At 29.5% G+C, this 144179-nt stretch overlaps 1 protein-coding gene across 1 annotated transcript; it reads right to left on the bottom strand.

The window, feature by feature from the left end:
- Window positions 1-31322: 31322 nt before the first annotated feature.
- Window positions 31323-115831, bottom strand: LOC119666953. The gene is made up of 12 exons (XM_038076232.1): window positions 115771-115831; window positions 115448-115698; window positions 115102-115258; window positions 114440-114687; window positions 114252-114381; window positions 114056-114164; window positions 113544-113942; window positions 113383-113488; window positions 113057-113165; window positions 112634-113000; window positions 31898-32133; window positions 31323-31591 (listed from the first exon to the last, which is right to left on the bottom strand). Exons 1-12 carry the CDS (start codon window positions 115829-115831, stop codon window positions 31323-31325), a joined length of 2442 nt encoding a protein of 813 aa, XP_037932160.1.
- Window positions 115832-144179: the final 28348 nt, after the last annotated feature.

The raw sequence follows: 144179 nt of genomic DNA, 5'->3' as shown, positions 1-144179 counted from the left end.
CAAAAAAAATGGGGTAAACTCAGTGTTCTCTAAAGAGTAAACCCTGGCATAGGAACAAATCCATGAATAATTTCAAGAAATTAAATTACAGATTTTTTTTTTAATTTTATCAAGGGCATTATCAAGGGCACTAACCTCTGGGCTACTGAGGCCTCCAATTAAAGATATGGAGAAAAAGGAGCAAATTAATAAAATGTAAAGTTCATATGTCAAATTTTTACGAAAATCCTGTTATTTTTGACGAAATCAACCCAGCTATGAAGATAAATCCAGTATTTTCAAAAGAATAAGTTAATTTAACCAGAGATATGAAAAAATTATCAGTTATAAGTTGATGAAAAAACTGATTATGGAGATCGTTTAAAATAAACTTTCCCATAACTGAATCTAGAAAGTCATTCTTATGTCGGCAAAAAAATCACGGTGATCTCGGCCATGGTGGAAGAGGAAGGTCCGCGTCCAATTATATAAAACAACCATATAGTTCTCTAATTCAATAATTCTCTAATAAAAACCCTTCATCATAGATCCATATCAATTTACGGTAGAATTAGTTCTAAAAACTAAAATTTTTTCTGAGAGAAATCACGCTTGTAAACTTAGTGCTTAGTATTTTTCAGGTGATGGTTAAATAAAAAAAAACCCCAAATGACTATTGGGATCAAAAAAGTTCGACATCGTTAGTGGACAGCAATTCAGATGGTTTTTCTGCTTGAAGCATGCGACTCAAATTTCAAATAACTCAGAGAAATTCATGATTGTTTAATATAAGTGGCGATAGACCTATCCTGTTATCCTAATAAAGTCTGTGCACCATTTTATTATAACTTACTATACTTATTTTAAAATAGTTCGAAAAGATTGGTAAGGGAGTTTAGTTTTAGAAAATCTTTGGTATGTTCACCACATACCATGTTTTATGTTTTAGCTACTTCAGAAAGTACCTACAATACTTTAAGGAAGCTTTTCATATCAGCTTCCTTGATGGATCTCTCTCCAAAATTGTTAGGAATATGAACAGAGAGCTTTCGAAAGATAGAAACCTACAACAACAAAAATTTTATATTTTATGTTATTATTTTTTTATTAAGTAAAATAGTGACTACCGTCATAATTAACTTCTTGGTTGGTGAGTAGCCTTTATCTCTTTTCACATGACACGTCTATCCGTGGTAACTTGTATCGTAATATATTAGTTTACGGTATAACTTTCGTCCGAATACTACCTTATCAATGGTATAATTTTAATATTTTTTCTGCATAATGTATATAAGTCCATGTAAGACTGTATATGGACTATATAAACTTTAATGTCCGAATTAACCACTTTTAGTAACGAGTATTTATTTTTGTTTCGGCTAATAAACTTCGCACTGACATTGAATCTCAATTCGTTGCGGTTTGTTGACGGAATTACCTACAACGTTCGTTACGTTGTTCAACACTGCGAAACAGCAGAACTTAGTAAAGAATCAACAACAACAATAAAATGGCTTTGCGTTGTGGATTGTCTATCCTTAATTTGGCATATTACACTCACTGAGATTATTTTTAATTATTTAAAAAAAAAAATTATTTCTTTTCTATGTGATTCAACTATTTTCACAGTTCTTATGCAGCAAACGCAGAAGTTGCCACCAATATTTTTTTTTTCGCATTGCAGTCACTGAGCGTGCGCAAAAGCCGCATTTTTACGAGATTATTGCGCTGTACGTTATGTGATTGTTCTTTTTTTTCTTCATTTTGTATTTTATATGGCAAATAGGAAAAAGCAATATATTCATCAACTTGTTAGAAATAAAATTAAATTAAAATTAAAAAAAAAAAAAGAAATAAGAAGAAAAAATAAATAAAGTTTCAAGGTTATTTTGCTTAACTCTGCCAACCAACATAGCAACCCGCTCGGTTGCTCTGTCGCTCGGTCGAGTGTGTTGAGTTGCTCTTCGCCGTGCTACGGTTGCTGCCATTAGAGCCACATTAGCTACATTAGCTAAGCATTTGGTTAGAATAAGATTCTGAAGTGTCTTTATACGAGTATCTACATTTTTCTTCTTATTTTCTTAAGCTTTTTTTTCATTCGTTCGTAATGCCTTTGTATATACAGATATTTAACTACCTACTTTAATTTTGATTGCTGACGCGTTTCGCATTTTTTGCTCATTTTCTATAAAATTTTAAATTATTTTCATTTTTTTTATTTTTTGTTTTATTTATTTATTTATTTTTTTTTGTTAAGTTGCCCATGCAGTTGCTTTTCGCACATAAAGTACGAGTATCTTCAAGTTTTAGTCATTCATCTCATGCACATTTACTAAAACAGTATAAAATAAAACAACAACAATAACGAAAAAGATATATACATATAACTTAGAATTTAATTAATCTATGTATTATAGAGTTATATTCTTATACGCTTCTAAGTTGATCTTCAACACCTTTATGCCAGGCGTTAAAATCGCCTAACCAACTTAAATGCAATTATTTTAATTAATTTTAAGTACTTTGCTGTGACTAATGATTTATAGCCACAGTGTTGATTGGAATTTTTGTATTTTAAAAACCATACTTAATTGTTTAAAGCTGTGATGTGATGTGCTATGTCTACGATCATTTCACTCAATTTAAATCTATTCGCTCATCATTCGCTAAATTTCCTAGTGGGTTGAGGAAGTCTAGCGTATGACTGATGTCATTTCGTTAGTGATGTTAAAAGTGCGATAGTAAATTTTAATATCGTGTCGTTATATAGTATATGTGTATGTGTTCATATATATATATTGTGTTGTATATTAGGAAGATAATTTAGCTTATAATTATGCTAATAATTACAGATTATTATTAATTAATTATAGTTAAAATTGTTTTTTTTTTGTATTGTGTATTTAAATAAAACAGTTTAAACGTGATGTTCACAAGAATTAATATTTAAATTTATTGTAACATAATTTATTTAGCAATGTTTATTATTAATGAGTTACAATACTCATTAATATATATATTACCTATACACGTCATAACTAAATTTATAATGTATTACATACAATTTCTAATATAAGCACGATATTCACTGCTCAACGATATTCACTTACAAAGGAAATACCAATATCGTATTCCGCTTTCAACGGCTAAACTGATAATTAAACGTAATTACGTGGGAGCTTGGCAATGAAAGCCCAGGAAGATTAATGATTGGTAAATCTGGATTCAATCTAGATTTATTCTCGATTTGCGGAATTTTGTTACCCAATCGAACATTTGTAGAGTAACCACACTTTTTTGTAGTTGTGTTAGTAGGCAATCCAAAAACAAACTGCTCTAAATGTGTGTCTGGGTTGAAAATGTAACCCCAGACTTACCAATCGGAAATGGCATAAAATTTGTATCAGATCATAAGACTAAGATTTGTGCCAGACCACAAGTTCACAAATCTCGCATCAGTCAGTAGATTCAATTAAAGCCGAATCAACTCAGTGCTACCCTATCGATGCTGAAAGGGATTCTAAGTATGAAGAAGGTAGCAATTAGTGTTGGTCTACCGTCTAACGATTTTTGTCGGAGTTGTGGTTTTTCACATGACAGAAAAACTGTACTCTACCTCGTGTTTCAGTGCGAGGACGTAATTCAAAAAAAAATCTTAGCATGAGGAAAGCATGTTATAAGACTTGAACTGGTCTCTAACTACTTTTGTCGTAGTTGAAATTTTGCAAATATGAGAGAAACAAGTATGAGAGTACTGTAGATTGTTTGAAAATGCCTGAAAAAGTTGAAAATGTCTAATGTCTCTTCTCTTACTAAACTCACAACACTCTCTCCTTTGAGACTAAGGTCACAACTAAGATTACAAATATCTCTAGTTAGTTTTCATTAAGTTGAAAGAAAGAATTGCGTTTCTTTAAAAGGACACTATTCATTTTCTAGATATTTCGTACTTTTCGAATTTCGTATTTCTGGATAATAACAATTAATGCGGTTCTCTACCGTTCATGACCCGACCACTTAAATAAAACAATCAAGGAAAAGCGACCAGAAGTGACAAACAGAGAACGAAGTGTGTTTCATCATGACAATATAAAGCCACATACATCTATGATGATTCGGAACAAATTAACGAAATTTAGTATCCACCGCATAGTTCAGATCTAGAAGTATCTGATTATAGCTATATCTATACCGTATAGCTAAAATTAAAGTTATATGATAATAATTATTAATTAATAATAATTTAAGTACTCTACGTATAAGACTCCTCAATAAATAATTATTAGTTTGTTAATAAATTTTTTCATGTCTCTATATGGAAGTGTATAATTAATAAGTACCAATATTTTTTTTTATTAAATTAATATTTTATCTTTTCTTCGTAAGTGCCATTAACCCATTGCGACTAAAATATTTCACATGTCATCATTGACAATTTATTCGTTGTTCTTTAAGCTCATAATTTATGCGCCTAAGTTTCTGAAACTGTGTCAAATGACTAAATTTTTTGATTTCAAAAAAAAAAAAAAATTTAAAATGAGAGATTAAATGTATTAACATTTATAGAAAATTTTAAAACAAAAAAGACGAAAATTGATTATAAAACAAGTCAACCCATAAATGTTGACAATTTATCTTTGTTACCTTTTCGCAAACTAAAATATCGCAAGAAGATACATGACTTGGTCTACACCCACATTTCTGTATGGCTGATCTATGGATTTAAACATAAAATTTTAAAATTGCTAATACAACATATAATTAAATAAATGAATAGAAATATTATTAATTTTAATCACACGAGCTGCTTTTAAAATGTTATAAGAGCATTTAAAATAAAAATAAAAAACAGAGATATTAATATAATTTTGTTAATAAAGATTTATTCTTACTTAAGTAAACATAAATTATGAATTATAATCAGTTAATCGTAATATACAAGGCTAATTATCATTATCGATGCTAAACTATATCTATATTAGACAAGCGAATTTTACGTATGAAAGTTCTTTCCTTTTTCCCAGACCGTCTGTCCACACTATGACCATTTTCTGCCCTTTACTTCATTAAATGCACTTCGAAAACCCTGTCATTCTGGAACCTTTTTGAGCTTGTACATATTCGCTTTATTCTTTCCATCGCGCATAATCAACCCAGTCAAATTTTCTGCTACGTATTTCTATGTTGATATCAAGCCCACTTATTTGAGTCCCAATCTCATCGTTCGACATTGTATATATAGTTTGTTTGTCATCCTCTTATTACTGAATAAGTAGAAATAATTAACTCCCTCGTAAGCGACGGAAGGTTCCGGGCCTACAAACAGGCTTTCTTGGCAAGTTTGTTAGCAACTATGTTGACAGAAATTTCAGCATGACCCGAAGCAAAGAGGGTCCAGTGCTGATTCTTTTGCCAAAGCATATTTAGAACTCAGATTGGACATTACAATATCAGTCTTGATATTACCTTTGGAAAATTTAGTACTTTTGTTGCTATCTAGCTATCGGTTAAGATGGTGTTGCTATGGTTCCGATAGTTGCATTTTAGGTTGACGTGTAGACACATCTGTATATCGCATAAATTTCTGCTTAGAATATGATACCAAATTCTCCAGTCAATTCCAGATTCTTAAGATTTTTACCAACACTAGAAGTTTGTTTTTGAAAAACAATACATAAAATTAAATTTTGTCAGTAGAAAAAAATTTTCAATATAAAATAAATTTTTTATATACCATACATTGTGACCGAAAAGTTTCCGGTCACAATGTACAAACGCAAAATTCTTAATCTTCATCAATATTTATTTTATCTCCTTCAAAATATGCTCCATTAGAAGCGATACACAAATGCCAACGTTTCTTCCAATCATCAAAACATTTTTTATAGGCGCTTTCCGGTATGGCTTTGAGTTCCCTCTGCGAATTCTGTTTTTCGTCTTCTATGGATTCAAAACGCGTTCCTCTGAGTGGTAATTTGAGTTTGGGAAACAGGAAAAAGTCACACGGTGCAAGATCAGGTGAATACGGTGGCTGTTTGATGGTATTTATTGAATGTTTGGCCTTAAAATCGTTGATAATGTTGGCTCGGTGCGAGGGAGCATTATCGTCATGAAAAATCCATGAATTATCCTTCCACAATTGAGGCCGTTTACGGCGGATAGCTCTCACGACCGATGCCTAGCTCTCGTGCTATCTCTCTAACACTCACATGAGGATTTTGGAACACGATTTCCTTTGCCTTTTCAATGTTTTCGTCGGTGGTAGAGGCCGAAGGTCGTCCAGAACGCGGCATGTCTTCGACGGTCGTACGACCGTCCTGAAAGGCTTTGTACCACTCATAAACTTGAGTTTTCGATAAAACTGATTACCCATAAGCCTTTTGTAGCATTCGCAACGATTCTGCACACGAAATTTCGTTCGAAACACAAAATTTGATGCAAACTCTTTGTTCAATATTTTTTTCCATTGTTTTTTCGCAACGCACTACTGAGGGGAACTGGTTTCAACAGCTGCCGTAAACGAACTGTCTGACAGATCGCGCTCATTTTTGGCATAGTAATTAAGGAAAGTGCTGCCAAACTACATAAACTTAAAATATCGAAAAATATACAGCGCGCGAATTTTAAATGAGAACTTCCGAAAACCTTTCGGTCACAATGTACAAAACTCTATGTTTGATTAACCCTCACTCATCTGATATATTCAACCCTTAACTAGACTTTGTAGTTCTAGTTAGACCTTAACCATTAAAAATACTATTTATTTGTAAAGACGCCATTTTGTTAGGCTCATTGCTTAAAATGCAACTATTGGAAACCATTTTTGTTTATTTTGTGTTGTTGTTTTTTGTGCATTTACTATTTTTTTTCCTGCATATATATTAGCTGCTTAAGACAACATTTATAAGTAAAAGCAAAAAAGATGCAAAACAAGAAGTGCAAAATGCACTTCTCTAGTTTGTTAAAGTAACAAAATGCAATAACTAAGCCAACAACAACAGCAGCAACAGCAACAACAACAATGACTAGTGAAATATTAGTAACGGCAACCATAATTGCATTTCGAATTGCAATACAATTTAGGGTTGAAAATGCTAATAATGCATGCGAAATCGGTTGCCAAAACAAATGGCCGACTGACTGACTGCATTGCATAGAACAAGCGTGCACCAGCGTAGGCAAACAAACTTACACGGCAAATAATAAGAATTTTCTTTACACTAAAAAACAACAAAAATAATAAATAGTAGCAGAAAAAAAAAATAAAAAGTAACCAAACTATTAGCAAAAAACAAGCCAAAAAAAATAACACTACTGCAACTACTGCACCAAGCAGCAACAACAATGGCTGCCAAAGTGGTGTGATATGTACGTATAGAAAAAAGTACTTTTTATACAATATTTGTTATTGTTGTTGTTGTTGTTTTTTCTTCTTTCTTATTAATAAAAATTTTAGTAGTCAATGTACATGTGACTTTTGCTCTTTCACTCTAACCACTGTTTTAAGTACACGTGCACTGTGTATTGTGTACAATATGAACGGCATGAATGGCATGAATGCCGTACGTAGCAAGACATCGACTACTCTTACAACCCTTACTCACTAATTTACTGCCTACTTATTGAAGTATGTGCAGGCGTATAGTGTGCGTGTTTGCTTAACTAAACAATAAAAAAAAAAATGAAAATATGAAAAAAACAAAACAATTTTTTTTTTGCCTTTATATGTGTATGTATTTCACCCTACTCTGTGCACACACATGTATGTTACTACATAAAGCCCAACCTACTCGAAAACTATTTACACTATTTTCTAGGCAGTTATTTCAATGTATTGTTTTTTTACTTCCATTTTTTGTGCTGTAGTAACTACTTTTGTTATTTTGCGTTGTTATTGCCATTATTGTTGTTGTTGTTTTTTCCGTTTTATTTCTCAGTGCGTTTTTTTGTTACTATTACCCGTTTGAGTATTGCCTTAAGTATATTTTGAATATTTTTCAAATACCTGCCTAAGTAAACTCACGCATACCATTACACAGTCTAACACACGCAACATATGCATGTGCTTATACTATGCTTAAACCATACTGTGATGAGGTTGAGGGTTGTTACCAACATGCCATACTGTTTTACCCTATTTTTGGTTTTTTTGTGTGTTCCATTATTTTTTGTAGTAGTACTTTTTTTTGTTTTTCTTATTGTTTTTTTTTTTTCATTTACCCTGCTTAGTTTTAAGTTTTGGAACGCTTGATTGCTTCTTGCCAATAAGCGGCCTGTGCGCATTTTATGTGTTGGCGTTGCCTAGCGTTACTTACACTATACTCTGCGTGCACATATTTTGTTAAGCAAACAAAAACAATATAACAAAAATATAAAAAAAAATAAAAATATAATACAAAAACAAAATAAATTAAATAAAAAAACATTTGCCATAAATCAGGCGCGTGTAATTGTAACGGCAACTAATGGCAAGATGTGTTGAAAACTTCACAACAACAATAAAAACATTATGGAAGCGTAAGACTACAGCAGCAATGCCATTCCCAGCAACAATGGCGTAGCGCTTATTGTATGAACAGACCAAAAAAAAAATTAAAACTAACAACAACAATAAAAACGACGGCGACGATAATGAGGAAAATTGCACAAAATTACATTTGTTTTTGTGGTCATTGTTGTTGTTGTTGTTGCTGTAGTTACCATTCTTCTACTTTCATTATTTGCATTTTCATTTACTTTACAATTGACCATTAGTTTTATTGTCTGTTGTTGTTGTTGTTGTTGTTGGTGTGCAGCGTGTGAAAAAAGTTTCGAAAGAAGTGGCTAAATTGACGCACGCAATGCATAAAACTGGGTGTGTACATTATGTGTTATATACTTCCACCACATCTACTTCTTCTTCTCCCTTTTAAAATGTTCACCTTTAAGTGGGGTGCAGACTATCATACTGGTATGTCATACGAGAGAGAAAAACGTCGTATGACACACAGGTATGATAGTCTGCCACCTTTACCAACGTGTTGGCGTGCTCACCAAAATTTTGGTGAACAGCTCTCGCATACGCGTTGTGTATGATAGTCTGTCACCCCTAACGATTCATACGTCATACAAGAGCACTTTTGCCTTGCAAATTTATTGTAAGCAGGTGGAATATGTAGAATTATAATATAAATTTAATATGTTTTTTATTATTTTATTATTAATGTATTTATTATTATTATATTTATTGTTATTAAAATTACACTTATAAATTTGTTAAATATTTAATTGTATCTTAGTTAAAAAAAATATAAATTCTTATAAAAAATTAAAATACAATTAAATATTTTATGTAATATATTAAATATTTTATTTAGTTTATTAAATATTTTATTTTATTTTATTTTAATTTATGAACGATGATTATAAGTAAAATTTTTTTTAAAAAAACATCTAAATATAAACATCGTTAAATTTATGATCTAAGCCCAGTAATAAAAAAACATATTGAAAATTGGTCGTAATACATTAATTAATTAATTAATAACCCAAATTTAAGATATAATACTTTGTATTCTAAATATGCTTTTCTTTGTTAAAACTTGTTATTAAAATTTTTAAATGTTAATAACTGAATGTTAAAAAATGAATTTTAAATGTTAATAACCTTTAACTAACAAATATATGGAAATGATCAAATTTCTTCAAAAACAATGAAGATATATACATTCTTATGTATATATATATATACATTATTTGTATGATCTATTTATGAAAAATTTCTTAAGAAACTTTACAGGTAGTGAATGAAATTAACTACGGTCCTTTACTGATCTTTTCATTTTAACTACTGTGCTTAATGACCAATAAACCTAAAAAAAATAAGAATATGGATGCAGATAAAGCATTTTTAGATGCTTTCATCGAATGTTAATAAAAGTAATCGCTGTTTGTGGGATGTCCAAAGCTGTGAATATAAAGATCGCAAAAAAAACGCGGCATATATAAAATATACAAAATTATAATCAATTATAAGCAAATCACAACCTATACGTTAACTATCAATTTTTTCAATTTTAAAATTTTATTTTAAACACACAAATTTTCACAGCACTACCCGCAAAAGCACTCTTCAAAAATTTTGCCTACTCTTGTGTGTCATACCTGTTCAAATTCGGTCGCTAGAAGAAATTTGAGCAAGAGAGAGCGCAACTCGTATGACACACCAGTATGATAGTCTGCACCCCACTTTAGAATGTCGTCGCTTGACAATTGCGCTACCATTTGGCTTTGGTATTACAACTGCCCACGACTATTGTTTGTTCACACTTATGTTCGTTCCAGTGACATAAAGTGTCAGCCAACGAAGTAACTATTGCCACTTTTCTCTCTCGCTCGCTCCCTCACTCCTTTTCTGGTTTATAACTATATATTTTTTCCTATTGTTTTTAGAGTTTTTAATAAGCTAAAATAATAATAATAAATTTTATTTAAACTTTATTTCTTATTGAAAAGATTTTCGATCTTATTAAAGATTTCGTATTTTTTCTTTTTTCATTTTAGGTGAGTTTTGGAAATTTAATCAGACAATGTTTTGAATTAATGGAACACGTGGAGACCATACTCTATATCAGGTTTATTGTTTGAAATTTAATATCAATAATAATATTTTACTATTAACCAATCTACTAAAAATAAAGGATATATTATTTCATTAAATGAAGAACATAAATGAAGGAGATGAAGAATATATTATTTCATTAAAGTCTTTGAAATATAGGTACTAGGCATGTAGCCAATATGGGCGCAGGGGAGCTACAAACTGTCAACAGAAATGCAGAAACAATATTCTTGTGTCTTCAATTTCTCTTATTTACTAGACTTCTAAAAATAAAGGGCTTTACATTATACTACAACCTGTTTATAAAAATGAAAAAAATACTCTTAGATCTTAATCTTAAATCTTAGACTTAAATCTTGATCTCGATCTTAAATCTTAATCTTTAATCTTAGACTTAAATCTTAATCTTGATCTAAAATCTTAGTCTTTAATCTTTATATTAAATCTTAATATTCAATCTTAATTTTAAATCTTAATATTAAATCTTAAATCTTAATCTTGAATCTTAATAAAATAAATAATTCTCTCATATACTAACCTTATAAACATAAAGAGCTCAGTGAACCTACCAATAGTCAACACAAATTAAAAAAGTCAAATAAAAATTCATAGTAAACAAAGCAAGTTGCAATGGGTTGAAGAGCTGTATCCACATAATCCCACACCCTCCATATAAACCAAAAAATTATATGTTTGTATAAGTCTACACCTTATGAATAGATCACAATAAAAAATTATAGTCTATACCGCATTTCATCGGAGAGCTAAACCCAAACCCTTCTTTATAAAAATATATGACTATAGTTGTGATAGAAGTCGGAAAACAATACCCATATCCTTCTTTAGAAAAATATATGACTAAGGTTGTGATAGAAATTGACACAGCGAATTTTGTTCATATTTTTAATCAGTTCAATAAAATCAACAGATCTAGAGATATCCATATGTCTGGAATATACTCGTCATATAATAAAACTTACCCAGTTCAATTTTCACTTAATTAGACTTTTTCTAAATCTATTCAAATCAGGTTTAGGTTCGGCTAAATTGAGAGAGCTATAGGTAATAATCCAAGTATGAATATTTGAATTCGAACATATTTATTGAATCCCAAATGACGTGGGTCCCATTAGGCTTAGTAATTTTTTTTAGTAATTTTTTCTGTTGGTGGAAAGTTCTTTGTTATTTCCTCATACCTATATCACAAGTTGCATTTGTTTAGATTGTTTTTCTAAGTTCGCAAAAGCCGCACAGATGTTTGGGCCGACAATGTCAATTTAAATTTTGATGGAACACCACCTACAGGTTAATCAAAATCTGACAACCACATGTAAGTGTCTTTAGTTCCAGACGATTTAGGACAAAGATATAAAAAACTTTTATATATGGTAGAAATGTGTTTTCGTGATATTCTAATATGACAAAAAAAATCAATATAACAACTTTGTTAATAATACACAAAGAATAATAATTCAATAAAAATTTGTCAGTAAAAATTATCGGAGCTTCATTTGTCATAGCAATCTGATATATATTTATATGTAATGCTTATATGTATATATTGGCAACAAATTTATGTTTAGTTTAAATAATTCAACTTTGATTTTAGTTGCATATAAATTCGATCTAATTCAGTGAAATCACGAAATCGCAAACGCGCAAAATTTAAAATTGCGACACGACATTTAAAATTTGCCAAGCCAATAACAGAAAAAAAAAATAGAAAATAATATATAAATAAAATATTATTTACGAAAAATAAAAGAAAGAAGTTCATACAAAATTCATGTCGCCGTACCCAATAAAGATGAGGCGTAGATTGAGTTCATCATGTACCGCAAACGGCAAACGGCATACGGCATACGGCATAAGGCATATATGCCGCTCCGATGCTGCTGCAATCGTGGATGCAGAGTGACCCAGAGGCTTTGCAGATGGATAGCGTTTCAACTATTTCCAAAATGTAAAATGTAAAATCACAAATTGCGAAATTATTATTTTTTTGTTTTTGTTTTTTTTTGCAATGAGGCGCGCATACGCAGTGTACACTATGAGATAATGTGATGCAATGGCAACGAAAAACGCCAACAACCACAAAAAAATTAATAACAACCACAGGAAGTCGCATACTGCATACGGTACACGCATAGTTGCATTCATGAGGAGCATAATGTGAGTGTCATGATGATGATAATGATGTTGATGTTGCTTCTGTTGTTGTTGTTGTTGTGCAGTTCTAGAACGACCTGAAAAGAAATAATCGTCAACAAATCGTAGAATATTTTAGTAAATGATTGTGATGAGCTCAGCGTTACACAAATATTTTTTATCTTACCTCGACGTCAACATGTACCTGATGGCAATTGTTATTGGAGAATTGTGCAACACTGGTTGAACGGTCTTTCTATGTGTTATATAGTATAGTATTGCTAATGTTACTCGCACTTGACCGTTGGCGCTTCACAGTTGGCAGTTCACGATTCTGTTGTAGAGTGGACATGAGACTGCTGTGTTACCTAAGTTGTGATGCTTAATTTTAACCACAAAAAAAAAAAAAAAAATTATAGAAAAAATAGCAGTAGAAGAAAAAAAAATAAAAGCTAGAAATGAAAAATATTTTTTTTATATTTTTGATGATATAAATAAATAAACTACGCAATCACGACTTTTTAATATTATTTTTTAGGCTAAGCCCGAATGTTTGAAGACTGTATTTTTCTCTATTATATATGCAGAAACCCTTTTGTATATAGTAATAGTCGAACTATTTTTGAAAAATACTGAAGCCAGCGTACTTTCTGTTAGCTACTAGGACTGATAGTTTTTTTGTTCTTGATATTACAAATATTTCTTATAGCAAAATTTGCAGTTTAATACGCAATTTATTATGCAAAGTTAATCAAAAATTGCATTTATACTTTTTACCAGCAAAGGGAACACTGCACTTGGTTACTACTAGAAAAAGGAGCGCAAATATTTAAACCATAAAAGTTGGAAAATGACACCACTGTCAGCAAAAGTGTTGCATGCTGCTGTTGACTATATGCGGAACCAACAAAAAAAAAAATCGAAACAACTCGCACAGCTTCGCCTAATTTTGCCCAAGGAAAATCATAATAAAAACTTAAAATAATTCAAAAACGCAACATGAACGAACGCCTTCGCATGAAAATTGTTGCAATTTTTCTTTTTTCACTCAATGCGCCTATCACTTTTATAGCATAATTTTTTTATTTATTTTTTATTTATTTTTTTTTTTTTGTCATGTTGGTTACTTCAGTAGACGTGACTTTTCTGCGAGTTATGAAAAATGCAATATACAATTGTCTTGCAACTCTCGTAGTATAATCACAATCACATTGCCATGACTAGAGCAGTCCAAGCGCACAGTAAACCTAAGTCATACAACAATCATATCATACATAGCAGCAATAAGAACAACAACAACAATACCAACACAGCAGCAAGTGCAGCGTGCTTCTAGCATTTTTACTTGAAAAATCAAAAAAGCACAAAAAAAAAATATTTTCCAACCCATAATGCTCCACAAAAAAAAAAAAAAATAACACCAAAAAGATGCGCTATGCTATTGCCAATAACGATAGACACCGACACCGACACCGCCACCGCCACCTTCTCACGTTTTCATGGCATATGCACTCCGCAGGTATTTCACCAGCGACGCACCTACATTATATCGTATGCCCAGAATGCATTACCGCTTAGACTGCAACATCGCAACACTGGTTGGCGCTGCAATTCATGTTGATGCACGCAGAGCACGCATTTTCAGCGTGAAATGTGATTTTTGCGTTAAAGGAATTCCTCCCGATTGTGTATAATTTTGCCAGAAACTAGAAACTAGAAAGTCTCTTGAATTCTCAGTGCAGTCCGGTCCATTGTACTCGTAAAGCATCAACGTTTATCTATGGCGCATGTGCATAAATAAATACGTAACGCACGCTCACGCAAATCACGCATTTCGTCTTCTTTTTTTTCCTCCTCTTTGTTGTTTTTTTGGGCAATTTTATTTGAACTCATTTTTTGTGCAGCTTTTATGAACCATTGCAGCACTTTTTTTCTATGATTATTTTTATTGTTCTCAGTGCTAGCAGTTAGACGTTGTATTTTACCTCAGCAATCATGAACTCTGAAACCGTAGCAAATTATGGCTCTACTTTGATTGTCCATTGCGGCAATTGCAGTTTTTCTATGGAATATCTAATGATGAAGGCCAAGCACGGGTAGATATATGACTTGGTACAGCACTCTAAATTGGGTTTACAAAGCATTCCAATGTTTCTGCTAATAACGGTCATTTGATTTGAATTAAATTTAATTAAATAATAAAAATTTTTGTTATAATAATAGTTGCCTATTTGGTGGTCAAAAGTAGAATGTAGCAATAAATTAAATTAAACATTTAATAGCTGGAATACAAAAATATGAGTATCGGTACAGTTTTAAGCAATTCATAAATTTATTTACAAATTTTACTATACTATAATATTACTGATGATTATTTATTATATATTTGTATGTGGCCTAATTTGCAGGAATATAATTAAGGTTACTTATTATCGATTAGCCACATTTAAGCAAAATCGATATCGATTTTATATCGGTTTGATATCGAATTCATATCGGTTTGACATCGAATTAATCTCAATTAGTTATCGAATTAATATCGATTCGATATCGAATTAATATCGATTCGATATCGAATTAATATCGGTTCGATATCGAATTAATATCGGTTCGATATCGAATTAATATCGGTTCGATATCGAATTAATATCGGTTAAATATCGTTTTATCGATAGTTTTTCCTATCGAAATACAATAAATATCTAAAGAACTAAAACGAGAAATCAATGATGTTTCTTACAACGAAATAATTGAATATGCGATAGTTTTCTAAGTAAAACATCAAACATCGGATAGTTTTCTAAGTAAAATATCGAATATTTGTCAGTTTTCTCACTAAAATCTCGAAAATGCAATAATTTTTCTCACGATGAAACTATCATAATAGCAATCATTATTCTATAGTTTTGGCGAAACTTTCTGTCACGATAATATTACTATACTCGTAAGTTGAGCTAGAATAAAACTTATTATTGAAAGTTTGAAAAAAATTTATTCTTAAATAACAATAATGGATAATGATAAATAAATTGGTAAACACATTTTGTATAGTTGGTATAGAGATATATGTATATAAACTTCAGTAATAGTCAAACTGTATGATTTACAAGACGTGTTCTTCGGTACACGTCTTGTTCTTCAATCCGCTAAACTGAGTTATAATGAATAAGCAATGATTTCAAAGGTTTGGGTAATAAAAATTCGATTATAGTAATCAGGGCCAAAAGTAAAAGTAAAAGTAAAGTTTTAAATTTAGTCATTGTAAGTAGTCAGAAGTACATGACGAGGAAGAAGTTATAGGGATTGGGCTAAACTAGTAGAGAAAATGATGTAATTGTGAGAATCTCCTAATCAGATATGTGAGTCACAGTCAGTTATGACTGTGCATAAGTTTATAATCCAAGATTACATTCTCGAAATCTACAACAAAATAGACGATTAACATGATAAGACGATTAAAATGGTACAAATATAGAATTTGATATGTAAACTTGTTATGTTAGAGCAGCATTGAGTTATACAACAAACACTATAGACTTTTGTTAATGAGTGTTGGGATATAGCCTAACAAATCTATTATGTTTTTTTCAAATCGTTTCTTGTGTCAATGAGTCCTACATTGCATGAACCCGATAGCTCAACATCTATATAAATATTTTGTTGAAATAATAAACACTTTATGATGTGGAAACTTTATTTCCATTAAAAACTGTATTCATAATAGTTTCATGAAAATAAGGTCTTCCCAACAATAAGTGTTTTTTATTTTAACAAAATATATAAATAGATGCTAAGTCATTTGTAGCAAAATATCTATGCACAACAGGTTCTGGATCAGTTAAATAGTATACCCCAGATTTACTCGCATGCTCAGATAACCAAATACTGCACACCCCTCCCAACAATGACAATACCATCAGGTCTTTGTAAGTTCTGATAACAATAAAAACAATTCACAATAGTATTTTAGCATAAGCCTTATCGGTGATCGTAACCTTTACGTATTCCCTGCTTTCTATTAATAAATCAAAAGAGTATTTCAGCATAACAATCTTTTATATGAAATCCGATTTTAAGATTATTTGGTTTTTCTAATTTAATGCTTATTATTTATAATGAATACAAATATCTTATATTAATTAAACATTTTTAAAGTGAAACTAAACCGACAAATGCGTGTTTAACTTCCATCAAGCAACTTTGTATTTCGTTTTTCTTTATCAGCGCGCAGTGCCGGTTGTCTTCCATGTATTCACTCCGGTTCTGTGACTTATATTTCAGTTTATTCCAGATTTTATTTGTTTATTTATTCTCTTTCTTTTACTTTTTACACAGCTGTTTTCTTCTATTTGCTTCGAAGTTCTTGTGCTCATAATTATTATTAATTATTTCAATTACATGTTCCAGTACATGTCCATCAAGATAAGAGAGGTTTTCCATAAAAATAATTCTCATATGATTTGATTATATCTTGAAGACATTTGTTAGTTTTTGTTCTAATTTTGTGGGCAGATCATTAAAAAAAATATACTTAATTCATTTTTTATATAGTTTTAAATATGATGATTTTATTTAATTTGGTCTTGAATTTATATATTTATTGTTTGGTAAAATGCTATAAAAATGATTATAATAAATTCCATAGAACTGAATTATTGGATGAGAGATTGTAGCAAACGTGAAATCATTCTCATTTATATATATTATGTATATATATTAATATATAGTATTTTATATAAAAATTCTATATAGCGGTACTAGAATGGATAAAATTCTATTCATCCATCTACTTCTCTTTATCCTTTTGTACAAATATTGATCACAAACTTTAGTAATGAAACTTTAAAAATACTAGAAAATTCATCAATTATTAGAAAAAAAATGGTCGTATGCAGATTAGGGACTGCCGTCTCTTTGAAGATTCTTCTGGTAAACGTATGAGCAAAGCTAATCCGTAGCATCACAACCGGCCATTATCTGAGCTCAAGTGTGTTTTATTGAACAAAGCCGTCACACTAACCTAGGTTAGGTCAGGTAAAGTGAAGGGAGGCATAAGTCCGTCTCAATTAGCTAAAAACGCTAACTTGATTCCACAATTCCTTGTAATCTGATAGAAGAATGGTCATATTAGAACCAGCCAGCTAACGCTAATGATGGAAATATTGCCGAGTATGTTGACAAGTAGAGTACACAATAGCTTAAGCCTGGTTCTACCGCCGGTAGACGACTTTACGCTAATCTAACTTAATTTTTCCAATATCTCCCTGATCTTAATTAAAGTTTATAATGCCTAATTAACACTTGAAATTATTAAAGGTTCTGTGTAACAAAGTCTATGCTCCTGACGGCGTATGGCTAATAATAATATAACTCTAATTGTGTAATATATTCTGGAAAAATGGAGTGATCATTACATTCCTACTGTCTCAGAATACCGCAATTCGCTAAAGAGTGTAATCGAAATTTACATACTGCGTACTCACATTCCGAGATACTCTTGGAAGTATGATGGACAAAAATTAAACCTTTGAAGTATACTACCAATAGACTATTAAATTGTTATAGTTCTTGCAACAGCTAATACAATTTTATTGGAATAAACATTACTAACCATCTGTAACACTTTCACCACTTATCGATTTTATAATCCACAGATTTTCACCGCAATAACGATGCTCTAACCAAATCTTTCCTTAAGCCTATCATGTGAAGTCATCCATTCAAATGCTTATCTGCACTTTCAATTGCAATTTATTTTTTTTGACTGCAATGCGTCGTCGGCTGTGAATGTGGTTGCTGCAACCACATTGTTGCTAATCAACATAATCAATATGATTGCAACTTTTTTTCTTACTGCCAATCTTTTATTCAAACAATTGCAGCTACAAGATAAAGAATTGATACTATGTTGTTGTTGTTGGTACTTTTGTTGCTGTTGGTTTTGTTGTTGTTGCTGTTGGTATTGTTGTTGCGGTTGTTTCGAATTAACATGTTTAAAAGTTATCATTATTTTTATCGACATTTGTTCTTCTGCTGTTATGGTTTCGTTTGTTTTGGTTTCCGTGCAACATTTATTCCTTAAAAACATCAACTGAAGATGATTCTGTTGCTTGATTTTAAAGCTGTTATCGTTGTTATTGTTGTTGCTGCTGTTATTGTTGTTGCTGTTGAATTGCGGCTTAACTTCATTTCAAATTCATATTTTAGTTTTTTTTTGGGTTTTTAATGTTGAATCTTTCAACTAAACAATGCTTTAAAATTTTCCAACATATGTTGTTGCCGTTGCCGGTATATATGTTGCTGTTACCATTGTTGTTGCTGTTATTGTTGCTGTTGTCGGTAGTTTTTTTTATAGCCTAAAGTGCCAACTGTTTTTTTACTGTCGATCTTCTTTGCTATATAGTTCTGTTCTTCATCCTTTGGTGGTCCTGTTCGTTTATGGATTGTTTTTTTTTTTTGGTCTTCATTGTCCATTGACTGTGTTTGGTAGTTACTCCTTTGGATGCTGACCAATTGCTTATTGTTTTAGTTTTTGTGATGTGTACGTTTGGAATTCATTGCCGTTTTTCCTTATTTTTTTCCTGAAATACCCGATTGGATTTCCTATCCTTCTGCTTTGTGGATTTGGTGCTGGTGTTGTGTGTGGTCAGTTTATTTGATTACTTAATTTTATTGATGTTGATGGTTTGAATGATTGCATTATGAGCTTTCACTTTTTTTGTTAACATATGCTTTTTACGAGCATTTTTTTCTTATATTGCGGTTTTTTTGTTGTGTATTTCCTTTTAGCTACTTGAGTTCCTTAAATTTTATGGCATTCGTTAGCAGTTTGTTTCGTTAGCCGACATCAACAGCTGATACTGAAGCAACAGTTTTGTTTATGATGAATAGGGACTTCTAAACTAATACATAAGAATATCTATATACCTAAATTATCCTTCAAAATCCATTAGAAAGGTATGCAATTAGGGTTCACTAGAATTGATTTTGTACTTTAGTTATTAGACAAAACGAGAATAGCAGCTGTATTTTCGTAGAATATTGCATTGTGAAGATTTTGCATTCTGAAAATATTGCATTCTTAAAAGATTACATTCGAAATTCATTGAACTGCCTACTTAAGAGATCAATGCTTTAGTTGACTAGCAAAGATTTAAGTTTAGAAGTTCCGAAGGTGATTAAAATGAAAACACCTCCTTACTTTCTCACAAAGAAGTGTTTGTTAGAGTAGAACGTATACCCAATAGGCGAAAAATTTGATTTCTGAAGAGTATAAGAAATTAGTATTTTGTATGTTATTTAAAAAATATAAAAATTTATTTCAAAATCTGGAATTGGAGTGAGCGACAAGAAACAGAAACACTGTTTCAGTATAAGAATATTTTTGCTTCGTTCCCACGTTTCAGCTGTAAACCATTTGTAAAGATAAGACATCGGCTTGTAAGTCCGTAGGATAATCAATTCTACTTTATTCAACAATGAAGTCTCCCTCAATAGTTTTATAGTCATTCCATCGGTTCTCATACATTTCATAACCTCTCTTATAGAATCATTTATTTTAGGCTTTTAAATATACTTCACTTTTTACTTTTTTATCGGAGCCAAATCTATTTCCTCGTGAGACTACAACTAAATATTAATCGCTAAGAGCCAAATCTGATGAACTTTGTGGGTACGACAGAAATTCTAAGTATAATTCATACGATTTGGCCATGTTAATCAACGATTTGTGACACGATATTTTGTCTTGATGAAAGAGAACATTTTTAGAGTACTATGTAGCGATCGTTTTTGATGATCTGGCTCTTTTAGGGTATTCGATGAACAAAATTCCATACGCATTACAAAATATGGACGCTATAACCTTGCCAGTTAGTAGACGTTTTTTACTGACTTTCACTAGCTACTATCCACTCAGCTAACTGCTGGTTTGTCTCCGGATTAAAGTGATAGATCCAAATTTCGTCCATTATTACATACGAATTTAAAAAAAAGTCCTTATTATCTCCTTTCAAAATTTCTTAATAGCTCATAGAATCCTCGACACGTTTTATTGGTTTTATTTAACTGTCAGCAAACTTGGCACCCACTTCCAAAATAGTTTTCTCATAAACAAATGTTCATAACGAATGAAGTCGACACATTTCTTTTATGTCTTATAGGGATCAGCTATCTTCTTCTATATTTTATTGATGTTTTTCGGTGTCTTTCACATCTTTTGGGCGACGTAAATCTGTTATGAAATCGTCGTATCCGGAAAATCGGGATGAGGACTCTGTCAATTTCGCAATATGGTACTTATGAAAAGGCAACTTATACAATATGTTTTAAATGGTTTCCGGCTTATTTAAATGTTTTCTAGTAATAGTGTAATTCGATACAAAATTAAATAAATTATACTTCATGTTTTGAATATTTTCTCAAAGACACAACTGATTTAGTGACGTTATTAACTATCACACAAAAGAGAATATCAAGATTTATGTATAAATCTTGCTTTCTAATATTTTATTACAGCTATAATCGCTTATTTATATCATTTTATTTATTAAAAACATTTTCACATTTCCTTGAAAATAATAAATTCCCATTAAAATGCTTTTTCAACATTTTTATTAAATATTTTGTCATAATTCTCACACTTCACACCTCACAAACGGAATTAATGGAAAATCTTTTGCCGCAACGTAGATTTCCCATAAATTCAGTCAGGCAATATACCTGCAGGTTAGCATTTTTTCCCATTGCGACAACAAAAAAAAAAACGCGAAATAGTGAAAAAATAATTTTTTTTCTTTGCAGAAAAAAAAAATATGCCAAATGTTGTCAACTCAATCATTTAAAATATGCGCAGCACGCATAACATTGCTGCATTTAATCGCCAACACACAAAGGCAGTTTCTCTACACTTGAAGGTGCACAAAAAAAACATCGCTGATGATAGTAGCAGCACTTGCCGCAATTGCCGCACTAGCACAACAGCCTCAAAAGCATTCGCCGACAATGGTTGGTGGATTGGCGGCACTGGCACTACCGCAGTGTTGATGCCAGTACTGCCAACTGATAATGATGTGACAAAATAACGCAACTCGATTGCATTACAAATGAAACATTTCGCAATGCCGTTGCGAACTGTTGCTTTACGGCCGCGGCGGCACACCGTTGCTGCCTGCCGCTAGCAGCTATAAATGTCAAAGAAGAAGCAACAACAAAAGTCGCGCAACAATAAAATTGATGTGTTGTGCTATTCACTGCTATTCACTGCTATTCACTGCTATTCTCTGCTATTCACTGCCATTCACTGCTATACTCTGCTATACACTGCTATGCTCTGCTGTGGTGTGCTGTGCTGTGCTACTCTGTGTAGTGTTGTGTTGTGTGAAGTGTTTTTAGCTGCCTTGGGGGCTTCCTTGTTGGCGCATATTTCGCTACTTAAAATGTGCGCGTGCGCTTTTGCATTGTTGCAATTATTCGCATTAAGCGTGATTCTTATACCGCACATAGTCGCAGTTGCAAGTCGCATAGCGAGCAAATGTTGCTGCTGTCCATTATCTCATTTTGCGGGTTCGTTTAAAGCAAAAGTGACATTTTGACAGCAATGCGTGATAAACTGCAAAAATCACATTATTGTTGCTGTTGCTGCTGCTGCCGCTATTGTTGCTGTTGTTGTTGTTGTTGTTGTTGTTGTTGTTGTTGCTGTCAATGCTGTTGTCATTTTAATTTAGTGTTTAGTTGAGTTGCGAACTTCATTAAAGTTGAGGTTAAAAAAAAAAAACTAAATAATTGCAACAAAAATGTTTGTTGTAAGATTGTTTACATGTTGCAAGGCGTTTAGTTTTATAAGGAAGGAAGTTCTTGTTCCTTGTTGTAACGGAAATTACATAATACACAGTTATCAAGTATAACATAGGTTTTAATTTAGAGAGACATTCTCCATGAGTTCAGTTTCCTTTTTTTTGTGGTATAAGGAAGGCATCAAAAGCACATTGTAGGACTTCAAAACACTAAAAACACTTCTCACGTACGAGTTAAGAAAATTCCTGTCAAAGATAGAAAATATGAAAATCCACAGTGTAGGACCTAAGCACACTAAAATCACCTCTTAGAAACGAATTGAGAAGATACCAGTCATGTGTAAAAGACTGTTAAAGAGTAACGGCTGAGAACGCATTTCAGTAAACAGGGAATGAAACTTGAGAACCTCAGTATTTGAAATTTATTCCTTTTTACTCTGCGATTTGAATTATGTTGGTCGTTAATTGGTTGCAGTGGATGATCAGAAAACATCTATGCCACTTATTATAACTAGTGATTATCCATAGTTTTAATTCTAGATTTTTGGTAAGAAATCTTGTGGGATAAAACTACTTGTATGAGTTGAAATAATTTAGCAGATCATATAAATATCTATTTCGTAAATTTCAAGTAATTCAATAGATCATATAGATATTTTGATAGTCAACTTCTGTTTAATATACAGTTTTTTATTTACTTATATTTGTATAGAATTAATATACCTTTTCCCCTTCTGAAAAAAATATTCTGACAAACTGTTATGAAAGTGATTCTTTAAAAACCTGGTTAAGAAGGTACTTCCCTAAAAACCTGTTCCTTCTGATAGCCAACACTGCTTATAAGGAATTCTTTCCTTCCACAATTTGTAAGATAAGTGTTAAACACTTAGTAGTTTCTTTCTCTCTGGTTTTCATATACTAGTATCCTCAGAGAATAGCACCATATCTTGTAGAATCGACATATTCTCCATTAGTTCAAAGCTATATCTTTTACTTCTTACACAATCTTTCATACAATACTTTAAATATCCTAGCAAAGACAATGTCTGTTTACTTTCTCTGCTTGGTTTTCCATATACCTACGGCATAAGAGAATACAAAACGTTTTGTAGTATCGATGCAGTACTCGTAAGTCCAAAACTAAATATGATTTTGGTGATATGTCTTATGTGGAAAAGAAACTTCTTTTAAGTTTGAACAGTAATGGAGCAACAAAAACAAAAATTTTAATTAATTTATTAAAATTGGCTCATCATATCATATATTCTGAAGTACCACAAATTTATTTTACGTTAACACTTATTGCTTTATTTTGACAGATGGATTAAATTGTAAGTAGAAGTAGAGTAGATATAATTGACTTAATAGATATATAAAATGTAACATTGATTTACATAAAAATATCTGTGAGTGACTGTAAGTGCTATCTCATAAATAGTCAATAAATCACAAAAATTATTCATTTAAATATCAATAATTGTGTTTTGTAATTGAAAGTCTGTCTGTTTGTTAACAATAAAAATCACTTTAATTTATTGGTAAACGATTTTCAACTTTAAATAAACCATACCAAACAACGGAGTTGCTTTAGGTGAAAGGAGCGCTTTTATAGCCAGTATTAATTTGATTTTATTTAACGTAATCAGCACATGCGTTTCGCGCTTATAACTCAACTTCAATCTTCCTCGACTCTATATGCCTCTGCAGCTCTTCGTCCACACTTCCTAGTGAAGCCTGCCAATGAGGCTTTGCGCAAACACATAAAAGCTAATCACAATTGATTTTATGCATGTTAGTAAATCCTTTCCCATTTGCTCTGGTGCTCTGGCACCATAAAGTACACTAAGAAAACCCATATTTTACCATCAACAGCAGTGCAGCTTAACTGCAATTGCTCAATAAAGTAAAACTAAATTGCTCAATAATTTTGTCTCCATTCGATTATGTATCTGAAGCAGCTACAAACGACTCGTCTTCAACTGTTTTTGTTTTTTTTTTATTTTGTTGGGGAAGACGAAAACAAAACACGGACTACTAAAGTTGAAGATGAAGTGGGAAATTGGCTAGCAGTTAAGAAAGGAAAACTCACCATAAAGACATCAAAACAACGCATGTAACAATTTGCCTACAAGCCGACGAACGGCAACGCGAATGAACGCAAAAATATTGCAACAACATTCACTGACATCGGTGGTGGCAGCGGATAAGCTCGATCATTTGCTGTAACTATGATTGCGACTATGTCTGTAACTGTGACTGTGACTGTAACTACATATAACGTTGAGACGGTGTATGATGACGCTGTTGATTACCACGACCACGACCACGATTGAGAATGAGAATGAGAATGATACTATGACAATGACGACGCAACGGCACGCAAATTAACAACGCTTTTACTAGCAGACATAATGACGATCCAATCTTAGAATTATGCGCTCTGAACTTCTCAGGCCGCTGTGCTATTAAGCCTTAGCCGTGCCATATGCCAAAGAGGTTTTGTTCAATTGGTTTCGGTATAAATGTGGTGCGCACGTTATTGTGCTTAACGCAATTCATGTAGGCTAGATTAGCTGAAGAAATTTGCATCATGCTTTTCCCATCGGGAAATCTACTGTCGTAAAATACGAAATTTTCACATCGCGAAGACGCTGCGTCACCGGTAAATTGCGGTCTACGGTGCGATATGCGTTTATGTTGATAATTTTTTTTGTTTCTGTGGTTCTTTCAGTTGGTTCTCCTAAATTGGTGCAGTTAGATTTTTATGGCATCCAAATTGGAAATACGTTTTAAAATTTACCGAAGTTGACGTTAAGTGGTTGCTGCGGCGAGGATACGACAAAGATAGGCCAATTTAGTGTAATACACTAAATTTAGTGCAGTGCACTAAATTTAATCAATTAATTTTCCTTAGCAAATTGCAATTTGAAATGAAGCTTTTATTGCCCATAACTTGTAGATTATTAGGAATAATATTTTATTGGGATTGTTACTTTAATGTGCAGGAATATATTTCTGTTTATTATGAAGAAAATATGAAGTGCTTTATCAGAATTACCGACAATTATTGAAAATTTATTAATTTGGTATCTTTATTAAAAATTGTGAATCTCCTGGAAAATTCTTACTGAATTAAATACCCAACTTCACTGATGGGTTTATGCAATAATGATATGTAGCTCATATTAAAACCAGTCTGCGTAAGCGGTAGTATCAAATTTGATGAGTGGATTATGTTAACTGGACTGTGATTATTTCTTGGAAAATCCTAAATTATAAACCCAACACTTTAATTATGACATGATCCCAACTGGATTGAGATTATTTTGAGGTTTAATCGTAAAACAAAAGTTTCTATTTAAATGAAAATATATATTTTATTACAGTGCTGGAGTGTAATGATTCATTATAAATCATTTATGATTTTCTTTATCATGAAACCAATATATATTATTACAATTAAGTTTCCCTAGAATTCATTTGAAAAATTGCAGATGACTAGTCGGTATAGTCGATTTTACAGACCCTAGGAAATATCGACTATAGTTCCGTTTAGCAATATCAACTCATAGTAATATTAGAATAAGCGCTTCTATTTGAATGAGAATATACTCCACTATACTTAAGCTCTGAGTGAAATCCTGCTTGAATCGAATTAAAATTTTGCTGTATAATTGTGCAGCCCAGGAAATACCGATTACTGTTCTGATTTCTAATTTTTATTTGTGGTAGATATAGAATAACATTTCAAGCAACTCAACAGTTGAAAATGTAAACTAACTTAAATTGAAAAAGTATTTCCTATCTTTATTTCTAATCGAGAAGAACTTAGCCACACCTCAAATCTTAATAACTTAACGGCTTTTATCAAAAACAATAGCTTTTCATTATAAAAGTCTATGCTGAAACTTTAATATTTATTATAATCTCTTTACTCTACTTCATAATTAATATGAAATATGCTTTATTTTTTTACTAATGAAGCTATTATGTTACACACAAGACAAACATTTAATATCCTTATCATATTACCTCCTACATTTATTACAGACAAAACATATTCTATTTAAGCTCGCAATCAGCCCACATACTCTATGCTTTTCCACTGTACTGTACTCTACTCTACTGTAATGCACTCTACTCTACTGTACTGTACGCTGCTCTATTCTACTCATACTTATGAATCTAACCTAATTTAACTGATCCACTTAACATTATCTTCATCTATTTCGGTTTCAAATAAAGCCGCTCCAGCAAATCTTTTAATCCGACTTCCCACTTTTGTTCGCATACAGAGTTGTATTCGTTCGCATTGTGCTTGCCACGGTGTTGCGATTTTGCAACTCAAAAATTTATGCAACATTTGACTATTTTATCAGCAATTGTCAATCAACATCATGTTTATGTTGTAGCAACATTAAAAAAAAGAAAGAGTTATAATTTATAATGAAAACGCGTGTATTGCAAAAGAAACATAAACAAAATAAAAATATTAAAAACAAAAAAAAAAATAAAGAATTTTGCAAATATCGCAGAAAGACAAATTTATGCGATTTTTAATCGCACGTTAAGCCTGACAAAAAGGAACTTAGACTCTAGATAATTACACTGAATTTATATCGACATTCAATCAGCACAAAAGCCAACAACAACAACAACAGCAACAAAGACAACTCTTAGCAGCAACAGCAGCAGAATATCGAGCAAAAATAACAAACAACAACGCAAAAAAAAGCATAGTTATTATTGCAATTTTGTTGTTGGTTTTATTGATGTTCATATTCTTGTTGTTGTTGCTGTTTTTGTGTTGAAAAAACGCATTAAATTCGAAGCGCACAAAAAAGTGATGGAGTTAGTGACGTTAACGGCGGGTGGTTGACTCGCTGACTGACTGACGAGCTTATGTTTTCAATAACGTCGAAGGAAGATGCCTGTATGCGGTGCAGCAAAATTTCTTCTAAGAGTGCGTGGGCCGTAAGCCAAAGTCAAAGCAAAAGCAAAAGCTAAAGAGAAAAGACGCTTAGTGCGCGCATTGCTTTATTTTTATTTTATTTTTTATTTTTATTTTTTTTTTTTGTTTTTTGTGTTATTTTGTTATTTTGCTATTTGGTTATTTCGTTATGCGAATGTAGTGAGTATGCGCGTACTTTGTGCGGCTGTACGGATGGATACGTGCCTTCTAGATTTGATGTACGGCAATTTCTGAGAATTATGCGAATCATAAGACTATTTTACGGTATATGACAGGAGTAGGCGAAAAATTTAATACTTTTTTAGATTTTTATTTTTTTTTTTTGTGTTTTTTATTTCCACAAAAATATTTGCTGCGCTTTCATTTGAATTCATTTTATTAATATTTTTTAATCTTAAGTAAAAATAATTCTCTTAAATTTAAATGAAAAATTATGTAGCATAAAGTCAGTTAAGTTGGCAATTGAGCGACAAAATGGAGTTGTCGCCATTGTTATTACCCAACAAGCTGATCACACTTATTAAAATTATAACAAAAATAAAAAAAATTTTTTTTTTCTTCAGTTTGCCTTAAAAATGTATCTTGACTAGAACCAATCGATTTTTGCACTTTTGAGTTTAGCTTTCTTTTTTTTTTGGATTTGTACAGAAATAACTCCAGGCGCTATGCTTAAATTGACTTATTAAATGTCAAGCTGTGCTTAATACGCTTTAAAGCAAAGAAAACAACAGAAAAAAAATTAAACAAAATTACTAGGAAAAAAAAGAGTTGCCATATTTTTTCTCGTTACCGTTAAGCGCAACATGAGTTTGTCACATCGTACAACATCAAACAACAACAGGCAGCACCTATCAGTGGCGTTGTGCTGGGAGCTGAAAACAGTGTGGGTGGTACCAGCACTCAAACTCATAAATTTCCTCATGGGATTATTGCCTCGCCATTGATGTATTCCACAACAGAGCAATGTTGCTTTTAGCATTGATTGTTGTTGTTGTTGCTATTTTGCTACGAATTTGTTGCTATGTTGCTGTGATCGCATTGTGCGCAGTATCCTTTATGCATGGATCATTATAGTTTCGACTTTGGATTGAACATACAATTTTCTTCAATTATATGCGTACATTTTGCGTTGACTTTTCTGTGAGATTTTAATTTGATTATAGTTTTTTGTATACAATGTACTGCGTTCCACACTGCAATTTTGTTGTTGCGGTTTATCAGATTTAAAGTTTCCGTTGTAGAAACTGCGGTAGATCTTTATCGAGGAATTTACGAACAAGCAATTTTGTTATATGCAAAAAAAAAAAAACAAAAACAAACAAATTATGAAATACAAAAAAAATTGTAATACATTTTTTTTTTTTTGACAAAATGAATATATAATTTCATTATTTATCGTAGTATAAAATTTTGTTCATATTGCATTAAAATTATATGATACAATTTATTGAATTAAGTTTTATGTCAAGCTATCATTTGTAAAGAAAAAATTTTTTTTACAATTGCCAACCCTGCACACGCATTAGAATTTTCTGTAGTACGTAGGTCCACCTTGACACACATAATAGAAGTTTTTAGTACTTATGTGAACCCTGTTCACGCACGCAATATGAGTTTTTTAAGTACGTATGCCAACCCTGATCACGCAAAATGAGCTTTTTAGTACGTATATCAACCCTGAAAAACGCAGTTTTAGTTTCTTTAGCATGTATATCCACCCTGACAAACGCCATAGAAGTTTCATTAATAAGATATACTTATAAAAGAAATATACTCTTACAGACACAATAGGAATTTCTTTAATAAGTAAATCAACCCTAACATGTAATTGAATTTTTTTTTAGTAAGTACGGACCTTCTAGAGATGTTTCTCTTAAGTTGACAATAGTTTCAAAATTTATTTCATCATTATTTGACCAAAAATATCTCTAAAATCAACAATACTTTATTAGCGATGTGTACCCCTCTAACAGAGTTTCTACTGTAATTCATAAAAAAAATTTTAAATATACTTTATTCGAGAGAAAATCGAGATGTCAGAAAAAGGATAGAGAAACCCGAAAAATAGTCATGAAAAATGCAAGAGAGCCGTAAAACAGTATCTGGGTTAATATTGATAATCCATGTTAAGAAACATCCTGATTGATTTCATAGAGATATTTCTTTTAACTGCAAGGAAAACGACTTGGTCGTTCGGGACACCTAAAAAATCAGAGTTGGCATCCTGTAAAAATTTATTTATTTCTTACATTGGTAAGCAATTTAATAAATTGATGGGAAGATTCAACGACATGGAAGTCTCTCTATGAAAGTTGGCTGCATTCTATTAAGAAAATATTGACACTCTTATTAAGATGCTCCATACAGATATAAGTCTTGTGATGGGTTTGTAGGCAGGTCACAGATATTTAGAGCACCGTACTAAAAGATGAAATTCCCCCATTTAGTCATTTCTCTGACAATTGTGTAGTGGACGATGGAAGTGCCACATATCTGTGCTATTACATATCTTGTCACGCTATAGCAATTTGGGAAACCATGCTTACAGATTGAATCTCCCGCTTAATCACTCCTGCCGCAGTTGTGGAGAGATCGATTAAAGTGTCTCAGATCTACTTTTTTACTGCCCAGCGCATGTGTGTTGGTGATTGATTCTACTAGAGGCTTCCTTTTCTAAGGATATTGGTCAACTTTAGGACTATAGCTTTGTCAAAGGTTCAAGTTGGTTTTTTAAACTCTGAGTTTTCTAAACGGAAAACAAAAAGATGCCTGCATTACCTAACCTAACACTTTGTTTATTAAATTATATTTCAATAAAGTATATAAAAATCGGTAACATTAAACTATTTTGCATAAAAAGTCGACAACTGTATAAAAAAATATCTTACATTGACGCATTTATAAACCCAACTTAAGCGAACTAAGCTAAGCTTAACTCAAATCAAAGCAAAATGCGAAGCCAAGTGCAAAATACACAAACACAAAAAGCGGCTAAGTCATCAAACAAATGCCCTTTGGCCAAATCTGTCACAACTCATCAATTTCCATTCAAGTCAAATAGCGCAAATACATTTGGTTCTGGACGATTATTCACGCTCTCCCAATAGCAAATGATTGTATACACACATATGCACACACACAGAATTCAGAAAGGCTTGCACACATTTCATTTTCTATTTTCTCTTCATCTTTCCCTTCGTGAATTGTGAATGCTTTTAGCTGAAAACTGAGTAATTGAGTGACAATTAAGTTATTTCCAGCCTTTTTAGTTCCAACAGCATAGAAATGATTAAATGTGCAATAACTAAATAGTGTTTACGTCTCTGTGTGTGTGTGGAAAAGCAAAGGAAAACAATAACAAATATGTTTCTTCACATATGTTCCTTAACGAATGCGTTTGCGCAGAACAAACACCTTTGCGCCACCTCTGTACGTTGGTACAGAGGAGTAAGTAATGAAATATTGCCGAGTTCATGTCTCAATTAAGCTTTTTGCGTTCGTAACGCATTTTAAAACCACTTGCTATGTATGTGGTTATAGCTTAGGACTTTTATACATTTCCTTTTTATTTATAGTTTTTTTTTTAATTTAATTTTTTTTTTTTCTTTTGAAACTTTCTTGTTCTTTTTAACATTCACTTTGGTTTTTGTGTGTGTGTTGTTTTTTTTTGTTTTTTGAGGACCTAAGCAATAACACAGTCAGTCCACTTGCAACCAATTCGTCATTTTAGCTGGACTATTGCCAACTTAAGCTTGCAATCATCATAGCCGATGAGCTGTTTATTATGATGCTATTCTTCGTTCGTTTCGTATATTCGGCTTGATGAGTGTTAAGCTTTTATGTACATACGTGTATGTGTTTGTGTGTGTTTGTGTTGAGTAGCAGCAAACACGCGCCGCCGCAGCTGTATACGTTGTTGTTCATCATTGCTGTCGACAATTTTGATTGAGATTAATCGCGCATTTGACAGTTGCAAGATTGCAGTGTAATGTTCTTGTTGTTGTTGCTGTTGTTGTTTGATGTTATTTTGTTCAACATCATTATGATGTTTAACAGTATTGTTAATAATTGTGTTGTTGTAATGATGCAGCAGCAATGCTTTTGAGTTCACATATGCAATTTGACATTACAGTGGACGTCCAATATAACGAATTTTATGTTGCACCCCTTGTTCGTTATATCGAAAAATTCGTAATATCGAATGTTATACATTTACCTATCAATATGGTTATTTTTAGGAGATTTCATATATTTGAGTTCATAAATTAACTTATAAACACGTACGAGTATATATTTATTTAAAAGTATTTTTTATTCGGTTGTTACAAAAATTATTTATAAGAAAGGACGCATTCAATCATAGTGTAGAGTAGAAAAAATCATTAATTTTTGTTTGTTTTTTACTACACTCAAGACTTTTCTGAACAGCTTTTTCTTGTAGTTCTCTTAGTACAGCTAATTTTGAAGTTTCATTATTGTTAATCGCCCACTTTATGCATTTTTCGAAATGATTTATGGCATCTTTATGTTTAATAATTTCTAAATTATTTTCTTCTATATTTTCGTCATCAGATCCATCATCCTCGTCCGAGACATCGATGGTATTATCAGCATTATTCCATTTATTAACTTCGTATTTACTAATGTCACACTAACAATAAAATTGAAAATATAATATAGGATATTATATATATGTATGTCTGGATAGTATTTCGTATATGATAAACTGAATTTGTGAACAACAGATCAGTGGCGCCTGCATATATGCATTTTGCCATATATAGGCATTTTTCTCAGAAAAAAAAAAACGAACAATTACTACATGCATATTCTAAGCTGAATAATGCTGGTTTTATAGTAAAATTATATTCAAAAGCATAATTTGTATAAAACAAAAACGAATAAGAAAAAAAAAATTTTTTGTTCGTAATATGGAGCAGAATTTTTTTTTTCGTTCGTTATATAGAACAATCAATGTAAATATTTTGGGTGTTCGTTATATCGAAAATTCGTAATATCGAGCGTTCGTTATACTGGACGACCACTGTATTTGTTTGAGTTGCATTTATTTTTTTTTTCTAAATAATTTTTTTATGTTTATTTGTAACTTTTGCCTTGCAGCATCCTTTGTTGTAAATTAGTTATTCTTATTTTACAATAGTTTTTTGTTGTATTTTTTTTTTGTTTTTTGTTGTTACGCTCCATCATTTGTGGGTGTGTCCGTAATGCTTTGTAGTTAATTTGATGCACTTATATTAAATGAATTTTAGTTGAACTTTGACGTCATTTGCGTCAAATTATGTCTTCATTTAATGAGTTTATTTAGTATAGTACATATACAAAACAAAAAAAACCTATAAAAAGGTTAAAAAAAAGCCATGAAAATGCACATAATTTAAAGGGTTTTTGTTTGCGGTGTATGTATAGTATAGGCTGGGGGTGTTAGACGTTAGTTATATATACACAACTCATATATGTTTAATAGGAAATATGAATAAATTATGAGTTTTTAAGTTATAAAATTAAAAAGTATGTGTGTCACTCCATTATTAGCGACTTTGATTGTATATTTGTTACACCATTTTGTTAAACTTGGATTTTTTAATTTTAATGTGTCTTAAATACATAACTTCATTATAATATTAAAAATGAGAAATTTTAATTACCTACACTTTATGATTTCACGGAAAAAGTTCACTAAAATCGGAGTTAAAATGTATATATAACTCGAAATTAAAAACAACTTAATTTAATAATAAAATAAATAATTTAATAAAACTAATTTAATAAAAAAATAATAAATTTTTTTAATAATGAAGAAATTTTAGTTAACTGAAATGATTAGAAGATATTATTTACAATTTAATGATCATTGTCAATGATTTCTACTTTATATAAAAAAACTATAATCTTCTCAAAAGCGAAACTGAACTTATAATAATGATTTAGTTATTTGTTACATATATTTTTGAAATATTATTTAATAATTGCTATTAATTCCACATAAATTTAATTAAAAAAAAAATTTGCAGTTTAGCGAATTTAATTTATTTGACATTCTAATTTGATTTATGATATATTAGGGAAAAATTTACCATTAATAGCACAAAAAATTTATTTTAGGAAAAAATTTACCATAAACCAAACTTAATATTTACTCACATTTATTCTTACAAAAGACAGCCATATTGAAATTATAACAAATTTAATAGAAAAATGAATCCCAGAAAAGAATTGTAGTATAATAGTGAAAAAGGAGTAGATGCAAGTATGAAAACAAACAAAAAGGAAAAGAAGAAGAAAGCAAAAAGAAAAAAATTAAAATAAAATAAAATTTTCCATTAACTATATTAAAATATTAAAATTACATTACAGATTTGCATATTTGAAGTATATATATATCAGTCAATTTTTATATGTGATCAAAATTTCAGTATTATCCTTACTCAGCGCGTCTAATTTTAATTAAAAATTTCAAATCATAAATTGCTTTCTGCAATATTTTATTATTATTTTTCTATGTCATCCATTAAAAATTAGAAAAATTTTCAAAGAGCAAAAACAAATTGTGCGAATAAGAAAAACACAGAAATAGGTCCAAGTCTTCTAACGATAAATCATCCGCAACGGTCGCCTCAAAGTCTATGCATCAAGGCGAATGCAAAGATTTTAACTGTAAACAAAATGAACCATAAAAATCGCGTATTTACGAAACGATTTACCACACTCAAAACAACAACAACAACAACAACACAACAACAAAAAATAACATTAAACCCACACATACACACATCTAATACAACCCGCAGCCAAAATGGCGAATCCGTTTTTATAAATTCATAATTACAGCAGCATTTCAATTGCAATGCATCGCACTGCAAGCATTGATTGTTGTTGTTTTGTTTTCACACAGATTTTTCTAAATTTTTTTCCCAATATTTTTTTTTCTTGTTCTAAATTTTTTTTTGGTACTTAACAGTAAGAAAATACACGCGCACTAATACATTGAAAAGAAAAAGTTTGAAAAATTTACAAGCTTTTGTGTGTGATGAATTTCTCTGATTTTATGTTTATTTGTGTGCGCGTGTGTGTGTATGTTTCGCGCAATATACCGCAACGAGCGCACACTAGCAGCAAGAAGAACAACAAAAACTGTATATGCAATATTTGACAAGTAAATATGATTTACTGTCAAGTAAGGAGCAAGCAAGTAGGCAGCTAGAAAACAAGAATACAATAGCAAAGATAAAATAAAAACAAAAAATTACAAAAACAAAAACAAAAGCAAAAGACACTGCATCAGCAAAAGAAATAACTGCTGGCATATTTTTAACTGCTGCCACTGTACGAGTACTGTCACCGCTTACGTCAACGTCACTACCGTTGCCTTACCTTTTGCCACTATCAAGTGTCATCACAGCTAACATCCTTAGGTGTAAAATGCAATTCGCGTAAAATGCAAATGCTGTCGTAGTGGCATTTACGCCGAAACAGCAAACAAATTGATCATCTTCAGCTGCAGTGGAACAGCATATATGTACGTATGTATGTATGCAGAATAGATTTGATAGCTTAGCTCTGTGTAGAACATAGAGCATAAGTTATTTGTGATGACAGCAGTTGCAGCAACTGCAGTAGCAACAACATAACAGCGCAACACAACAGCGCATCACAAAAACAAAATAATGATAGACAAAAAAAAAAAACAGTACTGCGACAAAACAACGACAAGAAACGAAACGATTGGAAACGAAATCATTATCACCTGGAGCAATTGCGATGATTGTCCGGCAAGGCGACTTCTAATATTTTTCGTTGATTTTGATTTAGTTGTTGTTCTTTTTACGCTGATTTATTGGTTTTCTTTTTGTTTTTGTTTTGGTTTTTGTTTTTGCAGTGTTGCCGTAAGGTTATCAGTTAAAATTTCTTACAGGTAGACTGCCATGCATGCGAGCATGCACTGTAGTAGTGCTGCCGCCTACTTCGCCGCTGATTTGGACTTTTCATCTCTGCGCATAAGATTTGATTAAAAGCTTTTGGGCATATGAGAATAAAAAATATTTCCTTATTTTTTTGTAATTAAAAAGTTTTATAATATAATATAAAAATAAAATAAAAATGTAAAGTTTAATAGAAAAAATTTTTAAATTAAAATCTAATAACTTATTATTATTTATTTATTGTAATGTGGAATAACAACAACAATTATTAAAAAAGGAAAACAGAGAAAAAAATTTCCTTATTTTTTTTTGCAATTAAAAAATTTTATAATATAAATAAATATAATATAAAAATAAAATAAAAATGTAAAGTTTAATAGAAAATATTTTTAACTTAAAATATAATAACTCATTATTATTTAAAATGATTTTTTTATATATTTTTAATCTGACTGTAGGCCCCTTCTTGTTAAATAAACGTTTAATGTTTTTTATTATACTCTATATTTCGACACTCTTTAGGAGTCATCAGCAGGATTGCGTTACGTCCTCCGCTTTGTTCTATCGTCTATAATGTACTACAGTCAGATTAAAAATATTTAAACAGGTCGAAACATAAATTTCAAAAATTTTATTATTATTTATTTATCTTAATATGGAATAACAACAACCACAAAATAACAGTTAATTAATGTTATTACAATTCAGAAAAATGGAGAAAAAAATATATTCGAAATCATTTATGAAATTAAGTCAGCTATTGTAATAGTTTTAAATTATATAAATCAAAATCAACAAAAGCAAAAAAAAATTAAAATTAATTGTATTTATTAAAACTAATACAACAATTTTATTTCAACAGTTTTTAATAGCATTAGTGAGATAATATTTTATTAATTACCCCCCATTAAATCATTTTACATATATTAATAAATAAATTACCATAAAAAGGCTTGTATAACTGAAATTCAAGATAAAAAAGTACTTGATAAATAACAAGAAAATAATAAACATGCATTTATAATAAATGCATATATGCATAAATACATAAATGCAATAATCTACATAATAATTGAAATAAATAAACATTGCCAGATCAGCTGCTCGTTTGACCAAGAACTTGAACAAGCCAAACAAACTGCCAAGCAAACTGCCAAGTAAAGCAAAAACAAATTCTAATAGAAATAGTGAATATCGCACCAAACAAAAACAAAAAAAAGCTTTCACTACAAACACAATAAATGCGATTGTTTTCGCAAAATAAAAACAACAATTAAAACTAAAACAATGCAAGTAAAGCAACATGTATGTATGTGTGCATAAAAGTTCCTATTAAAAATATTAATAAATAATTATAAGATTACATATCCAAATGCAAACACAACATTGCTGCTGAAATAAAAGGCGTTAGTTATGTGCATTGCGTTGTTGTTGCGTCGCCGTTTGCGTCAACCGCAAAAGCCACTATATGGTTTATGCAATGAAATTGTGTACGTATGTATATAATTTCTATTAAAATTTCTTATTAAAACTTTTTATACGAGTATTGCACACGTTATTTCTCACAGCATCGCACACACTACTACCGTGCTGACAACGCATTTATACACACACAGTCACATACATAATGCTATAGGCTGGGCTGCACCTATTACAAAGCGACAACTACAACAACTACAACACATTGAAAACTTTTGCGTTCACTGATCGTTAAATGTACGAGCGAACAGTGAATGCAAAACTAAATACAAGAAAAAAGTAAAAAAAAACAACAATAAAACAATGTGAAAAGCTTTCAAAGCATTGCGTCGCTTCAGAACAACGTTCGACCTTGACAGTGAAAATTTTTTTTTTTATTTTATTGTAATTGTTTTTTTCTTTCTCTTTTATTTAATTTTTTTTTTTTGTTTAATTGTATTATATGTTTAATAACGTGGTTGTTGTTGTTATTGTTGTTGTTTTTGTTTGGCAAAGTGCTTCACGTAATTTCGCAATTGCCGAACAAATTTTTATTTCATTTAATATATTTTGTTGCTTTTTTTATTTTTACTTTTCTGTTGTTGTTGTTTTTTTTAATGATTTAGTTTTAATTTTTAATTTAAATACGGCTGAGGGTGGTTGCAACCGCGTGGGTGACCAGGTTTTTGAAAAAAAATATATATTTGTTATCTTTGAAAAATTATTTGGTTTACTGTGGTAAGATGAAGAAATTTACTGAAAAATGTACTGAGAAAAGGGTGTTGTTTAAATACGTCAAGTGTTATTTAAGTATATAAAATAATAGCCAAAGGTTAATTATAGAGTATAGTCGATATGTTGGTAAAAGAAAAAAAAATTTTTTAATAAAATATATTTGATTTTTAACGTCCGTTTTGACGCAAAAAGCTAAACTTTTAATATTAAATGTTGTTTTTAATAGATTTTTTTTTTAAATTAATATTATTTTTGATTTTAAATAATTTATTTAATAAACTAAATTTTATTAAATTAATTATTTTTATTAAAAGTTTTAATAAAATAAAATTTATAATACATTTTTTTTTTAAATTCTTTTTTTTAATTGATCAGTTAGTTCGTTTCAAAAATAAAAATAATAAATATAATATTTATTTATAAAATTTAATTTCATTATATTAATTATTTTTATTAAAGGTTTTAATAAAATAAAATTTTTAATAAAATATTTTTGAATTTCTTTTTTATAATTGATAAATTAATTCGCTTCAAATACAAAAATAATAAATAAAACAATATGCAAATAACATAAATGAGGTAGAGGAATAAATTGACATAGTTCTATACTATAACACTATAAAATTATATAGATATAGAATTGATATAGAATTAACACCTTATGAAATGTTCCACTACAATGATATACCCATTAGTGATATACCCATTATAAGTGATACCCATCAGACACTGTTAAAATCATCTTATGGAATGTTCCATTACAATGACATAAAGATATACCCTTTATCACTAATGTCCATTAGTGATATACCCATTATAAGTGATACCCATTAGTATGAGACACTGTTGAAATCATCTTATGAAATGTCCCACTCTTAATTTCATGCACCCAATAAATCAATGCTCATGTTATAAGTGATATCCACTAGTATCAGACACTGCTGTTTTTTTTTTTAACGAAAGCCATACTGTAAAACTTGCAACAGTTAAAACTATCTATTAGGAAAGAGTACAGAAGATTCCAACCAACAGACTCTGCAAAACTTCCAGTTGAAATGACATTCTAGTAATCCAATGGAACATTAAAAGTTTAGTGTTTGAGTTTGAATGCTCGTAAAAGGCATGATCTCAGGCCGTTACTCCATGTGCCCCGTTGGTTACATGCTAGTGCACTTTCTTTTCATATTGGAAGTGATACTCCATGACTCACAAAAGCTTAGAAATTACATCAAATATTGTTTCATATTTGGGGTGGCACTCCATGACGGATAAAATCCGTCTTTTAGGAAAGAGTGTTCAGAAGATTTCATCCAATAGACTGTGCAATACTTCCAGCTGAATTCGCATGCCAGTAATCTAACATAAGAACTTTAGTGTTAGAATTTAAATCGTTTTAAGAGGCATTACGTCAGAACGCGTTACTGAATGTGCCCCATTGGCTACATCCATGGCTTAGTGTATTTTTTCTTTCATAGTGGACTCACAAAAGCTTAGAAATTTCATTAAATATTATGACTACTCTTTTTTTTTATGAAACTAATAAGTTGGCAACTCTAAATCAAATGTATGCACATATTAACATTGTTTTGTTTAAGATTAGTTTTTTTTGCCAAAAAAGTTTTTATAAATTTTAAAAAAAATCACACAAAGAAATTAAAAGTGAACCTTTTGATTTTATCAAAATTTGGCAAATTTAACAAAAGCATCTAAAATATCCCAAATAGTGCATAAAAACTATAGTAAATAAGTGAAAAGTACAAATGACAATGATTTCTATACCAGAAACCCCCCATATCGCCGTTCTAAATAGAATTCCGCTCATTGCATGGTGTAATTTCTCAAGGGCACGCGCTATACTCTACTTTCATACACATTCACTTAATCTATATGCGCTGCACTGCACATAGAATTCTATGGCTGTGGCTATGGCTATGGCTATGGCTATGGCTATGGCTATGGCTATGCATTGTGGGTTCGTAATAACGTCCGTCTCTTGTTTGCTTTAGCTTTCATTAGCCTTTCATTTGCCGCGCAATGCGTCGTGCCTACACATACTGCGACGATCGATGGCAACAACTACAATTCAGTATAAGTATAATAATAACAACAATAACAATAGCAATAACAACAAAAACAACAATAGCAATAACAATAACAACAACAACAGCAAAGCAATGCAATGCAATGCGCTGAGGATTGTTATTAGTTTGCGCGCGCGTTTTATTTTATAATAGCAGCCAGCCGTGCTCATATGCGACTATGGCTACACGTATGTTCTAATTCTAATTCGAGTGCAATGCGAAAATTAAACAAAAAAAAAACACATAAAAAAAAATTTTTTGCAAAAATAAAAAAGGTAACGAAACAAAAACAAAAACAAAAAAAAACCTAAATGAACACAACTGCCGTTGTCACCAACACAGCCGCTCAGTCGACATTTTTCAACGATCGTAGAAAGTTTGATTTAGGCGCTGCTTGACTTGACTTGTCTTGTCTTGACTTGCGGTTCTCGTTGCAGTTATTTTTTGTTAAATTTATTATCAGTTTTGTTGTTGCTGTTGCTGGGGAAATTACACTTTGATTGCAATCAAAGTTTGCAATTTTTTTTTTTTGCAAAAAAAATTAATACAAATTTTTATTTCCTTCTCAATCGTACGCAAGTAATTCGTAATTCGTGATTCGTAACAAAAAGAGGCTACACGTAACTTAACTTTGAAAATCCGTGCTAATTTATTTAACGGTTGTCGAGAGTTCGTTTTAAGTTTATTGCAAAAAAAAAGTAACCAAATTAATAATTAATAACTCTTAATTATAATTAAAAAATCATTATAAATAAAAAATAAAATTTTTATTCTCTACACACTCTACGCTACGCATTACACATTTCCGTTTGTCGCTGCGCTGCGTTGCGCTGCAGTTTTTGTACGTTGCAGAGCGTCGTTTCGTTGTTTCGTTCCCCTCCCTCTGTGCTCGATGCTCGATTGTGTGTGTGTTTCTAGTGTCGCCGCAAGTTGTCGCTGTTTACTTACATTTCACATCGCCTATATTTACATTGCATTGCATCGCTTGTGCACTACACCCGCTGACAGTTATATTGGTTAGGCTATCATTTCCTATGCGCGAAAGTGCTTTGAAGTGACCTTCAGCAAGTGTACGTCCGTCAAGGCAGCAGTTTCATTTTCGTGCGCTGCCTGCCGCATGATTTTCTATTTTCATTGCAACAGGAAAGTACAAAAAAGTTAGAAATTCACTTAAAATTTTCAAAGAAAAAATTAATAACAAAATTATTTAAAATTATTTAAGTTAATTGTGGCAAAATAAAAGTTATTAAAAAATTTATGTGAAAATAAAATAAAATAAATGTGTGGCATTTTGCGCAAATCTGTTGAAATAAATTCAAATTTTTTACGCTGCTACGTGTCAAAATGCAAAATTCCTGAATTTTTTTTTCTCTCGATTTTATATTCTAATTTAAATTTTCATGCATAACATGTTCCAATAATTTGTTTCACTCAAATAACGAGAAAAAAGTAACAAATATATATATTAAAATAAATATATATAATACATCAAATTGTCAAAACATCAAGTGTTTCAACGTTTCACTGTTTCTTTTTTTTTTTTGCTAGCTGACGTCATCGTCAGCTGTTTTGTGTGGAAAAACTAAAAAGTGAAAATTCTATAATTAAATGTAAAAAGTAAATTAAGAAAATATTTTCAAAAAAATACAAAACCAACAAACTTTGGATATTTCCGTTTTGCTGTCTCCAGTGCTGCCTGCTGCATACGCAACAAGGGTGAGTCCTTAGGATTAGCAGTAAATGCTTCATAAATGTATTTTAAACAAATTGTATTAATTTTCTCACAGCCAATTAGCAAAACTCCAGAAAAATAATGGAACATAAAAGTCAAGTATCGCTTTGTGTCAGTTGGTTAAAGTGCGCTGACTCTGAGCTTCAAATTTGGCAGGGTACGAGTGCAATCTCTGGCACTTGCAGTCTCAAAAATAATTATTTACGAATAATTAAATACAAGAAATATTTCCAAGATCACTGTTGATGGGTATTTGGCAATACTTGAAACAGCTATATGGTCAGCCAAAAACTTAATTAATTAAAAATAATATAAAATGAATTTTTGTTTTTATAGTTCATTACTTTTACTACTTTAACAAATAATTAAATATCAGAAATTGTACCAAAAAGGGATTTTTGATGTTAGGTATTTGAAAACAGGTATTCAATTAATTAAAGTAATATAAATGAATTTTTGTTGTTGTAGTTCACTATTGTTCGAAAAACAACTTTGCTAATTTTTTCTAAAATATCAAAAATGTCATTATAATCATACTATAATGTTACTCAAAGAATAAGATACATATAAATTAAACAAATTCCTACCAGAAATAAATGTCCAAAACAAAATAAACCTCCGTTTTGGACAGGAAATGATTATATTGTCACTTGAAATATGATAATAATGTCATTATAATAGTTCTATTATTATATTAGAGATTATATAATAAACATGAAATAGACATATCTTCACTAGAAAATGGTCATAGATGGATGTTTATTTATTCATAATTTATGAAACCATAAAAAAGCCCAAAACAGTATAAAACTTTTGGACATAGAAATTTTTGTTTCAGTTTTTAAAAAACGTAAAATATATTATTATTTTGATTCTATAATATAACTTGGAACTGAACTGAACTTCATTGGTGTCCAATCTATGCATCATATAATGGTACATGGCAAAAATATCATACTAAAATCATTGAAAATTTGTTAAATATATTTGTATTCGTGCCATAATGTGACTGAGAGAATAAACATGAAATCAATATATTTTTACTAGAAATAACTGAACCACATGGATTTTCAAAGCAAAAATATAAATTTATTCATAATTTTTAAACTATATTAAAGCCCAAAACAGTGTAATATTTTTTGGGACCAACGATTTTATTTACCTTTTTAAAAATGCCAAAAATATTATTGTACAAGTACTATTATATGAGTAGTATAATAGAATAAACATGAAATTGATGTATTTTCCGTAGATATAACTAAACCTCATAGATGTACAAAGTAAACATTAATATATATTCATAAATGTTAAAACTATATACAAATTCAAATCAGCACAAACTTTTTGGACTAACTACTTACTCTTATTTTAGAAACACAAAATTTGGTACTTAATATAATAGTTCACATATTAATATAACATATAATATATATATATATATATGTATATATTACATGTGCAACTATAAATTTCTTGATATTAACCAACCGTCAGTCAAAAAATATGTTTCACTTCGTTTATAATTAAAATAATATTTTAATTAGTAATAAATTCCGAAATCATATCCATCTACTTCGAAATTCATATATTGGTATACGCAAGTGTACTTCAACAGCATTCCCTGTGCCTTTTCGAAACTAAATAATTCCTAATACATTCTAACATTCCATTGTATTATAAGATTAATGAGCAAGTTTTTCTAATCTAATTATTTTCTGTGAGTAAAGTATAGAAAGTTCTAGAAAATTAATTTACTTAAAGGATGCTAACAGTTCCCTTCAAGGGTTGTCAAGATATGGGTGAGGGCTACAGTACGTATGAGTAATTTCTGTAATGTTATTATTATCTTATTTCCTCTTCATTTTGCGGTCAAATAATACATTATTGCTTAGTTTTCATAAAACTTTTAAATTTCTTATCATTTATTTATAATAATATTAGTCCCTTTAGAAATTATGATTTCTAGAAATAGAAAAGGGAAGCAATGATTACTTCATATGGAAAATATGTTTCTTGAATATTTGCATAAAAATAAAAAAATTGTTTTAATTGAGTATAAAAAAGTTATTAAATTATAGTTTATAAATATGAAATTTATAAATTTTTGTGATATAATTGACGTCTTAAGTAGATTAGGTAAAAAAAATTAAATCAAAAATAAAAATAATTTTTATGTAGCATAAGTCCTTAAAATATATTCTTAGCAGGTTGTCCAAAACTTTCTTTTTATATCTGCATAATTTCTTGAATTTATTATTTTAACCGCATCAATACATTATTTTGAGATACTCTCCTAAGCATGAGGACTTTGCCAAAATAACATAACAATAGGAAGGAGATCTTTCACTATAAGAATATAATATTATATAAAATGCAATAACGACTTATTGGAATTTTAGAGCGATTAGGATTATAATTGAATACAGATTTTTTACTTTATAGAAAAATATATAAATAATTAATATATATTATTAATATTAATAATTATTACTAATATAAAGATAAATACATATATACATTTCAAACAAATCCATTATTTCATTAAATTTTTGTTACTTCTGTTAACAATAATGATCTTTAATAAGACCAAACGTAATGTTCTTGAATAATTTTGTACATATTATTATACAAATTAATTTTAATTTATTTAAATATTCAATTAAATTTAATGTATTATAAACTTTAAATAATATTTTATTAATTTCACAAATTGTTCATTTACATATAAATATCTACATATCTGGTGACCAATAGTCTTGTATTTTCTATTTCCTTTGATTTCAATTAATGTGCTATATATATTACATATATTACATATATACACTTGCATATAGATATCTTTTGATACCGCTTTTCTCGAATTATGTAGAATTTCGTTGTGTCGAACGAAATATACTAGACTTTCTGTCGGATTGGCAACATAGTTTCAATATCGTCGTATATTTCCTCTACAATGAAAACACATTTTTTGAATTAAAAAAAAACTATTATAATAAATTTTAATTGTTTGTTGAAGATAATTAAATCTTAATAAAATTAATTTTTTCTTTGAACTATTTCGATTACATTTATTATTTAGAATTTTTCATATCTGTTCTATACATGTTTTATTTTCTTGGTATAAAAACATTTATTCTATAGAAATGTTTTCTATTGATCTATATATAGATAATTTTAAAGCTGTACATTTTTTTAAGTAAGCAATACTATAATATGAAATACCTGTCGAACACCACAATTATGACAACCCTTTACACATTATATATATATTGTCGCCCATATTTAATATGAAATACCTAATAATAATAATAATCGTTTACATATTATATACATACATATATAAATATATATATAACATATATATCCAAAAACTCATTTAATATCTTATATGTAGGTCTATCTAAATACAAAAAATATAAATATGATATATAAATGATCTATAAGATATATCTAAATGATATATCAATTTTACAATGATTTTTACAAAAATCATTTCGCCAAAGATTGTAAATTTATATATAAAAAAACATATATAATACATAATGTTTATATATCTTAAAGCTATTTTATTTCTCTTTTTGTATTTCTAATTCAAATAAAAAAAAGCTCAAGTATGTCCACAAAAATTGCATATTTTCTTATCTAAATTTGTTTTGCGATTATTTGTTAAATAATATTTATCGCCAGAAAAAAAGTTATGTCTTATCAGTATAAAAATAAAAACGCATATGCATTTTACTGATAACGTTTTTTAAAAATTATGATAGTAAATATATTATTATAATGTCACTGATAAGAGAAATCAGCTGAGCGGGTGCGAGTCGGAGTGTTGCTGAGCATATAAATGAGATTGCTTATGATGAAAAGGTTAAAATTTTTTTGGTAGGGTGAGAATTAGTTTAAGTATTAGTTGAAAAAACTAATACTGCCTAAAAGAATTTATTAATAAAAAAAAACCAAAAACTAGTTCAATTTGTAGAGAACATTTTTTGTTTACAGTGATAAAAAATGTAATAAATAAAATGAATTAATAATTAACTAATTTTTAATGGGATTGGTATAAGATTATATATTAGTAAATATATATAATGATATATAAATATATTTATATATTTCAAAATATTTATATTATTATATGTATAATAATTAATTATTATTACAACCAATTTACATTACAATAAGTTTTTTTGTTATTACCGAAAATTATACAAAATTTATAAAATATTACATTTTTTATTTTGTGTTAAATATTTTAATTAAATTCTTATTTTTATAAAAAATATTTTTATTACAGATAATTAAAATTTTTAACATAAAAGTGTAATTTTTTATAAATTTTTTATAGCTTTATGTGTTTTATAAACGACCTAAGCCCGGTAAAAATCAAAATATCTTATGTATATCAGTGTATACATAATATAAATAATGTATAATATAATCTACCACCATATAACATAATATAATATACATAATATGTTATATATGAATTAAATTCTAAAACATATAGTATATAATATCAAATATATAACATATAGTGTATAATTTATAGTATATTATAGATACTATACTTATTTTATAATTTTTGTAATTTTAATTTATTCTTCTTTAATAACATTCTAAATAAATTATACTTGAATGAATATATTGTCAAGCTTTCAAGATATTGCAATAAAAAATATGCACTAATTAATGCACTAAATGCACTAAATAAATATTCAAATAAATAACATAAATAAATAAATAATATATATTATATAAAACATAATATGTAATATTTAGTACATAATAGTAATATTATAATAATATAAAAATATTAATTTAACATGTATAATATAATATGAGATAATATTATAATATAGAATAATAAAAAAAAAAATTATTTAATATATTTTATTTATAGACAAATTCTCTTTATATATATTCCTTATAAACAATAATAAACTTATTATTTAAAACTTTTTATATAAAATAAATTTTTATTGGACCAGCTTTAATTCATTTGAAAATTAAAAAAATTCAATATTAACGAATTAATTTATAGTGGGCTGACTATAAGGTCATATATATAAAACAATTGTCTATGTCTATAAAACTATTGTTTAATGAGAAAAAAAATAGAATCTTCAAATTTATAAATAATATAACAATACACAATGAGTCAATTAAATCTGTTTATGTAAAACGTTTTTAATTGAAATAACTTAATCCATATAAAAAATTAAATGAATTAATAATTAACTTATTTTTAGAATAGTTACAATTATATTAATTAAAATTAAAATTTAATTAAAATATTAAAGAAATTATTTAATATTTTTTATTTATGAAAAAAGCAAAAAAGTCTGAAAATTATTTTCTTAAAACGTTTTACTGTAAATAATTCTTTAATGAAACAAATTAATTCATTGAAAATAAATAAATTAAATAAATAATAATGAACAAGTATTTAGTAGGAAAGAATTAGATAATACGCTGATAACATTAATGCTTTAAAAAAATTAATAAATCTTTTTCATTCAAAAAAAAAAAATATTTAAAAAATAAATTAAAAATATTTATATAAAATTATTTTTATTAAAGCAATTTAATTCGGACAAGAAATTTTATTGGCCTCATGATAAACTAATTTTCAATGGTGTGAGAATTAGGTTATATATTAAAAAAACCAAAATTAACCCAAAAAAAAATATTATTTAATCTTAACTAGTTAAAAAAAAAAAGAAATACAAAACCAATTTCTTCAGTTTTTATCTGGAATGGTTTTTAGTGTACGAACTCAATTCTTACAAAAACCAAAGTCTAAATGAAGCAATAAGGAAATAATCATTATATTAAACTGCTTTATGGTGATTTCTATTAACTTGACTATTGATAATGCATTCATTAACAACAACAAAAAAAAATAAATAATTTTTTCTGTTTCATAAAGAGGTAATTTATATTTCCTAGGTCTTTTGCAGGTGTTTGCTACAACAAATTTACTGTGCAGTGTTGTTGCTTAAGAAACCCTCAGAGCACTACAAAACATCGTTGTTGTTGTTAGTTTCTGCGTATGCAACTAATTTGCATACGATTTTTTTGTTTTTGTATTTGTTTTTCTTTTTTTTTTTTGAAAAGCGGCAAAAATTATAAGTAAAAAGTAATACAAATACGGCAAAAGTACTGCATATCGAATCGTGTTTATGTACGCTGATGTAGTTTATAGTGTTTGCAGTATTGTTTTTGTTGTTGTTGTTATTGTTTTTCTTGTTGTTTTTGCTTTCTTATTGCTTATACAATTTGGTTGCGGTTGTATTTCATCAACCCACACCTTGTTTTACACGATCGTGGCTTTTTCTGTAGTGCAAATGAGCTGCAGTCATTGTTTCAATTTTATTTTCTTTTATTATTATTATATTTTTTTTTTGTTGTTTTTAAGAATACAATTATTAGTTTTGCCAACATCATAATTAACATTTACATCATTATCTTCATTTAAATAATCAGATTTGTTACAAATTTCCCACGATATTTCAAGTTCGATTTGATTGCATCAAACAACGTACACATAACAAACTTGTATAGAAATAACTTCCATATGAGCTCTGGGTGTGTTTTGCTCAATGGCTGACATGGTTGCAATTTCTGCAGTTTTCATAATGACAATATATCTAGGTACATGCATATCATTTTATAAAACAAAAAAAAAGAAAAATTATTAAAAATATTTCAGCTCAATTTGTAGTTCAGATTGATCTAATATGTCGAATATGCATATGTGGCAACACAGTTTTCGAATGAAGCATATTTAATTAATTGATTGACTATTAAATATTTCGTGATAGAATTTTTATGATACTTTTAATGAGAACATATTTAAGTAATAGCGTAATTATGTATTTTTTAATAATTTTACTTATTATATACATATTTTAATTAAAAATTTTTTATCTCATGATAATTTATGTAACTTCGAATAGAAAAAAGATATTTGAAAATTGTTCAATCCAAAAATTTAGTGGTTAATCAAGCAAATTATTTGGGGTATCATACAGTTATTTCATATACCACGAATACAAGACCTCTTATTAAGTTATATTAGCTTATATGGGCGATCCTAAGAATCTACTTAGACCTATTTGCTAATTTTGTTATCGTAAAAGACAATCAAGCGGTTAAACCCCTGTTAAAGCTTAAATTGCTCTTTAGATGGAGGTCTTGGAACTGGCCAAGATCCATACAAAAAGTTAACCCCTTCTCTACAATTGCCACTGATATACTTAAACGAGAGATTAAATATTATTTAAATTATTAAATTATTATTATTATTAAAATTTATATTACTGGTATATATTATGGTATTGAAACCTAAACCCAGAATATGCAACACTTTTACTTTTTAGATACATATTTCCAAAAATTTGTCATGTATTTGAAAAATGTTTCTCAATCAGATTCATCATTATATTTTCTTTTTAGTAACAATTCTAAACAAGGTCGTCATAGTGGTATGTTTTGCGTCAGTATTTTCCTAATTGGGTCAATTAATATCTAATTGTCTTATTTTTACACAATTATTTTTTAAATTATGTACATGGAAAGCAACTAATTGCACAACACAATTACCAAGTTAATTAAATAAATGCATTAATTGATATAATATTAACATACTTTAACCATTGTAGAGTTGTAAAATAAGAGGGTAACAGTTTAGTAGATTCGTGGACAGAGCATAATTGATCAAGAATTTGATCAAAATTATAAATTTAACTGACGAAGATATATGGATATGGTCAAATATCAAATACATTCATATATTAAAACCATCGCCATTACACGCGAAGTATTACACCCTAAATCTATTACGGACTTTTTTATATATAGTTTTTTTTACTCTATAAATAAAAATTGTATGCTATTATACAGCACTATTATGACTTTAACTGTCACAAATATTTGAACACAAATCTATTAGATTTGTTATATTACACGCAATCTTTTTGAAGGCAATCGCACCAGGTCTTCAGTTATTTTTCCCATCATCTCGATTTTAACAGAGACTATTTATAGTGGGATAGTGGGCGTAAGTAATGCACAAAAAGGTTTAACTCAAAAGAGGTTTATGTAGTAGTTTGTTACACATCTACTAATCATTCAAATTCTCGTATTTTACATATCTTACATTATCCATTAAATAGTGTTTTTCTCTTAAAAGGAAAGTAGGCGTCTTACAGTACTGTTGGTGGAAATATAATATAGTCGATGAATGGAGCTTGTCCTACAAGGTAGGAAGGTGTCTTATATCAAATGAAAATATGATAATAGGTAATATAGTTTCAATATTAGAGATTTTTAAAACTGGTAATAGAGAAATCTGGAAAGACATCTATGTAATCGATGGAAATGCACGATTATAATCAGTAAAGTGGACTCAATACTACAGTTTTTCAGAGAAAATTGATTAAGAAAAAAATAGTTTGAATCCAAAATATAATATTATATATTACAATATTACTAAATAACTAAATAATATTAATAATGATTATGATAACTTCATTTAAAGCTATTCACAATAATTTTACTGTTATTCTTATATATATCTCTCACATTATATGTTTACCATGTAAAAATATTCACATATGTAGGTCTACTCTCCCTCGTAACGTCATTTTCCGCATTTTATACCTTCCAGCAAGATTGATGCAGTGTGAAAATAATTTTTTTAGTTATTGCACTATATATTAGTGTTAGTATGTGCATCAGTTAACATATATATTATAATAAAAACGATATAGAAAAAAAATAAAAAATAAAAAGAAAATAAAATCATGGGTGTGAGAAAGTAGGCGGAGTAAAGGTGTGTGTTAGCATTGTGAAAATTTGCTAACAATAAGGCAATGAAAAGAAAATTGCTGAAACATATCTTAAAAAATTGCATACACTGTTAGATACATTTGTATCTATGAACACTCATATTAAAATAAATATTTTTACATAACTAAAAATACACCGACTTTTGTGTAAATTGGATTGAATTTTTACGCCAACAAAGAAAAATGCGGCAAATAATAAGAGCCACGCCTTACAAATGATTAGATTAGTTCATTTATATACTTTAAATAGTATATGTATAATTTCAAAAAATGATATAATTTAATTGTGAAATAATTAAAAATTTTTTATAATTGTTGAGTTTAGGATTTGATATTAAAATATTTTGTCAAGAAGAAATTTTAAAGTTTAAAAATATTTTGTAAGAAAGAAATTTTGATAGCAAAGTTAAGTTAAAAATATTTAAATTAGTAATGATATTATTTTTATTATAATGAACAAGCTATATTCTACACATATTCAAAATTTGTTTGAATAAATACCTCCCTAGACCAATAAAATCTTTTACTTATTTTCTTCTATTTATTTGTGAATCAACTGACAATAATAAAATTATTTAGATATCTTTCAATATCTCTCCAAAGTCATATGAATTATAGCATTGTATACCTATGTTTCGAAAAGTATGATCTACTCTAGTTGATCATTGAAGATAAAATTAAAGGAATACTAGGTAGACGAAGTATATTGTCTTTTCAGAAAGGCTTCGACAAAAACATAAACATATTTATAAAAATTTTTTATGTAAGGTTTACGAGTTTTCAAATTTATTATTATTAAAATTACTAAAACCTCTTTCAACTTTATAAAAAAAAATAAATTATATTTAACAACATTGGATGTGAATAAGGCATTTAAGAGAAGCCAAAAAAGACTGTTTACAAATCGATTCAATTGCTTGAACCGTAATAGTTTGCAGGATATAGATCCAGTAACTTTTATCAATTTATAAATCGGTTAAATTGCTTAATACATTATAGTGTTAAGAGTTCAGAATCTTTTACCAGCTTACAAATCGGTTATATTGTTTGAACCAATATAGATCCATCAATAACCTCGCAATCCACTTTACCATTGCTACTGCGGTAAGCTGCATAAATATGTCACCATATACATTCAGGTTATAGATCCATTAATTACCTGGCAGTTCACTTTTCTATTGCTAATGCAGTAAACTGCATATACGTATGTACCCAAATACGTCCGGGATATAGATCCATCAATTATCGTGCAAGTCCGTTTTTATATTGACACTGCGGTAAGCTGCATACATATGTCACCATATACACCCAGGATATAGATCCATCCATAATCTTGCAGTCCATTTTTCTGTTAGTATTACGGTAAGTTGCATACATTTGTCGCAATTCACCAAATATTCAAAACTTAATTTCTTGCTTTATTTGAAATTATGATACTCTTTTATTTATATTTTTATTATATGCATTTTATATCCTATGATATCATACATATATATCATATATATATGTCATATATATTTATCGTTATGAAACTTAATAATTATGATAATTATACTCTTTTTTTTATATTTTTATTATATGTATCATATATCATATGATATCATACATATATATCATATATATATACCATATATATATCGTATATATCATTATATATATCGTATATATCATTATATATTTTATCATATATCATATAAAATCATTTATAATCTATATTTTATTTATTCAGATATATTTTGTATCTGAATCTAGCAAACCTAACAAACCTTGCAAACCGAACAATCCTAGCAGTAAATGCCAGATTAAACTACGACGGTATAAAAAGTCATGAGTGTTGGGATCAAAGTATAGTTTGATTTATGGACTCCTTTGTGGTATAATTCGTACTACAATGCTGTATATGTATATGTAACCTTACTCTTTAAACATATAACATTCAGTTACTAAAATAAACTAAGGTAACATCCATAAGAAAGTTTTTTATGCTGTCTCCAACTGTAATCTATAATTTCGTGATTAAATGAAAATTAACAATCACTTCCTACATTTTCTTAGCTACGTCAAAACCAGTGAAACAACACATTCCAATAGACGCATATAATTTGCGAGCCTCTCCCCTTCCTGTTTGACACTTCACTACTTAAATGCAAAGCTCTTCATTCCACACTCGAACTAAATCGAACTAAATTCAAATCAATTAGCCTTGAAAACACTATTATTTGCGTACACAATTAATTTCCTCTACTATAGACTACTATAGACTATAGATACAATTTTCGCTTGCCATTTCAAACAAATTCCATTCCACATTAAAGGCGACGCAGACGCCAAGAACGCAGCATTGTAAATTGATTGAAAAAATACCGATTTAAAATTAAATACAAAAAAAATAAAAAAAATAAAGAAAAAAACAACAGAAAATAAACTATAGTTTGTATCTGAAAGATACAAAAGTATAATTTGCACACGTAATTCCACATACTTTGTGTAACTGTTCGAAGTGGGGAATTATGACAATCCGTGCGTCTGTCCGTTGAGAATGTTAGTCCAACTGTCAGGCGAGCCGGATGATGTGACTTTGAATGCGTCCACTCAAACGTCGTTCAATCAATGACGAATGAGTTTAATCAATTCTGCGCATAATGCATTTGTTGCGAAAATTAATGGCATTGGCTGGTCGAACAGGGGAACTGGCCTAGCGAGCTGTCAGCTCCGAACTGGAACTGGAAGCCTCAGATTTGTGTACTGTGCGCAAAATGCACGAGTGCAGGGCATCCGCAGTAATTTCACTTCAAAAGGCGTCAATTGAATTGAACTTAATTGTATCGCGCCGCCGCGTGCCTAACTTAAGATTTTCTACATTATGAAACAAACGCATAAAATACAACACAACAAAAAAATAATAATAATAATAGAAATAAAAAAATTCCAGATATTTGTATAGAACTGAACTATTCAAAGTTTTATTTGAATGTCAAAGGCGCTGAAGTTGGCCTTAGTCGGCAGCACTCAATAGTCGCCTTTGTGTATCTGTAAATGTGCATCTGATAACTTTTTCCACAAGTTTGTGTGTTTGTGATTTAAATTGAATTTAATGATTCAATAATTATTTGCATTGAATTTTTCCCTCTTTTTTTCCGAATATTTATTTATAAATTCGTCTTTGGGGCAGTAGGAAATCTTAAGTGCATTTCATTCTTTATCTGTCAAAATCAAAAACATAATAATTTCATTGATTTCCTTTAATAATTATTAAGTGCATTAAATAATCTATAAATAGATTTTATTAAACACTTACTTGATCATATTACTTGTTAATAAATTAAATCAGTTTCGTTATAAATTAATTAAAGTAATTAAGAATCCCTTTTTTTTTAAATTTTTTTTGTTGACGTCAAAATTTATTAGTAAAAAAATCAACAAAAAAGTTTAAAATTATATTTCAAAATTATAAATTAATTAAAGTAATTAAAAAAAATTTTTTTGGAAGTTTTTTTGTTGACGTTAAAATTTATTAGAAATAAAATCAACAAAAAAATTTAAAATTAAATATAAAAAAATTATAAAGTAATAAATGTAATTAAAAATTCTTTTCTTTGGAAGTTTTTTTGTTGACATCAAATTTTTTAGTAAAACAAATCAACAAAAGAACTAAAAAGAATAGTATTGAAATCAAACAACATATAAACAATGCATATAACTATAATTAATTAGTTCAATTATTATGCAGTTGGTTTATAATTTCGTTCTAATATAACACAACAAGTGAATTTGTTAATTAACTTTCACAGCAAATTAACAAAACTCCAAGTTCGAACGACTTTGGGTCAGTTGACTAATGTACACTAACTCTGAGCTACAAATTTAGCAGGGCACAAGTTCAACCCTTGTTACTTGCAGTCTCAATAAAGTTATTTACGAATAAACGCAAATAATAAATAATTCCAAGACCGCTGATGATGGGTATTTAGCAATACTCAAAAGAGCAGTATAATCAGCCAAAAATTCAATTAATTAGAATAAATAAAAATTTTTGTTGTTGCAATTCAGTACTGTTTGAAGTCTCTCTCAAAAAAAAATTAACTAAATTCTTATTTATTTTATAACAAAACATATTAGTTCTATATAAACATAAATTCTCTTTAAGTTCACAAAACCTTTAACATTTCATCTATCCTCGAAGGTCATCTTCGAGAGTTCCTTAGGGTTTATGATTTAATAGAACCGAACTGTGTTATTTTAACATAAAAATAAAATTTACCTATTAGCACATGAAGAAACTTTAAAATATAATAATGTTTTGTTCTTTAAAATAATAAAATTTATTAAATTCTTTTCTTTTTTTATATTTACAGGTGAGTTTACTACTTGTATTCAGTGGAATATATTTTTATTAATTTATTTTTGGTATGTAAAATTAAAATTAACAATAAGCGTATCAAAATCATATATAATTCATATATATTATCATACATATTCTCATAATGACATATATATTAATAGAGCATAAGTCCCTTAAATATAAATATACTATTCTTAACATTTACTTAAATGACTTTTTTACATATTTTCCAAATAATTTTTTATACAAATTATTTTTTTCTATTATTTTTATTAATTTTAAATTTTTTATTCTTATTTTATATTACTTTTAATCGGCCTATCATAATTTCTTTTAACCGACTGATAATTAATCAATAAACCTCCACAAATTTGATCAATTCGATTCTCACGATAGTTAGATCCACGAGAGATAATAATTAATGCTTATAAATCGATTTAATAAATGATAAAAATCATGTTAATAAAATAAATGATAGTTTGTTTATGTGGTAGCAGTAAAATATTTGTCTTTAAAAACAGCAGGGGACATTTTTTCGAAATTAATTAAAAATAGTGCAACAGAATGACATTAATTGCATTTATGCTCGATAGCACTTTAGAGTCTTTTAGATTGCAATCGAAATTAATATTTTATAATGTTTTATCAATTTATTTAAACAAAATTTTAATTGGAATTTTATATAATAAATTAACAGAAATTAATTTATTATGGAAGTATTTATCTATTTGTTTATAGTACTATAAAATTATAATACTGAAGTAATTTGTTGGAAGAGTAAAAATTCAAAATTAGGTTTAGTTGATAAAATATCCTCCTACTGTTATGGCTACTATTTATATTCAACTATTTTAATATAGTTAATAGACAATGGATATATTAAGCATCAAGATTTTTGGCCACTACTTTACCCAGAACGTTTTATTACTTAAACGTGCTTTATATTGTTTACAGTAACTTGAAAGATATCACTCAGGTGAAACATGAAATTAACTCAATTCATTAATTTTATTAAAATAGCAACATCATTTACTAAAACTATTGAATAAGGCATTTGAAACCTTTTATTACTAAATGAACTGTAGGACCTCAACTGGATTTTAGGGCATTGTGTGTATTCTTTTCAATTGTATGGGCGAAAAATTTGTACTTATGCTGCAAAGTTTCTTATTATAGCAAGTACTTAGATAAAAATTACTCATTATTTTTAGTTAAAGTTTTTTCATTTAGAAAATATTTTAAAATGTCAAATGAAAATTAATATAAGCTACACATATGATATAGTCTGTCTACTATATCAGAAAAGAACTGAACAGAAATATAGTCTTGCTTCTTACTTACTATTTAATATAATAGCCATTTGGACGGTGCACTATCTCATCGTCTTATTAAATACTGCTTTCAATGACTACTGTGTTATAATCATAGGTATATGTATGTTTAAAGAAAGAGAAATTGTTATATATATCTAGGAAAACAAACAAATTTCTGTAATACACAAGACAACATTGTTATTGTTGCAAATTTGTGGGTTTTATTTGAGCACATAGATTTGCATTTGCATTATTACTTATTACTTTTAAAGTTAATTGGGATTGAAAAGTTGTAGCACATTTTTTATTAATTACTAAATATAAGAATAATTCCAAGACCACTAATGATGGGTATTTGACAATACTCGAAACTGCTGTATAGTCAGCCAAAATTGCAATTGATTAAAAATAAATAAAAGTTTATGTTGTTGCAATTCACTATTGTTCGAAACCTCTTTGTAGATTATATTTGTAAAAAGTTATTGTGTTTTATCACTCTCGTGTTAGCCAGACTTAAATTCTACTTGAATAAACAAATTAATTAGTGGATAACATTGGATAAAGTAATATGTTACTAACATTAATAGCACCGAATGTAAATAACAGAAAAATAAATGGCAAATAAAATGCAGTTAAACTTAAAATTTTTTGTACAAATTTATATTATAAACTTTTTAAATTAAAAAAATTAATAAAGTATGTATTGTTGTTGGTGGTAAAGCCAAGCATTATTTCCTAAGACCGCTGATGATTAGTACTTGGCAATACTCGAAACAGCGTTGTATGGTCAGCCAATAAAATTAAATAAAATTTTTTGTTTGTGCTTTCTTTCTCTTGTATTCGAAAACCCTCTAAAAATTAAGAAAATAAAAGAAAACCAAAAAATTTTTTAAAAAAACAGTTAAATTAGCTGATTAATTGTTTTAATTATAACTTACATAAGCTTATAAAGACCATTTAAGCTAATTTGTCATATGTTAGTGTAATATTATATGCCCGAAAAAACTTCAAAGGTAGTTTCACAGACTCGTTGCTCTCCATTTGTCAAAATATTATCAGTGATATATTAATAAAAAATAAAATATTTCAAAATGACAGAAGAATATATATTAAATTTTAAAATATTTTTTATTATTTTACATAATAAGAGTTTTATTTTACTTAGTTTTTTATCTTAACTCAGTTTAACTTTAGCGACAATTAAAGTGAAACCCTTTAACCCTTTGAAATGCCAATAAAGTGACTTCCTTAGATAAACAAGCAAGCAGAATTCACTCTCGTTATTTCGCAAAGCTTGTCAAAAGTAGGTCACATGCTGCTTAACACATTTTTGGCTGCGGTGGACTGCGGAACATTTGCACTTCATGTTCCGAATTGGCAATTTTGCGAAGGGTGCACTAGGCACAAGGCACAAGGCACAAGCCAGTGTTGCAACAGAACAAAAATTTTTTGGCGTGTATCACTAATAAACTCATTTCTTGACCATCTGCCGTGGTTGGCAGTGCCACAGACTAAACCTAAACCCATTTGGAACGAACGCCACAAATAACGGCATCTGGTAGCATTAAATATTGTAGATTTTATCAGTTAAATAAAATTTTTGTTTTCATTTTTTTTTCATATTATTTAGTTTTTTTTTTTTATTCATTTTGTTTTTATGATCAAAGACAATAAACAGAAAAATAAATTGTTTTTCTTTTTTTTGTTTTTTTTTTGTTTAATTTGTGGCAATTAAAAATGCACAAATTCCTCTCATTAATTACTCCCAAAGCAAAGCCGCTTAGTGCAAAGTTGTCGATATTGCTGTGTTGCCTGTTGTAATTAACAGCAAGTGTACATGTACAGAACATACAGAACAGACTTAACATTAACACACACGCACATACACATAGACACAAGTGTAGCGACATCGTGTGATGCTTGGCTATGCATGTTAAGTTTTTAAAATTTATTAATTTTGGCAATCGCTTAACGTTTACACACAACCTTTTTTTTTTTTGTCGGCTGAACATGTACGAGTCACGTCCTCTGCTGTGCTACTTACAACTTTTGGCCGACGTGCGTGCCATTTATTATTATCCTTAGCGGCTACAGCTGCCGCTTTTGTTGCCTCCACTGCTGCTGTTGTTGCTGCTGTTGCTGTTGCTGCGGCCAGTGCTGCTGCAACTGTAACTGTTGTTCGTGTGAAAGGTGTCCTTTACCCTTTATCGAACCAACTCAACTTTTATTATAAATGCACGCATCCCTTGGACTTCGACTTGACTTGCACTGCTGTTATTTTATTGCCAAAAATTGGTTTTGCATATTCCTGCATATCGTATAATTTTTTGGCAATATATCGTTGTTATCCTTATTGTACAAGGACAACAGAACAACAGAACAACGGAACAACGGAGTAACTTGCTCAACTGCGACAATAACTGTTCTTAATTATATTTTTGTGTTTTAGACTTGTTCAGAAGTTTTTGAGAAATTAGTTTTTACAGTTAACTTCCGGTTCTGTTGGTAGCGATTTACAGTTATTGAGTTTAAAATATTAGTCCTTTTCGTTTCGGTTGAAATACAAATTAGCTCAACCAGAACATTTTTAACTTTTGACTAATTTTTAATGTATATATTTATTAGGTTTATGAGTTCAAGTGCTTGAGAAAGCAGCTAGTGAACAGTTAGATGAAAACGGTGAAAAGAAATTACAATGGTTTTTAGGGGAAATTGGTAAAAAGAATGTGAAAGTAATCTAAATAAAATTAAAATAAAGGACCAAGAGAGCAAATAAAGGAAAGGTACGAGGTATTGTATGGAACTCACTATCACCAAACACGAGGCTAGAGTGTTTGGACTATGCTGACAACAAATGCGAGAATGGGCTTAATGATATGCAACAAAAACTTAATAACCTGTCTTTAGAGTCTTGGTAAGTCGGACTGAAAATCAATGTACAGAAAACAAAATAAGTCCGAAACGGAATTCCAGTATCTAGGGAGTATTGTATCTGAAAATGGAGATACAGCGCCACAAGATGTGATAAGTGGAATAAAGTAAGCCCTGAGCGCTTTTACAGGGCTTTTTACAAGTGAGGAACTCCAATGCCTATAGTTTACGCACTAAGATAAACATTTTTAGAGCATGAGTTCTTTCAGTTCTTCTGTATGGTTAGCTGAAAACTAGCTGAGAGTATTTGTGAAACACTGTCTTTGCAGAATTTTGTGTATATTTTGCCCAAACAGAATATCAAATCAAAACCTTTGGGCCAGAATAAATGTAAAAGATGTCAACCTTGAAATTCGCGAAAGAAAATTTGGTTGGATCGAGCATACACTTCGTATAGTTTCTACAGAAATTTGTAGAAGATCAACGTTAAACGAAATAATTACCATTTTGCAGCCCTTAGGAAGAAGAATAAGCAACATTACTGATATAAATGACGTAACGTTGCGGCGCGAAAGATGGAAGCGACTTATAGACAGCCTATTCGACGCGGCTCGAAATCATTAACGTCAGGCAAGACTTATTATTATTATTTTATTCGCATTTAAATAACGAATATAGTATTCACAGAAAATTAACTGTGGGCAATCAAGTGTTCTTATTCATCGTTTCTCCAAATTCACCTTTTTAGCTTATCTCCAGCTTCTGTCGGTAATCGATTTAAATTAGCAGATTTAAATTCAGAAACTAGAGATATGTTGAAGAACGAGTATAAAAAGTCATCTTAATAACGTAACATACTTTAATTATTATTAACATTCTTTAATTATTATTAAAGTATGTTAATAACATATGTATGTTAATAACATACTTTAATTATTATTAAAGTATGTTAATAGTTATGTATACTTATGTATACTTTAATTATTATTAAAGTATTTTAATTTATTAATTATTACAAAAACTAAATATAATTATTGTTTATTTAGTTTCTATTATTTAAACAGAATCAAGGGTTCGCAGAGATATCGGTCTTTTAGTTAGATATACAGGTCACTGTAAACTAGGGAATTATGCTAGCAAATTAGGTCTCCCTTTCAATCAACTCTGTCGCAGCTGCGAGGAAGACGATGAGAGTTCCTCTCAACTACAACGTTTTTTTCCAGCTCATGCATGGCGGCGACGCTAGGAACCCCCTTTCTTATGAACCTTTACCAGGATCTGATACTAAATAGCATCTTATGCTTCGCCAGAGGTTCTAGGTGGTTTCAAACCATGAGTTTTTCCTATATATACGGTAACACAATACGCCAATAGGCCTAAGTGGATTAGGGATTGCGGCTATAACTTAACTTAATCTAAGAGAATCAAAAAATCAAAAAATCATCATATTTTACAATAATATAATTAATTATAATTAATAATATAATTATTAAAAATAATTTTTTTTTTTATTTATTTTCTATTTATTAAACTATTATTTAAAAAATAAAAAATATTTATTTATTGTATATATGCATATAATTCAACAAAATAACGATTTGACTCAGCATCCACAATCGTCAAGCAAATACATGCGTCATGTAAATTAACAAGGCAAAGAGAAATATGTTGCCACATTTTGCAAAAACTAACAACTAACAAATGTTATTGTTTGTGCAATATATAATGCTAAATTTGTTATTGTACAAATTATTGTTAAAATAAATTAACCATAAAAGTGCGTTGTAACTGCAGTTGCCGCTGCATGTATGTGCCATGAGACACTTGTTTAATTTATTATTTATTGCATTGCCAATGCCACATGAGGCATAAGCGGCAGTGCAATGCGCAACAAATGCGCTAGTCTCGACGCGCAAACAGAATCGCTATGTAGCGCACGATTCCAATTAGTGTTGCACTTATAGACTGCATTTATTTTTGTAACTTTTCTTATATTAATAGATATAATATGTTTTTTCTTGGCCTTTTTCCTTTTGGTTTTTTTTATGAATATGACATGACACACAAGACCAACCGATCGACCAATCGACCGATGGACTGGCTGAATGAAATCTGTGCTTCACACTTGCGTTCAACTTGCACTCAACTTATATGACGTCGCGTTGCACATATGCGTTGCAAGGCGAACAACGCATGCGCTGTCATTAAAAATAACAAATGAAGTCTGCCATATAACATTTGCCCATATAAAAATGTTATTTATTTTATTTAATTGTTATTAACTTAAACAATTTGTTGCTATTTGCTATTTGCTATTATTTGCGTTGGTATATGAAACGTTATTTTTTTCCATAAACATCATAACATACTTATGTATGTATGTTTTTATTATTATTAATTGAATTAATTTATGTTGTACAATTTTGGTTGCATGTAGTTTTTATTGAGAAATTTCATTAAATAAATGAACATTTCCTACTTTCCTTTTAAAACGTCAATAACTGTCAATGTATCATGCTTAGCTGCGATAAATTGCAACAAGGAATTTGCGTAAATGGCATAAATAGTAAATTGCATGTCATACTCCAAAGACTTTCGCTGCCTTAGCTTAGCATAGACTTCTTATAGACTTTATAGACTTCAGAGACTTCAGAGACTTTAGACTCTTTCAGTAATTTCAAATATAACATAAACAGATGTGTTTAAAGAACGCCTCACGCCTATATGCGGTACTGCTGTTACTGCGTTTGCTGCTGCTGCTGTTATTGCGGTTAGTGCTGTATTGCTGTTATTGCTGCTATTGCTCCTATTGCTCTGCAAACCAATCAATTTGGCTTTTGTAATATTTTCTAATAATTTCCTTATAATAGCGTACAACATCGGTAATATTTTGCTTTATTATTTTTCACAGACATTTTGCGTAAAAGCATCAATCAATCATTAATTGCGAACGGAAAGTGTAGCGCTTGTGCAACATGTTGCATCCGTTCCATCCGTTGCAGTGTGCAACGTTGCCGTCGCTGTTGTCGTCATCGCATTTACTATGCGATGCCTTGATGCCTTGAACTGCACTCAAATGGGTGTTATCGCATTTAATGACGCGTAATTTGTCCTGCGATTTTACTCATTTTATTTTCATTCTAAACATTTTCATAATTTTTTTTTTGATTAGAGCTGTTGTAGAATTTTCTTTCAACTGCGTAAGTGTAGCTATTTTCCGCGTACCTTGCCTGCTTTTGCAGCCGATGCGATTCATCTTTTAATTACAGCGTTGAAAGCGTGTATTTATCATTTGACAACGCGTGAGTGCAGTGGCACAAAATAAATTTCCAGCAATTTGTTTATTTATTTACTTAGTCGAAGGAGGCGTGCTTAAAAATTGTGCCAGCATTTATCATATAAGAAAATTTTTAGATTTATTCATGACTATAAAGTATACGAGTGAGTATTTGCTTAAAATTCCAATTGGCAACAAAAATATAGCAGCCGGCAAAGAGCAACTTTGCATCTAAACAACTACGCACAGCAAAGAAACTCATTTGTAAATGTTGCCAGCGCGCAGAAGTGAACTACTTCTACGCAACAAATGTTGGTTGCATACCTGACTGCCTGCCTGCCTGCTAGCCTTCCTGCCTTCCTGTACATATGAAATATATCCGTCTGTTATTCTATATTGTGTTTTAATAAAAAGGCGTGTGCGTTGCGCTTTTATATGGAAAAAAAATATATATTGCAATTTTCGAACACACAATTTTCCTCATATCTGTAATTATTTTAATTTGTATATACAAATTCTAACGGAAATATAATTAATTGTATATACATTATAAATTTCACATTAATTATATCAATAAGAAAAACTACTTTTAAGCCTACGACTTGGTGTGACTTGATATTGAAAAATGTTAGACAACATTTAATTGCATATAAAATAGATTTTAAAATATGTAATGAACTCAGATTTTTATTAAAAATAATTATGGAGATTAATACAGTTTTATCTCGAAAATTTATGAATATAAATATATAGTGTTTGCTAACTACGTGACATTATTGCAAACGATGATTAGTTGGTTCAAAAAAGAATGAAATAATATGGGGCGAGAACCAATTTTCAATATTTAACATAAAAAGAGTGTTAAGAATAATTCTACTAAGAAAAACTGCAGATCAGAAATTATCTAGCTCAGTTCGAAAAAAGTTGGTTTAAAAAAGAACGAAATAATATGGGACGAAAACCAATATTCAATATTTTTTAATACATTTGAGGACCAATTTTCAATATTTATCATAAACAGAGTGTTAAGACTAATTCTACTAAGAAAAACTGCAGATCAGAAATTATCTAGCTCAGTTCGAAAAAAGTTGGTTCAAAAAAGATCGAAATAATATGGGACGAAAACCAATATTCAATATTTTTCATAGAGTGTTAAGAAAACTTTTACTAAGAAAAACTGCAGTTTAGAAATTATCTAGCTAAGTTTGAAACAAAGGTCCTGATTTATAATTAATTATAAAAACCATTCAATCTGGTCAAAAAAAAATAGAAAGGACAGAGCTCTGAAGCTATATGCGAAAACCGACAAGCTATCCTACTTAACACTATCTAATCTCAGAGTAATGATTAACCGTACGAGGCGGTACGCAGATCTTAGATCAGTAATTGAATAATCACGAAGCTTATAAGGAATACACAAATTAATCTATGAGATGGGTGGGACTCTGCAGAAACCCCCCAGCTATCAAAGAGTAACAGTGCCCAGATGCACTAACTCGGAAAAGGCTGAACATTACACATTAAGCATGGACCAATTTTCAATACTTATAATAGAAGATGCGAAGAAAAATTCTGCTACAAAAAATGCAGTCCAAAAATTTGTAAACTAAGCTTAGAAATAAAAGATTCCCGACAACTACAGTGTGAGGCTTTAACCCACTAAAACGATCTTTAAGGAAAGAGTAAAGAATATTTCTATATGTACTATTATATACTTATGTATATATTAATTATTTTATATTAATATAATAATAAACAAAAATAAATTTATATTTGTAATTCTTAATATGTTTAAGTAATTGCATTTGTGGACAGCGGAACTAATGGCGTTTTCGATTGGTAAATCTGTGGTCATTTTTTCAATCGAGATGCTCTTTTAATGCATTTTTTGTACAATTTTATTTTCGACTGTTTAGATAATGAATTACTTCAATTTCATTTTATAAGCTCAGAAATAAGTGTATACCTTCAATAAATTTTAACATTTATTTGTTCTGTCATCGATTATCACATGTGCCTCTCACATCACATGTACTGATAATAAGATAAAAAAAATTTTAATTCTCATTATGTTTAAATAATTTGGGTTATATATATACCTAACATTGCTGTTTAGATTATATGAATTACTTTGATTATTTTAATATAAACTACGCAGAATAATTAATAAAAAGCATTAAAGGTTTATAAAAATTAATACAAATTAATAAAAATTAATAAAAATTAATAAAAATTAATAAAAATTTTATTACCTGCCTTCCACATGGTTAAATTAACCGAAGTTTCATAGAGGTGTTAATAAATTTAAATCAATTTTATATAAACTGGGAGAGATGTCTATAGACTTTTAAATGTATTTATTATTTTGAATACGGTTAATACTCGTTAAACTATCATTACATGTGTAATGTTAGAAATTGAAAAGCATTTAAAACTTACAATTCTCATTATGTTTAAATAATATGTACTATATAGTTTCATGGCTCCTAGTTAAAGATTGAATTATTTTAATATCAAATTTCCTACAACAGGTGTTGCACCAACTGTACAGGGCGTTAAATTAGTTCGCTAAGGTTTTTTAAGGGCATCAATATATATAAATTAATTTAAATGTATATAAATTATTTAGGATCAATATAGAATCATTTTTTGTATTCATAAATTGGTTTTTTATGTATTTAATACCACAATGTGTCGAAAAACTAATTTTTAGTGGTTGTTTTTTTTTATGAATATCACCAATTTTTTTTGTTTTTTAAGAGATTGTTTAGATATTAACTCAGATCAATTTTATTATTATATATTAATCATACAACACTTACAAAAATTATAGAAATTAACCTAAATTCTAAAATGACAATAAAATATTTGTTGTGTTAGACTGGCCTACAAAAAAATAATGTATATTATTAACATTATTATTCATATACTAACATAAGTTAAATAGACTGAGAGCAAAATATATTTTTTTAAATCTATTAAAAAATATGTAATATTTAAATAATTTGCCAATTAGCCCTTTTAATAATGTATATATACACCATATATATATACATATATATATAGTTATAATTTTTGTATATCATTTAATCATTAAATATAATATATTAATTTCAAATTATTGGATTTCAGAACTCAGTCAATATAGAATTAATTTCTGTTGGATATCGTGTAAATTGAAAAAATAACATAGAAAACTTCTGTTAAGAGTTTACAGTTAACTGTTAATTTATAACATCTTTCACGTGCAACATTTTGCAGGTAATGTGCGTACTTCATTGTCTCATGACTCATATTACTCATATCAATTAAAAGGCAGTTAATTACTTATATTATGACTTAAGTCCTTTTTTTTACTAGAGATAATAATTTTAATTATTTTAATAGTTTTAGTAGTGCAATTTGCATAGTTAAATCATTAAAAAAATAATAATGGTGGGAACAGAATGAAATTTTTGTTAGTTAGCCGCTAAGCAATAACTTGACCCACCCTTGGAATATATTAAAACATATATTTTATTTAATTAAAAGTTACACTCTGTATATGATTATAAATAATTTATTTTGTCTTTACTACGTATATCAGCTACGGGTATATATTTCTAATTTTATACCTAATGAATTTTAAATAATTTTACGTGTTTCTTTTTTTATAGTTTTTTGCATTCATTTTCAATTCTTTTTTTTTTCACTTAATTTCTCAGTACACTACTAATTCATATGATTTATTTATTAAATAATAGCTATTGGATACCTTAAGTTATATAGCAAGATTTCACGCGATTATTAATGTAGAAACTAATACGACAAGAAACAAAGGTATTGGGTAGGGCAGTTATCTATATGACTTCAATATATATTGAATGCAAGTTTAATCTATTGAATTGAATTTATATTCAATTATTTTCATTTTAATGATTAATGCGAATTTATTTACATGTGTTCTTGCCTTTAATTGCCCTTTTACTTACTACCAGTGGCAATTTGACAGTTCCACCATAGACAATTTATGAAAATACATTAAGACCGAAAAGTTTTCGGAAATTCTCATTTAAAATTCGCGCGCTGTATATTTTTCGATATTTTAAGTTTATGTAGTTTGGCAGCACTGTCCTTAATTACTATGCCAAAAATGAGCGCGATCTGTCAGACAGTTCGTTTACGGCAGCTGTTGAAACCAGTTCACCTCAGTAGGGCGTTGCGAAAAAAACAATGGAAAAAAATATTGAACAAAGAGTTTGCATCAAATTTTGTGTTTCGAACGAAATTTCGTGTGCAGAATCGTTGCGAATGCTACAAAAGGCTTATGGGGAATCAGTTTTATCGAAAACTCAAGTTTATGAGTGGTACAAAGCCTTCCAGGACGGTCGTACGACCGTCGAAGACATTTCGCAACGCACTACTGAGGTGAACTGGTTTCAACAGCTGCCGTAAACGAACTGTCTGACAGATCGAGCTCATTTTTGGCATAGTAATTAAGGACAGTGCTGCCAAACTACATAAACTTAAAATATCGAAAAATATACAGCGCGCGAATTTTAAATGAGAATTTCCGAAAACTTTTCAGTCTTAATGTATATGGATTGTCTGTGGTTGTGCTGTACATAAGACTACAAATTCGATTGATCACACAGGTGCTGTAAGTGCAGAATATTACTAATTTATATCGGCTTTAATGTATACAAATTACAACAAATGCATGATTAAATCGAAAATGAATAAAATATTGAATTATGTAAAAACTTTAAAGTTAAATTAATAATGTCTGTATATAAAGATATTGTTTAATAAGTTTTATTTTTTCTGTAATGTTCTGTTGAATATATATATCTGTTTGAAGTTTAATACAAATTATTAAAAATTAATATACCATTAAATTTGCTCGAAGTGATTATATAGTTTGGGTAATAGTTTCTACAATGCTCGTCTAATATCGTTTAAGCCGTAGAAAATACATACTGAACAAACACTGCTATAAGGAATGTAAGTAAACTGACCTAGCCCTAATTCATGCTAACTTCAAAATAATCTCCTTTCAGTGAGTATCCAGTCCACAATATCATTTGATTTTAGGGTGCCAATGTATACTAAAATCACTTAAAACAGATAATCCCTAGAACAGGCTTCCCGTTTTAAATGATTTGATTATTTAAATTTTTGTTCTCAGTATGGCAATGCCCAATTTACTTAAAATGGCTCCATAGTCTAAAATATTCTCCAGCTTTAAAATATTTTATCTTTAATAAATTATTAAGTTTATTTCTTAATCATAATTGTTCTGATTTCATTTTCCACAACAATTAAACATTTTCTAAGCGCTTGCTCAATAAATTATTCAACTATTAATTAATCAATTAAAAAATTGGCAACACTGCAGTGCAACAAAAACAAAAAAGGAAAATTCAAACCCTCAATTAGAAACGAAAATCAAATGGAAAGAGGAAGAGAAGTAGACCAACTACGTACACTGTGTCTATGCTTACTCGCATTGGCTCAATGCTTTGTTTTTGCTTTTGCTCTATTGGAATATTATTGTTGTTGTTGCGATTTATTGCGCTATTCTTGTTGTTGCTATTACTATTGCTTTTATTTTTTATAGTTGTTTTTGTTATTATTGTATTAATTACTAAACCAAATGCATTAGCAACAAGTGGAAATAGAAAAGAATGTGCAACTTGTAAATTACAATTAAATTTATTAGTGCAACAGTGGCAATAATTTAGCAATAAAAAGTGCGCAACTAACAAATGAACAGCAAACAACAGCAACAACAACAATAACAACTACAACAATAATAATAATAGTTATATTAACAGTAGCATTTACAACAAAAGCAATAATATTAATAAAAAAGAATAATAAATAAAAAAATATCAACAACTAAAATTATAATGAATAAAGCGTGCACGGCAGTTAATGCCTTAACAAGTGGAAGAATAAAAAAAAATTATTTAAGAATATAAAGTTTTTTTTCCGTTTTGCATAAATATTGCAATATTTCAACTGCGGCAAAAAAAAATTTAATTAAATATTAAAAACATTTAAATAAAAGTAAAAAAAATATGTCTGACTGTTTATCACATTCAAGTTTTTAAAAAAAAATTCATGAATCTAAATAAAACAAAAAAATTTCAATCCAGGTATGTTAGAAAAAAAAATTTTTTCTTAAATTTATGCTTAATATTATTAACTCAATATTAACAATTTTTATAATTTATGTTATTTAAAAAATATGAGTTTATTATCTTTACAAACCAATAAATTTATTATTTACAGTCCTTGAAATGTACCCATTTAAAAATTGGTCTATATTGCAAGTTCTTAAAACCAAATGGATCTGTAGCTGTTAGGAAAAAAATTTTAAAATTTTAAGTCTTTTCTATATGAATAGTGATTATAACAAAACAATGTATGCTTTTTTTTCAACATATTCAAAGTAAATTACCCGGACTATATACTATACTTTTAGAAATTTGAAAATGAATAATATTCTAGAAGTCCTGTTAGGATCAAGTGGTATCGCAATTTAAATAAAATATGCCAACTTCAGTTCAAGGAGCCAATAATCACACCTACCTACTTAACTACCTATCCACTTAACTCCGTAGCGACTTAACTACCTAGCCACCCATTCACTTACCTAACTAGCAATTTTCTAAGAAATCTTAGTCGATTAGAATACCCATTAAATAGCAACTCACACTTTATTAAACTTTTGAAACTATCATAAACCAAAACATTCTTTCGACATGGCTAAGTAGATCTCCAGAATCTTCAATATGTTATATTTCAACTTAACTCATGTAATGTATTCATAAGGTATTGAATTCATATTATTCATATAATAATATGAATAATATGAATTGTTAGTGACTTTGATTTCACTCTTGTTTTCTAGTATCTAATATAACTGTATAATTTTTTAAACCAAATTGAAATACATATTTATTGGAAAATTTTATATATATATAAATATATGTATACGTCAAACAAGATTCTAAATGTGTGAATTCATTAAACTTAAATTATTTCTTTGATGAATATTCCAAAGATTTCATAATTTATTATACCACATATTTTTATTTAAATATTATTTTATATTTTTAGATTTTTTTGCAATTCTTAAATAATTTATAATTAATTTTCGGCAAACCCGCGGTCATTTTTACACTGCACACATGTTCCGTATGTAATTTTTATTAAAACCAAGGTCACATGCGCTCAACTTGCAACGCAGTGTAAAACATAAACATTCAGATACATTCGAATACATTTAGATACAAAATGTATCCGCAAGTTAACACAGTGTAGTATTGAACAAAAAAGACAGATGTTAATTATTAAAATGAACTGTTTTACAATTAAAAAAGAAAAAAATATATGACAAAAACAGATAACCAATTAAAGCTATTTAAAAAATAAACGTTGGTATTTTGTGTAATAATTTCGTTAAAACATTCACTCACTCTTAGCATAATTTTTAAATGCATACGCTTACCAGTCAAAAACTTAGATATGTATGAGATATGCTTACCAGTATTTTGGAATATGATTGGAAGTATGAAACATTTCTTTATATAGAGGTACTCACATAGAATGTTTTAATACTTACATATATCTTATATACCTTTTCTCAACTAAAGAAATGTCCCACTGTTACTTTTGAGTAACTATGCGGACAAAATTTCTAACAAAAATACTGAGATGTAATAAAGTATTTACATCGGAAAAATACAAACAATAACATCAGCTGTTATTAACCTATTAGAATCATGGTCTTTACAATTTGACATTAGTATGTCAGTTGCTATTTAATAAGCCGACAGTTATACTAATTTATCTATCAAGATCTGGCAATGTTGAGCACCTACAAAACCTTCCATTAAACATTAAAGCTTAGACTTTGTTAATAGCTCCAAGTCGTCTTAAGCTTTTGGTATAAGAACGGATACACAAATCTAAGTAGATCTTCAAGATCTCCATAATATAAGATATTAGGTTAGTATATAAGATACTAACCTATGCAATATATTCAAAATATTTTAAGATGTTGTTTAGTAACTTCATTACTAAAGCAGTTCAATTACCATATTTCTTACCAAAAAAAAAAAGTTATTTTTAAATTCAATATTTCTGAACAAAGAACAACAGTGCGTATGAGTATCATTTTAAAGTTGTGGATATATGCAGTGGTTTCTTTTAAGAGACCAAGAAATGTTTAATAAGAAAACTTGTTACAAGAAATAAAGAAATCATTGAAAAGGTTTAAAACTGTTTATATAAATAACAACATCAACTATTTTATATACATTTCTTAATAATAATAATTAATAATTGTAAATATTATAAATTTAAATTAAAACATTTTTTCGTTTGTTTTTGATATAATTTCGTATACAATAACAATTTTATATATCATGAATAAAGATTTATACTATTTTATATTCATTTAAAATAAAATGAGAAGAAATAAAGAAAAGAATAATATATTAAAATGAAATAAGAAAAAAAATAGTCAATCCTATATAGAAAATAAATCTTTGGTCTTAAAATCAATCATGACGAATAAGCTCAGTATAAATTTTATAATCACATTACTTTAAAAAGCATATTAAATTAAATAGTTATTTATAAATATAAGAATATAAATATTTTTATATATTATACCCACTTTAAGTATTTTTTATTTAAGTATTTAAGTCATTTTGGAAGTAACCTCTCCTTTTTCCTTAGATAATATATAATAATATAATCCTTAGATAATATAGATAATATATAATGTTCATACTGGTAGAACTATTAAGTAAAAAAAAGCAATTTAAAAGAAACATAAATATAATTTGCTAAAAAAATGAAACCCTACATTGAAAACTTCGTTCTACAAACTGAATTAATATCAGCTACAACGAGAGCTTTCTCCTCTCCCTCATGCTACCGAACTAAATTCAAAGTGCTGTTCAACAGCACCAATACAAACAGAAAGTTATTGAAACCACTACTACTGGCTAAAAAAAAGAATATCACAAAATACAATATATGTGCTAATCAACAGCATTAAAATACTTAACTATGAAAAATATTGAATACTCATTGTTAATGTCAAGTTTTATATTTTATATAATTTATTATACAATTTATTTGATATTAAAATATTTATTTTATTTAAATTCATTAAAGTTAAATTTTATTTCACATTTCTATATTCAGTTCGTGAACTTTAAAGATTAAAATCTTATGAATTTTTAAAACTTTATTTTAATTTGCTACTTCACTGCTCTTGGTGTAACAATTAGTAATAATTAATGAATATTATTAAATAAAATTAATTAAATATTTTTCTAAATTTAAAATTAGTAAAAGTTGCCTGTTCGCTTGTTTCCTTTAATGTTGCATTCAATCATGCAAACAAATTTGCTTAGCAAATCAGTAAAATCTCATTTTTTTACACTGTCTTTGCCTTTGCCTGCACCCCACACGTTACTCCTGCCTTCATATGCTTCATTTTTAAACTAAGTTCACCTGTTAAATTTTTTTTTTATTATTATAGTTTTTAGTATTAAATTTTAATTTGTTTTTTTTATTATTTTTTATTTAAATATTTTTATATTTTTTTTATTGTTTTTTTTTTTGCATTAAATTTGCATTTTGTTGTTGTCACTGTTGCTTACATAGCAGATTCTGTCTGTCGCTTGGCTGATCGCTTCGTCCATTGTTTCGCTGTTGTTTTCTAACAGCGACACGACGAATTTTATCGCACGTTTAAATCTGTTAAATAAAATTTTAATGAAAAAAAAATCATGCTGAGTAAACGTCCTTGAATGCACCCGCAGATATACAATTTTTTTTTTTCGTTTTCATTTTTAGATACTTTTGAGTTAGTTTAATATATGAAAATTGTTGCCAAATTCTTTTATTTTTTTTTTTTTGTTTTACAATTGCTTTAGTTAATTTAATACTAGATTAAAAAATATTTTTGATTTAATTTCAAAAAAAAAGTGTTTATAATACAAACATTTGACTGATAAGTATAAAATTTGTGCTCCACTCACACCTGCTTAATAATGTTGAAAAAAAAATATTTTTTTCCTAATGAACTTTGCACTAAAATTTTTAAATAAAATAAATAATTTTTTTCATAACATATGTAATCAAAAGTTATTTTTATAATTTACCTAAACATAAATTATTTATATAAATAAAATTAAAATCTTAATAAAAAATTTGAACTCTGAAACCGCAACTGCCTACAACGCTTTACTGTCTACTCGCTATCATAAAGCAGATTGGGAATGACTTTTGTGACTTACAGCTAAGTGAGTTGTAGATTATGAAACATCAAAAAAAAAAAATTTTTTTTTAAAAATATATATATTATAAATATAAAGCATTATATATAAATACATTAAGACTTTGCAAAAAATAAAAACACAACGCAACAATATTGCTAAAATAAAGCTCATGCTGCGACATAAATATTAACAACAACAAAATACGCTGCACATTAACACACAAAAAAAAGAACAAAAATAATAAATACAAAATGCAAACATAAAAATATAAACAAACTGGCAATTCGGAAACCAACAAATATAAAAAAAAAACATAAAATAAATAGAAACAATAAATGCAATAGTGCACATGCTGCTACAAACAGAATACAAAAACAAAATAAACACATAAACAAATAAGCTCGTCTAAGAAGTAGTTAAAGAGAGAAAAGTGAACTTGAGTTGGCATTGCAGCTTCTGCATCTCGAAAAACAATATCGCGCTGCCATCTGTAGTCAAATGTCAAGGTGACTGCATACACCGCAAACTAAATTGAAGAGGCATATAACAAAACTGCAACAACAACAACAACAACTACAACAACGATAACAATAACTAAATAAAAGAAAATGTAATAAAATGAAATAAAAAATGTGACAACTAAGTACTGCCTGGCTTGTACAACAACAAGACAACGAGTAAAGAATTTAAAGCATCTTCTGCAGTAAAAGCACAAAAAAACAAATGAGCATAAAAAAGAAAATCAAATTAAACTTGAAAATGCACAACACAATTTGGCAGTCAATAACAAAAGTTGTAATGTGTGCCGGGCCAAGCTGAGCAGGAGATGAGGAACGAAAGCGAAAAGGTACGAAATGAAAAGTTAAACACCGAGTAGCACGCGTTATAATTGACTCAAGTCAGCGAACAATAAGCAGACGATCAGTAGCATATGCTTGCTACTTGCCAAAACGATTAATACTGCCACCGCCCTTGCCCTTAACACTTGACAGCCAAAATATATGCCAGTAGGGCGAGCGAAAACAACAACAGCAACACTAAGCATCCATTAATATACATACATATAAATTATAAGTTATAAAAGCAAATAACCTGCGGTGTTGCCAATGCAAGTTGTTTAAAAACGCCTTTCGGTAATGTGTAATGTGTGTTGTTATTTTTTTCATATTTTTCTTATTTTTGTTATTTTTGTTGAAATAAATTTATTTTAATAAGCAAAGATCATATCCCATATGATAAACATATTGTCCAAAAAATTTTAAATTAATATTTAAGCGAAAAAATGCATATATAAAATACAAGTTAGTCGCAATTTGGCGCGTGTTTACTGTATTTTTATATACATATATACCATATATATTTTTATTTATTTTTATTTTTGTAATTTTTCAACATCTTTTGAGTGCACCTGTGGTGGATACTTGCTGAATGCTGCATGCTGCACTGAACAACCTAAAGCTCACTGCATGCATACTGCATGTATACACTATCTTATTGATATGTGCGATTGCATATAGCACAGGTGCATTATGTTCACTGTGCACTGTTTGCTGTTTGCTTCTCTTTCCGATAACAAACAAAGACCGCACTTAAGTGATTTACGAGTTTTAAGGCAATGCAAAGAACAATAACAACAACAACATCGTATATGGGAAGCTGTACGAAAAATGAATTTGAGTAGAAGAATAAGCGAAACATATATGGGAAAGAAATTCGTCGAGCTTTGATGGAAAGTTTGTTAAGCAAAGATTAAATAACCTTTGATTATAGTTCTTCAAGATTTTAAAGATTAAAGTCTTTATTAACTCTTTGATCCTAAGGACTTCTCAAAATATAATTCTTCAGGATTTTAAAAACAAAAATAAAATACTGCCTTTTAATTTCTTTTTACGGTAGATAGAAAACATCTATAACCACAAAGTGAGACTTTAACCCAATAAAATCACCCCTTAGGAATAAATGGAGAAGATTTCAACCATAGCCACGTAGGCAGCGTGAGTTACTTTTGTCTAGTAATATTAGCGTACAACCAAAATTTTGAAAAAAAGGCCTACATTTTCTGTAATAAATTTCTCATAGAATTAAAAAATCATAATCATAATGATATTTTTTCTTATGTGCCATTTTATTTGCGTAAAACCGCTATAATGATTTTTCTCGTAACAGTACTCTGCATATGTTCCCTAAATTTCTAATTCTGACCTTAAAGCACTTGAGAGTCGTGGTTTATCTAAGCCAGAAAGCATAAGCTTGCTATAGTGGAAGAAATAGGTAGCTAAAGGGGATGATACTATTGCGCAAGGGCGGGGATGAGTTAGTTGTAGACACAATAACCAGGGTCACGAAAACTACGGGTAAAGATGGGAGTGGTGGAGACCTCTAAAATGCCTGTTAACGAAATACAATATTGGTAGTGGTGTTGTGATTATGGGGAGGGGGGTCTTGAAGCGCATGGCTTGCAAGAGCTAAGAAGGAAGGGTGTTAAGGGTTGAGATGTTGGAAGTTGCAATGGCTAGAAGCCCATGAATTGCAAGAGCTGAGAAGGAAGGGTTCTAAGGGTTAAGACATCGGGGATTCCAATGGTTAGACCACAAATCTCTAAACAGTTACTTCGATCTATTGGCCCATTGCTTTACCGTAAAAAATTTAAAAATATTAATTTTTGGTGACCTTTATAAAAACTTAAGATGCACTTTGAACTAAAACTCAGCCCGTACATGTTTTATCTTCATATACTGTATTCTAGTTTAACACAGACACAGACATTTTTAAATTACTAGAACATTTAACTATATATTTTATTTGATTTTAGGTTTTGTAGCCTTAAGACCTCACGCTATCGCACTTGTTCACAATTATAAGTCAACCCTTTTCTACATAAATGTGTGGGTTAAATTTTCTTTGTCAGTGCATGCATATTAATGATGAGCATTGCTCTGTCTTCACAAGTTCGATTATCTTTAACACAGCGTTCATCTTCATCTTAAACATCTTCAACATCACCAACATTTTTTTCAAATCAGCACAAACGTATACATTTCATACGGCACAACAACAAAATACAACAGATCACCGACAACTGATCGTGTTTATTGCCACCGCAGATCGTCCGTTGCGATTTACGTCCTCTTAAAAGAAATTTTTTTTTATTGCTTTATGAGTGAATTATGAAATTACATAACAGCGTGCTGATAGCCACTGCGCTTTGATATATGATTCTTCCAAGCAAGTGCATATACACATGTATATTCATGTATGCGCTTGGATGCTGCAACATGTTGATACCTACCTACCTACCTACGTACCTACCTGTTAAGGTTGATTGCCATTATTGGTTTGCTGTGTTGATGCTGACGTTGTTGCTATTGAAGCTGTTAATGCTTCTGCTTTTACGAAGTTCAACTCCACGCTTGACTCCTCGTCTCTCTGCCAACAGCGTGTAAAATTGTTTGCGATCAATTTACACTGGTCACGTGTTGATATCGCATTTTTGTAGTTACTTTATATTGTTGCTGCCACTGCGACTATTGTTGTTGTTAGTGCTGTTTTTGCTGGTTGCATTACACACAGTTGGAAGCTGGATTAATTTTTTTTTAAATTCTTATTTGTACTTTACAAAAATATTCTTTATATTGAATAAGTCTCTCGAAGTGTCTAAGCGACAATATTCATAATTTATCAGCATTGATATGCGATTTTAGTGCTTTTATGATGCATGAATATTCATTTAAGTAAATTAAATTCATTTTAATTCATTTCATTCTTGATTGCATTCATTTGTATAATATATTTGCAAATAAAAAAAAACTGCTTATAATTCTTATTGACTGACTAATTTATGAATTAGCTCTTGTACTTCATTTATGTATAGTTTAATTATATAATATTAATAATAGGTCTATATAGATTATTTTTTAATCAAAATAGACTCGAAACCATATCTTTTATAACATTATAAATTTCAAGAAAAAAATTACAAAAAAATGCAATAATAATTAAACAAGTTTAAAAATCCTTTACTTTAAAACGTCAGTGCATACGGTTTGGCTGGTCTTATCGTTATTCTTGTATATCGTGAAAGTTGGTTTCCACAATAGAGATACCTGAACACTGGGTACCTCACTCACCTAGCATTTATGCACGTTATTTTTCATTAAATTACACAGCATTTCCAGTCTAGAAATTGAAATTCCTGCACATTATGCACTCTGGTGTTCAGGAGAGAAACGTCTAAACAGATGTTATGTTATTATAGGGCCTTACCTACATTCATAATCAACCATATGGATATGTTTTTCTTAGAAATTAGTTTAGAAATTATCTACGTAGTAGCATTTATCATGAGTCCGACTAGTCTTCTCAGTAGTATGAACAAAAAGACTTTCTTACTAATTGACCTTCTACCACACATAAAATCAATGGGCTGAGTCAAATTGCAAATCACGAATGTATAATTTTCAAACTTTTCAATACCTACTCTCTTTCTCCTTTACTCTCTAGTTCTAGTAAAATTTTTCTGTTGTTGACTAAAGCTTTATATATTAATTTCTCTATTAAAGCACTGTTCTATTAATATATATTTCACATAGTAGTTATATTATTATATATAGTATTATATATATTATATACAGTATTATACAGTGTAACTTTAACAAGGTAGGTGAGAATGACTAATGATAGCACATTTTTAAAACGTCAGTCAGCCTTAAGAAAATTTTACTATGGAGCACTACAGACCATATGTGCTTTTCAACATTTTCATCACTTCTTTCTTTAACTTGAGACATCTTAGTCTATAACAAATACATACAATTTTTATCATATCCTTGCACATTTGTCGCATTGGCGGTACACATCTCATTTCATATTAAATACATCTGATTTTTATCATGTCCTCTGATCCAGATTTTCTTATGCCCTTATATTCTTAAACATCCAATATAATAAAATATAGTAAGATTCTTTAGAGATTCCAATTCTTTATTTTTTTTTGTTTTCGTAATATTGAATTGATATTTAAAGTTGATTTTGACAAGGGAAACTTAATTCTTAATCTAAAGTATTGTTCTTAGAAGAGTAATAATTACTATACCTAAATATTGTGACAATGATCAGTGATTCTTTTTCATGTCTTTATAATGATTTTTGTATATTTTATATATGTATATATTACTCATGCTTAATGGATAAAACATTCTATAGTCACTCTCTTCAATCAACTAACAAAGCACATCAATCATATTTTTCTTTTTACTAATCAGAAACGAAATCAACTCATAAGAGACATTCACAACAGACAACGCGACTGCGCACAATAACATAAAAATCTCGAAAAAGATTTTCATCAAAAGCGCATGATACACTCTATTCTTTTGGACAAATACCAGAAAAGCCAGAAAGCCAGAAAGCCACACCAGCTACTTCTTGGCATTCACCTTCTTCGGTTCAGACACTTTTATGCAAACTACAGATACCTTTTCTGACATTTGCTAACGATCCACGCTTGTCAAAATATTAACGTGGAAATCGTAAAGAATTCGGACGCGTTGCAGTGTCATTACTCAAAATGTACGATGGCATTTGTCGGCACACAAATGCTCCACATTACATTTCCTTTGCATACTTTCACAATGACGGTCCATTGTGCCTAAGCCTTCCCATTCGAATAGGCAGCCGGTGACTGCCTAACGATGCAAACATACATAAAAAAGAATGTTATGCCAGGTGACCAAATCAATTTTTGATTGTGTCAAAGTAGCTCTTAAAATGTTTGCATCTACTTCCTCCCTCCTGCTACTTCACTCCTTCACCACATTTGGTACTTTTTGTTCTTTGGTATTTTTTGTTTGGAAATTTTTTTCATTCTCTTTCAACTCGACACAAATATTTTAGCCTATTTATGCGCCTTCACAGCACTATTTTTATGTTAACTAGAGAATGTGCGTCTTTTGTTACATTGTCAGTGTCACACAGCCATCCTCAACGAGTAACTCTTTTATGGCCTTCTCGTTGTACTTCTAGTTATTTAATTTCTTTTTTAATTCTATTTTTTATTTTTATTGATTTTATGTTGTTGTTGTTGAGTTTATTTTTGGGTAAAAATTTTAAAATTTTTGGTGTTGTGTTTGTAGTGCTGTTTAAGCGCAACTACCGACCGCTGTGCGGTGCATGCGCAAGTTATGCGCTTCGGTGTGTATCACGCCTACGCAGTTTTTTCATTTGTTGTTAGCGTTGTTGTTGCTGCTGTTGCTGCTGTTATGCTTACAATGGGCTTAAGGACACTTACAACATTTGTAGTCGTTACGGATTTCATTTTTCTCTCCAGCTGCCTCAACGCTTACGCTTAAGACGTTCATTTTCTAATATGGATTTCTCTATTCGATGAAAAGAAATATTTGAAAAAAACATTTTTTCCATGTTTTCTTACTTTTGCTGTGAGTTAAATGGAAGGTAATTGCTCATACACCCACGTATGACAATTTATTTGGATTTGTTTGGTTACGAACTTGCGACAACTAATTGAACATTTCAATAAAAATATAAGAAAATAATTATTTGTATTTGATTTACTTATAGTTTATTTAACGATGGTGCTAAGTTAGTAGTAAGCCGGAAATAATGCATTAGCTTTGAATATCTTATAAATATTCGCTTACTTTAAACTGATAACAAATGTTAATTAGGTCAATATGTCGAGGTAATAATTAAATTGTGGTTTCATATTAGTTCCAATTACAATATTTAAGCAAAAGATCTATAGAAGTACTGAAGCAGAAAAATGTGAGATTCTTAGCATACTTACACAGCTAAAACGATATTGTATTACGAACATAGACTATTACAACATGTTAGGATATTCCAATTTCTGTATTTTTATCAAGTATCAACGCTCGTTAAATGTACTCTCAGATTCTCTATATATATGTAAATAGAAATAATGCTTCCCAAGTAGTGGAAAATATTGACATTCTGAATTATACATGTATTATTACTAGATGATGACAGTCTTAAGCCTCTTGCTGCTAAAGCTTTATAATTGTCTAGACAAAACTTAAATGCTGTACAATCATTACTATTTTTTGCCAAGTGCCGTCATTAGATGTTTTCCCAAATCAATTACATTTGTCATCAGAGATAATGTTTCTCACATTGTAGAGAGTATTGAAAGTCTGAGTTATAGTACCATTGAGTGTTATAGTTAGGTGTTTTCCTAGATCTTTGATATTAAATATGATACTTTAGAGATAGCAGAAAATATTGACAGTTTTGACTATAGTATTGTAGCTCATTAGATATTTCTTTGATAGTAGAAAGTATTTACAAAAGAAAAACATTTTTCTTTAATTATAGTTCTCATTTGGTTTAAATACATATGTTCATAAAATCCAAAGCTTTAAGGAATGTTATTGTAGCCCAATTTAATATAACCGATTATATATTTTCCAAATATAAATATGTTGCGAACTTTATAAGCTTTCCTTATATTACTAAATATATGAGAGTAGGTCGCTATATAAGAACAATGACAGTTGACTTTGATTTCAATTGGCTGAAAATGTATATATAATAATTTTTTTTTTGTATTAAACAACTTCATTAAAATTTTGTATAAAATATTTAAGAATATAGTTTTAAGAATACTTAGGTTTCTAATGTTTAAGAAGTAAATAAAATTGAATTATGATATTTAAGTTTGACTTAATTTAACTGTAAATTGTATTACTTTTTAATATTGAATTAAAATAACTAATAATATTATTTATTCCTTTCAGGTAAGCTCAAACTATAAATTTTGCTTTTGGAGAATAGTAAGTAATAGTTTATATAGTATGTTAAATTTTTTTGAAATAAAATCTTAAATTTTTATTTTTCTAAAACACATATTTCTATATGTTATGAATATATATCTCAAACAATATTACTCGCAAGACGGACAGACTTACCAACACGGCGTTATCAAATCTCAGAATGGTTACAGGCTCTGCGGTGAGCTATGCAGATCTGAGGTCAATTATTGCTTAGTCTGATTAAGTGATAAACAATAATCTAGTCAAGGCGTAAAGAGGAGTTTTGAAAATATCTCGAGTTAAGAAAGAGTAAAAGTGCTTAATTGTATTTGTTCAAATATCTTCAACATAACACATCTTTCTTTTCCCTTAAGGGATTGGTACAACAAGTTGTGTCCAAAATAAACAAAATTTTTCAAGAAATTTTTAGACCTAGATAATTTATTACTATTGCTGAAATGACCTGTAACATAAATCAGTGGAGGGGAAGAGATTTAAAAACTTTTAAATTTTTATGATATTTCTACAAATTATATGCCAATAATTCTAAAGACGAGACCTATATTTTCGATAATGAAATATTCCATAGAATTCGAAACTCATAATGAACGTTTTCTTGTGTACCATTTATTGGTTTTTCTCGCAACATTACTCTACATGTCCCCTTAACTTTTTATTCTGATCCTGAAGCAACTAGAAATCCATGTTTATCTAAGCCAGAGGGAATTAGTGGTGTTATAGGAAAAGAAGGGGATAACTGGAGGGGATGGAATTAATAATTTTATTGAAGTCAGAGTTATATGCCAATATAACTGCTCCCAATCATATGCTAGTCCCAAATCAAATAGGTAAAATTAAGCCCACAGCAATTACGAGATTTACCAATAATCTAGAACTGTTTATATAGAGCTTTAAGGCGCATAATAGAACTTTTAGGTCGGGGTGTATTCATAGCCTATTATTTAATAGTAATAGTATATGTCAATATGTTTGAATCATGGATACTAAAATGAACCATGGATGCCCTTACTAGAAATAATTTTTTAAGAACTTTTATTTACATTGGAATGCTATTTGCAGTATTTATGTTTTTATTTCACCTTAATCTGATATTCAGTAGTTTTCATACTTACCAGCTATTTTACTGACCTTATGTGTAAACTTTATTTATAAACATATACGTTTATGTCGTTCAAATTTCAACAACTTCTATGAATTTCATTCAAAATTCAAACATATAAGCAACAGAAAACACACATACCACATTACCATATATGGAGCATGTAAGTGCTACTGTGGCTAACGGTGAATGTTAGCATATTTTTGCGCCATCCAAGAGACAACATGAAACAATGCCACCAAATACAAATATTAAGAATTCAAATTAGAAGATGCATTAATACACGTACACGGTTAAGTATGCAGTAACATGTCACTAAGCTAAAAACACAAAAAACTAGAACCATAAAAACAACAATAGCACTAACCACGAACCACGAACCACTTACCACTAGCCATACGCATACACGCATACATACTATACACCATACCACACAGCTCAGCTCAGCACAGCTCAGCATTACTTGACAAAATCCTTCTCAACTGTGCAAAAACTTCAATTCAAATTCATGGCAAGAACACACCAATGAACCCAAAACAGTTGCCAAACACTTCCTAAGCCTCAACCTAATTGTTTGCATAGCATGGAATTTGACCACTTAGCCAAGCTATCAGCCGCCTTTGGTTATGCATTTAGTGCCAAATTCAATTCGAAACTACAAGCGTCCGACGTCCGATGTCCGACGTCCACTGATGCTGTTGCTGTTGCTGGTGCTGATGATGTTGCTCTACTCGTAGGTAAACGTAGCGTTGTCGCAAGGATGCCAGCACAGTGCTAACTAAAAACAAAACCAAACAGTAGATAAAATACATTAAAAAATTGGAAAAAAGAATGGAATAGAGAGGAAAAAAATTGGTTCCAAAATATATATGCAACAAGGAATAATGTTAGGTGATTGCAACAAGCAAACAAGCAACAAAAACTGAAACACTTTTGGTATCGCTGACTACCAAAATTGGAGCTCCAGTGGACTTCCTTATTTTTTTGCTGGCTGCCTGCTGTTGTTTTATTGAGAAATGAATGCAGCATAGTTGAGGTGCATATCCAACAACATTGGAAGTGAAACAATTGTCGAGTAATGCGTGTTTTTTTAAGCTCGATTTTGGTTGGTATTGTTTTAACGCAACTCAACTATAAGTGAAGAATGAAAAAAAATTTAAATAACAAGCGTACCGTCACTAGTTCAAGTGTTAGAGCTACCGGAGTAGCCGCAACGGCAACGGCAACGGCAAATGCAGATGTCGAAGTTGGTCATTTTAATAGCCCATATGGACACTATTGGTTGTGATGGTGTTGTGCTATAACTGATGCCAATGATGATGCTAAAACTGAAGCTGCTAGCAATGATGATGGTGATGGGTATTGCATTGTTGTTGTCATTGTCATTGTTGCTGTTGTTGCTGTTGTCGTTGTTGTTGCCGATGGATTTGGTTTAGATTTTCGTGGTAATTGTGAGAATGCTGCATTATTGGAATGTGTACCAACCTAAAATTTAACACAAAAACTATGTGGCAACTATGCCACTATAAGTAAAACGTTAACTTACGCGGGAATTACATTTTGTAATTGCAACGGAGCACGAAAATGCATTAATGAAATTGAGCTCATAAATTTTCTATTAACGCAAATTGTAGAAAAACAGTAATAATGACTTCTTTAGCTTTTTTCAGTGAATTGAATTTAGCTTTAGATTTTCTTAGAAATGCAGATAGGTTAGTAGGTGAAGGAAGAAAGTCTGATAAAACATCTTTAATTAGGTTAAAATCTTATTCGATTTCATGCTTCTCATTCAAATTGAACATAAAGGGTTTGATAGCAAAATAGTCTTACATATACGAATATATATATCAGAGACTGAATACGAATCACGAAATTTTAATGGCATAATGAGGTGGAATAGGAGTTTAGAAATATAAGAAAATGATTTTAAGAATAAAAAAATAAAAATTGATTAAGAAAACAAATCTTGAAAATCATTTCATTGACATAATAATTCATAATGCATGTTGGATAATAGAATTCCATTTTACCCTGCTTATTGTTTTTGTCTTTCTATCTTTTAATATAAATACTCCTTAAATTTTGTGTTACTCAATTTGTGTTTTATAAAAACCTTTTTTATTGCTTCATCATGGTTAGATTTATACAAAAATATCTAGATCCAAAAATATTTAGACTCCTAAAGGCGTGACATATAAGAATCTTAAAAGGCCTTTTAAAGTTAGATCATTTAGATCCAAAAATATTAAAGTTCCTAAAGGTGTAAAATATAGGAACCTTATAAGATTAGATATAAATATGATCAAAAAATATTTAAGCCTCCAAAAAAGAGTGAAAAATAGGAATCTTAAATGACCATTTATACTGCAACAGAACCTAACTGACAGACTAACCAACACCGCGTTATCGAATCTCAAAATGGTTACAGGCTCCTTGGGGAGATATGCAGATCTGAGGTCAATTATTGCTTAGTCTGTTAATAAAGTGATAAACAATAATCCAGTCAAGGCGTAAGGAGTAGTTTTGAAGATACCTCGATTTAATAAAGAGTAAAAGTGCTCAAGTGCACTGGCTCAAATAGCTTCAACATAAAATAGAACCTAACTGAACAGAAGGTATTCTAAATGATGAATAAAGGTATTATGTTATGTTGAGCTAATGAAAAATTATGAATTATGGGTAAAATGGGCCTTGCCCGTTTACTACGAAGGGAAGTAATTGCAAAGAATGTGTCTGAAAAACTAATTCTTCCTACAGTTTTAACTAATATCTGCCTAAATTCACTCACATGTAACAGTTGTTGCTATTTGCATAAGATACTGCTGGGTAAGCGACTACATAAATTATGTTCCCATGAGATATCTCTCATAACTAATAACTTGGTTGACTTCTCCTTTCCATATGTTTAAATGTGACGACGTTATTGCAAAAATAAATCTCATTAAAAAATTTCAAGCCACTAAAACCACATCTAGGAAATGAATTGTGAAAAAATTTTAGTCTGAGATCTGTGAAACAATCACAGCCTACATTTCTTTCGATAAATGTTTTAACCAAAAAATAATGCAACTAATAAAAGTTGAGATTATCTTCAACTGAAGTACAAACAATACTGCTAACAAACTACTAATAAACTTTCCATTCAAAGGAGTTGGATAAGAGAAGTTATATCTTAAGGGTAGTGGGAAGTCAAATTGATGTCAGAACGCAACTAATAAAAGTTGAGGTTATCTCCAACTGAAGTACAAACATTACTGCTAACAGACTGTGCCACCAATAAACTTTACATTCAAAGGAGTTGGATAAGAGAAATTATATCTTCAGGGCAGTGAGAAGTCATATTGATGCCAGACTTGGTTACTATTTAACTTTGCGCTCTGCGCCATAGTAAGTACGGTTATAGATTTATATAAGTGTAGGGATAGTTTAGTCCTGTTTGAGATGGAATATTGCAAAATCTATAAATGATTTATTTGTTTTGCTTTAATTGTTTATTCTAACATTTTAACCAACTTTTAATTTGTAAGAGATTATTAAATAATATTCCTGTGTAATCTTAAATAAGATGTCAAAGTTATGCATGTTTATAATCCACTAAACATGTTTAGTATAATGTGTTCACCGAACATATTTAGTATGCCTAAAGTATTCAGTGAATATGTTTAGTATAAAGTGTTCACCGAACATATTTAGTATACCTAAAGTGTTCAGTGAATATCTTTAGTATAATATGTTCTTTATTATGTTTTTTTATATGTTCTTTCTTAAGTTCTTTATTAATATGTTTCTTTTGTTCGGTGAACATGTTAAAGTGTTCGGTGAACATGATTAGTTTACTAAGCACAGATTATGAGAAGTGTTTTAAATATTTTAAACTAGTGTCTTGTTGAGGATCTTTGTAAATCAAGTTTTTATACGCTAATATTTTTTAAAATGCTACCCAATTCTTTTTTTGTTAAATTTATTTCATTATTGGTATACCATTTTTTTTGCAACTCCAGCCAACATTTATTTCTATGAAGTTTTTTTTCCTCACATAAAAAATTTAGAAAGTTCCTTATAACAGGATCACTTCATCAATTTCATTTTCGTATTAATAAAAAACGAAGTTCAATGAATTTAAATTGTGTGGGAAGTTTGGCATTTCAATGAACGTAAAAGGCTAAAATAAAATCCATGGAAAAAAATGAAAAATTCACTGAATGAAATGAATGGAAACAGCTACCAAACTACGGGCTGCAGAAGGCAATTTGAGTAGAAAAGATGAAAAAAAACCTAAAATGCAATAGAAGAACATAAAAATCCATAAATGAAGAACACAAACATTAAATGACTGCAATGTTGACTACACAAACCAGACAACTAAAGGCCAAAGCCAAAAGTTAGTTGGCTGGACATTCATTGAACACATGTTGAACGGTAGCAAGACAATGCGCGACTTTAACGCAATAAACATAAAAGCCTGCATCGCAGTGCCAAGGAGACCAAAAAAAGAAACCAAAAATAATCTACCAACAACTAAACCATGAGGAGAAGAGGTAATAAGAACAACAGCAGGAGTTAAAATTGGCAAAAAGTTGGAATGGAAGTTAGCTGTTGCTGTTGCGTTTGCGAATGCGATTGCTACAGCTACCGCTACTACTACTCCAACTTATCCTCCTCCTCCCTCTCTTCAACACTTCAACACTTTTGCAATATAGCAGAAGATTTAGGCCTTAAAACATGGACAGCACAACAAACCAAAAAAGGGAAGCGCTGCTGATGTTTATGAACTTGCATGGGAGTAGGCAAATCGCCAATGCAGCATCAGCAACAGCAACAGCATCAACATCAGCAACACTTGTAGACGCTACTGCAGCAAATGTTGTGCAGTTGTGGTGGCGCATATATTAAAGAGCGGATGTTGCTGTTTATGTTTCTTGTTAAAAATCGAAATAAACTGCACAAATAAAAGTTGAAAGGAAGACAAACAATTTTTGGCCAAGTGGCATATTTTTGGCTCTTATTTGGGTTTACTGTAAAATACCATGGACCGTTCTTTTTTTTTGTATTCTTTTTTGGTTTTTGTTGCAACTCATCACATGCCTATGCATAAGTGGGTCGCTATATGACGTGTTTGGCGGTTTAGTATGCATAAGCGGAATGGACGTGTACCTGCATTAGCGAGAACAGCATGCCAACGAGTGAAGGTCACTCACTCGCTGCTTTTATTGCCAATTCTTTTGAATTCATTTATTTTTTTCTTATAACCGTTATTATTTGGTCTTCTATTGTTAAAGGACTTGCTCATTTCTTTTTATATTTTTTTAGACCTTTAAATTAATATTTTTTTCTTTACTTTATTAAACTGGTTTAAATGCTCATGGTTTATATTAGATGGCAGTCCATTAAATTAGCTCAAGAATGAGGTTAGTTAGCTGTTCTCTGGTACTGTTCAATGCGTTGGGATAGGTTAAGTTAAAGCAACATTAGGTTTATTAACTTAACCATATGAATAGCCATTATTTTTTGACTTTAAATTTTTACCGGAGAGCTAATTAGTTAGTCCATTAACTTTAGTTTTGATGTAAACTTTGTGTATTTATGGTTGCAGAAATAATTGGAATTAACTTAATTTTATTATTGATTCCTTAAACACTAATAAATTTTCCAAAAGAATAAGTAGTTTTTAAAGAAGCTGAACTTTAATGGTAGACCAGATAGCTTTCCGCTACCCGCTACTGACACGGTGATTGATTTTATTATAAATTTTCTCATGGCTTTAGTTTAATACGTTATTTCAAACATTTCGCATAGACTAACAAATGAAACAAATTCTTTGGTATATATATATATTTTTAATTATCATAACTCCTTCCAATGTAGGTGAACTAAAACAACAAAATCAATTGTGATTGTTTTTGGCATATACAGGGTAACTTGTTGTTAGGACCATTTGAACAAGTAAATAATGTATAGGTGCATACCAACACTATGTTGAAGACCTATAAAAACTCGCTCCGAAAAATCTGGTTCGATTACTGGAGATACTAAGTGTCATAATACAAAGGTGTGTACAATAGATCAAATTAGACCTTAACCTAACACACAAATCATTACCATTACCAAGTAATGTATAATTGACACTGACATTTGTAGAGATTTGTGGATATTGGTCAATATATAAAACTGATCAATATGCAATTTCCTCTGGTATTAAATCATTGCAGTTTTTGTAATGATTTAATGACACCTCACAATGCAAGGTATTTCCAATATCCTTGCAGTTATTGAAAATACTATTCTTGTCCAATACCTAGTTTTACTATTTCCTTGATGATAGTTATAAAATTTAAAATATTGTTATCATATCTCATGTTTGATTTACACTATTATTAACACTTCTTTAATCAATTTGCAGTTTTAATGTCATTAATCAAATGATAAATCCTTTTTTTAATAATTTACAAATCATTTTTTCATTTTAACTTCAATAATTTGACAGCCGCTACATGTCTGTTTAATGTTTACACACCTAACCGATCAGATAAGATGCAATAAGCTAAGCCTAGTTTAAATGTGATTATATCTAAGCCATGGCTGGCTACACTCCTAATTGATATAACTAGTTGCAAGAGATCTTTCATTAAAATATCAGTCAGGTTTGAAATGCATCCTCAATGCGCAATGCCCAATCCGTAAACCACCACAATTTGCAGTCCACAAAGACATCTGAAATTAACCAATAAATTGTTGAATTTATCACGTGTTAAAAATTTATCAATTAAAATTATGCATAATAATTTCTATTTATGCATACGCAGTATAACATATCTATCTATATATCTTCATATATATATGTATGGACATATGCCAAACTCCAGCTACGTTAGTATATACGCGTTGTAGGCAGGAGAAAAAAAAATTTGTTGAAAATTGCTATCGGCTGAAAACCATCAAAAAGTGATCAATCAAAATGCTCAACAACATTTTATAGCTTTTATGTCATTTTACCTGCTGCAAGAGTTGAAGAGTAATTTAGTCATGCTGCCATGTTATTAACTAATTACGACGACTAATCTAATTTCCAAAGGCACCGCAAAATGATTTACACAGAAGACGAAACTCTACAGCAGTAACAACGACAACGACAACAACAACAACAGCACAGCAACAACTACAACACATAGTGGCATTATCATTGCAACTACAGACTGAAAATAAAAAATTTTAAAGCAGGTGCTGCACTTGCTCACCTTTAAAAGCTTTAAATTGCCTTGCGCCCTTCCTTGTATTTACTTTACACGCAAAAAAATGCTGCAGTGACTTCATCTTAGTGCTACATCAAGCACAAAAAAAAACGCAAACATGGGAAGACGAGACAACGCATTTGTGCTCATGTCAACGACAATGCCGAGTTTAATGAAAAGTGACATTTTACGCATGCGCAGCAAAGTTGTTCTATGCCTGCACTTGCCTCTGCTTGCAAGACTGCCTGCCTGGGTGCTTGTGGCATGTATCTTCGCGTGCAGTTTACAACACTGGCTTGTCTTGACTAAAGACTTATTTGTTGGACTTAAATGAAACTGTCACCTGTAGCAGCGTTTGGTGTGTCGTTGCTCGGTTTGTTATTGTGGCGATGTTACTGCTGCTGCCACTAAACAAAACTGTCAACGCATTTGCAACAATGAAAAGGCATTAAGAAGAATAATAAAGTATCGTATAAATATATTTGCATATACTTAGCAGCTAAAGATAGATTCTGGGTAATTTTTCTGCGTATGGCTTGGTAGGAAAGGTGTGCATCTCATTGTTTTCTGTTTAATTTCAAATGCACAAAACGCTTTCTACCTTACTGCATCTATATCCCTTGAAAAACATAGCTTTGCTCACATATACTCTCAACTAACAGAAGCTGGAAAATGCCTAAATGACAACTTGACTTTTAGTTAAAGTTTAGATTTTCCAAAAAAAAAAAAAAAATGAAAAGAAAACATTGATAACTACAGTGGAACGAATTGATTAATAAGTGCTTCTTTAATACGATGACTTTCAAATTCTCATTAAAACTGAGATTGATTATTTGTTTGATTGGTTTTATTGTCAGATTTAGTAGATAAGATATATGTTCCTATCACTCAGCCTGACTTCTAGCAAATTTGACATCCATTCAATCATATATTTTAATATCAGAACCATTTTGTTGGAAGTAAATGTCAAATGACTATTTTATTACTCATTACATTTTCACGAGAAAGACGAACTGCAACCATAGCTCAACTTAGAAACTCATACTGAATTTATGAACCTATTTTAAAATATATGAATATTTATTAGTCATTTTAATTTTAATCATTTCGTAGATAATTAGTCATTATAATTAACTGAAAACAGTAGTACTTACTATAGTCTTTGAAATTGGTTGCGAGCTTTTCGATACTGTGTTTGATACAAAATTATAATAAAATTATTTGACGATCTAACTTTCGCGATCATAAGGAAGTTTTAACTTAATTTATTTTATTTATTAACTCTCATAAAAGTTGTATGTTAAATCAACAAATGTGAAATCAATTAACAAATCCATTTAAACACTAAAATTAAGGAGTTTAAAAGAGCATCTCTCAGACAATAAAACTATATTGATTTCCTCACTATAACAACACATAAAAACAAAGGATCCCTAATGTTTCTATACTGAATAATGTTAGGCAGTAGCCAAAACCTTCATATATAAACTACACCTATAACCTACACAGCTTATGCCAGATCCGATTTCATATTTAACTGCATACGGAATCATTAACTATAATATCATTAAATATGACCTTATATTACCCATTATTATGATAGTTCTAAATATGAATACTATATTTAATTCAAACTGTAAAACTATAGATCGCAATGTAATATACCTGTACATATCACCATCATCACGGTGAAATGGTCGGTTTTAATATTTCCTATATATGAATATACTATACAATATCATACTGCTATAGTACATCGCAGTATTATGGACTCACTCCATTACAGCTTACTGCTAAAAGGACTGCAACCAGTGTCGCACTAAGGTTTCCCTATCTATCTAATCTAATCTATGTAATCTCCTTTCTTTGGGCAATTCGGAGTAGTCATCAGTGGCCGAACAACTTGAAGAAATAATGAAATTATCTCAAAACAGCGCCCATGACATACTAATGGATCCAAAATGGAAGATTGCAATGCAGAAGCAGGAATTGTAGAATAATCTTGTCAAAAATCAATCGAAATAGATAAAAAATGCTTTCATTTTTCAAGCTTAGGTCCATGCCTCAGAACTTTATGCTAGAGAGTGCCTTTGGACAGCCAAGCAACTCTAAAATCTTTAACAAACTCTTTATTCCAATTAAAATTTTGTTTGGGAATGCATTCAACTTCTCAATACTCTAGCATCGAGAAACTCTGTTACTCTTATGTGGATACCAGGACATGAGTGGTACGAGGATAATGAAATGACAGACTCCGTAGCAAAGAAGGGTGCATCTACGGGATGACTAATAGCTTCACAAATAACTTAATATGTGTACGGAAGAAACGTAATCTACTTTAATATTGGAGAACCTAAACATGCATGCGGCAGTCCAGAAAATTGATTAATCCTGAATACATCAAAGTTGACGCTATACTTACCCTTTCCAAAAACGATATTAAACTCTAAACTAATCTACTTACAGTACACTGCATTACTCAATTACCACATGAAGAATATAGGTAGATGTGGTAGAAAATAATTCCAGTCGACTCTGTTATAAGGCGAAAGAAACATCAGCAGATGTTCCATGTAACTGCTCAACGGCGGTAAGACGTAGACTTAACTACCGTAGAAGTGGATTAGAAGTGATAATTTTAGTCGACTCTGTTATAAAGGAAAAGAAACATCAGAACATGTTCCATGCAACTGCTCAGCGGCGGCAAGACGTAGACTTAACTACCTTAGAAGTGGGATCTTGATTCCAAATCAAATAGGTAAAAGTAAGCTCACAGCAATTGTGAGTTTTTTAGAATGGTTTTAGTTGGACATTTAGGTGCACAATAGATGTTTTAGGTTGGGGTACATTAATAACCTATTATTTAGTAATAATAATGTGCTAATTATAATAGCATTTGGCAACTCTGCTGTGTAACCATGGAATAACAAAAACAATTGTATTATAATACGGAAAAGTATATTTCGTTTCTTCACATTTATATTCGAGGCTTGAATCTTCCAGTATTTGATCTTTTTGGAACAGTTTTTCAATTGTTACGAATTGTTATGTCCAAAGCTGGGTTACTTAGAAGAATATTCATTACAGGTGTTAACCTACAAATCTGAAGTTATATATGACTACAAACATATTTAAAAATAATTTTTATTTAATTCAAACTATTTTTAAACTCAAATCTTAACCTAAAACTCATTTTTGTCAAACATTTTTTTCTGTCTAATGCTACCTTTGTAAATCTCAGATACTTGATTAAATTTCTGCTTGCAGATACTTTACATTCCGAACTGATAAGCATCGTAGAATATCATAAATATGAGAGAATATCAACATTTTCGTGTTATATTCTGTGATTTAGTAATTATGATAAGATTTAAACTTATAATACATATGTGTTGGCTAACATTTTTTTAGTCACTTTCAGAGAGAAATACTTGGAAAAGGTCTTTAAGCGCTTGCAGTGAACACACAATCTGAATTGCTACAGCATTGCTACGCGAGAATCTACGCGAGAAATATCATAAATTAGTTAGGGAAAAAAATCACTTTAAATTAAAAATAAAGTAAATCCTTCAAAGCCATCATTAAAAAATATGTAAATGCTTATGTTTCAAAGTGATTTCCTAAATAGCAAAAAAAAAGTGGCAGCAACAACAACAACAGCAGTAACACCAATGAAATATTGCCTACAACTATAATGTCGCAGCAGATTTCTGGTGTTATAAATATTGTAGTTGATACGTATTTTACAATTTTTGTTGTTGCTAATGTTATTGTTCTTGTTGTCTTTCTTAAGTGCAACTGTTGTTATATTGGTGCCAGCAATTCCATCAAACGACACCTCTTGTGGTCATGTAGTATTTTATCTTTTATGTCTGCTGTGCTGTTATGCTGTTGTACTGTAATGTTGTTGTGTTGTTGTGTTGCTGCTGCATCAGGCATAACAACAAATCTTATAAGAAGGCAACAAAATGTAGTAGCAATCCCAATAGCAGGAGAAATAGCAACTTTTCATATGCAAAGCAATATGTGAAAGCAAGCACAAGCTTTCCTGTCACTGATCATGTGTTTGGAATGAATGTTGCTGTTGAAAGTAAGCTGTTAGCTGCTAGTTGTTGCCTGTTCCCTATTGCCTGTTACCAATTGCTTCCTACCGTTCGCTTCTTGGTTAACGAAATGAGCCGGAAGAAGTTGTTCAGATTTGGTGACCATAAGAGAAAGAATGCAACATCTTACTTGTGTGCATATCGACAATCGTATACAGTCATACAGTCATGCATGATAAATGCATAATCAATGCATTGTAAATTAAACGCCTAAGATAATTATAATAAAATGTTGTTGCGATTGTTGTCGTCATTATTGCCATTGCTTTGTTGTTATTGTTATTTAGCCTTTAAGTCACATCACATTAATTAATAAATTGAACTACTATAAAGTGGCTGGTTTGAAATGCGTTACGAATTGGAAATGCAACAGCGAGCAGTCAACACAATTCGAAAGGTGAAATCTGCACTCAAACGGTAATATGCGCAACATGTTGTTTTGTTGCTTCCGTTCTATAAACATTTGTGCATAAACATTTTAACATATACAAAGGCATTGTATATGCGTTGTTGGTTTACAGGCACTTGTTGCTATGACTTGTGCGATGACTGATCATCAGTTGATTTCGCTTGATTTCTTGTTTGACTTTACTTGAGAAAAACAATAAAAAAAAATAACGCAAAATTGCTAACAATCTAAACAATAAAAATATAACAAAAACAAAAAAAAAGAACTTGTAACTGGACGCACTATTTATAATTTTTTTTATATATAAACTTCTATGAGTTACAATGGGTAGAACAAGATAGTTGTGGAAATATTTTTATACAACAAAATATGTAACATAATGATAAAAATAAAATGCTCATAGCAACATAAAGTTGCGGTGTAATAATAATGATAATAATAATGCGTACAAGATTAAACCAAAGATTACGCTCTGGGGTTCAAGCGCATAAAGCCAGAATTTTTATTTAATTTTTTTTCTTTTTTTTTTGTTTTTGTTTTTTGTTATCTACGAATATATATAGAAGTTGGTATACGTGATCAACATTGTTGCATCTGCAAATCTGCAGAGACTCTAAGAGATATGCGCGTGATCATAGAGACGTGTTTATAAAAAATTATAGTTCAACAAAAAAGTAAAAAATATATATAAAAAAAAAATAAAAATATATGTAAAAAAATACAAAAAAAAATGTTTATAAAAAAATGTCTTGCAACATGTTTTGCATTTGCTTATATTTAAGCTGCAGCGTAGACAATGTTTAGTTAAGTTACGCCTTCAGGTCAGGGTCATTGATATGCAATACCGGTGTACCGGTGCTGTAATGCCTTGGTGTAGTGTAGTTAGTCGATTTACTTCAATGCTCAAAACGCTTGTTATGCCACCAAAATCAAGAAATCTAACATTAGCCAAAGGACATTTCATTAAACTTGTATAATAATTTAGTTTCACGTTTACATATATTATTTAATATCTATCCTACACATTGATGTACTAACCGGGATATTAGTTGAAAAAATGCTGTTTTGTCATTTGCACAAATTGTGTTTTAATTGCTTATACTATACCCGGCGGTCCAACAGTTTAAAAAAAGATCATTATAAGCCCAAGAAAAAAATATTGAAAATTAAAAGTCTTTTGCTTATATATATAAACGTCATTTAGCTAGAGTTAATTCAATTAATACTTATGTTAGAATAAACAGTTCAGCCTGTGAAGTATTTTAAAATTCAGACATTTTTATATATCACTTGATTAATTGATTAAAGAACTAAGAACTACATTTTTGGGCATAAACTCACTTAACCTCAACAGACCTCAATCTAACAAACTTCCAATTTATAACCACTGTGATAGTTGTTTTAAAGATCTACAAAACACACCTTCTTAGAAGAGCGCTATAATCCTTTTCTAATCATTTTCCATAAAATTTTTTTTTGAGGTTCAAAAACAGTTTGAAGTCACAGCCAGGATACAAATTCTAGCAAACGGACCCACTGCTGCAACAATTTGTGCTTCAAGTCACTAATTTTAACAATAGGTTTTTAAACTTTGTGATATGGCACATTTTCAGGATAGATTCAGTAATTTGTGATTGGACAATTAATAGTATGAGTATACATTTAAAGTTATAAATTCTCATTGGCATTTTTATCATAAAAAATCCATACAAAAATCAGCTATCTTTAAAATATTTCGCTATACCCGCAACGTGTGCAATTACTAAATTCTATAAAAACACTTTCCAACACTGTTAATTACTTCAGTGCGTTAAGTACATTATATCATATTTCCACTGCATCTAAAACTATTTATATTAATGTATCTAAGATTTGGACTTTTCCATGAAATTTTTTGCCTCAAGTCAGTTAATTTATTTATAATGAGCTAATTTATATGAAAGCTCTCTGTGAGATAAATTATCCTCATTAACGACCTTAATGAGCAAAACTGCCTCAATGAGACAAGTGGAAACATGGTATTACTGTATATGTAATATCTTTATGTACTACAATTTCATTATATATTTTACATAAACGCGTATATTTGTATAAATTATATTAAGAAAAGCTACTTCTATAAAATATGCTGACTTCCTTCGCATAGTATCAATTTTCGTAAATAGCACTTTATAAAAAAATCACAAATCACTGTAAAAAATTGTTTCCTTCATAAATCTAAACATAGAAAATACATTTCAAATCCTTTCTTTATACCTACCAGTGGAGTGACTTCTTCATTAAACTGACATTCTGACATTCATTGGAAAGTAATAAATAAAATTACATTTTTCAATAGAGCATTTCCTAACACTACAAATACAAGTAAATATGGTATTTTTTTAGATCTTGTTATTTGCACAAGATTTACCAACTCTATAAAGTGAAATAAACTTAAATAGAGAATATAGAAAACCACAAATCAAAAGTGAAAACAAAATGGGCTTCCGACAAATTAGAAATGTAGCGCCTGCGGCCTTGCAAAGCAATTGACAGGAAGGCTTACACAGTAAGCCTAACTGCATCCTATGCGAACAATGTACGGTACGAACTCATAATACACAATGCAATATATAATATTTAAGCTAGCACCGGGGCTAATAATTACTACAATCGAAATAAAAACGACGGCAAATAAATCCGTTAGTGAGCCAACAACGAAGAAGAAGCTTGCGATTATGACGACGACAACAAAGACTACGATGACTACGATGACTACGATGACTACGACGACGAGGACGAGGACGAGGTCTGTGAATGCAGATAGGCGAAGTGGCAAGGAAAATACTTCAACATCATTCACAATAAATGAGTTGCAATAAATTATTATGATTTGCACAAATGTTGCCGCAACTGTATAATGACATATTGCATTATGACTGCGAAATGTGGCAGAACGAGCTCACCAAATGTGAAACTACAAAATAACAAAAAAAGAATCTAAACAAAAGTATAAAAAATTATAATAAAAGCCCCGCCAACAATTTGCAGCGCTGAGATCAAGCAGCCTCCCCAGCAATTCGTACCCTGAGGTGAGGATGCAACAAAACTAAACTAAACTAAACTAAACTAAACTAAACTAAACTAAACTAAACTGAATCCAACTAACTGACTTAAGCTGTGCTGAGATACAACAATGCCAGATACAAGCCACAAGTAACAACAGCAACAGTTACAGCAGTAGTGGCTCAAACGCCTGACAAATGCAACAAACATATACGCACACATGCACACATAGATACATACAAACGCGCGTATTTGTGGCAACTTTAATTTCAATGCGTCCGCCAGGCATGGCGCTCATTGCCAACTACAAGTGCGCAACGACGCTTTGCGGTGCCATCAAAACACTATAATTAAGATATGTGGAGGGCATTTTTGCGAAAATTACCAATCATAAATGAAGAAGCTGTTCCTCTGGCTTAGAACGGTGCATGGTACATAGTATGTGTTGCATGGTGCACAGTGTTGAGCATGGAGCGTGGAGCGTGCGTTTGTCTACCACTATCGACCGTTAGTGACGTTTCTGTTGAGAACAGCGCTTGTCGGTGGACGAAGTGACGATGCGTTAGCCTATTTGAACGCAGCTTTATTAGTTGGTTTCATCTAAGTTTGGAAAGTGTTTAGCTGCATGTTTAAACAAATCAAAAAAGATGAAATAGAAAAAAACTCCTCCTAAATAATTAAGCGCAGTTAAGTGCTGTATACTGTGTGCTGTGCTCGCCAGTGTTGGGAGCAGTGAAACTGCTGGTTGACGTTCTGAAAGCGGTTAATTAAAAGTAAATTTCTTAAACAAGCACAAAGCAGCGACAAACCAAAAACTTAATTACACAGAGTCCTTTGATGTCTTCATAGTCATAAATTATCTTTGGCTTTGAATTTATTTTAGTTTATGAACTTTGTAATAATTAAATTTAATTGAAATATATTTGTTGTGAATTTCTGATTTTATTGGAAAGTTTGGCACGTTGATAGTTCTTTTTCCACATACAAATAAATAAATACTTTCAGCTCAATTAATATTGCTATGACAGCACAATATTGCATAAGCGTTATCTCAGTTCATTCAATAGACTGTATAAACTTAGTCTCTTGCAATATAAATCACTTACTTTAATGTCAATATAAGTACGACCTAAATCGCTATTGTATTTCTTATTCTAAATGTTAGTTATTCAACTAAATTACAATAATTTGACAAATAGTTTATTTATTACTTTATACATAAATAGATATGTACATAGATAGATGAGTACAAAGATAGACAAATAGATAGATAGGTAGACAAATAAATAGATAGACAAATATATTGAAAGAGAAATAGATATGATAAACAATGAATAGATACAAATGGATACAAAGATAGATAGATATACTACTAGAAAAATAGATATGATAAACAATGTTTAGGTATATGAATACAAAGATAGATAAGCGAATAGATATACTGCTAGAAAAATAGATATGATAAACATTGTTTAAGTATATAGATACAAAGATAAATAAGGATAGATATACTCCTAGAAAAATAGTTAGATAAATATAAATAGAGAGATAAAAAAATATAAATCAACGGATAGATAACTAAATAAAATAAGGGATAGATACACAAATACATAAATAGATAGATAGATACAGAGATAGATACATAGATTTGTATATTAATACGTAGATAGATACATATATAGATTTATGAATTGATATGTACATAAATAGATAGATCACAAATACAGATAAAACAAACACATAAATAGATAGATAGATGCAGAGATGGATACATAGATGTATATATTAATACGTAGATAGATACATATATAGATTTATGAATTGATATGTAAATAAATAGATAGATACATATAGATAGATACAGATAGAATGGATGAATTGATAGATAGTAGATAGACAGACGGATAGATAAATAATTATAAAGATAGATAGACAAATTCATAAATGTTGATAAATAGATCAATATACAAATTAGATAGATAAATAGATATGTACTTATACGGACGATGTGTCAAATATTTGTATTTGTTGATAAATACATTAAAAATGTGCGTTGTGTTGCTATAAAGAGCTTTTAAAGTGCTACAAATGACTGGACAATTTTTGGATTACCATATTCATATACCGTATAAAACTTCATTAGATCGTATAAATTTGGTTTTTATTGTCACGTTACGTATTTAATATCGATATTTAAGTATTTACAATCTACAGTAAATGGTCAGTTTTTGGGAACGCTGGTTAGCAACAGAGCATATAAGCACTCTCAAAAGTGAGTAACTCTTCTGGCACACACATATTGGCTTTGACAATAACCATTAAGGGGAGCCCTCATAGGGTTGGTATAACTGCTTATTAAACGGTTTTAAGAAATCTATTTAACGTTTGCTGGGCGAGCTAGATTATATAGAAGTTAATAACTTCAAGTTATTAAACTTTCGAGATAGTAGCTACTACAAATGATGCAGTGTGGTTAAAGGATTACACTATTGAAAACTTATGTCCTAGTACACTGAAACAACACCATTGCAATTTTTATCCCGATTTAAGTGAAGTGTTTTTATACAAGTGATTAGGATCACGCAATGATTCCAATATGATGTTCGTATATCAGTATAAAGTAATACTTGGTGACTTAAATCTTTTCTAAAAATCCCAGTAAACTTTTAAGATTATTGTTAAATCCAACAGATATAAATTGATATAATTTTAATAAATTTTATTCAAAATATATTATTTTATTAATAATATATATTTAATATATACATTGTTACAGAGCTAATATCTTACGTAGTACATTTCTATATAGTGTTGTGTATCTCATATATTTTACATATGAAGTACATATATAGGTATATATTATGGTATGTGCATCGGCAGTACTAACATATTATCTTCTAATCTAGAATGTAGGTTTAATGTGATATAAATCTTAGGTACTTTATACCATGCGATATATATACATATATTATGGCATGTATAGCTGTAGTGCTTATATCATTTAGTAAATTATCATCTAGTAACTCAAACATTTAATATGCTTATTACAAGTATAGTTGCAGTGGTAACATTAACTGATCTACTATCCAGATATAAGACGATATGGGGTTATATCCATATTATATAGTTTATATACTATGAGAAATATTACAGCATTTATAACTGTTGTGCAAATATTGTCTAATCTAGGATCTAATATAGCATCTATATAGTGGTGTGTATCTCATGCATTTTAATTACACTAATATCATCTGATCTAGCTTTTAGATATATGGTAAAGTGATATGTACTTATGTACTTTATATATGTTATTCAACAGATTCATTGCATATAATGGCAAGTATATTTGCAGTGTTAATATCATCTGATCTAGTATCAAGACATAAGGTGATATGTATTATATCTGTTTTGTATAGTTTCTACTATGCGATACATTACAGCAAGTATAGCTATAGTGTTAATATTGTTTTATCCAGTATTTATATATGTATAGATGCATATCACATACATTTTTGCATATATACACTAAGCGAAATATATATGTTTTATACTGTGTGCAGCTGCAGTGCTAATTTCATCTATTCTTGTATCTAGATATAAGGTGACATGAATCTCATATATTTTATATATTTTACACGATACATTTATACGATAAATTACAGCATATATAGTTGTAGTGTTAATATTGCTTAATCTATTCAAAACCTTTCACCAATCTTAACAATTTCATTTATCTGCTCATCTTAATGATTTCTTCTACAGATTAACACAAGCCTCTTTGAGCCAATAATTATCGGAAAGTGTCGTAAGGAACGTTTCAAAATAATGGTAATGCATCTATAATGTCAAACTAATTGATATGCATGCGATGCGTTTTCATAGCGTAATGCCAAGATCTTAAATCTAAATTGAGAGCTTATAAAGAAGCTGTTTAATATATGTAAATTCACAGCACTATTCTTAGATATTTAATAAGTGAAAAATTGATTTCAACATGACACACAGCATTCGAGGCTGTATTTTTTCTGTGTTTAAAGAAAATTACACATTCCAGTCCATTATTAAACGCTTAGTGCTTTAATCATCAATGCGGAATAAATAATGAAGGTGGCAAATTGTCGACTTTGCCTTCAGAAATGGTGTTAAGAATTAATATATACATATATTGAAAGATACACTTATCTCCATCAAATTTCATATATTATATATTATGATGTAAACTATGATGTATAAGAATATAAGTCTATTTTTTGTGTAGGTTAAATATCTTGTGCTACATTTAAGTATCTGCAATCAGTATCTTATTAAATTGTTGAAATTTTCATTAGTTCTGCTGGGCTTCACTGTGCATTGTGCAATGTATAGTGTGTAGTGTGTAGTGTGTAATCTGTAGTGAATCTGTGTGAGTATCTGTGTGAGTCCTTGTGTGAGTATTTCTGTAAGTGCTGAGGGTTTATCTCTGGCAGCAAATCGATTAAATTGCATATAACTAATTACTTGAATATCTACGCAATGCACTGTCACGTGCTTTTCATTTAATTACTTGAATTGAAAATTTTTCACTTTGTAATTTTTTTTTTGTTGCCTGCAACTGCGCTGCATGTTGCACCCAAAGTTTTTCTTCTGTTTATATTGTTTTTGTTTTTTTTTTTGCTTTCATTTTGTAACTGCGGTTTTAGTTGTTGCAACATTTTAAGATGACAATAAAAGATAAACTCCTTGATATTACAGTTTCGCTGCCGTTGCCATTGCTGTTGCTGTTGCTGTTGATTGTTTTTGCTGTTGTACTTATTGGCAACATATTTTCACTGGTAAGCCTGTTCAACAAAATTGACAATCATCGATCTTTTGCGATGCGGCATTTGAATTGCTTTGTGCTGTATGTAAACTGCGGTGCTGTGTGGCGTGTGTTGCATTGTGTGCTGCGTGTTGCTGCCTTGTAGCAAATTATTTAAGCACAGCTGTGTTGCTGAACGGCGCGTTGTTGTCGTTTGTTGCTGTTACTGATAATGGCAACACACATACGAATACTTACATTTGCTAGCAATTTTTCCCCTCCTCAATATACACACCCACTGCTGCTGCAACGCCTACTTTTTATAGCTTAAAAGTTGTACTGCGCTGGCGTCTTTTAATGCGTTTTCATTATTTAGGATGGTTTTTTTTTTCTTTTTCATTTTATTATATTATTTTATTTTAATTTCTAGTTTAAATTATTTGTGGTGTTTGTGTGCATTTTTTTTTTTGGTTTTATTTATTTATAAAACTTTTTTTTTTTTCTACTGATGTGCTACAAATTTTATCTTAATTTCATTCTGGCTTTCGATCCTTTTCTGCACACATTTTACTTATGAAATCACCTCCTACTTTGATATGAAAAGTTGCTGCTACCTCTTCTTATTGTTGTTGTTGCTGCTCTTATTTTTGTTGTTACTGTTGGGGCTTGCTTTATTATTGCTGTTGTTACTGATTTCGTGGACTTTTTACAACTTCTTTGCTTCCGCATGCCAAACTTGCCATCAATGCCAGGATGGCGCTCTTGTAGGCTAATAAATTCCTTTTATCTTGGAACAACTCCTGCGCATATGGCCAAATGTATCAGAGCAACATCGCATATGTTAAATTTGCACTTGACGGTAGCGGTGGTGTTGGCGGTGGCGGTGGCGCGTATGGCTTTTGTAAATGCGTTCGTTATAGAAAACGTACCATTGCATAGAAATTGATCTTTTTAAGAATACTTGCAACAACAACAGCAGCAGTAGCAGCAGCAACAATAACAACAGCAACAGCTTAACTTCACGTTTGCAACTTTTGCGGCAAACACTTGAGATTGCAGCGCACATTGCGTAGTTAATTTTAACTGCGTTTTTCATACTTATTGTTGTTGTTGCTGCTGATATTATTGTTGCTGCTGTTGTAAGTTGATGTTGTTGTTACATATACATTGTTACAACAGCTTAACTTGCTGCTCCACATTAATAACGCATCCACCCTCTAATTGCATTTTGTGTTGCCGATAAGCGCATTTGCGTTAGTGCAGCAACTTTTTGCTGCTGTTTGTTGCTAGTATTTTTTGTTTTTGTTGCTAATCGAATTCTTCTTCAGCAATTCGCTCACGATTTTCAATTTCGATTAATGCATTTTTTACTAAAAAAAAAAACTATTTTATATTTGGTGTTAGTGTTTTCTGGAAGCTCATCTTTTACTTTTCTACGTCTTAGTACATTTTCTTTACCTTTTTATTTTGAAAGATATTTTTCATAGCGATGAGATAGCTTAAATTTGATGTGTTCACATTTTATTTTTAATTTTTTTTATTTTATTTTCTACATAATATGCACTCATAGTGCAATTAACAATCTTTTTCAGCGCATTTTCATTTTAGTGTATTGCTCTTAAAAAGGTTATCGTTCCTTACGAGTACACGCAGTACAACGGAGTAGTCGGTTTCTTTTTTAATATCCATAGTTAATAGTTTCTACATAGCGGCAGCTTGAATCCAAAAGCATTCTCGGCTCCTGTTGTGCTTATAAGAAAATTGATATATTAATGCATTTTTTAACTACCATAAGTTAAAATATGGTTGGATGTGGTTCAAATGCAGCGATGATATTGCCGCAACCGTTATATTTATGGAGAGAAAGAATAAATTAATCGGAATAAATTTAAGAGTTAAAATTAAATTTTCTGGCATAGAAGGAGTAACTACAACATTAGTAGCTAATTTTTAAAATTTATTAAAAAATACATTATACTCTTAATTATCAATTTAAAATTATTAATATAAAAAAAATTATAATGACACTTTTAAGATCAATTCTCTAGTACCTTTACTACTACTTTAGTATATTTTTGCTTATATCTTAATTAAAAATGAACATATGTACACCTAGTAGGCGCCAATTCTGACGATTATTACTGAGCAATACTGCTTTGACCAGCGTGATGAAGCACACAAAGCCTAAACACCGTGACGAAATTTAAATCGAAATATCTCTCTTTCTCTCATTTTTAATTTTTCAATTTACATTAAAAACAACACCAATTTCACATTTGATGTGACCATGACTCTATACAACATGGACCTTAAACTTAACGAATTTTTTTTTTATATTTTTATGGTATATAGATTTTGTATAGAGTTTGTATGGATTTTGTATGAAAATGACACATAGTATTGCATATTTTCCGAGTAAAAATTCTTAAAAAACATATTCTTTAAATTGTAATTGGTATAACTTTATCAAAATTTAAAAATGTAAAAATTCTAATTAACAAAAAATATTAAAGCCACTTATTTCAAAAATAAAATACTGATGTTTTTGTATTTTTATTGTTATTATTATAAATATTTATCAATTCATTTTGGATCACTGAAGATTCTTTAAATACTTTTAACTTTACTGACTCTTCTCGAGATGTACGTTAATCATTCAACTAAAAAACTTTTCTATTTATTTACTTTTCTATTTAAATAAATAATTTCTGTTTTAACGTTTGACTTTTTAAATAAATCTATGAAAAAGTACATATATATTACCTTTGCTATTAGCAAGAAATAACGTATCAAACTACACACCCAGTAATGATATAAACCAACCACACCAACTATGTAGCCTCAAGAAGAAAATCCATGTGATTTGTCAGAGTTACGATAACAACGGCCAAGATAACTGAAACCCACTAAGAGTGATACCAAAAGGAAACTTCAAGTTAAAATAAAAATAAAAATAAAAATCTTATAAAAATTAGATACTCAACATTAAACCAAAACTGAAATAAGAAATGATATTGAGTAGGAGTGTGGGAATTAGTTGCGTAAAACTTGCGTATTATTAAGTGAAGTTCAGATAAAATACGGACGAAGTCCTCGAAACCATAAAACAGTGCAGCTGTCATTTTCATGCGTTTGCTACGCAACCCAACGTCTTCCAAGTGAAACGCCTGATTGTCCGATACTAGGCTAACGCATAGCCAACAGCTTCAACTGAGATAAAATGTATCTTTTCGGTTTTGGTAAATAATGAAAAGAGATTATAGCACAGCACTAGCTTTGGGTGCTGGTATGGTAGAACTTATCTGTCGCTTAATGAAAACCATAATTCAGCAGGAGGCTCTGAGGTGAAAAAGTGACTATGGAGCGCACTCAGTTAACACAGTTGGTTCAGTTGTTGGAAATTTTTTACGGAAATCTTAACTAGACCGCTTTGGTGTTTGTTCAGAGTATTTTTAAGTTAAGATAATTAAACTCATTTTATACTTTCTTGCAGTTATTTTAATGGCTTTAATTAATATTTTTATATTAATTTTTACACATTTTTGTTTTTTTTTTCTTAATGTATTTTATTAACATACTATTTGTTAGTTTTTTTTTCTAATGTGTAATATCTATTTTTATATAACATACATATTGTTGCTAATTTTTTAATGTGCAAATGTTTTCTCATATATTATTTATTTTTAATTTTGTATACTTTTCATATTTTTTATTTGTATATTAAATTATGCAGTTTATTTTCATTATCGATATATATTTTTTTTATATGAACATATATGTGTATTCATAACTTATCACCTCATTAAGCCTTTTATGCTAAATATATATCTTAAAACATATCTTTTAGCGTTTTAGTTATATATCATAATTATTAGATTAATCCCTATAACTACTGGAGACTTACGTTACAGCAGGTATTATAAATATTAAATATAAGCCAAACAAATTAACTTTATTTAATACGATAATCTTTTTTTAATGGCTTCGGTACCTAAGAAGTTACTGCATATATTAATTAATTTGTAATAAAATTATAAGATTTATTTAAATGATATTATCACTAATATTTATTAAAGTAAAATAATTATTAATTTAAAATAATAAAATTATATTAACTTAACGATATGATTCATATTAAATGAGAAGTAACTTTATTTTTTTTATCGAATGTGACGTGTCTTATGACGAAAAGAAACTAGAAGAGTTCGAACAATAATAAAGAAACAACAGCAAAAATTTTGATTAATTTATTGAAATTTTGCGTAAACTTGAAATTAAATGAGATTTTTTTTAACGTTGATTTTTTTTTGTCGAATGTGAAGCGTCTTATGACAAAGAGAAAGTAGAAGAGTTCGTACAATATTAAGGAAGAAACAACAAAAATTTTAATTAATTTATTGAAATTTTGCTGAAACTTAGAATTAAATGAGAAATAACTTTGATTTTTTTTTTGTCGAATGTGACAAAAAGCAACTAGAAGAGTTCAAACAATAATGAAGAAAAAACAACAAAAATTTGCATTAATTTATTAAAATTTTGCTGAAACTTGGAACTGGAACAAAAACATTTGCGCAGCCTTGGCTATGCGATTAAAAATCGTTTCTAAATTGACAGGTATGAGTTCAAAGCCTGGCACTTGCAATTCAACAAATTATATACAGACTATAAACTAATTAAATAAAAATTCGAATATTTTCTAAAATCACTGATGATGAATACTTTGCAATACTCCAAACAGTGTTGTATGGTTAGCCAAATTTTAATAAATTAATTAAAATGTTTGTTGTTGTTTCTTTATTACTGTTCGAACCCTTCTAAATAAGACATAGTTTGATATATATTTAGTTTGATATATACTTATAATTTCATATACTAAAGAATATTGATTGTTAATCTTAATAATATTTTTTATTTTTTTAGGTAAGTGATTTTCGTCTACATGAACGTAATTCGGTAAATGTCATAAACAAACAAATATTATAAGAAATATAAAAATAGGTAAGTGAAGCTAAAAATAAAAAATATTAACCAATTCAAAAATTATAGGCGTCTCTTGTTAAGCAGAGGTTGCAAAAATCTTTACTAAATTTGAAAATCTGAATCCATTTTTATTAAAAAAAAATTTACTACTTAAAACAATTTTTCAAAATTAAGTTAGCATACTTAAAACATTAAACATTCCCCCGAACACTGAAACCAAAAACCGATTTACACAAATTTAACATTTTTTTTGCAACTTGAAAATCGCTTTAAGATATTTTAATCAAATCAAAAATGTTTGTTGTTAAATATGCAATTAATTAAAATTTATTTCGCCTCAAGCAAAACACTTAACAACAAAACCAAAACGCCCAACAATTATTTGATTAACTATTTTTTTCAAATTTTTTTTTTTTGACATTTTTTTTAGTTGCAATTCTCATAGACTAAATTAAGAAAAACTAACATAACAACAACAACAAATTAATATTTTCACAGCTGCAGATACTTTAAGCTAAAATCGCAAGAAGAAAAAAAATATTTATATAAAATTAAATCTTTAGCATATTGCTAACCTTTTGGCCACCAATAAAAAGTTGCAAAATATTTAAAAAAAAAAAAAACAAAAACAGAAATAAAATCTATTGAGATATATTGCACAGTAAATTCAGCCTGAATTAATGATACTGTATTTTAAAGTATCTTAAAACAATTTTAGATTAAGTGAAGCAGGCTACTTTGGTAGCAACTGCGATACCTGCCAGTGAGTGACTCACTTTGCAATTGTGAAAATTGAAACTTTTGAGTAGCAATTTGCCATAATTTAACAATTTCCTGTGGAGTGTGGCTAGATAATATAAAACAGATAAAAATATATATTAGATAAATATGCTGAGATAATGAGATAGACAAAAAAGTAGATAAGCAAATGGATGCATACTTTGATAACAAGCAGGTTGTGTTTGAGGCAGGAAATGTAAGAAAATATTTTTATATAAAGCTATATTGTTAATTGAAACCATAAGAGGAACAGAGACAAATAGATAATTCGTTTTAAGTTAGGTTTAATTATTTCTCTGAACCTATCATTGCCATGAAAGCTCCTTCTCTAACAATTTCATTGGCTTACTCGTTTCCTCAGATTCCTACATGAGATTACCTGCAAAATACTATGGTCGCTTTACTTTTATGTTTTATGTGTTGTTATACTTATCGCTAATATCTATCGCAATGTCTAAGATGCGTTTTCAAAACTTCAATAATATTTCTATATATCAAAAATTTCTATTAAATAGAAGTTAAGAGAAGTAAAACACATTTAGAATTACAACTTCGTTCAGGTGTTCATTTTGATGATCATTTTGGTGTTCATTTTCACATTCAAGAGTTATCATTCAAGCAAAATTTTTAAAGAATAAGGGTGTTTACGCACGCTGTAAGTGTGTTTCTCAAGCTGTAAGTGTGTTAGTGCAATGACGCAAAAATATGCTCTTGAATGACGAATGTAAGTTTTTGGGTGACAGATCATCATTCACAACGTGTTGGTGACAAGATGAATGATGTGCTCAACAAAGTCATGTTGTCATCGATTGAAAAACGATCTTTGGATACATTAAAAAAGTAGTTGAAAAACGCTGATTAAGTATTTTACTTTTTTCAGCAAGTTCTGAGACATCTTAAGTTTTGTGTTTATCTCTAGCAGCATATCTCTAAATTACAAACTTTATTATTAATTATTGAAAGAGTAGACGTGAAAATTGCCCAACAGCCGGTACTGCGGCCAGAAGAGACCTATTGTACCAGTTTCACTATTGATCAAACAAAGCCCCTTAAAGCTTTGTGAATAAAGTCTAGAACTAAATCTAGAGAAGAGTTCTTAATTTGTTCTGGTGACAGGAATTCTTTATGAAACAGGCTTCTTCTGTGCGTTATTAAAGCTGGACAGTCACAAAGAATGTGCATGGTCGTTTCCTCATCTTCGAGGCATAATCTGGATTCCGAGTTAGCAGATAATTGTAGTTTATGAAGGTGATATTTCAGATATTTCAGAATTTACAAACTTACAATTATTATTAAATATAATATATATTATTTATAATTATTTAATATATATTAAAATTTATTTTATTTAAATATATATGTATATATTTAAAATATATGTATATAAAATATATATATGATATATATTTAAAAAAATTTTTCTTTACCAGTAATACGCACTTGTAAATTAGTTTTTCTCTTGCAAGCTATTAGCTGTCAACTGTTACAATATCACAATATGCCAAAAATTGAAGGAAAATAATTTTTTTTTCCAAAATTGACAAAAAATAAAATGTTGACAATATATTTAACCTGAGCTTGAATGTAATCATTTAAGCTCAGACAGCAGCTGTACGAGGGTGTAACATGCACGCAAACATTAATTGACCACTGTAAGCCAATAAATCAAAGTTGCACGCACTCCAGACTACAGAGCTATGTGCATTGTACATTGTACCACCAAATGAAGTTAAGCTGCAATGATTTTCAATTTTTTCAATCAATTTTTGTGCGTTTTTTTTTTTTTGTTATTATAAACAAATATCATTTTTTCAATTTGATAAAGTTCAAAAAGGTTAACGAATATATTGTTACCAACATATAACAACAACAATAACAACAATAATAACACAAACATTTTAAACTAGACACATAAAAGCCTTTAATAAGACACTTTTATATCAAATGTTGATCATTTTTACAATTGTAAAATGAAATTGAAACTACATAATGTGAGGAATATGCAGTGCATAAGTTGGACAGCAAACGGCATTAGCAACAATGTTGCCAACAACAATAACATAACAGCCGCAACAAATGTCTACAATCGAGAGCAGTGTTGACTTGCAGTTTCGGCTTAGGCAAATTTTATGCTGTTCGCTACGTTATTGGTTAATGTTGGGTAGCACATGCCACTAAACAATATTGCTTGGCGCTGGCTAGTGTTGAGTAACTTGGTTTAAATTACCTTAGATTTAATTTAGTTTTATTTTTATTTGTTTTATTCACTTTTGATTTGATTATTTTTTTATTTTTTTTTTATATTTTTCGATATTGAATAAACTGTAATATGCCATCAGCCATTTGTATGGTGTGGCACAAGCCTGTTGCCAAACTAAATTTCATATTGACAGCTATTGACAGTTGCTGTTGTTTTAGTTGTTATTATTGTTGTTGCTTGTGGTGTTGTTGTTGTTACTTTTTGACTGTTGTTACAATAAAATTTACATATTTCTTATTTGCAATTGATAATAAAATTGAATTGTCTATCGGGCAAATGCAAGTCACAATTATATCAGTAGTTTTTTTAGACTTTACATTAGTATTTCAAATTATTGTTTTTAAAAATTGATTCGAAACTTGAAATTGAATTAAAATTGAATTAAAAATTATTTAAAATTGAATTGAAAATTATATAAAATTGAATTAAAAATTATTTAAAATTGAATTAAAAATGATTTGAACTTGAAACTTAATTTGAAACCAGAATAAAAAGGATTACTGGGATAATATACCAGGATTAAAACAATCCAAATAACTTATTGGTACCTACACAAATAAGAGATACCGGAATTGTATGAATCTATCAAAAGAAAAACCTAGAATCAACACAGGAATCCTAACAGGGCACTATAAACTAAAATACTACCTTACAAGACTGGGTATACTTACGGATGCAAACTGTAGATTCTGTGTAGAGAATGAGGAGTCGGCCAAACGTGTGCTGTTAGAATGCCCTGCACTAATGCATATACAGAAAGGCTACTGGAAATGTATATTCTTACGATAGAGACAATAAAACTCTGTAAAGTAGGTTTTATACTACTTTTTATTGACGCAACAGGGCTTAGAGACCTACTCTAAGCCCAAAAGGGGGCACAATAGATCCGACGGTCGCTACACCTCCTAACATTAATTCTAATTCACAGAAATTAGAATTATATTTTTTATAGAAATGTCTAATTAATTTTAAGTGTTAATTTATTATTTTAATTTTTATTTAATTATTTTTTTAACTATACGCTTCTTTATTTGGCATTAGAAAAGCATTCCGGGATTTATTGTGGAATTAATGGCATTTTTGGTGCCTACTAAAATGTTCAGTTTTAGGAGTTTTACAGCAGGCGTGTTCACTACACGAGCAAGTTGTGTGCATTTGTGTAGCTACGCCCAAAAACATGGATTTGCTATCTAAAAGCACTACATACCAATACCAATAATATTTACAAAAAAAATTTATTATGATTTAAAGAAAATATATGACTTCAAATTTACGCTTGTCTAAGCCTACGTAAACACCTCAAACACTTCAACTAAATTAAAATCTAATAAAATAAAGTTTTAATTAAATTTTTGCGCACTTTAACTGTGTAGTTAATGCCATAATAAAAAGAAATTTTAATTTCAAAATTTATACAAATATGTATAAAATATGTTTTTCTAAGAAAAAAAAATTATTTAATATTTTTTTTATTTTTTTTTCATATTTTTATTATAAATATACAAAAGAAAACGTAATTTTCTCTCATACAAGTGTTATTATAAATCAAAAGAATTTCCTTCTTTACTGCTACTGAAGCAGAAAATTGCTTTCAACATAATTTAAGTTGCTTGAAAGTAGCTATACGAATGGCTAAGATAGTCAAGGTATAACAGTTGGTAAACTATTAAACAAAACCAACATATTTTTATGCTACTTCGTGGCAGTCAGTAGTCATATTTGTGGTCGGTGAGGTACCAACACTAAAAAAATTCACCACATTTTATTGCTATTTGCGCACTCAAATTGAAAAATCATCAGCTTGCGCATATCAAAAATAGAAAAGAAAAACTATAGAAGCCGCAAAGGATATATACCTGGAACATAGAACTGTTGTTGTTGCAGTAGTAATAACATTTGCCAACAAAACAAAGTGGCAATGAAATAAGAAAATTATTATTTACTATTAACAAAAAAAAAAGACAAGTAACCAATATCGCTTTGATACAATTCTGTCTGCTTCTGCTGCGCATAAATAGAAATCATCCAGAAAATTACAAACCCAACACCAGAAGCCTCGACCCACTCGCGCTTGCATACGCACACCTGAGCTTTAGCTACTGTCTTAATAGCATAACAACCAAATCTTTACTCCGGAAACCCTGGAAAAAAATTACAAAGACGCCATAAACGCAACATTATGTCTATCTGTCTGTCTAAGTGACTGCAGGTCTAACTCACTGTCTGTCTGATTCTCTGACTGTCTATCTAGTTGTAAGTATTTGTATCTGCAGTTGGCTATAATTACGATAGCAAAGTTAGCAACACATTCACTGCACTGCACTGCACTACACTTGACTGATGTGGCGTGGGCTTCCTTTTTCATGCAATACTTTTAATTTTTATTTATTATTATTCGCATTTATTTCATATTTTGCTTTTAAATCGTTTGAAGTCTGTATTTCTGAAGTTATTTAACTTTTTTACAGGATGCGTTTAGACACTTGCGCACCAACGTCACTACTCTTTTGACTACACTTCACCATAGCCACGTTATGTTACAGTTTCTGTTTCTTTCTGTTAAGTGTGGCAACAACGGTGTAGCTTCAAATGTTATTTCTTGGCAACATTTCATTTGACGTGTGTAAACATGCGTCGTTGGTTTGCATAAATTTTAATACACAATTCTTATGCAGTTATATGTAGTAAAGTTTAAAGTTTTATTACTTTTTTATTTTTAAAAATTTTTTATTACTATTTTATTTCTTTCATGTATTGTTTAACATTTTATTTTATATATAATAGCATGAAAAAATTTCATTATCTACATACATTCGAACCATTAAGTCAAGTGTTTATGCGCTGCTGTTATTGCGGCAACATGTTGGTGGTCCTACTATGTAGAGATGCACTCTAGTAGCATTTCATGTACCTTTTTTTTGATTTTATTATTTTTATGCATTTTATATTAATGTTCGTTTAAATTTTAAAACCAAATAAATATTTTAATAAATAAATGAAATGTGTAGTATGGATTAAGATGGATTAATAGTGAAACTAACAGTTATAACTAACTGTTAGCTTTAGATAAAATAAAATTAAAAATAATAATTTGAAAAGAAAATGTTGCAAATGAAAAAATATCAAGTCAAATTAAATAAATAAAATAAAAATATGCAAAACTGACTTTATTAATATACAAATAAAACTAACTTTATATATATATAAATGGAAAGTTTATACATAATACATTTATAAAGTTTAATATTTTTTATAAAGTCAATTATTTAAAAAATTTACTATATCTGAATTTAAAAAGTTATGTATTATACGAATAATTGACCAATAATTGACCAAAATTAACAAATGAGTGAAACAAATTAAATATGTTAATAAGAGTTTAATCAAGAAAAAAAAAAAGTAGAATAGTAAAAAGTAAAAAAAAGTAGAATAAAATTAAAAGGTACAACATAAGAATTAACAAATGAATATGTATAGAATCTAAATATAAAAATATATTGTATTAACGTATGATTTATATAAAAATGGTGATATTGCATAGCACATAGGTGCTACACACATCATTATAAAAAATAATTTTTTTAAAGATTACACTACCTTAAGCTTATATAAACAAAATTGTAAAAATAGTGACAACGTAAACATATATTTAATATAAAAATTATTACAAAAAATGATAATAATTTTGTAAAAATAATACTCATAAACCGTTAAACTATTGCTACTATGCTTTATGAAGCTCTTTCCATTAAGTTCTTACTTTTTATATAAGCACAATTCCAGTATAAATGTCAGAATACTTAGCGACATACCAACAAACCAAATTAATATAAGACCAGAGAAATTATCAATACCCAGTTTAACGGGTCCAATATCAAAATTATAAAACATTGAAGCTTTCATTTGATTTTGCTGTTTGATATCAAGATAATCAGCAGTTATCTTCCACTCCCAATACTTATCAAATCCCGTTGAATGCCATGTCAATATTAGATCATTAAATTTTGGTAGAAGTGGCCATAGGCGTGGTACATAAGCTACCGTAAATTGGAAGTATATATCATCGATCATCAATTTTAAGCGGCTTAAAGCTTCTGTAGTTAGAAATTCACTATTACCAAAATGTCCTAAAATTATAATAATTTTTTATTGTTCTTTTTAAAATATAATATTAGTCACATACCAAATTCCATGCGTTCCAATACAAAACCCATATTTGCAATTTTTGCTTTAGAACGCATTTCATCGATACTATAAACATGAAAATTCGCTAGAACACCCATAATAATGGGCTATATGAAATAAAGAAAGCAAAAAATATATAAATAAGGTTAAAATCCCAAAGTGAGAAAAATCTAAAAATGGGAAGAAAAAGAACAGTTCGAAAGAAATAAAAATGGAAGCTAAAGAAAAAGGAATGTCATTGCTGATGAGGATATAAGGAATTAGGACTGTGGAATAGGATTGAAATTGAAGAAAAGAATATATATATAAATTAGTAGTGATTACATCATCCTTCACAGCACGTATAGCTGTCACCCAGGCATCTGATGAACCTGTCCAAGGTAACTGGTATTTATAAAGACGTTCTAAAGAGTCTGCGGCTTCATCAAAACTGTAAAAAGTTAAACAAATATTAAATTTTTATCGTTTATTAATATATCACATACGTCACAAGTGTTAGTATCGAAGCTAATCCACCACCATATATACTTGTAATGATTATATCAACTGCATACATAGAAAAAAGTAGAGCCCTTACAGTAGTTGATGTAACAACTTTCTGAGAACTTTGTGATATGAAAAGTTTCAGTGTTGTTACCAAGCCAAAGTAAAAATTACTTTTCCAACACTGCTTATTATGCACTATAGTTTGTTCTATGGTAGTGGTTGCAAATAAAGCAATTGTTTCTATAAACAAATAGCCCAAAACGCCCAGCCATAATGAAAACTGAAAAGGTTTCAATGGCAGTGACCAACTTATTATTCTCTTAGGTGCAGGTACCATGCATGTTATACCAGAACGCCCCAAGAAAGTAGTAATATCCAAGTAAGTATAGACTGTATCCCTTTTGAGAAAAAAATGCAAGATTCTTATATATAAAATCTACGTTTTTTTTGTAGTTTATTTATAATTTATTTATTAAAAATTTATTAAAGTTTGAAAATTTGTTTTATTTACCACGAATACATGCCACCGAAAGCTGTATGAGTTTTTCCATCAATTATTAAACCCAATAATCCATCACCAGTAGAATTGGCATATATAAAACCCCATTCTTCTGTTTCAGCTGAAGTCATTGAAAAGATATATATATGGGTTACTATAACTGATATATCTATTGAAATACTATATAAGTTTTATATATATTTCTTACATGTATCAACTTCCACAGTACAGTTGTATAATTCGCACAGAGTTAAGAGTACACGAACTTCAGCCCCATTTATATGTACACTTCCACATTTGTTATCCAAAGCACGATCATTCATTTGGGGCCAAATATTCTATAATATTTTATATAAAAAAAAATTAAATTGCTATTGTACCTAAGCATTTACTTACATAGTCAATGACTACCATTGGTCTATAATCGAAAGCTCCAACTACTACTTCACGACCTTGTAAATCTTGTAATTTATCTATATATAACCTTGGTAAGTTTTCCATGGGCTCCCTTAGAACATCGATATGCGCAACTTCATACAATTTCTCTGGTTTTGACCACATTGATCCTACAAATTTATTTGTTTTTAAGGTGAATTGACTAGAGTTTTTGTTTTCAGCTTCAATAATGAGGATGTTTGCTTGATCTAAGGTCAGAATTAGTAAAATTTTTACATATTGAATTTAAATTAGACTCTTATATGGTGTTAAAATATTTCTTTCTGAAGATATATAGAAAATAACATAAATAAAAGATTTTATTTTTCTATAATCGCTTTCTCTGTTTCTTTATTCCTCATATCTATTATTTTTACTCGTCTACGTTTTTCCTTTTTCTTTCTTTTTTGTTTTTGTTTTTATCTTCTAATCATTTTTCCACTTTTCAATGTTGTCATTTTTTCTATATTCTATATTTTTCTATATTTTCTATATTATTACTGTACTCTATATTTTTTTTTTTTACTTTAACCATCTTCTAAATTTTTGTTTGATATGTGGGTTCAGTATCTTAGGTATATTAAAAACTCTTCTATAGTTGTGACATTATGTTAGGTAATTACCTTTAAATAACTGTCCATTGAAGAAATCCTCGGAGTTATTGTCTTTATAGTAGATAAATAAGAATCTAATTTGTTGAGAACGCCATAGAGAATATACGCTTGCTTTAAGGAAGGCTTTCGCAAAGATCGGTATGTGATCCTGAGAAACTAAAAAGGTCTATACAAAATTTGTGAGAAATTATATATATAATTATTGCTAATACTTCTTTTATATTATTTTATAAGCATTATATAATAAAGATTTATAAGAATATTCTCACTATTAAAACATTTCAATTGCTCGATTCTGTAGAGCACTAATTTTTTTTGTATACTAATTGAAAATATTTTAATAAATCAGATATACCTCACAGTGTGTATGTTCCACAGCAACAGTTAATTTTTTTATCAATAAATCAAATGCCAAATTATTTTTATAAAATTTTTCCTCTTTGACACTATAGTTATAGATATCTTTTTTAATATCAACCGATAGAGTATCTAACCCAATATTAACAAACTGATTAGTTGTGCCTTTTATTGTTGCATCCAGTTGAAAATCGATGTCGTGATGCCAAATTATACATGTCGATGTTGAATTTGAAAAATAATTTTGTACTAAAAGTAAAAAGATATTTAATGGCGGTTCCATGACCTTACACTAAAAAGATTCAGATTCAAAGCCATTACTTATGAAATTAATGAGAATTGACGAATACGTTAGTGCATTTAATTGCATTGATTGCAACATGCTGCTTTGTAGAGAAGATAAATTGCAGTGAGTTCACTTTGAGTATAAATACTATAACGTGACGTTTATATATGGAAGCATACCCAGGCATGAAAAGGCCCATAAGTAAACTGTTTAAGAGCCTAATTGCGTGCGTTCCTATCATTATCAAAGGCACGCATATTTGCACTTAATTTTCTGCTAATATCTCTTAAACTTTTAGTAAACATATATTTTTCTGTTTACATACTGAGCTACATTTTTAAAGCAGTATTAAAGACTGTATTTTATAGGATTTATATATAAGTATATCTAATTGAAATTTTTACGTCTTGTGGCAAGACATCGCGAATAGTAAAAAGAGTAATAATGAGGGCATAACTGAATAAGTGAATAATTAATATAATTAATAATTATAAATAATTATTAAAAGAGATAGTGCACTGCTACCTATAAGATCTAATGTGCCCGGATTAGAGTTTTTCTCCAAGTCCGATTTCTTTAATAAAAGACAGTATGGAACCTATCTTTCCTAACCTTAAATCCCTTAAATCAATCAAGTAATTCTTCAGCTTGTTCTATTTCAAACATTGTCAAACATCCATCATGAGTGATCTTTGAAAATATTCAAGGATTCAATTTTCCGTTTATAATTTTTAAACAAGTATCAAGCATAAGATATATACAGGGAATACTGTTCCATAAAGCAAACATATGAAATGTTATTGTATATTTTATATAACAAGAAAGAAAATTAAAATATCGTCATATACATATATATTTCAAATATTTAATAAAACTTTAAGAGTTCATAAAATAACATTAATTCTTTTAATATTACCCACAGTCAAACTCAACAAGTGCACTTCTATCGAAACCACACCACCGTACAAGTGTCTGTACAATTTTCCGTATATATATCATTTCCCAACGCCAACATTAATCATTAACTCTAATCCATAGACTAAATTAAACTTAATGCGAATCTATTGCTTAGCGTTTCCACCACAGACTCTAAATCATTTTTCAATTATTATTGATGATCGCGTTCAGCGCCCAAATGTTAAGCTTGTGGCTTAATGGTCCATACGACCGGCTGTCGTATATTCCGGGCAAATATCTTAAATTAAGTCAACAATAAATAAATAAACTTAATAGTTTAGCAATTTAAATGTCAACCAATTTTAAAAGCCAATATTTGTTGTGTAGGTGTTGGTAATTTTAAATTAAATGCAGTTTTACTTTCACATTTTTTTAAAATAAATTTTTATTTTTTTTATTATATTAAATCTTATTAGTGGCTGAAAAATGCGAAAAATATTTTCCAGTCAAATTTTAAAATTGCAAATATTTTACTTTCACATTTTATATAGTCGCATAGTTTATTTATAGCATTTATTATTATTATTATTATCTAATTTGGCTTTTTTTTACCAAATAAACGTACGCATTTCAATTTAATATTAAAATAAGCAGATATAAATTATTAGCAATAGATAATTGAAATTAAGTCATGTGTGATATCCGCAAATTTCAATTTCTTCAAGCTTTTCACCAAACAAGGATAACTGGTTTCAATATTTTAAATAATTTTAATTAACGGGGTATTTTCTAACAAACACTACAAATACTGATAAAATCCAAAAAAATTGGAGCAATCTTAATAGTTTGATCAACCCGAATTAATTTAGTTTAAACAATCCGAAAATTTCAAAGATTTTGAATGGTTCGAACCATATAAAAAGTTCGAATAATTCGAATATATCAAATTCTGTGTGTGCTGTCTAAGCTGCTAGGACCTACCTAGTTGAATAACTTATAATGCTGATATGATTTGTTATTATTCAATTTATTTTTGCCAAACAGCAAGTTTTTTGTCATTTCTATACTAATAGTACCTACCTAGTTGAATAGGTTATAATTCTCATATGGTTTGTTATTAATTTTTACTTATAACAAAAATAAATTTTTTTTTCTTTGGATTATGTTTTACTTTAATACTAACCCTAATAAAGTTCTTTTTTTGAAAGTTTTATATATTTTTGTATATATAACTACATAATATTCATATTTGCACAACTTTTCTCAATAATAAATTACAAAATTAGGAAGGCTTAAAGCACCATTCAGATATAAAATTCTTTCATTAATTTCAATGTGCAGCTAACGATCTTTAAATGACCCCAATTATTTATAGAAGATCGGCTCCTGGGTCTATATCGAATTCTTATTCATAAGCATCCCGCTGTAAGGTCTGAATTCATTTAAAATGATTGAGCTAAATCCATTATAATTCTTATTCAGTGCATGTTCAACTAAAATGTCATTTCTTTAATATCGACTTTCCTTTCAAAAAGTTTAGATCTTTAATTTCCGTATTTTGGCTCTATACTTAATACCAAAACGTTAGCTCTAGGATATTTCAATAAATTTTTTAAAAAGTTACATAAAAAGTTTTGAAAATACTTTTCAGATACAAATTAATTTGTATTATTCAGTAGTTCAGTTACTTTCCAGATATTACATCTATGAAGGAATACCTATTTACCACTGGGCTTTAGAAATATGTTTATTGTTTATCATTGGGAACTGAAATCGAAAACAGTTTCTAGTAAAAATATCGCTCTTTCATGTTTGGCACCATCAGTTCTAATGATTGTCCGCCCTGACGAAGAATTCAAATAAAATTCGAACCATCGGTGGTATTTATATAAATGTAAATAAAGTTGTTCATAATTCGCATTGGTTATTTTAAAAAATATTTAATATAGTATTTGAAGTGTTTTATTATGAAATTTTTGATTATTATAATCATTACTTCTAAACAGTTCAATTTAACTTATCCCTTTTTTATACATATATTAGTTAAATATATTAGAACGTTGATTTTTGACTTTGAGCTACTTTAAAGTCTGAGATCTAAAAGGTAGCATGACTGATAACATGTTAAGTTTATTAACCAACATTTAAATTCAGGTTAGTAATTAGTTTTTTAAATAATAACCAGTAGTATAATTAAACACTCAGAGTGTAATTTACTAGTGTTCAAAAACGTTTCTATTAGAAATTGGTTTCTATTAAGAAAATAGTTTCTTTCAGCATAATTGTCCTTAAAAACAAAATTTAACATAAAATTATATCAATTTTAAAACAGAAACATTAATTTCTACAAGCCGCTTAAAATCTATTATAAAATGAGATCAAATTTAGATGGCATCGGGGCGTATGAGTTACTTTTCACGAGCACCCAAACGAATTTGCCAAATGAAAAAATTATGCCATAAAAATGCTTTTCATTAAAATAACGAAAATAATGGAAATAACGAAAAGCCACTTAACAAATTGAGTAATTAATGAGTTCACATATTTGTAGGCATATCAGCAAATATTGTTTTCCTCCTTCTGTATTACTACACGAACAACAACGAAATGCTTCTGCTCCTGCTCAAATGATAGAGAAAATAGTCCAGCAATAAACAACAAAACGAAATTGTACATTCGAGATAAGCGAAAAATAAAAAAAAAATAAATGAAAAATCGTATGAAATCACTTTATTTCAAACTCTATTAACGATAACATATTCCAATATATTTTGCAGTATTTGCAGTATTCGTAGAGTAAAGATACGCAGCACTTAAGCACAAATCCAATAGCTAATATACATATAGCTACATGCATATGTAGCATGCTATATGCTGCATGCTGCATGCAGTATGCAATATGTTGGATTCAACAATTGTTGCATGTGTGTTTGATTATGTTTATGCTTAAGATCAACAATCAAGCATTTAACCCGACATTCATTATCGCTCCAATAAACACATGCGCGCCTGCCATCATAGCACTGCCAAAGCAATCGCTATGTTGATGCTACAAATGCTACAAATGCAGATGCAACATGCAGCAGCAGCAGCAAGCAGCATGCAGCATGCAAGATACTGACCGGCTGGTCTTTTTGACTTTTCATTTGTATCAACTCTGCTTGGCAAATGGACACATGAGGTTGGAGACCAATTTTAACTTTTCGAATTGGTTCAACTATATTGCCAGCTTGAAACATTTTTCCTACTTTACAATTATTTTATATTTTCTCTTATATTTTATTTTTCTTTATTTGTTTTTTATTATTGTATTTATTTCTTTTATTCGATGTGCTACTTTGTCTACATACTTTTTTTTTTGTTGCAACCAGTCGCAATAAACGATCAACATAAATTCACCTGTTTAAAGCTATGAAAACTGATTTTTTATTTAACTGTTGATGTTGCTAGTTGTTGTTGCCATTGCTCTTGTTGCAACAAGACTGCTAGCGTATTTGCTGTTGTTGTTATTCAGCTCGTTAGTTAATTTAAGCTGTAAATATTATTGCAGATACGTTTCCATTATTAAATTAACTAGAAAGCGATTACTATTTGAAGTGAAATGAAATGCCTATGCCAGTGCCGAAGCCCAAGTCTAAACCTGAGTCTACCTATGTTGTATATGCAAATAAATTGCGTTTACTCGTTTATTGTCCATTGGTCTATTATATGTTATCAGTAACATTTAATATTTCATGTATAAGTGAAGAAAACAAAATAACACAAATAGTTTTTAACACTATTAAATGTATTGAATCGATGAGTTTTCATTTAATTAAAGCGAAAGTTGTAAGATTGTTTCTCGAACAATAATATTATGAAGTAATAGTGTCAAGATATATATATATGTAGTAATATGATATTTATATGTAAACCATGTATTGAAAATTTTAAAAACACAGTGCATTTATAAAATACACATCAATATAAAGTGCTTTGACTTCGAGCGAAACTTGTATTAAGAAATTATAGTGTGATTGGTTCCCCATATTGGCTTCCATGTCACTATATACTCCATATAGTGCTGAAAATATAAATAAGAGTAGTATAATGAGGGTTTTTCAATACTTATGGCGTGCAATTTAGAATTTTTACGTAACGTATTTATATGGTTATGTCTTCTAATATACGTAGCTTGATTGATTGCTATAAGGAAGAGAAGAGGTTGTTTGCAATATGACGTCATGACATTGCTTGCTAATGAACGCTGACTCTGAGCTTCAAATTTGGCAGCGCATAAGATCAACCCTTGGTACTTGCTCTCTCAAAAAATTATTTACGCATAATTTATTACAAGAAATAATTCCAAAACCACTGATGATGAGTATTTGGTAAAGCTTAAAACAGCTGCATGGTTAGCCACAACTTCAATTAATTAAAATAATATAAATATAAAATTTGTTGTTGTAAAATTTAAACAACTGGATTCTGTGGCTTTAGAGATCTGCTTTATATTCAATTATAAAATTGTTTCAAACACTCTACATAAAACTGACTAATTCAAATAAATAATAAATAAAAAGACAATTAATAAATAATAAATATAATAATTTATTAGCGGGTAATTGTTGAATTTAAATAGATATAAAAAATTTATTATTTATATTTAAAAACAGTTTATAATTTATTAAAATAAATCAGTACGGCTTTGGATCAGTTGGTTAAGGTGCGCTGATTCCGAGCTTCACATTTGGCAGGACCCGAGTTCGATTCCTGGTACTTGCAGTCTCAAAAAAATAATTATTTACGAATAATTAAATACAAGAATTATTTCCAAGACCACTGATGATGGGTATTTGGCAATACTCGAAACAGCTGTATGGTCAGCCAAAAATTCAATTAATTAAAATATAAAAAATAAATTTTTGTTGTTGTATTTCACTGCTGTTCGAAAAAACCTCTTTTAAAATATTTTTCCAATATATCGACTATCTTCGATAGTCATCTTAAGGAAACTAAACAAAATAAACAATGTTCAATTTTAAAGCGAATAATTACAAAAAGAAATCATACAATAAATATAATAATAATAATGACAACAAGAAAAACAACAAAAGAAAAGATAATAAAAATTATAGAAAAACAAACTTCCTGCGTCATTTGTTTATAAAATAATAAATAAGTAATAAGTGATTTATAAATAAATAAAAAATGAAAAGTAAATAAATAATATATTAATAATAAATAAATAAATTATAAATAGATATATAATAAATAGATAATAAAAAACTAATAAATAATATATCAGAAATAAATAAATAATAATAGTACATAATAAATAAAAAATAAATAAATAGTAAATGAATAATAAATAAATAATAAAAAAATATCAATAAATAATAAATTAAAAATAAATAAATATTCAATAAATAATCTAAATAAAGTTTATTATATTTATTTGTAATAATATAATAACATGATTTAAGAAATTTTCAATTATCTTTATTTGTCATAAAACTTAAAACCATTTTAGCCCAAAATTTGAAAATAAAAATCAAATAAAGTTTTTATTTACTAATGTGTCTATTACACATTTTTTATCTATTATCTCTTTACTCTCAATTTGACATCAGTTTAAACCTAAGCTTAATTTTTACTTTACCAATTTATAAAAATAGATTTTAGAAGTGTAATTAATGTTCACTAATAAATTGTTTTACAATAAATATTTTTTATTTTGTTTTTTAAACAATTTTTTGTTTATTTTCTTAAAAATATTATATCTTAAAACAACTTTTATTTACTTCCTATTAATCTTATTAGACGTCACGTATTCCGTGGCAGCCCATATGTTATAAAATTTATTGCATAGCACGCGTCATTTTATGTAAAAATAACAAATTAGACACTAAATAACGCTTGATAGCGTACAAAATGGCAGTAGCCACCATTTTGTTGCCTTTGCCATGAACGCAATGCAAAAACATTTCAATTGGACGAAGCAGGCCAGCTTAGGCTGGACAGCCGGGCAAAAAGTCTGGGCGTTTTTAGCCAAGCTACTTTTCGTCGTCAAGCTTAATTAAATAAATTTCATTAAATACCGTTTGCTAATTTTTTGTTTTTTTTTTTGCAAATTTCTTAATAAAAAACTTAATGAAAAACACGAAAATGAAAGGATAATCGAGGTGGCTACTTTGCGTTGGTGTTGTAATCTCAGGCCAAGAAGTAAAAATCGCTGTTCGCCGTTTTCGGGCTGCACGCGGCCATTAATTTGTGCTCTTTTGCGCATTTTTGTGCATTTTTCTTTTTGCACTTGACAACTTACAATGTCGTTTAACACTTTTTAATGTGCATTTTAGAATTTGTGTGTTTGCAGGAAATTGCACAAAATTATTTATCAAAAAACATGTTTTAGTAGCAAAAATGTAAGATATCGGCTGCCATTCGTGTGCAAAACTGAAATAAATATCAAAAAATATAATCAAGAAAAAAATCTGTAAATTCATGAAGAAATATTTTAGCTTACAAAATAATTTCAGTTCAGTTTTAAACAAAAAAAAAGCAATAATTATACTTTAAAAATAGTAATATTAATAATTAAGTAAATTTTTACATAGCTTCTAAGGAATTTAGAACAGTGTCTATGTATTACTCATATCTGCTGCTTATCACATAAATTGTATACGCTGACCGTTCAAAACATATTAACTATTTTTATTTTATTCTATTTTTTTGATTTTGTTAGAAACTAATTCAAAACATAAATTAATCCTATTTTATTTACATAACCCCTGAACAAAAAATCTTGAACGTAATCTGATACCTGGGATTTATGTTGAGCTTACATCATTTCACAGTTATGCAGCACTGGCTTAAGTTCAGCACTGACACGCCAATTAGGCACAGAAAATATTGCAAATAAAATCATGAAAATTTGTATTCATTTTAATCAAAACACAAATCATTTCAAAAATAGAAAATAATCCAAAATACCTCACTTTGCCAACCAAAATAAAAAGCATATCCACATTGTTATATATGACATATGTAACATTTATTATAGCGCTCCCAAAAGCCTGCCATGTTTGACCTTTTTATGATTTTATAACGGCAAAGCATTAAGCATGATAAATATGTGCACTGCTTAGCCAAAACAAAAGAACACAAAACCAATCCGCAAAAAAAAAAAGAAAACACAAAAGTAAAAAAAATACAACAAAACAATAATCCCAAGTTTGACAATTTCGGACAGTTTTAAAAAGTTCGCACTTTGACCTTAATACGCATATAAGCCGACAAATCCCTGCAGCTGTGTGCTTGCACTGAGTAATGCAATCGCAATCGCAACCGCAACTGCAACTCCAACTTGAATTATGTTCAGAGTCAAACGCTCAACTATCGATAATTCATATTAAAACCGCCTGCCATTGTTAGTATTTTTTGCAATTATTTTTTAAATTTTATCGCCTGTCATTTGACACCTAATTTAATGCGACAAAAATTGTTTCTTACCTTATATTTTCCATAATTTTTATATATACACACTGTCGTCTTTTTTGCTTTCTTTTGTTCCTAAGTCATAAAACAAACACACAGTTGCAGTTGCATAGTTTGTTGTGTGATTTTCAAGCTACGCCCTGCCTTAACTTACTTATGCGTGTTGCTTACTCGCTGGCTTAATTCAAAAACTTAGCTAATAAGCTCAATAAATGTACAACACCCGCTGGCACAACTGGAACAAACGCCGATATTGTTGCATATTTAGGCGCATGCGCATATACCAATTGGCAATTGCAATGTCAAACTTTTTGCACTCCGCTTACAACACTGTTTTACCTTTTGTGCGCCGCAGAATACGACATGTTGGCACCACCCGAGTGGCAGTCAATTTCTGCAATCAACTCACAATCTCATTAATAAATTGCGCTGCGTGTTGCTCTTTTATTTTAGGCTGCTGCGACGCCAACGTCACAATATTTTAATACTCTATATATTCTTTTACTCTATATATTAGCTTTTAGCTTTATTCTTTCTTTTCTATATTTATGCTGCTGCGGTTGCGGCTAGTTCTGCTTTCGCTGCTGCTGTTGCTGCCGTTGCTACTGCGCTTTTATTACTTACATTCATTTACTTGCTTTGCCATTGTTTGTTCTTGTTTTCTTTTTGTTGTGTTTTTTGTTTTTTGTTGTGCCTTGTCTTATTTTCACTCTTTGCTGCTTACTTGCCCATTTTGTTTGTGTTCTGCTTGCGAAGAATTGACTTTTTTCCACTTTTGGCATATCAATTTTAAGTCGCAGCAAGCGTCGATAGCTGGCGCTGCATGTTGTGTATTAATTTCAAATGCGTGTGTCGGCAGTGTTTGATAAGCTTTTTTTCGCTTCATTTATTGTCATTGTTGTATTGGCTTATTTATATACTCTATAGTGTTGTTGTAATTATTTTATTTTAATACAAAATTATTAATGACATTTCATTGTCAAATATTTTGATAGCAGTAAAAGGCGTCATTACTTTACGCTTCCTCTGCTGGAGACTTCGTTACTCTTTGCTAGAAAACAGTTAAGTGCATTCTTGCTAAAATATGATAAGTAGTGGTGGACTAGTTAGTAGCAAAAAAAAAAAAAAATTAACAAGTTATAAAAATACATACTAAATTTTGGAGAATTTATTTTACTTATAACAGAAAACTATGTAAATTGAAAATATTTTAAAATAATAAATAATATGAATTTGGAAGTCAAATAAACTTCAAGTTAGAGTATAGAAGTCTAGTACGGCATTGGCTGAGATGTTTGAAATGGGAGTCTAGGTTTCAAATTCGGAGGGGTTTTAGTTCCTTTTTTCTATTTCTTGCTATAGTGATTTGCTATAGTACCAAATAAATTATTTTAAGTCAAACTTTGTGACGAAGGCCACGAAAGCCATGGTTATAGAGAGAGCTGACAGAAATATCTGACTGCCTTGTGTCGAAGTATTAAGTTAGATATTGGGGGTGGGGGGCTTGCATCGCATGACTAACAAAGCGTCAGTGGTAAGTGTGCATCAGGTGGTTGAAATATCAGGGGGTGTGTTAACAGTCGGGTGAGATACAATCAGGCGAAAGTAAAGAGATACTCGTCCATGATATAAATCCAACCCGTTGGAATTTTTTCAATATATGATGTACATGTAGAAGATTATCCAGGATTATCCAGGATTATAAAATTCGAGATTTTTATAATTTTCATCATAATTTTCATCATTTATTGATCATCTTGCTTTTATGCCTTTGGCATTCCACTTATTTGAATTCTTTATATGTACATATTCTTGCTTATTTTTTTATCCTTCTATTCTTCTATTACATAATATGTATGCTTTACTTTTCTTATAGATTAGGTACTTTTTACTATTTTTTTGTATTGACAGTAATGTCTCTGTCAATGATATTTTTTCGTTCATTTTGGATGATTTCCCCAATTTTTTATTGTTTTTTTTTTTATCATCAATCTCATTATTCATTTTGTCTTTAATTACTTCATATCAAGTGCTTAATCTCCTTCTTAATTTTATTATCATTAAACTAATCTGAATTCTTTGAATATATTCTGTCCTCATGCGTTTATTCTTTCCATTCTATTACTTATATTGCTTTCAATTAGTAAATCTAGATTTGTCATTTTTTGTTCAAATTTTGTGGCCCAATCGAAGATGTTTAGGGAAGTTCCAACATATCAAATATATTTCAGCTGCCAAATAACATAGCAGCTATTAATTAAAGGGTACTTGTATTAATCTGGAAAAAAAATGGGACTTAGAAATTCATCTCTGATATATGTATTGTTATATGTATATTAACTAATCCAATAATCCAAATAAACACTTTAAATCCGGGGTGAAAAAGTTATCCCAGATTTGCGAAACATTGATATACCTACTTATATACATTTTTTGATTTATAAGTACTTTGTTCCATTTTTGTTTAGTTATGTCTCTGTTTCTCCGGTTTTTTTCTTTTAGTATAATATGTTTTTAATACAGGCATGTATGATATGCTAATACTATATCACTGTACCACTATTTATTTGACCCATATTGCATAGTTTATTTGAAAAAGCACATCTGCAGCAATCTAATACTTTCAAAGACACGAAATTTGAGTAAACGTTTGTGTCAATAGAGTTTCCACCTTTCGTGCCACACACCATGTGAAAGAAAATTTTTATTAAATGAATTCTAAGGATACTTCAACATGAAATTTTGTAACTACTGAAATAACATCAACCATTCAAAATGTATACTTGGGTTCCAAGAAATAAAGACACAAAAACACAAACAACAACAGTAACTTAAACTTAAACAGTTAGGAAACTGTAATGTTTACATTAAAACCCACAACTGCACAGGCCAAGAGTGCTGCGCACGCCCACATGACACTTAAGATTGCAAATGTAACAAAAATCGTTACACAAAACGTTGCACGTCGCAGACAAAAAGAAGGGCAACTTTGTTTCTGCGCCTGCCGCGTACACCGCAACAAATGTTGCGCTCATATTTTAATGTTTGCTGCGCACTTAAATGTTGCGTAAAAACTGTAAAATTATTACCAAAATGATTAGGTTACCGCTGCACACTAACGTTTTCATACACTCTTGCTACTGCAGTGCTATTATTATTATGAACGATTTTTATTATTTTTTTGGTATAAATTTTATACGAGTACCTCTTGAACTGTGCATTTTGTCTATAAAATTGTATCAAAAAATAGAGAAAAATAACAAAAAAAAAAAAAATACGTGCAACATAAACATGACTTTCTTTAGCGTACAACGCATGCGTGCCGCTTGGCAGTTTATTTCGTAGAACATTTAACGTTTAAGTGTTGCGAATGCGGCGAATGCATTTGTTGCCGTGCTGACTGTGCCGTGCACTTAATGTTGCTGCAGCATTTTATGTTGCTGGTGTTACGCTGATTTACTGTCACACGATAACACTAAACACAAACGAATAAACAAAACATTTGCATTTTATGCTTAATTTGTGGTTATTTGTGAAACGGCACAGATTTGTACGCCGGCATGGCATGACATGACATGAAAACTCAACTGATCTGAACTGAACTGCTGCGAACAACACCAAAAGCTGCAACTTTTGTTGCTATTGCGATCATAAAATTTAACATTTTTATTTCGAATTTTTTTTTGCTTTAGTGCAACAGTAAAATTAAAAATAAAAAAATTTAAGTAAAATTCCAACATCAAATTTTAGTTATGCGCATTCTTATATTTGTGGTATTGATATTTTTTATTGGCAACATAATTTGTCAAAAGTGCGCCATTGATGGAGGACCACCTTCGTGCACTCCGCTGATGTTCATACTTTACAATATAGAATGCAAGGCCAGCATCATAAATCTTTTTTGCGGCTTAATGTAATATTTTCAAATATTACATGGCAATACGCATGTGCAACATCATTTATCAAATACTCTGCACTTCAGTGTTGCACAGAGATAAACATGCGTGCAACATTCAGTTGAGCACGCCAATGAGTTACAAATATCTTTTGTAAGAACAAAAAAAATCGGTTAATAAAAAAATTTTAATAAAATTCATGTCGCAACATTTATTGCAACTAAAATAATTACTGGAGTCGAGCATTAATCATTTGCACATCGATAAGCGAAAGTGATATGCAGATGCAATGTTGGGACTGATGTGGGGTTCGAGTAGCGCAACGCAACATCCGACTGCGATTGCGCATATGCAAGAATGTCAATTTAAAACTTATTTTGTAATAATTTTTTTTTTAAATAATTGTTTTACAATTTTGAAAAATTGTAAATGTAAAGAAATAGTATTGACTTAATATTAAAAATACTAATTTAAAAAAAAAATTTTAAACGTACTTATTCACAATATGAAAGATATATACGCCTAATTGATGTAAGAACATAAAGCGCCTTTGTGATGAAAATCTAACTGTATGTTTCTCTGAATCGTTGTAGTCATATCTTCTCCCTCTTTCTATCTCTTTAGTTTTCTCTATCTCTCTTTCTCTCTCTCTCTTTCTCTCTCTCTCTCTTCCTCTCTCTTTTTCTCTCTTTCATTCTCTATCTCCCTCTTGTTCACTCTCTCTTTTTCTCTCTATCTTTCTCACTTTCTCTCTCTCTCTATTTTTCAATCTCTCTCTCTCTCTCTCTCTTTTTTTCTTTCTCTTCTAACTCATTCCTTGTATCTCTCTTTAACTTACTTTGTTCTCCATTTGTTTTATGTATTTTATTCCAATATAATCCCACTATGATTTAACGGAAATATTATATTCTACATGTTTACAAACCGTCTTAGGAATTTTTTACAATGTCCCAATATGAGGGATTGATCAATATTGCAAATCAATACGTTTTGTGGTGTATGGTGTTTTATAGTATCAATCGATAACTACATCATGCAAGAAAATTTATTTTGGGTTTCATCAAAAATCAACCAACCAAGTTCCAACTCATACATACTTACTAAGTACTCTCTTTTCTGGTTTCGTCTTGAAGCAACACTATTATCCAAATGACACTGTCTTCTTCAATCTCAAATTCGTTTAGTACTCCTTCAACAAGTTCGCTGGATGTACTCGTAGTCGTTACTAACTTATAGAAGGCTAAAGATCTCTTTTTGAAGATGTTGAAAAACTCTTCTATTTAAACAGTACTACATCATAATTCTGTGAAAGTACCTTTACATCTTAAAGCACAGATAGTATAAGCGACCCATAAAGTTAATATTAGAATAGAACTCTATCGTAATTACATGTATTGGCAATATTTATTCTACAACAGATTTCCTTAATTTGGTTTTCTATAAAAGAAAGATAAGTGCGATTATTGAAAGTTTTGTAGTCGTCAGCACCGCCAACGTTCCAGTCCTACTTCTGTGCTATCGTAAAGAATAGGTGAGGTAAGCGACCTACAAAGCGAATGTCTCTTGATAAGGAAAGGAGTTATATATTCCATTTGCATACTTTGCGCATTATAGCACTCATTGGTATTGGTAACTTTACATCTCATCTCCGAACTGAAATCAATCTTGTTATTAAAGCCCATTAAAGCTTAAGCTATGAACTAAACAAGAAGCTATTAAAGCAATTTGGATACTTGAAAGCATCAAAGAAAAAGTCGTTAAAAAAGTCGTTAGCAACCAACTAGCCTCTCAATCGATGTTTATTTCTATAAGTAGTTAATTTATAATTTATTTATGTTTTGATAGACAAAGAAAGCGTTGTTTGAATTTTTGTGGTCCCTTCCATTATGTTAAATACTGTTCAATTTTGATACCAGATAAATTGAAATCCACTAAAGATTGGTTTTATAATTATTAAACAGTTTCTTCCACTTATAATGCCTTAAAATATGTTAACTCAATAGAAAATATTAAGCTTAAAGCTTAAATATGAGAACAGTCTTGTAAGATATAATTATTTTTAAAATTATAATATATTTTTTCACTGTAAATTACTCACTACATGGTAACTATTTCATTTATTGAGAAAATATATATATTTAATTCTCCGCAACATTCTGACATCCTTGCAGCTCTAAACTCCATTAGTTGAATTATATTTCATGAATACAAATTTCAACAACAACATTTTCTCTTGCTACTATTAAAAATAACATAAATTACAACAACAACAAGAACAACAACAACAACAACAACAACAACAACGATGACAACAAAAACCACAAAACAATGTAAACAATCACCATAAAACAAAAACAAACAAAATAAAATTTATTTGTTGCGTATAATTTGCATGTTGCCTGGCTTTTGTATACAGAAAACTTATTTGTTGCGAGCAATTGATTTTTTTTACATGCTTTGTTGCTGCTGCCGTTGTTGCTGAGTCTTTGCTTATACGCACTATTAGTTTCCGCTTATCATTGTTGTTGCTTATAATGTTGTTGTTGCTATTGTTGTTATATTTGTTGTTGCTGTTGCAGTTGTTGTTGCAGTTAAATATGCAAATAGTTGCTTTTACTGTAGCTTTGTGTAAATAATGACAATTATTGTTGGTTGCACAGACGGACAGATGGCAATATATGTATATGTGTATACCATATATATTGTGACTACAATTTGAAGTAGAAAAGTCCACAAATGCCATATTGCTGAAATGCATTGGTGCAATGAAATTGCTGTGCCTCTAAAACAACGCTAATTGCAATGCTGTAGGCCGATTTATACAATGAGATTATTTTTTGCTTTTAAAAGGAGTTATCATATCAGTGCCAAGCAACACATAAGCATATTGCCAACTAATCAGATGTCTCCCGGTTTATCTGTCCGTCTGTCTATTTGTTTGTCGTTTGTTTGTGAACGTTTAATGCAAATGTAGCACACGTGCTGGCTGTTGCATCAAAATGAATCAACAAAAACAAAAACAACAAAAAAAATTAAAGAAAAAAAGAATATAGGTAAGAGAAAAAATAATCATAATAAAGCATACTTCACTTTAGTAAAATATATGTTTTTATAATGCAAATCTTGCAACAACAACGTAACAGCAATAGCAACTGCAGCAGCAGCAGCAGCAACAGATCATGTTGCAGTTGAAGTTAACTCATCTCGACGACTTCTTAGCATTTGCATTTCTGGATTTGTTTGCGATGCTAAATAAGTGGTTTGGCATTTAAAGTGGCGCTTCATTATATGAAATGATCGAGTGTTTAGTAGAGTGCGCGCTAGTGCAGTGCAATGCAATGCAATGCAATGCAATGCAATGCAGTGCCATGCATTGATATTATGCAGCGTAAATTTAGCGTTGCATTGTAGCAAATGTTTGCTCATTCCTATGGCAAGCGGAAAGTGCGGGAAATGGCATGAAATAAATAATGCAGAATACTTAAATCCGAAATCGAATGTTAAATTATGCGCTGCGTTGTAATGTGAGACGCACTTGCTGCAATTCATGTTGTTAGTTGCCACTTAGTGTTGCCACCACTTAAACTGTTGCTTGCTATTGCCTGACGCTGACTGTTGATGCCTGTAGCAATATTTTGCTTGAGGTTCAAGTTTAAGTTGCAATTTAAAAATTGCATTTGCGTAATGCTGCCAACTGATTTTCTTTTGCTGCATTTATTGTTGGCGAAACTTAACTTAAAATTACCGTCAATTATACGAAATTAGTTTTTTAATTGGAAACTTAAATGCTGTTTGCGCAGTTGTTAGGGGAGAGTTACTACTGTGTCAAAAGTCAACTTTACAAATTGCAGTCAACATTACAGTGTTTATTTTGTTAATTATAAAATGCAGAAAAAAATTATTTTCTTTATTGGAATTTTTAAAAGATTTAGACAAATAAAAATAGTAGCAACAGCATTCATAAAACAATGAGAACTAATGAAAAAATTTAATAATATTAAAGATAGAGAGGCAATTGACGAGCTAAACCAGTTAACTGACAACAGTCTGAAATGGATACTTCAACATAGAAATATTGAAGAGAATAAGAAAGCAGATGGTCTAACTCTTAATGCTTGCCTAGACACCGGTACCGGTTTATGTTTCCCTGTAAATTTTCAAGAAAAGTACTTACATCTTCTTTCTTTGGCTAGCCAATAATAAATGGAAGACACTTAGGTCATGTGAAAATGTTCGGCTAATATGGTATGCTTACAATAAGACAATCAGAAGCGATCTTTTATGTTCCACTGTATACCGTTAAGAGACGTATTTATGTCTACTTTCTTCAGTTTCCCAATAAAAAATGGAAGACGGGTCATGTGTAATTTTCCGATTAACATGGCCCGCTTACAATAAGACTACACCTTGGAAAATCATTAAAAGCGATCGTAGACCAGTAAATGACGTATTTGCCTACACTTTTTTCAGCTTGTCAATAACAAATAGAAGACAGTTTGGTCATATATATCTTTCAGACTAGCATGGACCGCTTACAAGTCTAGATCGTAGGAACTTATCAAAAGGGATACCATTGTAGCAGGAAAAAGAAACCATAAGACCAGAAGAAATATAGTTTTTAGAGAGCATTTTCTATTTTAAGCACTTAAAAATATATTAAATTGTTATAAATTATAATTAATATATAATATAAAGTAATATAATATAATATAAAGTATTCGTGTTGCTGTAAAGCTAGACTCTCTTTGTATGGTGACGAATATAATATAATAATATAATATAATAATATATAATAATATAATATAATAACCAATTAACATTGTAAAGCATCAATAACAAATCACAATATGAGTGAATATAATTTGTTATAACCGCTTAACTACTGTCACTTGTTGGCTTTATCAAGTTCGTTATTAGATACCATGAATACCACTAATATCAACTCTCACATGTAATATCCTTTTAATACCAGAAAATACCAGAAATTAATTTCTTGAAAATTTTTTTATTAGCTTCTGTAAATCGCTTATATAATACAACAGTTAATAAACGCACTCTTACGTCCTATAGATTTTAAATTTGCCAATGAAGCAGCGGGTAGCATCCTCTTAATATGAAATGAACAGCTGCGAATATTTATTACATTGTATGGTATATAAATTTTTTATTTTAAAATGAATTTTATTGCTAACATTACAAATTTACTATTATGCAAATACTATTATCGCTTCCTTAAAAAACCAAAATTAATTAATTATTGAATATTAATGATGTTATTTGCCTATGTTGCCAACATAAAGGAAGCATAAAATACATAAGAGTTATATCTGAAAACGGTAATTGAACATATCCTATATGTTTAAGTTTATTTACATTTAGTTTAATATAAATATATATCATGATGTCAGTTTGATTATATATACGAATACATTTTTATATTCTTTGTATCAGAAAGTTATGCTGGGCTTAAAACTATTATTTTATTAAATCAGCAGAATAAATCATTATGATAATTCATAATGAGTTTCGTAAAAGGCTAATGGTCCACTCTTATTAAAATGGAACACCTAAGTGATTCTTGAAAAGAAAAGTGCTTTAGAAAGTCATGTTACATGTTACATCAAGCAAAGAAGAAGAAAGCTATTTATAAATGTAGTCTGACGTATATAGAAAAAGAGGATATATATATGGTTATATTCATTTCGTGGTCCTGATTTAATAGTACTGTTTCAGAAACATAGATTATTTTAAAAAATTATCATATAAAGTAACATACGCTTAGCTCAAGTAACATACGCTTAGCTCCAATTTACAATATAGATCATTTTATAACCACGGGATATGCGAAGTTATGAATGGTGTGATATTTAGTCTAAAGCTATGATAATCCCCTACTTTTAAAAATGATAAAAGTATTTAACAAATTGTCAATTATAATTACGGAAAAAAAGATATTTGAGTGAATTATTTTGCGAGTAATTGTCAGATCGAAACAATGCACTGAAATAGAAACTTCATCAGAAATGGATTATTGACTTTTTGTAACATTTATTGAGTTCCCAAGAACAGCCGAATCTGTATCCTGTAGTCATGGTCATCAAATACCCCCAAAAGAGACTACCCAAGCAGAGCTCTACGAGCTTTAACAACAACAACATGAGTTTTTAAGTCATTGGACCTGATTTCATATCCTCCAAATAATGAAGTTCTTTATTGAGTTTGCTGTTTGTATTACTTTTTCATAGAATTGATATATCCTTATTCCATCTCAGCAATTAATCAACGTTATCACTCTTTATCGCGTTGAACTGTGGATTGGAATTTCATTTTCACTAAAGACAGGAACCTCTTTTTGCAGTACTATGTAACAAATCTGATTAAATTATATTATAACATCTTATATTTAAATTATAATTTTAGCATAATAACATGTATTATTTATAATAAAGATCAAAATTATTTAATTCGTGCCATAGAAAATCAGTAGTCATGAGTTCATAATGTTTTATATCAGAACTATCCACACCAGTTAAAACCGGGCCTATAAAAATCACTGAATAGGTTAGAGGGCCGCAGAAATAAATACATACGTTCATAATTTTTCCGGAGAAAAATCAAAATACGGTGATAATGATAAATTTAGTTTTATTAAATCTTCATTTATTTATCTTTTATAATTCTATCACTATCAGCATTATTAATATTAGTAGTTGCCACACGAAAAATATTTTATTTTTAATGTAATGTTAAATAATGTGATGTTAAAAATATGCAAAGATATACATATATATACTAAAGTCTTTTTCATTGCATTTATCACTGCATTTATTTGAGATACTATTAAAATAAAATAATGTGATGTTATATCAAAGAAAAATTTGCTTATAGTAAATTAGAAACATGTTGCGGACGGCATGGGGTCTTATGGGCTTTGGATAGACCTGATTTATATTAATGGTTGTTCTTTTTCGTATTTCAATTTTGATTTTTTAAAGTTTTAATAGTGATTTGATGATGTGATTTTAACTTTTTTAATTAATGTCAATAAATAATACTTTAAGTTCAACTTTATACAATAATACTTTTTCAGTAAAAATCCTTGTCTTTATTATTTTTATTTATTAAACAATTAATTTATAAAAAGTTTTCAATTTAATTTATTAGTGTGCTTTCAAATTTTAAAGAAATTATTTAACCTATTTATTGATTAGCCTATATGGTTTATATATACCTTTTGCTAACAACATTATTTATAACAAATAAACTATTAAAATACCATTATATAAATTGAAATGTGAAATATCAAGTAGAAAAAAAATGTTGCTTTAGCAACAAAGCTGCTAATTACTTTATAAACATTTTTGCATTAATATTTGAATTATGCAAAAAATGCAACAAATTGCACTTGTTACAGCATTTTTAAGTATTTACAAATTATTTTACTTGTTTGGAGGCAATTTTCACAGCTCATAACACAACCAAGACAACAAATCAAATATCAAACAATCACTCAAAACTCACGCATATCAATCAAGTCAACATCAAACATAATTGGCAACACAAGAAACTCAACAAAAAGTTGCAGAAACATATCGCCTAACGCGCCAGCGGTGTTAAAACTTTATTGCAAGCAAATAATTAAGTTGTTACACTTCAAACAAGTTGAACAATAATAATTAAAATATTTAACAAATATAACAAAGTTGAAATCGTTTTTTTTTTCTTTTTTATTGTAATTAATATTAATATAGTTTCTCTCTATATTTTTCTATATTGTGTTAAATGAATAATTTAGCTTTGAGGCACTGAATTTTGTAAGGCAATTTGAAATGTTCAACTGTCAGCGAAAAATAATTTAACTAACAATTTGCCAAATATACGAGTAATTTGTTTTTAAATTTAAATTTATATATGTAATATTATGTGTTTTTTTTTTGGTTTTGTTAATTTTTGTGTAAAATTCGTGGTGCAGAAAACCAATTAAAAATTGCTTGAAAATTGAAAACGGAAAAATATGCAATTCGTAATGTCAGAAATGAGACGTGTCCAAAAATGGTAACCTTGGCTATTGCCGTAATGAGCCATGTACATTTTAACCAAAAGACATGCAAAACTTTACAATACAGAAAGCAACCAAAAAATCTTTAAATGGTGAGGCAAAAAAAAAAAAAATATTTATTTGAAGTTGACTAAGTTTGGTGGCTCTTTGAGGTACACAAAGCTTATTAAAGTTTATTTCATTGTAAATAAAGTTGCAGTTGTTGTTGTTGTTGTTGCCGCTACAACGGCCGCTGCTACTACTATTAGTTGCAAGTAAGCATGTTGCTGTTGATTTTACTTATATATATATATTTATTATTTTATTTTGCTATACCGCATGCATATTTGTTTATTGTCAAAATGACGTTTTGCGTGTCAAATGTGCCTCCGATGTTGCATACAACACAATTGCCTTAACCTCATTGATTTGTTGGAGCAATGCATGAAAAACTTTAAAACTGCAATTGATATTTTTTCGGTGTTGCCTGTCAATGATGGCATAGCACGTTGCAGCAATTATTTGTAATTGCAAAGCACTAAAAACTACAATGCAACATTTTAACAAATTTAGCAAGCAAAAAAAAAACTCAATTTAATATATTAATGTAAGGAAAACAACAAAAAGCAAAAAAAGAATGATTATGTGTTCAGAAAAATCGCAATTACCGTCAATTAAAATTTTCAATGTGACCACCCAAATGACTAACATACATAAACTTTTTATTCGAAACCGAATCGCGTAAATTTTCGCACAATAAATTACGCAATTATTTACTTACAAGAACGTGCAGCACGAAACTGTAGTTGCAGCAGCTGACATCAATAATAATTCTTTTTTCTTAATTATTTATAATAATTTTTTATTAATATTAATAACAGCACAAACAACAATATTGTTACAAGTGTTGATAGAGAATTATTGCTAACATAAAATTAGTATTGATGTGCATTCATTGGCAATGCCAAAAAATATAATGTTTATAAACATATATGTATGGAAACATGTATATAAACATGTGGGTAACAACAGGATCTTGAATCAGTGCTTCAAATATTATTCGATTTGGCCGAACTTTCAAACATGTTTGATGTGAAGTGTGCTCATACTCATGTATTTAACAGGAGCACAGCAAGACGGTCGAAAAGATTCGGACATTCGAAAAGGTTTCCAAACATTACCAAACTTAACGTTATTTATACAAAACAACAAGAATAAAACCTTGACCTGAAGTATTCCTATGAACTTCAAAGCAAGGTACGCCAAAAAATCATTTTTTAGGGATGTGGAAATCGATAGCAGATGTAAAGAGGAGATCGTCGATTTAAATCGAGAAAGAATTTATACTACTCTCTAGGTAATAGAATTTTTACTAATCTCTAGATGATAGAATTTTTATACTACTTTTGCCGGCAATAAGTGCCAAAAACACAATAAAAATCATTGATTAAATCATGGATTATATGATTATATAACAATTTTTTAATAGCTCGAATAATATTTGAAATATTCAAATATTATTTGAATAATATTTACAAAGTTCAAGCTTCATAACGTTCAATATGTTCGAATGTTCGAAAATATTCGAACATGTTGGAATGTTTGGAGTTATTCAAAAATATTCGAACATGTTGGAATGTTTGAAGTTATTCGAAAATGTTCGTATTTTAGAAATTATTACAAAATTTCGAATGTTCGAATATTCGAAAATATTTGAAAATATTCGAAAATTTTAGTATGTTCGAAATTGTTAGAGGTACGTACTTTACAAATTTGTGCAATAGCAAATGCTAAACACAATGTGGAGTTCAAATACTACCAAACGTCTTACTATGCTTAAATATTATGTTCGAGTGTAAGTATTCTTGGACTTACTGAAGCCTCAATTAGTTAGAATAATATTCGCAGCACTACTTTATATATATTTATTATTACGTCAAAGTGTGCTAGCATGGCGTTGTTATTAATATAGTTATTAACAGTTACTAGCACTAGAGTGTGTATTCGAATTTTCGAAGATGTTCTATGTTCGTCTTATACAGAAACGTATAACAGCAATTATCATGTTATAACATTTTTTTACGTCTTGCTGTGCTTGATCCCAATGATCGATTACTCGAAGCGTATTCGAAAATCTAAATACTTGAAGCTTTTATTAGCTCGAATATTTCGAACTCTACCATTTATACAGTAGCTGTTAAATATTGACACAACACCTTACGAAGCGGCAGCAATCATACAATTTATGATTTGCAGTTGTCGATAAACTGCACTGTATGTACCACAATCATATCTCAGTACAATTATAAGATCAAAAGACTTTATCAAGCTTCAATTAATGTTTAACAAATAATATTATTGCAATTTTTTTTCAAAAGATTTATTTTTTCTTTTTATTTGTGTTAGGTTTGATTAACAATTTAGCAAAAATTGATATTTCAACAGAATTAGTTCAAGGATTTCTAATATATCAAATGCGTTACGACGATTGCAACAATTTGCTTAAAATTTGCTTTCAATTCTGTTATTTTTTATTATTATTTTTATTTTTATGTTTATTTTTTTCAATGCAAAATGTTTCTATTATTACTAACAAAATCTTTCGGGCTAATTTACCACACAATTACGCTTTGGCTTTACTCGTACCGCAGTAGAATTTGCGGTGCTAATCATCCAACAAACCTCAACTGAAATTAGACATCGACATGATTAATTGAAGCAAGGTTATTGTAATTTAGTAGAAGGGGAGTTTAACAGATTACAGCCGAAATATGCGGTAGACATTTCGAAGAACAAGCACATGAACTGCAGCATACATTTTCCCATGCAATTTTAATAGTCTTGGCAATAGCAAATATTTTTAAAATTATTATTTTTTGTGTAAAAAACGCTTTCAGCGAAGCTCTAACATTGAGGTTAAGAGATTTTTAACTATTGAAATACCATAATAATTAAATAATAGATACATTTAGATGAGGGAAAATAACTGTGGTTATCATAGAGGTTAGTTGCACTGCACTGATCTATTATTATTTTTCACACAGAAGTATATTTTATAATTATATGAATTAAATTAATTTAGATTGCATGAATTCTATTTTTATTCAAGAATTGTAAATATTTACAGAAATATAAAAATATTTAAATAAAATTATAATTACAAAAAATATTATACACAATAAAAACAAGACTATTGAGTATGGATTAGGAGAAGGGAGAATGTTATCTTAACGTATATTGAAAGGAAGACAATTAAAATTAGCCTTATTATTTTTTTGTAACTTATATGGGAAAGATCTGAGCTTAAGCAATTATATAGATACAATTGTAATACAATTTTTTAGAATAAAATATTTTTAAAAATTTCTTAAAAGAGCAAGTAATTGAGTGATATTAATTCGTTGTTATCAAACCTGAAAACTTCCTTCGCTTTAGCCGATATGAGACAACTCTTATAGTAATGCTAGAATATTATATGTCTTTGTTGATAGCTTTTATGTATATACTCGAACTTTTACGTCCTCTAGAAAACAAATTAGGGTGTGCGGTTTAGAACTGACAGTTCTCTTTTGTTATAATGACAAAAAAATATAATTCTGAAAACGCGTCATTAACTGTTTAAAGCACTTATTTTATAATTACTATTGAATTATAACAGTAGGAACAGTCTTTTTATAACCTTCGGTGTGGTGGCCTAAAACTGACATTTATCTTACTTTCGAATGTCAACTATATTAACATGAACCTCAAAACACGAACCCTAAACTCTGAATCCTAAAAAAAGCCGACTGACTTTCAGGTTGTATAAATCGCTCAGTTTCTTTATTAAAAATGTTTATTTCTGTTTTGGAATACTGAAACATACGGCTTTTGTTTATATTTTCACCAAATAAATAATAGATTATCATACCTACCGCATGATGTATATTTTTTTTTACTGAACCCACTAAAACCACCTCTTAGGATCCGTTGTGGAAGATTGCAGTATTCAGGGGTGATAATAATAGAAGTTTAGTATTTGTGATTACAAATTCATCTAAACTAAGTTTGAGGACGCATGAGCGTTAAAGTAAGGGAAGATGGGTAATTGTTAAGGGAACTACCTAGGAGGGAAGACCACTAACGGTATACTAACGAGTGATAATAATAGAAGCTTAGTTTTTTTGATTACAAATTCATCTAAGCTAAGGTTGAGGACGCATGAGCGTTAAAGTAAGAGAAGATGGGTAATTGATTAGGGAACTACTTACGAGAGAAGACCACTAACGGTATATGTGTATTATTATTCACAATTTCATATTTTGAATTCTTAAATAATTTTAAAAAGAACTTACTTTACATAGCACTTTTGTGTTTCTTAATAAGAGTTTTTCAGTAAGGAATAAATACGCCTATAAAAATGAGATTATATCGTTTAATATTGTGTATTTGATTTTAATATTGATTATAAATTTGTAAATCTATGCGAGCAATTCATCAGTATCTTCATGAGCTGTAGTGTTTGGAAGTAGATGCAAGATAAGTATTAATCTTATATATTCTATCTGTCAATATATCTAACTTAATACACATAATAATAGCATAGACAAATAAAAGAGAATTAGTCAAATTATATTAGGGTTCTCAGCCCGATGTTTTGATACAAAAACTCTCCAAATATGGTGTATTTGCAATACTCTTAATTTTATAAAAATTGTCCACATATAAAACAATATTTGGCACATTTTGAGGGCCGAGCTTTACATATCTTTTAAAGATTCTGTTTTCTTACCCATGACTTTATAGCTATTATATATAAAACAATCTGAGGCCCGGGCTTTATATATCTTTTAAAGATTCTGTCTACTTAGCCATTACATTATAGTTGTTATATATAAAACAATCTGACTCTAGTAATTAGCAATATTAGTAGAGTTGTCTAGATATTGTAATATATTGGATTCCTCGATAAGTCGTACCGATAATTCCTAATAAAGAGCTCAATTAGATTTTTCCAAATCAGCATCATACTTAAACCGCATAATCATGCTATATAGTAATTTTAGAACTAAATTCACTTAATTCGATGTAGTAGCTTCACCCAGCGTATAACTATATATTATGAGCTTTCAATCATATTACTACAACACTAAATTTATTCACTTTTCGTACTACCAACGCTTTACTTGACTTCTGGTTATTGATTTATTTGGAAGCTGGTTATCTCTGTCATACATGAGCAATCAATCGGTCTCATTTAACATCATTTATAGAATATCTGCAAAAATTTTAACACTTCTAACTAAACCAGCCAAGTAATTTACATAATAATTGAATGATAAATCGATGATGTATGTACATCATTACACTGTGATTAATTTAGTAGATTTTTTGCATACTCACACTGTGCGGTAATTTCAACGATTTCAGATACAAAACAAAACAAAAAATAAAATAAAATAAAATATTTAAAATAAAAAGATAGATTCGTGGAAAGTAAAATAAAGTGCATCTATTATGCTGTTGAGATTTCAAGCCATTTAATGAATGATCATGGCCAAGAATTATGACGTTAAGTTGTAGAATCATCAGCAAGTGAATGATGATGATAATGGTGAGGCAACATTTGCCGCGTAACACCAGTGGCGTAAAAAAACAAAAGTAAGTGGAAAAGAATCTAAACAAAACAATAATTTACAACTTGTAAAAATATAATAACGAAAAACAAAAAAGAAAAACAAAAAAAGAAAAACTAAAAAAGAAATATGTATAGACTACTCTAGGCGTAGTGCAAGTACGAGAAAAATGCATAACATGGACTTATATCCCACGGTGTACAGTAGCCGGTCAGCAATTTTAACAACAGTTAAACTTTTATGCTTTTGCACTTTTTTAATTCTTCATCTAGTATTTCAGTAGCCGACATTATGCAAACAGACGAACACCTTTAGACACTTACTAGGAAATATTGTTTCCTTATTTTCAATTAAGTAACACACACACACCTACACACATAGCCAGGAACTCCTTTGCATCGGCATTCACGCAGCAGTCCGAGAACAAAAAAAACTGCACTAAGAGTTGCACTCATAAAGGGAAAAAAAATTTCAACATTTAAAATAAAATAAAAAACAGTTCTTCTTCTTGCTCGCTGGGAGTTCGCAGCACTTCAAATAATAAAAATAAAAATAAAAATAGTAGAATAGAGTAAAATAAAATAAATAAGAGGAAAATAAAAGGGAACTGGTAGTTAAAAAGTAGTTGCAAGTTGTTAACTGCAGCGAAAGGTTAAACTCATCGAATTCGATTTATGCATTAGCAATGCGCGGTGCATTGACTTTTTGCACGGCTCATATTTCATCTACGCGGGCTCTGGAACTGAACTGTGGCTCCATGAGATTCTTGGCTTTGACCGTGGTTATAGCCGTTGCTGTGGCTCAAACTCATTAATATTGAAATTTGTTCGTGCCTCTGAGTTATTAGCAATTTTCTAATTAAACTCTTTTGTCTGGCGCTGTTTAGTCTTTCACTTTATTTAAATTTAAATTTAACAGTTTTTAATGGCTTAGAAAATCATAAAAGGAAAAGAAAATAATTTCAGTGTGAATTTAAAAATTATGAGATTTTAAGTGCAGTTCCAGAGAAATATTATGAATCATGTTGGCTAATTACGAAATTAATAGAAAAAACCTATATGTTTGATTTCGTAATTTTGAAGAAGTAACTAGCAATTACAGGGATGCAGTATGAGGTTAACCAACTATCTAATTAAATTAATTTCTTAATTTTTAAGAATTTGAAAACTATCAAAAATCACAGAGTATAAATATAATACACTAAAACTTCATTTTAGAAATGAACGGAATATATGAATTAATAAATCAATGAGCTGCAATACCCAAGAGATCCATAAACTAAGACCCAACTCCAAATGAAACTAGATTTGCTGAGTATTTTAGCTAGAATTATCAAAAATGAGAGTAAGCAAATTAATTACTGAAATATATAAATGCATGAATAAATGAGTTTTAGTCATAGGTAGATATATAGCCGATTAACTAAATCCCCATTCCACAATCAAAGGCGACAGAAGAATTCAATAAACTAATACCCAACTCTAAACTAGTTTACCTGTCTATATTAGTTTAAAATATCAAAAATGAAGTTACACAAATGTATTACTTAAGTACTATGCACAATTAAACTAGAGTGGCTGACTACTGTAACCATACCATTCCAAACGGGCTAGAGGTCAGAATAATACTGGGATAGGGAAGGCATAACTGTCGTAAGAGACGACCAAATTCAGTAAGCACCACCCCATACTTGCAGTGAGTGAGTTTCACTTATTCCACTCCAAAGAAGGTGAAAATCTGGTATCAACAGTGTTGTAGCCCGTACCTCTAAGTATCGTTATAAATGAACGATTGTCATATTTAACTATTTTTGTTTACAATTTCATAATTTACATTTTTAATTTATTTTAAAAAGTATTTACATCACATAGCACTTTTGTGTTTCTTAATAGCATTTTTTCAGTATCCACCAAATACGACTATATAAATCATATAATAATGTTTAATATTGTGTGTTTGATTTTAATATTGGTTATTTTGTAAATATTATAAATGCTAGCAATTCATCAGTTTCTTCATAGCGTAGTAGATAAGTACTAATCTTATATATTCTATCTCTCAATACGACTAAGTTCACAAAATTGTTGAATAGACAAATAAAAGAGAATTAGTTAAATGGTATTAGATGTCTTGATATATTAACTCTTCGAATATGTATATCACTTACTGTATTGCACGGTTGCCACTTGAAAATTTTTTTCTGTACCAAAATTGGTTTAAAAAGGTACCATTTCTGTAAAAAAAGGTCCAAAATTTTTCTATTGTCTTTTTATAAGAAAATACAATTTATATAAAATGTACAAAAAGTATAAAACAATACAATATCCACAATAAAGTTGGGTCGCCGAAAATGTACCATTTTTTGAACATGAGTACCAGAGTACCAAACGGAAAAAAAAGTACCAATTTTGGTACTAAAGTACCATAAGTGGCAACCGTGCTGTATTGTGTTGTTTAACTCCAATAACTACATTTTATATTGTAATTTTACTTCATCATAATATAATCATAGATTAGCTACA

This window comes from Teleopsis dalmanni, chromosome 1 (genome assembly GCF_002237135.1).
Source record: "Teleopsis dalmanni isolate 2A chromosome 1, ASM223713v2, whole genome shotgun sequence".
In the NCBI taxonomy this organism is placed as follows: Eukaryota; Metazoa; Arthropoda; class Insecta; order Diptera; family Diopsidae; genus Teleopsis; species Teleopsis dalmanni.
This window is presented reverse-complemented; position numbering and strand designations above follow the sequence as displayed.

Coding starts and splice junctions, on each gene's coding strand:
- LOC119666953 (XM_038076232.1), bottom strand. CDS start 115,831: ATGTTGCAATCAATGCAATTAAATGCACTAACGTATTCGTCAATTCTC. Junction 115,699..115,770: donor AATTCTCATTAATTTCATAA/GTAATGGCTTTG, acceptor TTTTACTTTTAG/TACAAAATTATTTTTCAAAT. Junction 113,489..113,543: donor TCGATACTAACACTTGTGAC/GTATGTGATATA, acceptor AACTTTTTACAG/TTTTGATGAAGCCGCAGACT.